Source organism: Gossypium arboreum, chromosome 3, assembly GCF_025698485.1.
Source record: "Gossypium arboreum isolate Shixiya-1 chromosome 3, ASM2569848v2, whole genome shotgun sequence".
Lineage (NCBI taxonomy): Eukaryota > Viridiplantae > Streptophyta > Magnoliopsida > Malvales > Malvaceae > Gossypium > Gossypium arboreum.
The window spans coordinates 3,141,128-3,285,306 of NC_069072.1; the positions used below are offsets into that span (position 1 = coordinate 3,141,128).

At 31.5% G+C, this 144,179-nt stretch overlaps 11 protein-coding genes and 1 long non-coding RNA gene across 14 annotated transcripts in view; 7 read left to right on the plus strand and 5 right to left on the minus strand.

Annotated features, from left to right (window-relative positions):
• Positions 1 to 7,276: 7,276 nt before the first annotated feature.
• Positions 7,277 to 38,381, minus strand: LOC128290076 (uncharacterized). Its single transcript, XR_008279716.1, has 2 exons — positions 38,292 to 38,381; positions 7,277 to 7,721 (listed from the first exon to the last, which is right to left on the minus strand). It is a non-coding gene; the product is annotated as an uncharacterized LOC128290076 (long non-coding RNA).
• Positions 38,382 to 39,713: 1,332 nt separating this feature from the next.
• On the plus strand, positions 39,714 to 42,482 carry LOC108475539 (cyclin-D2-1-like). Of its 3 annotated transcripts, none has more exons than XM_053025519.1 (5): positions 39,714 to 39,778; positions 40,029 to 41,041; positions 41,134 to 41,220; positions 41,337 to 41,846; positions 42,049 to 42,482. In XM_053025519.1, exons 2-5 carry the CDS (start codon positions 40,697 to 40,699, stop codon positions 42,292 to 42,294), a joined length of 1,188 nt encoding a protein of 395 aa, XP_052881479.1. In that variant the 5' UTR covers positions 39,714 to 39,778; positions 40,029 to 40,696; the 3' UTR covers positions 42,295 to 42,482. The 3 variants fall into 3 exon arrangements, with proteins under 3 accessions (XP_052881479.1, XP_017633003.2, XP_052881478.1); XM_017777514.2 differs by having other exon boundaries at positions 39,757 to 41,041; positions 41,337 to 41,649; positions 41,728 to 41,846; XM_053025518.1 differs by having other exon boundaries at positions 39,757 to 41,041.
• Positions 42,483 to 61,820: 19,338 nt separating this feature from the next.
• On the plus strand, positions 61,821 to 63,678 carry LOC108475577 (protein SOB FIVE-LIKE 5). Its single transcript, XM_017777557.2, has 4 exons — positions 61,821 to 62,954; positions 63,044 to 63,115; positions 63,185 to 63,258; positions 63,341 to 63,678. Exons 1-4 carry the CDS (start codon positions 62,568 to 62,570, stop codon positions 63,348 to 63,350), a joined length of 543 nt encoding a protein of 180 aa, XP_017633046.1. The 5' UTR covers positions 61,821 to 62,567; the 3' UTR covers positions 63,351 to 63,678.
• A 4,427-nt stretch (positions 63,679 to 68,105) lies between these two features.
• LOC108475286 (uncharacterized) lies at positions 68,106 to 68,955 on the minus strand. Its single transcript, XM_017777255.2, has one exon. It carries the CDS (start codon positions 68,814 to 68,816, stop codon positions 68,307 to 68,309), a length of 510 nt encoding a protein of 169 aa, XP_017632744.1. The 5' UTR covers positions 68,817 to 68,955; the 3' UTR covers positions 68,106 to 68,306.
• An 8,678-nt stretch (positions 68,956 to 77,633) lies between these two features.
• Positions 77,634 to 78,060, minus strand: LOC108475777 (uncharacterized). Its single transcript, XM_017777764.2, has one exon. The coding sequence runs from the start codon at positions 77,910 to 77,912 to the stop codon at positions 77,709 to 77,711; it is 204 nt and encodes a 67-aa protein (XP_017633253.1). The 5' UTR covers positions 77,913 to 78,060; the 3' UTR covers positions 77,634 to 77,708.
• Positions 78,061 to 102,783: 24,723 nt separating this feature from the next.
• On the plus strand, positions 102,784 to 104,112 carry LOC108475510 (salutaridinol 7-O-acetyltransferase-like). Its single transcript, XM_017777481.2, has one exon. The coding sequence runs from the start codon at positions 102,784 to 102,786 to the stop codon at positions 104,110 to 104,112; it is 1,329 nt and encodes a 442-aa protein (XP_017632970.2).
• A 4,753-nt stretch (positions 104,113 to 108,865) lies between these two features.
• On the plus strand, positions 108,866 to 110,779 carry LOC108474792 (F-box protein SKIP22-like). The gene has a single exon (XM_017776810.2). The coding sequence runs from the start codon at positions 109,101 to 109,103 to the stop codon at positions 110,451 to 110,453; it is 1,353 nt and encodes a 450-aa protein (XP_017632299.1). The 5' UTR covers positions 108,866 to 109,100; the 3' UTR covers positions 110,454 to 110,779.
• Positions 110,780 to 112,131: 1,352 nt separating this feature from the next.
• On the plus strand, positions 112,132 to 114,289 carry LOC108475424 (uncharacterized). Its single transcript, XM_017777383.2, has 4 exons — positions 112,132 to 112,524; positions 112,599 to 112,808; positions 112,896 to 112,961; positions 113,677 to 114,289. The coding sequence occupies exons 1-4, from the start codon at positions 112,222 to 112,224 to the stop codon at positions 113,833 to 113,835; spliced, it is 738 nt and encodes a 245-aa protein (XP_017632872.2). The 5' UTR covers positions 112,132 to 112,221; the 3' UTR covers positions 113,836 to 114,289.
• A 2,215-nt stretch (positions 114,290 to 116,504) lies between these two features.
• On the plus strand, positions 116,505 to 118,771 carry LOC108475898 (tubulin alpha-4 chain-like). Its single transcript, XM_017777875.2, has 4 exons — positions 116,505 to 116,807; positions 117,168 to 117,402; positions 117,501 to 117,871; positions 117,960 to 118,771. The coding sequence occupies exons 1-4, from the start codon at positions 116,715 to 116,717 to the stop codon at positions 118,611 to 118,613; spliced, it is 1,353 nt and encodes a 450-aa protein (XP_017633364.1). The 5' UTR covers positions 116,505 to 116,714; the 3' UTR covers positions 118,614 to 118,771.
• Positions 118,447 to 120,766, minus strand: LOC108475899 (uncharacterized). Its single transcript, XM_017777877.2, has 4 exons — positions 120,256 to 120,766; positions 119,864 to 120,093; positions 119,286 to 119,393; positions 118,447 to 119,174 (listed from the first exon to the last, which is right to left on the minus strand). Exons 1-4 carry the CDS (start codon positions 120,440 to 120,442, stop codon positions 119,052 to 119,054), a joined length of 648 nt encoding a protein of 215 aa, XP_017633366.1. The 5' UTR covers positions 120,443 to 120,766; the 3' UTR covers positions 118,447 to 119,051.
• A 15,320-nt stretch (positions 120,767 to 136,086) lies between these two features.
• Positions 136,087 to 140,552, plus strand: LOC108475927 (inositol-tetrakisphosphate 1-kinase 2-like). Its single transcript, XM_017777931.2, has 10 exons — positions 136,087 to 136,690; positions 137,925 to 138,006; positions 138,184 to 138,216; positions 138,837 to 138,957; positions 139,101 to 139,193; positions 139,287 to 139,406; positions 139,503 to 139,679; positions 139,767 to 139,822; positions 139,916 to 140,000; positions 140,100 to 140,552. Exons 1-10 carry the CDS (start codon positions 136,560 to 136,562, stop codon positions 140,192 to 140,194), a joined length of 993 nt encoding a protein of 330 aa, XP_017633420.2. The 5' UTR covers positions 136,087 to 136,559; the 3' UTR covers positions 140,195 to 140,552.
• Positions 140,553 to 141,804: 1,252 nt separating this feature from the next.
• Positions 141,805 to 144,179, minus strand: part of LOC108475926 (uncharacterized) — a 3,637-nt gene continuing 1,262 nt past the window's right edge. Inside the window, exons 2-3 of the mRNA XM_017777929.2 lie at positions 142,205 to 144,179; positions 141,805 to 142,121 (exon numbers count right to left, since the gene is read on the minus strand). The exon at positions 142,205 to 144,179 is cut by the window's right edge and continues 679 nt beyond it. Of these exons, the coding sequence (XP_017633418.1) occupies positions 142,044 to 142,121; positions 142,205 to 144,179 (2,053 nt within the window). The 3' untranslated portion in view covers positions 141,805 to 142,043. The remainder of the gene's footprint in view (positions 142,122 to 142,204) is intronic.

The window sequence follows — 144,179 nt, forward strand, 5'->3', positions numbered from 1 at the left end:
TAATAAATAATATTACATCGGCATGGTCAGCATGTTTAGAGACTAACATTAGAATAAGATTAAAAACAAACCTTCGAGTGGATATTTTTATGGTGAAAATCTCATTAGAAAATTTGTTATTAGATGATAGGAGATGAATTTTGATATTTATGTAAAGACAATGATGAAAATAGAAGAAAAACAAATTATCAAAAGTGAAATAAAATTATCACTAAAAAACCTCAAAAATAGTAATTTGATGGTTAAATTTGTTATCATGCTTTGTTATCATGTTTATTTCCATAATTCATCTAACATACAGGGATCAATTTATCTAATTTTTAGTAGAAGGACCAAAATACAGTTCATGTATATCATATTTATTACATTATTTATATATATATATATATTAAATCAACAAAAAAAAAAGGAGTCATGATAATTTGACACCCTTAAATCATGGTTTATGTGTCTAACCAATTACCAATCCAACTACTATAAATTATGTCAAAGTTGAGGCAAAAAAGAGGCACCAAATTGTTTGGAACCACAAGTATTAGCTATTTTTGTGTCGGAAAAAGAATAAAGAATATGAAGAGGGTTTCCTTTGTTATCTTGTGTGTGGTGGCACTAGCGGTGGTGGTGTTTTCGGGTGAAACATGCATGGTGGAGGCAGTGACATGTAACCCCATCGAGCTCAGTCCATGCTTAGCGGCAATCATGGTGCCGTCGCAGCCTCCTTCAGCCGCTTGTTGCAGTAAGTTGAAGGAACAGCAACCATGCTTTTGTGGTTACATTAAGGACCCAACTCTTAAACAGTATATGAACAATCCCAACATTCCAAAGGTAGCTAGCTCGTGTGGAGTTGCATATCCTCCTAAGTGTTAAAATGTTGCTTCATTAGAGCATTTCCTTCTTCAAGGACTAATATGAATAAATTGAATAATTAAATGAAACATAAGTTTATCTATTATTATACTCATAGTCCAAATAATTTTCTTAATTTTAATATATATACATGCATAATGATTCAAAATTCAAATAAAGGAGAGAGATAATGTTGAAATCTATGTTATTTAATTTTTTTGAAGTATTTGTACATTTTATTCTTGATTATAAGTTTTAAAATATGATTCTTTAGATAAATGAAAAGATTAAAATAAATATATTTTATTCTTTTCATTTTTGAAATTTGTCCATTTTCTTTTAATTTGAAAAATTTAGTTTATTTTTCTAATTAAAAGTTAAAATCAATTAATAATATTATTAATTAAATTATATTAAAATTGAATTGTGTTATCAATTAGAGGTAGAAAAAATTACTAGTTAATAGGGTCAATCTTCTTTTTTTATCAAAAAAATGTAAGTTGCGGGAACGGGATTTGAACCCATGACCTCAAGATTATGAGCCTTGCGAGCTACCAAACTAATGGACAAACAAAGATTGAATGCGCTCCTCTTCCATATATGTACAAATAAAATAGCCTATTTATACAGAATGGTAAATGGGTCCATCTATGATCATCGATCATAAAAATAAATAGAAAAAGGAAGGGACACAACTGAAAATTAAAACATCATATATTCAGTTTAATAGAAGTCTTTTAATAATTGACCATAGAAATAAATAGAAAAGGAAGGGACACAACTGGAAATTAAGATATCATATATTCAATTTAACAGAACTCTTTTAATAATATTATCAATTGAACTTTAATAAAATATATAACATCTAATTTTTAATCTCGTAAGATAATGCAAGTAATTTAATTTTGTACTATTAAAAACCGAGCAAATAATGTTTAGTATTTCTATTAGTAAACTCTAGGATAAATAACAATTTAGTCAAATAATAACAATCGAAGTAAAATCAATAATTTTGTTTAATTAAAGCTAACGTAACAAAAGAAAAGAAGATAAATGCAACTATGAAAACTAGAAAACTCAAGGTTTGATATCCTTCCATTATATATATAAGGATGAACATCAAAATATTGATATTGAAAGTGTAATATCTCAAACTCGATTTAGACGTTAAACCCAAATTTGAGAGATTACATTGACTATTGAAATGGCCGGACAAAATTATCGGAGTTTAAAAATAGTTGTTTAAAACATTTGTTTATTTTAGAGGAAAAAACTTAGTCTGATGTCTTTCATTTTACTAGAAGAAATTGTTTTCCCTCAAAATGATGGAGTTTAAGGTTTACTTAGTAAAATGTCGATTTCTAATTATTATATGTTTTTTAAATATCATTTACATAACTATGCAGCGGAAAAAGTGATATTTAACATGAGTTTAATGGAAACCAGATTTTTATGCGTGATTAATTAATAAACCATAATTCAATAACCTAAAGCAAAATAAACTGTCATGCATGCTGGACAAACCCAAAACTTAAGTCTCATGCCACAATTCTAATGAAATAATACCGTCTTTGAAAAGTAAAAATTGCAATTAATGAATTTAAAATACTTTTATATAAGAAAAACAATTTGTGCCGAGACCTCAAGATGTTGAGTCCAAGTCCTAATCTGGTGGGTTATCTGTAGAGATGGAAATAATAAGTGGAGTAAGCTTATGAAGCTCAGTATGAGTCCAATCACATGAAAGTGAATGCAAACGGTAGAGAAATCATACAAAATAACGACTCATAAAATAAATCACAATTAAATAGCAATTCAGAATATTTGTATTTCAGATCAACTCATCAATATAATATCACAGCCACATGTAAATGCATATGAATGCAATGCAATTTCAATTTATCAGAAAATAAATCCTACCCAACTTCGCTACAAACCTCACTGGGAGTTTCCCTGAACTCAAACATCTTTATACACCTGGTTGTAGTTTAACCACCACTAATTTGCAGATAAATTGCACTAGGCTGGAAATGTACAACAAAATTTCGCAAATAAAATCTATTAAAGGACTGTAGATATACAACAAAATCCGCACATTTTATCTTTTATTATTTTCAAATATTTTTATAACTAATTATATCCTAACTGTTAAAATTTGTTTATGAATTATCTCTGAGTCAAAGGATCGATATAAATAAAATGAATTATTATAAGAAAATAATAAGTTTATGTAATATTTTTACTGCAAAATATGTGTTATGTTTATTCAATTATTTATTCTTTTAAATATTTTCTTGTTTTTATTTATATCTTAAGTATATTTTAGCTAATTTGTTTTGTATTGGATGGAAAATTTGATTAAACTGTTAAAATTTTAATTGTATTAACGTTGGAACTTGCATAACAATGTACTTATACTTCACTATTGTCATTGATAATTTTATGAATTTTAATGAAGTATACTTGAACCGTAACATGAGTTGTAATGTCATTGTAGTTAAAATTTCAGTGGTCTATTTAACTTCTTTCATCTAAAAAAGTAATTTAGCTAAATTTTAAAGATTAAACATTAAAGTAATCGAAAAAATAATAATTTGAGCCAAAATGGAAAAAAGAATAAAAGTTATGGGATTAATTTATTATTATGTCCTTATTATTTAATAGTAAATTAATTTTTATTAAAATTAATGTTTTCATTTAAGTTTAAATTTTAAAATATTTTTTAACATTTTATTATTTTAATAGTAAAATGAAATTTTGATAAGTTGAATCTCAATCCAAATCTAGCTTAGTAAAAAGTTTTTATAAAATTTGGGCTGCAATTTGACCCAGTTAGATTGTTGGACATTTCTACAATTATAATTTGTAATTGTTTTTGCTATTATCTCTAACATATGATGTTTTGGCTTCCTAATTATGATAAGAAATGTGAAGAAATGTGAATTGTTGGGAATATTTTAATGTTTAGTATATTTTTGTACTAAACAGATTTTCCATCTCGATGTTGAACTCCTTTCATCGCGATGACGGTTAACAGTTTGTGACATCTCGACATTAAGTGGTCTGACGTCATGACGTGACACACTGTTTGGGGACGTCGCGACGTGGAGGTAGTCACGTCGCGATGTCGTTTTGAATTCTTTGCAGTTTGGTCCTTATCCTGGATCAATTTTAGAGCTTAGGTAAGTTTGTATAAGACTCGGAAAAAGTTTGGTCATTTTGATTCGTTTTATTCTTTAAATATCTGTAATTATTCCATTATTGATTGTAACACCCTGTAGCTCGGACTCAATGATCAGGTAAGGTGAGGGGTGTTACAACATATAAAAAATTTGGTAAAAAATTTGGTAATATGTCAAGTAATCTTAAACTCCAACAATTCTATTCTTAAAGATAATATTAAATTTCGTGAACTAGAGACATTTCAAAGAGAATATTACATTCCAATAAAAATAATTAAAATTTAATATACCAAATATTACAATCATATTCTAACTAATTAAATTACATAAAAAGTGAGATTGAAAACCAGAAAAAAATTCATTCCATAGAACTAAAATATCAAAATTATAATATAAACTTTGATTTCATTGCATATGATATCAAAATATTGACCGAATACAATTGTATGCATCAAACTTAATTTTGATTTAAAAAAGGTATAAAGATAAATTTAGCCCTCGACGTTAATGTTTTATGTTAATTTGACCTTTGTTCTTTTCTTTAACTAAATTTCGTCATTAACTTTTTGAAAAGTGTCAATTTGTTTTTCTTTAACAGAAATGTTAGAGTAAAACATTAATTTTTTAGTAATATTGATATGGCAATCTGCACTTCATGCTGACATCATACTTTTTTTCTTATATGCCATATCAATAAATAATACAAAAATATAAAAAGATATTCAACAAATAAAAATTCAAAATTATAAACAAATTATAAAATTTTCAAAAAATTCAAAAATTAGTAGAGTAAATATGGATTGCCATGCAAACTATCATGTTTAAAAAGTTAACATTTTATTTAGTATTTATATAAAATAATCATTTCGACTCTTTTTCAAAAGATTGATGGTTAAATTTGACTTTAATTCAAAAGGTTGGTGGTTAAATTTGTCTCTTTTAAAAAGGTTGAGGGCCGAATTTAATTTTAAAAAAGAATAATGATGATATTGACAAAAAAAAATTGTACTGTGATGGGCTAAGTTTGACATTGTGCCTTTAAAAAAAACCATTATCTTTCACAACTTTTCTTTGCTAGCCCTTGTACTATTCTCTCTCATTTTGCAAACTCAAAGAGAGCCTTTTGACGCCGGGGTCATCCATCATATAACAACTCGAAAGTTAGTGATGTAGAAAGAATACGGTTTCAGGATCCCATTTCTGAAAACTGAGTACGAAGTTATATTATAGGTGAATTGAATTTTGGATAGATAATTTTTCTGAAATAGTGATTAATTAAGGTTTAGGGACTAAATTGTCAAGTCCAATCGCTATAAAATTTTAATTAGAAAATGAGTTGAGGACTTATATAACAATTAAACTAATGACTAAAATGGAAAATTTACCACCTTAGAAATACTAGTGGACGGTAGATGGATGTTATAAATATATATTATAAAATTTTAATTAATTATATTATAAAAAGTTAAAAAAATAAAGTAATATATGTATATACATTAGAAATCGGGGGATAAAGATAAAACATCATCTTCTCTACCAAAATTAAGAGAAATTGAAGGAGAAAACTCCATGGCCAATTCTCAACCTTTTATTTCAACAATAAGCTAATTTCGACTCGAATTTCTCGAGGGGAAAGGAAAAACTAAAGTCGTCGACAAATAACTCGAAGTTTCTTGTTTGTATTTCTAAATTCAAATCACTTAAATTGTTGCACATTTCTATTGTTTTACATGGTAAGATATGGAGGTAAGCTGAGATTTGTTAGCTGAAATTAAATTGGTACGAATATGTTTGATTATTGAGATAAATGACTAAATTGAATAGAAATGAAAATAGTGTAATTTGATAAAAGTATGAAATTGAGTTGAGATTTGTTATATACAGTACTGGAATGGTGAATTGAGGATGAAATTGATATTGATAGAATGTGGAATGATCTTATAATGGAATTGGAAATTGGTTATCTATTAAATGTACAGGTTATCCTTCGGTTTATTCGATGATGCACTATGTGTGCCAATATAATTGTTTCGGTATATTTGATGATGCACTGTGCATGCCGGTAAATGATGATGCATTGTGTGTGCCAATATAAATGCTTTGGCTTGTCCAATGATGCAATATGTAACACCCCTTACCCGTATCCGAAGCCGAAATAGGGTTCGAGGCATTACCGGACTTATATTTTAATATTCACTCACATTCAAAAGATAAATCTTGCATACAATTTAAAATTTTCACACATTCATTCATACCATGAAGACATATTTCTCAAAAATAAGCTTATACCATGCCTGAATATACACAAACATTAACATCATTAACAAGCCATTCTCGCATGGCTACATATACAAATCAAAACGAACCACATTGAATTTAGCCTATACATGCCACAGAACCAAAAACTTAAAGCTTTTAATTACCGAAGTGATAACTAGATAGTGTGATGTGGTCTCCAACGACTTCCAACTCGAGCAAGTCTCCGAAACTCTATGAACATAAGAAAAACACACAGAGTGAGCTTAGAAAGCTTAGTAAGTCATAAGCAAATAAATCATTTCAATGGTATTTACAAATCATTATCATTAAACCAAATTTAACAAACATCAATCACTTATACAATCTTGTACTCGTAAATTCATATAACCACATTAAGTAGCTTCTCTTATCTTATTTATCAATGAATATATATATATATATATATCACGTTTTCACATTCAAAAGACAACCGTTAACTCAATCATATAAATCAAGTTTGCACATAATCATTACATGAATAACCAAAACATGTAATGGTTCACTAACCACTTCATATATAACTTATCCATTTGGCTACATTTCAATTTCATAAATCTATAGAGCACATATTCACATTTCATTTTCTTATAAATCACATATTATCTTACACATATATATTACTTTCCATTTCCCAAAACCATGTTTCTCATTTCATAATTCCCATGCTCAAAACATAGGACCACAATTCGTATAACAAACATATATGTATCACACCATTTATTTATACATTCACATCATTTGATGTCATATATTTCACATATTATCACTTGAAACATAATCACCTTTCATTTATGAATTTCATAATCGAAACACACGTACCTGAATTATATATCCATAAATCATAATCATATTCACTTTCATTACTCAATTTCATAAACATTGCAATATACCTGAATCGGATGCACATTTATATATTCATTTACTTCTCAGAGTACCAGTTGAACCATTCGGAAACAAAGAGGATACTCGGATATCTCTGGAAGCTCGTACAATTAATTTAGGTCACATACTTTCATACAATGACAGACATCGACCGAATAGGTCATGCTCTTATTCGTAGATATAGTAATCATTCACACATATATATCGTTCTTTGATACTAATAATTCACCTTAAAAATCAATTCACATGCGAGTACATAATACGTACCTGACTATCATAATGTATCATACATATTCAATAGTAGTTTACCTCGAACTTTCAAATTCATAATCTTACTTGAATCACCGGCGTTAAGCCTGCTAGGTTTAAAACCCGAATCCGGTCACCAGCACAGAACCTGCGGAACTTTAAGCTCGAACATAATACCAGCACTAAGCCTGCGGGATTTAACCCGGATATAATACCAGCACGAAGCCTGCGGGATAAAACCCGGATATAATACCAGCACAAAGCCTGCGGGATAAAACCCGGATATAATACCAACACGAAGCCTGTGGGATAAAACCCGGATATACATCAAATATCATGCATATTTAATCTCACATATACTCAAATTCACCCAAAAACACATAAAAAGGGTAATTTGCACATTAGCCCCTAATATTTCATATTTTTACAAATTAGTCACTATTTCCAAATAGCACAAAATACACAAAATCTTATCTAACCCGTGTTAGACCGAGTTTACCTTAGGCTCTAGTAGCCCATTTATTCAATTTATTTCACACTCGGAACAAATTCTCCAAAGCTCAATTCAATCGGCAACATATATATATATTTATTTACAACTTGATTCAGCACATATAATGTGTAACACCCCTAACCCGTATCCGCTGCCAGAACAGGGTTTCGGAGCATTACTACCATTTGCAGATCACTTAAAAAAAATTAAAATGCTTACCGATTCAATGCATCATATAAAATAAATATATTACCATTCAATCAACAGTTTGGCACTTGTATAAGCATCAAACAACAACATTGTTAGTATACTTGCACATATCTCATATAAATTCAACATTGATATATCTATTTTCTCGACATGTCGCACTTGAGTTTAATAATAGTCTCAATTACATAATTTCCTTGTATCAACATATCAAAGATAATCATATATGTACATGTCATGAAACATATCATGCTCTTACCGTTTCTTCACAAGCATATATCATTCATTTCATTATATCAATATTTTATGCTTCATCATTTCCATATATTTTATGTATATTTATTACGGTAATGACTTATATCAAACTTAACATAAATTATATTCCATGTACTTATACTTATTTCGTTTATCCATTTTCATAATTATTTCATATAATGCTTTTGTACATATATTTCCATATGACCAGTTCTTGTAAACATTTCACACAACCATTTCATATAACCATTCGTCACCTGATACATTTTACCTGAATATCAATTGTTCAACAGATGTTATAGCGTCTCCCATCCACGGTCTTATTTATCTTTGACGTGATGTCATAGTGTCTTTCAACTATGGTCTTACTTATTTTCTGTCATGTTGCCATGGTATCTTTCAACCATGGTCTTATTCTTTTCATGTCACGTTGCCATGGTATCTTTCAACCATGGTCTTACACATCTCATATCAGGTTGCTATGGTATCTTTCAACCATGGTCTTATACATTTCATATCAGGTTGCAATGGTATCTTTCAACCATGGTCTTACACACAGGTTGCCATGGTATCTTTCAACCATGGTCTTACACATTTCATATCAGAGAGCACACTCCCGCGAACCTCATCCTTACAGTGGGATTACCAGTCCAGGCTAAATCCCCTGTAATATAAACTCATAGAGTATTGTCGGGATTACCAGTCCAGGCTAAATTCAGACCCTAATTCGGATTACCCGTTCGGGCTAAATCCATTTTACACATATTCTTCGGGAGGGCTATATCAGGATAGGATCACCCGTCCGGGCTAGATCCTTTTTACCGTCAATTCCTTTTCAGAGATCCATCGAATTTTCCTTTCATTCAACCGGGATTTCTTCTCCTTTTATCAAATTTATCAATGTTTCATAAAATTTCATATAATGAACATTCAAATCATATTCATATCAAAACATGCATTTCAAGCATTTAAGAATATAATTCAAGTTTACGAACTTACCTCATTGCTTGTTTGTGTTTATAATTTCATTAATCGATATCTGTTCTTTTCCACGATCAAGTCTCATATTTGAGTCGTCCGGATCTTTATAAATAAATTTGATCATCATTTTCATTCATTTCATATTCTAATGCATTTAATTAATGCTCTAGGCAAAATTACCATTTTGCCCTAAACTTTAATTAATGACAATTTCATCCTTAAGGTCGGAAAATAAAATTCTTGCAATTTAATCCTTATTTCCAGCTATTATTCTCATATATATTGATAACAATCCATGAATTCTATAAAATATCAGAATTTTTTATAATTTTAACACTTTTCAATTTAATCCCTAAAACATGTTTTCCCCCAATCTTGAACTAAATTAATAATTTCATTCAATTTTGTAATTTGAATAATAAAATAATCCATTTCATGCAATTTGGTCATTTCTGACATGTTTACAAAATTTCCCATAAAGTTTTACTTTTATTCAATTTAGTCCCTGAGCCTAAAATATGCAAATTAGCCATGCTAGATGAATATTCATACATATTTTTCCTCCTCCTCCTCTCCATTCCACATCCTTAATGTAGATAACACACTTGTAAGTAACATTATCCATAATTTTTATTATTTACTTTTATGAATATTCAAGCTATCTATCTGCATCATAGTCACTAAATTATTTATATCTAGATCTATAGAACTCCAAATTAATATCTGATAATTTTCCTGAATCTAGACTCATATATATTCTTACCATAAAAATTTCAGAATTTTGGTTTAGCCAATAAGTACAATTTATTCTTTAAAGTTACCCTGCTACTTTGTTTTGTGATTCGACCCCTCTTCACCAAAATTAATTATCTCCTCATACAGGATTCAAATGATGTTCTTGTTTGTTTCTCTTAAAAATAGACTCATTTAGGATTTTAGAAATATATATTTAAACCCCTAATTATTTTTATTCAATTTTTTTATGATTTTTCAAAGTCAGAACAAGGGAACTCGAAAATTTACAAATCCATTGCATCTCAAAATTTACAAATCCATTGCTTACACTATTTCTTCTATGAGAAACTATACTAAATAAGATTTAATTCCATATTTTTTTCATCTTCTAATTAGATTTCTACAATTTATGGTGATTTTTCAAAGTTAGTCTCTCTTCTTTGTCCAAACTGTTTTTGTGCAAGCTATTAATTACCATGTTATAACACCCTTATTTTCTTTTTCTACACCATTTCTCATCACTTTCTCTTATTTTCTCTTCACTAAGATATCAAAAACATAGGACCTTATGTAAGAAAACTCTACTATAACATTATTTTCATGCTTTGTCAATAATAACAAGCTTAAAAACATATTGAAATCTTGATATACTTACCTTGTTCTATTGATACTAATCTTTAACTTGATTTTCTCTCTCCTCCAGCTTCTATTTCTTGAATCCAACTTGATATTCTAACTCCCCATGCTCTCCTTAACATTTTTATCTCTTGGTAGCTATGGAAATTCATTTGATTTTTGGGTGAAAATGGTGAATTTTTGGTAAAAGGACCAAATTGTAAATAAAGCAAAACTTTGTTTCTTCCTCTCTTTCTCTCACGTTAGTGCATGGGAAAATATGGATGAGAATTTCTCATCTTCCTTTTTTTATATACTAATAAAATAATAATAAAATATCTTATTAAAGTATTAATAAAATAATATTTATCTAATTAAATAATTATAAAATATCAAAATATCTCTAGCATCATTATTACTTTCTAGATTTCTCTCTCTTTCAATTGACCATTTTGCCCTTCATTATCTTTTAAAATTCCATCCTTGAGTCATCATTTAATTTGGTAAAATTTCAATTTAGTCCCTCATAGTTCTTCATCTATTCAATTTGGTCATAATTCATCCATTTTTCTTAGTTTCTAGATCATTCCACTCTTAAATTATTTACACTATTGGTCCTTCAACTTTTTCATATTTACACTTTAACCCCTCAAATTATGAATATTTACTCTTGTACAACAAAACTTTTCTCACTTTTACAATTTAGTCCTTTCTTGAATTAATATATCATAATATACTTCTCAATATTGACATAACTCAAAATTTCCCTTTTTGTCACTTTATTTCCTTATTTTACTATATCAAAGATAGTATCTTACTGTAAAAATTTTCAAGGTATTACATAATGCACATACATTAATACATCCAAACATGAAATATTAGCAACCATTACTGAATGGTCAAGTTATTCCACACGGATTATTAGACAAAAATATACAAGTACATACAAGCATTACCAAATGACCGAATCTCCATTGTATTTAAAAATAATTCATGCACCACTCATTTAACTATTAATAGTCATCTACTAAGTACCAATGCCGAATAGAAATGTGTCAAGTTCACATGCTAAGAATCATGCTAAAATGTCATTTTCAAAACCAAATTGTTTTTCATCTATTCGGCTAGCAAATTATATAAAAAACTATTTTATACCAATTTCATAACCAAATAGTCAGATTAACTAAACACCTTAAACTTAACTTAATAATTAACAAATCAACTATAATTCATGAATATTCTTGTCTTCATAAATGCACCAATAAATCCAATTATACAAGCAATGATTTATTCATCACTTAACTTATTCAATTAAGCCACAACCGAAAACAAATTCATCAACCGAATCATTATTTAACCAAAACATAAAAAAATCTATTAATAGATATTTATTTTCATCATCAAACACAAAAATCATCAAACTTTCAACAATGGCAAAACACAAAATCAACATAAATTCGAAAATTGAAGCATGGGTTTACTAGCATTCAAGCAACGATCTCAAAATATAAAAATTATCAAAACCGAGTCAAAATCACTTACTAATTAAAGCTTGAAGTTGCGAACCCTAATGGCTTCCATGAACCTTTTCTTTTCTCATTTTTGGTTGAAAGAACCATCAAAGATGATAATTTAACTTTTATTTTATTAATATATTAACATATATTCATAAATTACTCAAATAACCTTATTTCAAATTCAATATTTCAATAATGCCAAACCAACATTTCCACTAACTAATTAATGGTCCATTTATCACATAAGGACCCTAACTTTTAAGCTCCATAGCTTTTAGACACTTTTAACTTATAGCATGCTACTTTTACATTTAACGCAATTAAGTCCTTTTATAAAATTGAGCTCTAAGCGATAAAATTTTCACGAAAATTTCACACTTATTAACTCACATACTGTAAACACCAAGAATAATACTAAAATATTTTTTGACTCGAATTTGTGGTCCCGAAACCTTTGTTCGATTAAGGTCTAAACTAGGTTGTTACAACTCTCCCCTTAGGGATTTTAGTCCCTAAATATCTTACTAGAAAGTAGATTAAGGATTTGCTTCCACAGTATATTTCAAATTCACACATAGCTTTGAATTTCTTATCTCTTTAATCTCACGAGTAAGATTATGATCTGTCTTCCGCTATACATCATACCAACCTGAATCTGCTTATAACTGTATTAAATTACTTTCATTCTCTGCTTAATTTTTCTGATGATATTAATCCCGTGGATCATTTTCCCACAAAGCTCGGTCCTGAAACAACGGAGTTTGGTAATTGCAACCATACGATACCTCATACAATGTCATATTTTTTATACACACATGATAGTTTATCAAATAGAAATAGCCTCACTTAGTTGCTTCCAAATTTTAAAACACAGTGACAAATAGATATTTCGAGAATTTCAATACAACTTCGTACTCACAGCTTACTGTAATTTCTCCTAGAATTACCATATAAATTTTAGATTTCACTCTGAAATAATGATTACTGGCACCATATGCAAACTGACAGTCTCTGAGACAATAACTCAGCTGATTTATCAAAAGAGAAATCTATGCGTACGGAAGGACTTATTCAGACAGATAACAATAATTCAGATAAAATCTAGCTTTTTAATGATAAGAAATAATTCAAATACAAGGTTCATCAAAATTCTATTTCATCATTACTACTTTCTCAGATAGAATTGTTCCGATATATATAATTCAGTATCAAGTCCTCAAGATTACGAATCCTTTTTCCAGGCTATCCTTCAATTCACATATGTACGTTCAAAGTTTATTTCCAATCCGGTGGATAGATTCAAACACATATAACTCAATTAACTTTTCAATCGGATAATTCAGATCAAACTAAACCATTGAATCAGCCTTTTCAAAGAAATCCTTTCTTCCCATTAAAAAAGATAATCCAAACATATCATTATACAGAAGCCGCAACCGTAAAAAAAAGGAATCATAATGTCATAATAAGACCGACGTCTTAACTGTAACAATAAATAACACTCCGACTATCAATAATGCATTTAAACACAGAAAAGAATTCAATATGGTTTAAACAGCAATCAATGCAGAAACACAACTTCTATAACTCTGATGACGGTACCACTGTACTCTCACATTTCAAGTCACAAATTATAGTCATAATAGACATAATCATCTCTGTCAAATAAATATCTCTTGCCGTTAATCACATGGAATCATAAGAAAACCAAAATAGTGAAATTTCAATGTCTGAGGCTACACAGAATATCAGAAAATTACAACTTATATAAAATATATCAATTCCGATGATATCCTAGATAAGTTCTGAAAAGAATAATGTCACTCATAAATACTGGAATCCACAGTAATAGAAGTTATATAATCTTCACTTATTTTCAACAGAACAATAGCCAGTAGAAATAGAGTATTAGAATCATACAAATTTTACCGTTAACTTTTATATTCACACAAGGAAATAATTACCAGAGAAAGACATAACAATGTCGAGTATAACCTAAACAGACCAACAATGCTTCCGTCCATTAATATGTTTAGCTAATGTTCTCATACGATAAGAATTCCCTCATAAATTATACAGTCACAGATGCTTCTAAGGATAAATATACGCATAGAATGCCCAGAAGGAATCATAGTAACTGCCCGACTATAATTATTGGACTTAGCCATCACTATAATTTAATCATTATTGAACTGTCTAATTCTGTCATTTTTTTTAATCCCTTCACTAATAGAAATCTATTCAGAAAAGCTTCTAGCTAATATTTTCTTTAGATAACATACCTGAATAGGTCAATTAATCGGAGTTAATTTCTTCTATAACAATGACGTTGTATAATCCGAATAGTCTTCAAAACTATCCAATATCTCTTTTAGTACTGCCTTCATTTGCTGATTCATTCTCTTTTTTGACCACATTAGTAATCTTTCAAACACGGATCTCTGTAACTCGAAACTCGTGAGCTTATTCTATTCAAATCTTACAGATTTCATTGTAACATTCACTAATAAGGACGGTGAGGTTAATAAAGCCTCTAATTCAACTCACACGTAATGCACATAACACATATTATCACAATTAGCCAGTTCATTACTGATTTCACATTCCCAAATCATTTAATAAACATTTGCTTATAATCACTTTTGTTCTTAACATGTAATTCTTATGCCAACTCAAATCACTAATTCGCAATCGAAATTCTCATATAGCATCATCACTCAAATGTCATAACTCATATTCTCATATAATTATAACATTTATCACTAACAAAATGTCATACAATTTGATCCATACCTTTGTGAGTTTCAACTCATAATCAACACATTTTCACTCAAACATTTGAGTATTTACTTCAGTACTATCAGAATTTGCTCGATTGGAAAACATAGCTGTCTCATCAAAATAATTTTTGTCAGAGTCGGGAGATATCACACTATCACAGGTTAAACATGGCATGTATAGCTAGACTCACATACGCTATGGTAGTCCTAAAACCGACTAAACCATAGCTCTGATACCACAAAATATAACACCCCTTACCCGTATCTGAAGCCGAAATAGGGTTCGATGCATTATCGGACTTATATTTTAATATTCACTCACATTCAAAAGATAAATCTTGCATACAATTTAAAATTTTCACACATTCATTCATACCATGGAGACATATTTCTCAAAAATAAGCTTATATCATGCCTGAATATACACAAACATTAACATCATTAACAAGCCATTCTCGCATGGCTACATATACAAATCAAAATGAACCACATTGAATTTAGCCTATACATGCCATATAACCAAAAACTTAAAGCTTTTAATTACCGAAGTGATAACTAGATAGTGTGATGTGGTCTCCAATGATTTCTATCCCGAGCAAGTCTTCGAAACTCTTTGAACATAGAAAAAACACACAGAGTAAGCTTAGAAAGCTTAGTAAGTCATAAGCAAATAAATCATTTCAATGATATTTACAAATCATTATCATTAAACCAAATTTAACAAATATCAATCACTTATACAATCTTGTACTCGTAAATTCATATAACCACATTAAGTAGCTTCTCTTATCTTCTTTATCAATGAATATATATATATCACGTTTTCACATTCAAAAGACAACCGTTAACTCAATCATATAAATCAAGTTTGCACATAATCATTACATGAATAACCAAAACATGTAATGGTTCACTAACCACTTCATATATAACTTATCCATTTGGCTACATTTCAATTTCATATATATAGAGAGCACATATTCACATTTCATTTTCTTATAAATCACATATTATCTTACACATATATATTACTTTCCATTTCCCAAAACCATGTTTCTCATTTCATAATTCCCATGCTCAAAACATAGGACCACAATTCGTATAACAAACATATATGTATCACACCATTTATTTATACATTCACATCATTTGATGTCATATATTTCACATATTATCACTTGAAACATAATCACCTTTCATTTCTGAATTTCATAATCGAAACACACGTACCTGAATTATATATCCATAAATCATAATCATATTCACTTTCATTACTCAATTTCATAAACATTGCAATATACCTGAATCGGATGCACATTTATATATTCATTTACTTCTCAGAGTACCAGTTGAACCATTCGGAAACAAAGAGGATACTCGGATATCTCTGGAAGCTCGTACAATTAATTTAGGTCACATACTTTCATATAATGACAGACATCGACCGAATAGGTCATGCTCTTATTCGTAGATATAGTAATCACTCACACACATATATCGTTCTTTGATACTAATAATTCACCTTAAAAATCAATTCACATGTGAGTACATAATACATACCTGACTATCATAATGTATCATACATATTCAATAGTAGTTTATGTAACACCCCGTACCCGAGACCGTCGCCGGAGTCAGACATGAGGGGTTTGCGGACTTAACTCACTTATTTGCACAGTCCATTTTAAATCTTTCTAGGCAGTTGGCTAACTGCGTCACTGTCACCTTAAAAATCATATCTTGAGTTCCAAAACTCGAAAATCAGTTTCGTAATTTTTCCCTGAAACTAGCCTCATATGTCCATTTACATATTTTTTTCTAGAATTTTTGGTTGGGCCAATTAGTACAGTTTATTAGTTAAAATCTCCCCTGTTACAGGGTTCAACTACACTGACCCTCTTGCATTGTGCCTTAGATAACTCCTTTTACAGGGCTTCAATACTTATACCATTTGTTTCTAATGAAACTAGACTCAAAAAGGAATCTATACATATATGGTATGACTTCTAATTGTCTCTGGTTAATTTATATAGAATTTCCAAAGTCAGATCGGGGAATCCAGAAACCGTTCTAGCCCTGTCTCACGAAAACTTTAACATCTCATAATATACTGTTCATATGAACGTTTCGTTACTTTCCTATGAAAATAGATTCATCAAGGTTCGATTACATAATTTATTCACTATTTAATTCCATTCCTACTATTTTTAGTGATTTTTCACATCCACATCACTGCTGCTGCCAGCATCTATTTTTAAGGTAAACTTTACCTATTTCATTATCCTCCATGGATCAACTAGAGTTTGTCATACATATACCAAAAGTGATCCTAAATGACCATTCCCATGGCTAACCGTTACCAACATTTCCATACCTCTCGACGAACAACATACAAAACGATTATAATGCTATGATCAAAGTATATTTAAGCCATTTTCGCCTGGCTATCCAAATTTACACAAAACCGAAGGGTACATGACCAATAACAAAAATGGTAGTCCTATACATGCCATTTCAAGGTTCAACCAAAAGTATACCGAAAGGGGCTTTGATAGTGTGGGCGACTTCGACTTCAAAATTCCGAGTCCGATGGTGACGAACCAAAATCTATAAAACAGAGGATTAAAGAAGCGGAGTAAGCATTAAATGCTTAGTAAGTTTTGAGCAAAGAATTTAACCACAACTGAAGTATAGCATTCATATAACTAAACGGATAATCCCATATATACATATTCTCAAATCATTCCTACTTCACATTCCAACCCTTATATTCATACATAAGGGATCATCTTAGCCAAATACCGGAAGCTCATTACTCGACTAAGCGAATATTATTCGAAGGGAATCAACCATTCCAATGCACATACGAAACATACCTCATTGTTGGGATTTTACAAGCGTATTAACTGAAATTTTTACAGCAAGATCGCTCATTCCCGAATCACATACCTTCGGAATTTAACCGGATATAGCTACTCGCTCAAATGCCTTCGGGACATAGCCCAGTTATAGTAACTCGCACAAATGCCTTCGGGACTTAACCCGAATTTAGTAACTCGCACCAATGCCTTCGGGCTTAGCCCGGGATTAGTAACTCGCACAAATGCCTTCGGATCTTAGTCCAGATATAGTCACTTAGCGCAAAAGCCTTCGGGACTTAGCCCGGATATCATTCGAATAACCAAGCACATATATCAATAAATCATGACACATCCGTATTTCATTTTCATTACCAAAGCTCAAACACAAGACACTTATCACACTTGCAATTTCGGCTCAATAGCCACATACAAAGAGCATGATTTTGATTTGCTTAAAACATGATCTAATCAAATCATAATCTAAGTTCTATTACTCAAAAACTTACCTCGGATGTCGTCGAACGATTTCGATGGCTATTCGACCACTTTTTCCTTCCCTTTATCGGATCTAGTTCCCCTTTGCTCTTGAGCTTAATTTTAACAAATAAATTGATTTAATCATTTAAGCATCGAAAAGAGGAACTCAAGGTACTTAGCCCATATATATTCATTAGACATTAAAGTCACATACATATGAAATCATGAATCAACTCAACATATTATCCCACACTTCCTTTTAGCCGATTGTCTAAGCCAAGATAAAAGCATCAATATGCTTGCCTCTAACCGAATACATGCAACGTAATCCATCTCATGTGGCGAATATGCATGTCTCACGTTGAGGCCATTTATATACTTAGTACCACATATAAATGACATACATTTTACTAACTAATGCATTACATATTATAACTCAATACGCATCCATCATTTACTCCATAACTAAAACACCACCATATATAAACATATACCTTGAGATGATATATATATATATGTCATACCAATACATCATGTGCAAATATATATATATATATATATATGCAAGAGCCGAATTACAAGGCTGATTATAACCATCTTATATATTTTCATCCCATACCCGAATGCACAAGTACATTATAATAGCTTCCAACTTAATTCATCATAAATTTTCTTTTTTTTTTTTCATGGCCGAATGCTCCTTCTACACCATTTACCTTTACAAAGCATGAATTTCATCATCCAACTTACAAGCTTACAATCTCATGAAGTTTAACCTCATAGTATCTATCAAACTCTCACTTATTAGCTTCTATCATAAACCTCCAACAACACCAAATAAACATATACTTCGTGGGTCTATGGTAGAACCAAGAAAGGAACTCATAGATATCAAGATGTAAACAAACTACCATTATTCATCTAAGTTTAGCATGAAACACAACCATCACCCTTATTAATCTTTTATAGCCGAAAACCATACTCGCCCCAAAAATCAAAATTTCAACATGGTTTACAAAAATCACTTGATATCTCACTCAATATCAACTAAAATTTCAAGAGCTAGTACAAACTTCCTTACCTTAATAGTGACCTAAGATGACCGATTGCTTCACTCCCTTCTTCTTCCTTTCAATTCGGCCAAGAAGAACCAAAGAACACAACTTGTTTTTCTTTCTTCCTTAGAACATTCGGCCAAGAGAAATGAATAAAGATGGACACTTTTTTTTTTGTTTTCTTTCTTACATTCACGGCAATGGGGAGGGGGAGAAACAATCACACACATTCTTTCCTTTTTCCATTTCTTTATTACCCATACTCCTTATTTTATTGTTCCTAACCTACATCACTAACATAACATGTTTGTGACATGTTTCCACTCATAGCATGGTCGGCCACTAGCTCAAATATTGGGCAATTTGACATGCAAACCCACCATTTCTATAACATGCATTAATAGGCCACTTTACATTTGCCTAGCACATTTCTAAATTTTCTCACATAAGTCCTATTTACTAAAATTCACTTACAATTAACAAAATTCAAACATGAAATTTTCACACATGCATAAGTACATATAATGAGCATCAACTAGGACAGTTAATTATTTTTTTATGACTCGGTTTAGTGGTCCCGAAACCACTTTCCGACTTGGGTCACTTTAGGGCTGTCACAACTTTCCCCCACTTAAGAAATTTTCGTCCCCGAAAATCTTACCGGTAAATAGATTTGGGTATCGCTCTTTTATAGAGTTCTCGGGTTCCCAAGTAGCTTCTTCGATCCCGTGTTTGAGCCATAACACTTTCACTAACGGAACCCTTTTGTTTCGCAACTCTTTCACTTCAAGAGCTAGGATACGAATCGATTCTTCTTCATAACTTATATCGGCTTGAATTTCGACCTCGGAGGGGTTTATTACGTGCGAAGGATCGGATCTGTAACATCGAAGCATCGAAACATGAAAAACGTTGTGGATCCTTTCGAGTTCAGGGGGTAAAAGCAACCTATATGCAACTGGACCAACTCGTTCGGAGATTTCGTACGGCCCAATGAATCTCGGACTCAACTTGCCCTTACGGCCAAATCTGAGTATATTTTTCCAAGGTGAGACCTTAAGAAACACTTTGTCTCCCACCAGATACTCAATATCCCTTCGTTTTAAATCCGATACGACTTCGACGATCCGATCTCGCCTTGGACTTTCACGAATTATTCTTACTTTCTATTCAGCATTTTAATCAAATCCACTCGAAAATTTTACTTTCACCGAGCTCGGTCCAAAACAATGGTGTACGGCATTTACGCCGTACAAGGCCTCGTAAGGTGCCATCTTAATACTTGATTGAAAAGCTGTTGTTGTGGCGAATTCAATCAAAGGTAAATACCGTTCCATGAACCACTAAACTCGAGGATGCAACATCTCAATATATCCTCAAGTATCTGAATTATCCGCTCGGATTGACCATCGGTTTGTGGATGAAAAGCGGTGCTAAAATGCATCTTGGTACCCAAAGCTTCTTGCAATTTCTTCCAAAATCGCGAGGTGAATCTCGGATCTCTATCCGACACGATAGAAATAGGTACCCCGTGTAATCTCACAATCTGAGAAATATACAATTCAGCTAGTTTATCCAATGAAAAATCCGTACGTACGGGGATAAAGTGAGCCGACTTAGTCAGTCTATCAACAACGACCCAAATCGCATCTTTCTTACTTGCCGACATTGGCAACCCAGATACAAAATCTATCGTGACTCGTTCCCATTTCCATTCAGGTATCATGATCGGCTGAAGCAAACCCGTAGGCACTTGATGTTCGCCTTCACTTGCGACATACTAAGCACTTGAAACAAAATCGAAATGTCTCGTTTCATACCATGCCACCAAAGCGGCGTCTCGAGATCGTTGTACATTTTCGTACTCCGGGTGAATTGACATTCGGCTACAATGAGCTTCGTTCAGAATCATCGAAATGAGTTCGAATTTCTTGGAACACACAACCGACTTGAACCTCAAACAATCGTCATCATCAATTTGAAATTGGATTCCATATTCGAACACATTCACCCGTTTTGCAACCAATTCATCGTCGACTTTACGAGCTTCACGAATTTGATGAATCAATAATGGCTTGGCCTCTAATTCAGCTACTAACACATTGTCGGGTAGAAACGAGACAAGTGTACATTCATCGCTTCGTAAAGTAAAGCAGTGATTTTCGCTTAAGGCGTCGCAACCACATTAGCCTTTCCGGGTGATAATCAATGACAAGCTCATAATCTTTCAACAACTCAAGCCAACGCCTTTGTCGCAGATTCAAGTCTCTTTGAGTGATCAAATATTTGAGACTTTTGTGATCCGAAAATACATGGCACTTTTCACCAAGTAAGTAATGTCGCCATATTTTCAAGGCGAATACGATGGCAGCTAATTCAAGATCATGGGTCGGATAATTTTTCTCATGTGGCTTTAATTGTCTCGACGATAGGCCATAACTCGACCTTCTTGCATCAATCGCAACCTAACCCAAGTAGGGATGCGTCACTATAGATGACAAACTCTTTGCACGATTCGTTTGCACTAAAGTTGAGCTTGATCAAATAAGTTTTCGTTGATCAAAACTTTTCGACATTTTTCCGTCCATTAGAACTTAACATCTTTTGAAGTAGCTTCGTCATGGGTGTGGCTATCATCGAGAAACCTTTTACAAACCGTCGGTAGTAACTAAGCAAGTCCCAAAAAGCTCCGAACCTCAGTAATATTTCTGAGGCTTCCAGTTAAGTATGGCTGAAATTTTGCTCGGGTTAACTCGAATACCCGATGCGGATACCACATGGCCCAAGAAGCTAACCTCTCTTAACTAGAACTCACACTTACTGAACTTAGCATATAACTACTTATCCCGTAAAATTTGCAACACTAATCTCGGTGCTCGGCATGTTCGGTCTCATCTCTTGAATAGACCAAGATGTCGTCAATGAACACAACTACTGAACCGGTCCAAATCTCGTCGAAGATCCGATTCATCAAATCCATAAATACCGCAGGGCATTAGTGAGCCCAAGCGGCATCACTAAGAACTCGTAGTGGCCGTATCTCATTCGAAAGCGGTTTTGGGTATATCCGAATCTCGAATTCATGAATCGGTAATAACCCGATCTCAAATCTATCTTTGAAAACACCGAGGCTCCCTTTAGTTGATCAAACAAATCATCAATACGCGGTAACGGATATTTATTCTTTATCGTCACTTTATTCAGCTGATGATAGTCAATGCACAACCTCATGGTTCCATCCTTCTTTTTCACAAACAATACTGGAGCACCCCAAGGTGAGAAACTTGGTCGAGCAAAACCTCTATCCGTCAACTCTTGCAACTGAGCTTTCAATTCTTTTAACTCGGTTGGTGCCATACGATATGGAGCTATCGAAATTAGCGTAGCCCCAGGTACAAGCTCGATACCAAACTCTACCTCCCGAACAGGTGGTAAACCCGATAATTCTTCAGGAAAAACATCCGGGTATTCACAAACCACCGGTACAAATTCGGGTTTCTTTTCTAACTCTTTGTCATCAAGTACATACGCAAGGTATGCATCGCACCCCTTTCTTACATATTTCTGGGCCAACATTGCTGATATTACAGTTGGCAACCCCTTTAAGTCCGTAGACTCAACTCGGATTATCTCGTTATTTGCGCACCTCAAATCAATAGTCTTGTTTTTGTAATGCACAACCGCATCATGCACGGTCAACCAATTCAAACCAAGAATAACATCAAATTCATCAAACGGCAAGAGCATCAAGTCCGCCGGAAAACAGGAACCTCGAATTACTAGGGGGCATTTATTACACACTTTGTCGACAAGCACGTAACGACCCAAGGGATTTGACACCCGATTTACGAACTCAGTAGACTCAATAGGTAAAGTCTTACTGGATGCTAAGGTTTCGCATATATAAGAATGAGTAGAACCAAGGTCAATCAAAGCAATCACATTAGTATCAAAGAGAGTAAAAGTACGGTAATAACATCTGGCGAGGAAGCATCCTCGCGTGCCGCGTATAGCATAAGCCCTAGCAGAGCACGAGCCTCGAGATCCGGTCGTAGCATCTCTAGATCCTCTCGACCACCACTAGCATTGCCGTATTTCTAGACGGTCTACCTCGGCGATGGTAGCACCGGTTTCCACTCGATTTACATTCATGCGGACAACCTCGGGCAATCTTTAATAAAGTGGTCAACTGACCCGCACTTGTAACAGGAGCGGTCATGGAATCTACAACTCCCAGAATGCCATTTGCCACAATATTGGCACTCCGTTCTGTCTCGACGATCATTTCCAACACTGGCGATCGAAGTGACTCGTGTGCTCACAGGGGGTCGATCGCGATCTTGTCTAGAAAAGCCCGAAGTGTCCCTAGACCGGCCTAAGCCATCTCTAAATTTCTTCGATGACTGTGGGAAGGGCTTCCCCGAAGACCTCTTACGAAACTCCCTTGCTCCCACCTCAGCTTTTCTTTTCTCCATACTGAGCTCCTTGGCCTTGCAAGCTCGCTCGACAAGTGCCACAAATTCTCGGATTTCAAAATGCCTACATACTGACTTTATATCGTCATTCAGCCCATCCTCAAACGTTTACACATCACGGCTTCTGAAGAAATGCATTCTCGCGTCTGGCTAAGCCTTACAAATTTTCGTTCATAGTCGGTAACCGACATGGAACCTTGTTTGAGTTCAAGAAATTTCTTCCGTTTTTGGTCAATGAATCTCTGACTGATATACTTCTTTCGAAACTCGGTTTGGAAGAACTCCCAAGTTACTTGTTCTCTGGGCACGACAGAAGTCAACGTGTTCCACCAATAGTAGGCGTAATCACGTAGCAAGGAGATAGTACACTTTAGGCACTCATCGGTGTGCAAGATAGCTCATTGAGTGCCGGATAGTGTTGTCCAACCAAAATTCACTTGCTCGGCATCATCATTGTCCGTAGCCTTAAATTCATAGCCCCATGTTTTCGGATTACATCAACTGGGGTTATTTGATCTTATTTGGTCGATTCGGAGGTATTGTAGGTCAGGGTGGTATTTGTCGGGAATGGAGGTTGTGGAACAGCCGTATTAGTTCGAATGTATTGGTTGAACCAATCATTCATCACGCTATAGAAAGCTTGTCTAGCTTCATCATTCGGGTTACTAGCATTAGGTTGAGAGTCCGCCGGCGTTGTCCCTTGTGCGGGAGCAGGCGCTACACTCTCAAGATCATCAGCTACCACTCGGTCGGGATCAGGATCCATTACTATAAATAAACACATTTGCAAATGTCAGAAATCACCACACTATCAAATAATCACATAAAATGGCATGTATAGCTAGCCCCAAACGCATTACGGTAGTCCTAGAATGGACTAAACCGTAGCTCTGATACCAATAAAATTGTAACACCCCGTACCCGAGACCGTCGCCGGAGTCAGACACGAGGGGTTTGCGGACTTAACTCACCTATTTGCACAGTCCATTTTAAATCTTTCCAGGTAGTTGGCTAACTGCGTCACTGTCACCTTAAAAATCATATCTTGAGTTCCAAAACTTGAAAATCAGTTTCGTCATTTTTCCCTGAAACTAGACTCATATGTCCGTTTACAGATTTTTTTCTAGAATTTTTGGTCTGGCCAATTAGTACAGTTTATTAGTTAAAGTCTCCCCTGTTACAGTGTTCAACTACACTGACCTTCTTGCATTGCGACTTAGATAACTCCTTGTACAGGGCTTCAATACTTATGCCATTTGTTTCTAATGAAACTAGACTCAAAACGGAATCTATACATATATTGTATGACTTCTAATTGTCTCTGGTTAATTTATATAGAATTTCCACAGTCAGATCGGGGAATCCAGAAACCGTTCTAGCCCTGTCTCATGAAAACTTTAACATCTCATAATATACTATTCATATGAACGTTTCGTTACTTTCCTATGAAAATAGATTCATCAAGGTTCGATTACATAATTTATTCACTATTTAATTCCATTCCTACTATTTTTAGTGATTTTTCACATCCACATCACTGCTGCTGCCAGCATCTATTTTTAAGGTAAACTTTACCTATTTCATGATCCTCCATGGATCAACTAGAGTTTGTCATACATATACCAAAAGTGATCCTAAATGACCATTCCCATGGCTAACCGTTACCAACATTTCCATACCTCTCGACAAACAACATACAAAACGATTATAATGCTATGATCAAAGTATATTTAAGCCATTTTCGCATGGCTATCCAAATTTACACAAAACCGAAGGGTACATGACCAATAACAAAAAGGGTAGTCCTATACATGCCATTTCAAGGTTCAACCAAAAGTATACCGAAAGGGGCTTTGATAGTGTGGGCGACTTCGACTTCAAAATTCCCGAGTCCGATAGCTGACGAACCAAAATCTATAAAACAGAGGATTAAAGAAACGGAGTAAGCATTAAATGCTTAGTAAGTTTTGAGCAAAGAATTTAAGCACAACTGAAGTATAGCATTCATATAACTAAACGGATAATCCCATATATACATATTCTCAAATCATTCCTACTTCACATTCCAACCCCTATATTCATACATAAGGGATCATCTTAGCCAAATACCGGAAGCTCATTACTCGACTAAGCGAATATTATTCGAAGGGAATCAACCATTCCAATGCACATACGAAACATACCTCATTGTTGGGATTTTACAAGCGTATTAACTGAAATTTTTACAGCAAGATCGCTCATTCCCGAATCACATACCTTCGGAATTTAACCGGATATAGCTACTCTGTAACGCCCCCACGCCCGAAACCATCACCGGAGTCAAGCTTGAGGTGTTACTAAACTTATCTTACCTTTTAAACAACTCTAAATCACTTATTTTAATTTTCGGAATAAACTGTTTTTCTGCATCATGGTTACTTAAAAATTCATTTCTCGAGTTTCAAAACTCGAAATTAAGATCCGTAAATTTTTCTTGAAACTAGACTCATATATATATCTACTAATTTTTTTCTAGAATTTTTGACTTAGCCAATTAGTACAGTTTATTAGTTAAAGTTTCCCCTGTTTCAAAACTCAACTGCACTGACCTCTTCTTACTACGAACCATTTTTCTTCCTGTACAAAATTAATATGACTAATTCGTTTGTTTCTATAAAAACTAGATTCAACAAGAATTCTAACCATATAAATTATACCTTCTAATTAGTTTTGTACAATTTATGGTGAATTTCCAAAGTTGAAACAGGGGATCCAGAAATTGCTCTGACCCTGTTTCACTAAAACTCAGATATATCATAAAATATAATACTTTTACCTGTTTTGCTTATTTCATAAGAAAATATACATAATAAGCTTTAATTTCATATATTATTCATCTTCAAACTATGTTTCTACAATTTTTAGTGATTTTCAAAGTTACATCATTTCTGTTACTTGAATCTGTTTTAGGTTACTTTCACATTTTCATAATTTTCATGTGATAATCATCATTCAATCATACATATTAATAAACATGTATATCATCAGCTATTTTCTTAGCTAATCACTAGTAAGTATTTACACATCATTCATTATTCATATTATACCAAAAGTAGCTAAGTTTCTATACATGCCATACCCAAAACAAAACGTCTAGTTATACTGAAGTTATTTCTTTGATAGTGTGATCGGCCTCCGACATTTCCTTCGATCCCCAAGTGACTAGATAAGTATTATAAGAAGAAGAAAATAAAGAGATTAAGCACTAGGCTTAGTAAGCTTACAAGCAAATAAATCACAACATTCAACATAATGGATAATTATGCATAATATCATCTAACATCATAAATTTCTTTACTTCTCAATTTCTATCTTCTTCTTTATTCCCTTACCTTCTTTCTTACCCGACCTTTCCTTTTCATAAGTATAATCTACTTTTCCTTTGCTGTTAATTCACTGTAATTTAACTCGTATCCTGACCCGTTGAACCACTCGGAATACTAAGGATACTAGGGTCGTTCTGTCTATCAATATCTCGCCAATGCCATGTCTTTGACATGGACTTACATGAATTATTCTGTCTCCAATGCCATATATAATATGGACTTACATGGCTCAATCTGTCTCCAAAGCCATATTTCTAATATGGGCTTACATGGCTCATTTCATTACGTCTGTCAACCCTAATATCCTAACATTCCTAGGGTTCAACCGGGCTTTCTAACACTTTTCCTCTGTCACTTCACCTTAAATTCGACTTTAAATATTTTCATAACATAAATATATAAATGCTGAAATTGACAATAATAATGTAAAATAAAAGAATATTGCATTTATTTACTGTAAACTTACCTTGATACAAAATGTGACTAAACCTTACAATTTAGTCCTTTACTTTTTCTTTCCTCGTTCTTCTTTGGATTCTTGATCTATAATATAAAATATTTCTACTCATTAGCATTTATTTGATTTCTATTTCACTTCACAATTTATGCTGTTCAAAATTCGAAATTGCACTTTTACCCCAAAATTTACAGTTTTTACAATTTAGTCCCTGCTCAATTCACCCATCAATTGAACTAATTTTTCTAAATTAACACTTTTATTTTATCATTATAAACTATTTCACAGCCTTTGATATTCTGAATTTCAACACCAACATCTAATTCACAATTTTGATCACAATTAGGTCCTAAATACCATTTTCTATCAAAATGACTTAATAAAACAACCTTAATATGAAATTAGAACTTCAATTTCATAATAATTCATCATAAACTACCCTTACTCAGCCAGGGTAACTTCCAATTTCACCCACCAAATCAAAAACTAATGAATTAGATGATTGGACCTAATTGTAAAAGTCACAAAAACATAAAAATTACTAAGAAATAGTAAAAATTGAACTTACATGGTGCAAAAATATGAAAAACCAGCATAGGAGACCTGCTACGGCGTTTCTGGCTGAGAAAGTTGAAGAAATGTCTAGATTTTCAATTACATCATCTTTTTAACTATTAACTTTTATGCTAATTCCAATTTTGTCCCTTGTTCACATTGTTTTCTTGCTTATTTCATACCCAAACCGTCCAGCCATTAACCTTTGGGTCTAATTGCTCTTTAAATCCATCTTTTAAATACTTAAGCTATTTACTCACAATTTAACAAATTTTGAGCTATTTTCGATTTAATCCTTTTAATTAATTAGCTATCCAAACATCAAAATTTTCTAACTGAAACTTTAATACTAACTCAATGACACTTCATAAATATTTATAAAAATATTTATAGCTCAATTTTCAAATTCGAGGTCTCGATACCTCGTTTTTGACCCGTCTGACCTAATAAATTATTTTAATTCACTAATTTCACCATTTCACAAATTCTTCTAAATTCTTACTTGACTCATAAATATTAAGTTACTATCTTGTTCAATCTTATTTGTCCGATTTAGTGATCTCAAATCACCATTTTTGACACCACTGAAAATTAGGCGTTACATTCTACCTCGGATTTGTGGTTTCGCAACCACTTGCTCCGTTTAGGCCCTATTTCGGGATGTTACATTTCTCCCCCTTTAGGGATTTTCGTCCCAAAATCTTACCGTGAAGAGATTTTGGTACTATTTTTGCATAGCCTCTTCGGGTTCCCATGTAGCCTCGTCTACCCCATGTCTATTCCATAGTATTTTCACAAGTGCAATACTTTTGTTCCTTGATTGCTTTACCTCTCGAGCTAGAATCTTTACCGGTTCTTCACCGTAAGTCATGTCTGGTTGAATCTCAACCTTTGTCTAAGAAATCACATGTGATAACGACGTAGCATAGACACATGAAATACATTTTGAATCTTCTCTAACTCAATCGGGAAAGCTAACCAATATGCTAATGGTCCGACTCTCTCAATCACTTCAAACGGTCCAATAAAACATGGACTTAGTTTGCCTTTCTTGCCAAATCTGAGAACTTTCTTCCACGGGGATACTTTCAAAAAAAAAACTTTGTCACCAACTTGATATTCGATCTCTTTTCTTTTAAATCGCATCGACTTCTACCGTCTCAAGTCGCTTTTAAACAATTTCGATAACTTTCACTTTTCTTCATTTCTTTAACTAGATCAATCTCAGTAAATCCGCTTTCTTTAAGCTCATCCAATATAAAGGTGTGCGACATTTACGTCCATACAAAGCTTCATAAGGTGCCATCTTCAAACTCGATCGATAACTATTATTGTAGGCAAACTCTACTAATGGTAAATATTTTTCCCAACGCCTTGAAATTCCAAAGACACAACATCTAAGCATATCTTCAAGTACGAATAACTCTCTCTCTCGACGACCATCGGTTTGAGGGTGGAAAGTCGTACTAAAACTCAACTTTGTGCCCAAAGCCTTCGTAATTTCTTCCAAAACCGTGAAGTAAATCTTGGATTTACATGCGAAATGATCGATAATGGTACCCGTGTAGTTTGACTATCTCTGAAATATACAACTCGGCCAACTTGTCAAGTGAATAATCCATACGAATTGGGATAAAATGAGCCGACTTCGTTAACTTATCAATCACAACCTATACTGCATCTTTCTTTCTCGGTGTAAATGGAAATCCTGTCACAAAATCCATAGTAACTCGATCCCATTTCCACTCAGGGACTAGCGCAGGCTGGAATAAACTTGAAGGTACCTGATGTTTGGCCTTTACCTGCTGACAGATCAAACATCTAAAAACAAACTCTGAAATGTCCCTTTTCATTCCTACCCACCAGTACATTTTTTTTTTAAATCATTATACATCTTTATACTACCTGGATGAATAGACAAAGAACTACTATGTGCTTCCTGTAAAATCTTTCGAATAAGCTCATCATTCTTCGGTATGCATACCCTGTCTCGGAACATCAAACAACCGTCAGAACTGATCTGAAAATCTAACTCTACATCCGACTCGCACTGATCTCTTTTGGCTAACAACTCACTGTCATTTTTTTGAGCTTCACAAATTTCTTCAAGAAACATCGGTTTAGCTCTCAACTCAACTAAGATAAAACCATCATCTGATAAGGCTAGACTAGTGTTCAAAGCTCTTAATGCAAATAAAGATTTCCTACTCAAAGCATCAGCAACAACGTTTGCCTTACCTGGGTGATAATCGATCACTAGCTCATAATCTTTAATCAACTCTAACCATCTTCTTTGCCTCAAATTCAAATCTTTTTGAGTCATCAAATATTTCAAACTTTTGTGATTAGTGAATATGTGGCACTTCTCACCGTACAAATGATGTCTCCAAATCTTCAGCGCAAAAACAATGGCAGCTAGCTCTAAATCATGTGTCGGATAGTTCTTCTCATGTGGCTTTAGTTGTCTAGAGGCATAAGCAATTACCTTCCTTCTGCATAAGTACACAACCAAGTCCATTCATGGACGCATCACTGTAAATCACAAACTTCTTACCTGGTTCTAGTTGCACTAAAACAGGAGCTTTAGTCAACAATGCTTTTAACTTGTCAAAACTCTGTTGACACTTCTCAGTCCATTCAAACTTGACATCCTTTCGCAGCAATCTTGTCAGCGGGGTAGCTATCATGGAAAATCCCTCTACAAATCGCCTATAATATCCGGCAAGACCAAGAAAACTTCTAACTTTTGATACATTTCTAGGAGGCTTCCAATCAACAATGGCTGAAATCTTGCTCGGATCAACCATAATACCTTCACCTGAAACAATATGTCTAAGAAAACCAACTTCTCGTAACCAGAACTCACTTTTGCTGAACTTGACATACAACTGATTATCTTTCAGAATCTGTAAAACTGTTCTCAAATGCTATGCATGCTCAGTCTTATCATGAGAATAAATCAAGATATCATCAATAAACAAAACTACAAACTTATCCAAGTACGTTCTGAAAATTCGGTTCATTAAGTCCATGAAAATGGCAGGAGCATTAGTCAAGTCAAATGGCATCACAAGGAACTCATAATGACCATACCTAGTCCGAGCGATCTTCAAGACATCGACTTTTAACTCACAACCGATAATATCCGGATCTCAAATCTATCTTGAAAAACACAGTAGCTCCCTTCAATTGATCAAACAGATCATCAATTCTAGGCAATGGATACTTGTTCTTTACTGTTACCTTGTTAAGTTGCCGATAATTTATGCACAATCTCATCGATCCGTCATATTACCTTGTTTCAATTCCAGGAATTCCTTTCTCTTCTGGTCAATAAATCTCTGACTGATATACTTTTTACGAAATTCCTCCTGAAAGAAATCCCAAGTGACCCTCTCCTTTGGTACAACTGATACAAGTGTCTTCCACCAGTAGTAGGCTAAGTCTCTAAGAAGTGATACTACACATTCCATACATTCCTCGGGTGTACAAGATAACTCATCAAAGACTCTGATAGTATTTTCTAACCAAAATTCTGCTCTTTCTGCATCATCATTTTTTGTTGCTCGAACTCTTACGCCTTGTTTCCTGATTCTATCAACTGGTGGCTTTTCTCTTATCACTGTACCTGTGATTGGGGAGCTTGAGCTACATGGGTAGCCTGAGAATCATGAGGGGGTGGAGGTCTAACTGCCGGATTCGTACGAACGAACTCGGCAAACAAATCATTCAAAGCTTGGAAGAGAGCTTCTCGAGTCACTCCTCCCTGATTAATTGTTACTGGCCTATTCTCAGATGGCGCTACCCCTTCTACGGGAGCAGGTGCATTACTTTCTACATCATCATCACCAGCTCACTCGGGATCCATTACAATAAAACAAAATATTTAAAAATCGTGAGAGTCGTCACACTATCAAAATACAAGTATGGCATGTATAGCTAGACTTTTCTCACACTAACTGTTTTGAGAACCGACTAAACCTGCTCGATACCAATAAATGTAACGCCCCACGCCTGAAACCATCACCGAGTCAAGCTTGAGGTGTTACTAAACTTATCTTACCTTTTAAACAACTCTAAATCACTTATTTTAATTTTCGGAATAAACTGTTTTTCTGCGTCATGGTTACTTAAAAATTCATTTCTCGAGTTTCAAAACTCAAAATTAAGATCCGTAAATTTTTCTTGAAACTAGACTCATATATATATCTACTAATTTTTTTCTAGAATTTTTGACTTAGCCAATTAGTACAGTTTATTAGTTAAAGTTTCCCCTGTTTCAAAACTCAACTGCACTGACCTCTTCTTACTACGAACCATTTTTCTTCCTGTACAAAATTCATATGACTAATTCGTTTGTTTCTATAAAAACTAGATTCAACAAGAATTCTAACCATATAAATTATACCTTCTAATTAGTTTTGTACAATTTATGGTGAATTTCCAAAGTTGAAACAGGGGATCCAGAAATTGCTCTGACCCTGTTTCACTAAAACTCAGATATATCATAAAATATAATACTTTTACCTGTTTTGCTTATTTCATAAGAAAATATACATAATAAGCTTTAATTTCATATATTATTCATCTTCAAAATATGTTTCTACAATTTTTAGTGATTTTCAAAGTTACATCATTTCTGTTACTTGAATCTGTTTTAGGTTACTTTCACATTTTCATAATTTTCATGTGATAATCATCATTCAATCATACATATTAATAAACATGTATATCATCAGCTATTTTCTTAGCTAATCACTAGTAAGTATTTACACATCATTCATTATTCATATTATACCAAAAGTAGCTAAGTTTCTATACATGCCATACCCAAAACAAAACGTCTAGTTATACCGAGTTATTTCTTTGATAGTGTGATCGGCCTCCGACATTTCCTTCGATCCCCAAGTGACTAGATAAGTACTATAAGAAGAAGAAAATAAAGAGATTAAGCACTAGGCTTAGTAAGCTTACAAGCAAATAAATCACAACATTCAACATAATGGATAATTATGCATAATATCATCTAACATCATAAATTTCTTTACTTCTCAATTTCTATCTTCTTCTTTATTCCCTTACCTTCTTTCTTACGACCTTTCCTTTTCATAAGTATAATCTACTTTTCCTTTGCTGTTAATTCACTGTAATTTAACTCGTATCCTGACCCGTTGAACCACTCGGAATACTAAGGATACTAGGGTCGTTCTGTCTATCAATATCTCGCCAATGCCATGTCTTTGACATGGACTTACATGAATTATTCTGTCTCCAATGCCATATATAATATGGACTTACATGGCTCAATCCTGTCTCCAAAGCCATATTTCTAATATGGGCTTACATGGCTCATTTCGTTACGTCTCTGTCAACCCTAATATCCTAACATTCCTAGGGTTCAACCGGGGCTTTCTAACACTTTTCCTCTGTCACTTCACCTTAAATTCGACTTTAAATATTTTCATAACATAAATATATAAATGCTGGAAATTGACAATAATAATGTAAAATAAAAGAATATTGCATTTATTTACTGTAAACTTACCTTGATACAAAATGTGACTAAACCTTACAATTTAGTCCTTTACTTTTTCTTTCCTCGTTCTTCTTTGGATTCTTGATCTATAATATAAAATATTTCTACTCATTAGCATTTATTTGATTTCTATTTCACTTCACAATTTATGCTGTTCAAAATTCGAAATTGCACTTTTACCCCAAAATTTACAGTTTTTACAATTTAGTCCCTGCTCAATTCACCCATCAATTGAACTAATTTTTCTAAATTAACACTTTTATTTTATCATTATAAACTATTTCACAGCCTTTGATATTCTGAATTTCAACACCAACATCTAATTCACAATTTTGCTCACAATTAGGTCCTAAATACCATTTTCTATCAAAATGACTTAATAAAACAACCTTAATATGAAATTAGAACTTCAATTTCATAATAATTCATCATAAACTACCCTTACTCAGCCAGGGTAACTTCCAATTTCACCCACCAAATCAAAAACTAATGAATTAGATGATTGGACCTAATTGTAAAAGTCACAAAAACATAAAATTACTAAGAAATAGTAAAATTGAACTTACATGGTGCAAAAATATGAAAAACCAGCATAGGAGACCTGCTACGGCGTTTCTGGCTGAGAAAGTTGAAGAAATGTCTAGATTTTCAATTACATCATCTTTTTAACTATTAACTTTTATGCTAATTCCAATTTTGTCCCTTGTTCACATTGTTTTCTTGCTTATTTCATACCCAAACCGTCCAGCCATTAACCTTTGGGTCTAATTGCTCTTTAAATCCATCTTTTTAAATACTTAAGCTATTTACTCACAATTTAACAAATTTTGAGCTATTTTCAGTTTAATCCTTTTTAATTAATTAGCTATCCAAACATCAAAATTTTCTAACGAAACTTTAATACTAACTCAATGACACTTCATAAATATTTATAAAAATATTTATAGCTCAATTTTCAAATTCGAGGTCTCGATACCTCGTTTTTGACCCGTCTGACCTAATAAATTATTTTAATTCACTAAATTCACCATTTCACAAATTCTTCTAAATTCTTACTTGACTCATAAATATTAAGTTACTATCTTGTTCAATCTTATTTGTCCGATTTAGTGATCTCAAATCACCATTTTTGACACCACTGAAAATTAGGCCGTTACATTCTACCTCGGATTTGTGGTTTCGCAACCACTGTTCCGTTTAGGCCCTATTTCGGGATGTTACATACTCGCTCAAATGCCTTCGGGACATAGCCCGGTTATAGTAACTCGCACAAATGCCTTCGGGACTTAACCCGAATTTAGTAACTCGCACCAATGCCTTCGGGCTTAGCCCGGGATTAGTAACTCGCACAAATGCCTTCGGATCTTAGTCCGGATATAGTCACTTAGCGCAAAAGCCTTCGGGACTTAGCCCGGATATCATTCGAATAACCAAGCACATATATCAATAAATCATGACATATCCGTATTTCATTTTCATTACCAAAGCTCAAACACAAGACACTTATCACACTTGCAATTTCGGCTCAATAGCCACATACAAAGAGCATGATTTTGATTTGCTTAAAACATGATCTAATCAAATCATAATCTAAGTTCTATTACTCAAAAACTTACCTCGGATGTCGTCGAACGATTTAGATGGCTATTCGACCACTTTTTCCTTCCCTTTATCGGATCTAGTTCCCCTTTGCTCTTGAGCTTAATTTTAACAAATAAATTGATTTAATCATTTAAGCATCGAAAAGAGGAACTCAAGGTACTTAGCCCATATATATTCATTAGACATTAAAGTCACATACATATGAAATCATGAATCAACTCAACATATTATCCCACACTTCCTTTTAGCCGATTGTCTAAGCCAAGATAAAAGCATCAATATGCTTGCCTCTAACCGAATACATGCAACGCTAATCCATCTCATGTGGCGAATATGCATGTTCACGTTGAGGCCATTTATATACTTAGTACCACATATAAATGACATACATTTTACTAACTAATGCATTACATATTATAACTCAATACGCATCCATCATTTACTCCATAACTAAAACACTACCATATATAAACATATACCTTGAGATGATATATATATATGTCATACCAATACATCATGTGCAAATATATATATATATATATGCAAGAGCCGAATTACAAGGTTGATTATAACCATCTCATATATTTTCATCCCATACCCGAATGCACAAGTACATTATAATAGCTTCCAACTTAATTTATCATAAATTTTCTTTTTTTTTTTTCATGGCCGAATGCTCCTTCTACACCATTTACCTTCACAAAGCATGAATTTCATCATCCAACTTACAAGCTTACAATCTCATGAAGTTTAACCTCATAGTATCTATCAAACTCTCACTTATTAGCTTCTATCATAAACCTCCAACAACACCAAATAAACATATACTTCGTGGGTCTATGGTAGAACCAAGAAAGGAACTCATAGATATCAAGATGTAAACAAACTACCATTATTCATCTAAGTTTAGCATGAAACACAACCATCACCCTTATTAATCTTTTATAGCGAAAACCATACTCGCCCAAAAATCAAAATTTCAACATGGTTTACAAAAATCACTTGATATCTCACTCAATATCAACTAAAATTTCAAGAGCTAGTACAAACTTCCTTACCTTAATAGTGACCTAAGATGACCGATTGCTTCACTCCCTTCTTCTTCCTTTCAATTCGCCAAGAAGAACCAAAGAACACAACTTGTTTTCTTTCTTCCTTAGAACATTCGCCAAGAGAAATGAAGAAAGATTGACACTTTTTTTGTTTTCTTTCTTACATTCACGGCAATGGGGAGGGAGAAACAATCACACACATTCTTTCCTTTTTCCATTTCTTTATTACCCATACTCCTTATTTTATTGTTCCTAACCTACATCACTAACATAACATGTTTGTGACATGTTTCCACTCATAGCATGGCGGCCACTAGCTCAAATATTGGGCAATTTGACATGCAAACCCACCATTTCTATAACATGCATTAATAGGCCACTTTACATTTGCCTAGCACATTTCTAAATTTTCTCACATAAGTCCTATTTACTAAAATTCACTTACAATTAACAAAATTCAAACATGAAATTTTCACACATGCATAAGTACATATAATGAGCATCAACTAGGACAGTTAATTATTTTTTTATGACTCGGTTTAGTGGTCCCGAAACCACTTTCCGACTTGGGTCACTTTAGGGCTGTCACAGTTTACCTCGAAATTTCGAATTCATAATCTTACTTGAATCACCAGCGTTAAGCCTGCTAGGTTTAAAACCCGAATCCGGTCACCAGCATAGAACCCGCGAAACTTTAAGCTCGAATATAATACCAGCACTAAGCCTGCGGGATTTGACCCTTATATAATACCAAAGACTAAGCTCATGGATAAAACCGGATATAATACCAAAGACGAAGCTCATGAGATTTAACCCGGATATACATCAAATATCATGCATATTTAATCTCACATATACTCAAATTCACCCAAAAACACATAAAAAGGGCAATTTGCACATTAGCCCCTAATATTTCACATTTTCACAAATTAGTCCCTATTTCCAAATAGCACAAAATACACAAAATCTTATCTAACCCGTGTTAGACCGAATTTACCTTAGGCCCTAGTAGCCCATTTATCCAATTTATTTCACACTCGGAACAAATTCTCCAAAGTTCAATTCAATCAGTAACATATATATATTTATTTACAACTTGATTCAGCACATATAATGCACATACATTAATACATCCAAACATGAAATATTAGCAACCATTACTGAATGGTCAAGTTATTCCACACGGATTATTAGACAAAAATATACAAGTACATACAAGCATTACCAAATGACCGAATCTCCATTGTATTTAAAAATAATCCATGCACCACTCATTTAACTATTAATAGTCATCTACTAAGTACCAATGCTGAATAGAAATATGTCAAGTTCACATGCTAAGAATCATGCTAAAATGTCATTTTCAAAACCAAATTGTTTTTCATCTATTCGGCTAGCAAATTATATAAAAAAATATTTTATACCAATTTCATAACCAAATAGTCATATTAACTAAACACCTTAAACTTAACTTAATAATTAACAAATCAACTATAATTCATGAATATTCTTGTCTTCGTAAATGCACCAATAAATCCAATTATACAAGCAATGATTTATTCATCACTTAGCTTATCCAATTAAGCCACAACCGAAAACAAATTCATCAACCAAATCATTATTTAACCAAAACATAAAAAAATCTATTAATACATATTTATTTTTCATCATCAAACACAAAAATCATCAAACTTTCAACAATGACAAAACACAAAATCAACATAAATTCCGAAAATTGAAGCATAGATTTACTAGCATTCGAAGTTACGATCTCAAAAAAATAAAAATTATCAAAAACCGAGTCAAAATCACTTACTAATTAAAGCTTGAAGTTGCCGAACCCTAATGGCTTCCATGAACCTTTTTCTTTTCTCATTTTCGGTTGAAAGAACCATCAAAGATGATAATTTAACTTTTATTTTATTAATATATTAACATATATTCATAAATTACTCAAATAACCTTATTTCAAATTCAATATTTCAATAATGCAAAACCAACATTTCCACTAACTAATTTATGGTCCATTTATCACATAAGGACCCTAACTTTTAAGCTCCATAGCTTTTAGACACTTTTAACTTATAGCATGCTACTTTTACATTTAACGCAATTAAGTCCTTTTATAAAATTGAGCTCACAAACGATAAAATTTTCACACGAAAATTTCACACATATTAACTCACATACTGTAAACACCAAGAATAATACTAAAATATTTTTTTGACTCGAATTTGTGGTCCCGAAACCACTGTTCCGATTAAGGTCTAAATTGGGTTGTTACAACTCTCCCCCCTTAGGGATTTTCGTCCCTAAATATCTTACTAGAAAGTAGATTAAGGATTTGCTTCCACACAGTATATTTCAAATTCACACATAGCTTTGAATTTCTTATCTCTTTAATCTCACGAGTAAGATTATGATCTGTCTTCCGCTATACATCATACCAACCTGAATCTGCTTATAACTGTATTAAATTACTTTCATTCTCTGCTTAATTTCTCTGATGATATTCATCTTGGTTTAGTTTTTAGGGTTTTTCTGTGATTTTTTTTTCTAATTGTTGTGGTTCGATTAATAAAGTATGATTGAGATGTAAAATTGTGGAGTTTAGAGGATTCAATTTTGAATTTTTTTTTTTTTTTTAGTTTAGAGTGGCTTTTACTGTGTAAGATAGAGCATTTTTTGTTTGATGAAGCTGGGTTTTGTTGATTAGTTGAATAATGAAGCAATATTGTGGAATTTCACTAAATTATTGTTTTTTTTCTTGGATTGCTATGTGACTGAATTTCAGATTGGGTTTAGATGTCACTGGCAGCTGAAATCAAAGTTAGTTTCATTAGTTAAATAATGTTTGTCCTTCTAGATCTTATTTGGGTGAGATAGATATTTAGTGATATGATATATAGAATATTTTCAGCTGGAGCAGCCAGTTAAATAGTGGCAGCAGTTTAATTAATTTGCTGAAATTGAGCTGGGGCTAACTTTGCGAACTACGATTCTATCAGATAAAACAAGGTAAATTATTTAATATATATAATTTTTCATGATGAGGTGATGTGTGCACCCTCATGAATCAAGGTGAGATAAGTTAATGAAGCCAGCCCCGTATTTTTACCATCATTTATTTTCTTTTCCATATTTGTTTAATTAGTTCTAATTTGATAATGTAAGGTTTTTAAAAAATTTTCCACCACTTACACTCTGATTTGTGTGTGTGCACATATCTATGATAAATGATACATGATGTGGCTGTTTTGCTACTTGCACTTCATAAAAGATCTATGGCACAGGCTGTTGAAGGTGATGAATGCCATTTTAGTTCCATGGCCAGTGATATTTCTTTATAACTACTGGGGATTACTTTACGACTTAATTTTAACCTACTGCTTCTAGTTGTACTTTTACATGTGCATTATGCATAAAAAAGCATAAATTTTGAAGTAGTAGTATTAAGGAGAATGCTGTTGTTAAGCTAGTTCTACTTACTGCATTTGTGATTATCTTTAAAGCTGGATTCTCTTTTTGTGTTTACCGTTGCTTGAATGTGCAGGAAGAAAAAGAGAAAAGATTGGAGGAAATTTTCGAGGCTGACATTGACAATACATTTGAAGACAAACATATACCAAAGGAAGAACTTCCAGAGGAGGGAGCTGTTGCATTAGCAGGGAAGAGAACTTTGGAAACCCTGACAACCACTGATTCAATTATTGATGCACTAGATGTGGCGGAAGTGGAGTTGAAACGAAGAGCTGAACATGAGGTATTTTTCACTTACCTTGTTCATTTGTTCTAAATTGATATGTTTATGGCTTGAACTAGATTGTTAAGTTTGGGAAAGAAGTGGTATCTATCTTTGAATGTCAAATTTGTACTTTGACCCTCATTAATAATTTTCTCTTCCCGAGAAAAGAAAAAGAAATTTGTTGCAATTTATATGTTTACTATGTTGTATTTATCTTACATAGAAACAAGAACAGTTCAACTTATTTTTTTATTCACATTTATGGTCTTTTTATACTTTTTGTTAGAAAAAACGATAGGATTTTGAGTAGTAGGAAGATATAAAAAACTAAGAACCAAAACTCTCCATAAAAACCACAAAAGGCTGCTAAATGAGCGGACGAAATACCACCACCACTACCGACTTTCTCCTCCACTCCATCGCCACCCTCATCGATATCGCCACTGCAACCGTCAAAGCTTCTATCCCTCCAGTAAATGCCGTTGCGGCCGTCCATCAGCCGCATCTTTATCATCACCATCATCCAAATGTCCCTCTCTCACTCTCACTCAACTCCCTTGAACAGTTCCTCTGTCTCCGCTGCTAGTAGCGGCAGCACCGGTTTGTCTTGCGGTGAGGACGCTGGTGAAGTGGTAACCTGGGAACCCGAACCGTTTTCCGGCCACCATGACAAGTATTATCCCAATCCCGATGAGAATGCCATTTCAAGACTCATCGACTCGGAATCCCATCATATGCCTTTACCCGATTATCTCCGCCGTTGCCAGGACCGTTACGTCGACGTTATATCCCGTCAAGACTCCATTAATTGGATGCTAAAGGTCCACCATTTTTCTCATTTATATACACAAAACATATAGTAGGAACAAATTTAAATTTATTGATTGTTCATATGAACATGAGGCAAATGCAGGTGCATGCACACTATCATTTCAGTCCAGTAACGGCGTTCCTCTCCGTCAACTACTTCGATCGTTACCTCTCTTCTTACTCACTTCCGGTAAAAGAAAAAAAGAAACTCCGTTTCCTCTATATTTCAAAACTCTGCAACTTAAAAATTTCCTTCCAAGTTTCTTTACTTTTTTTTTTAATTTTTTTTTCAATTTGGTCCCATAGCAAGCAAATGGGTGGCCGTTTCAGCTTCTATCAGTGGCGTGCTTATCATTGGCAGCGAAAATGGAAGAACCCCAAGTGCCATTGTTACTGGACCTTCAAGTATTCGAACCCAGATTCGTTTTCGAACCTAAAACCATCCAAAGAATGGAGCTTCGTGTAATGGCTGCTCTTAATTGGAGATTATGTTCAGTAACTCCCTTTGATTATCTCCATTACTTCATCTCTAAGCTCCCTTCTTGCTCGACCCGATTACCCGATTCGTTTTCTTCTATTGTCGCTGCTTCTTCGGATCTCATTCTCAACACCACCCGTGGTAATACTTCTAATCTTTACAAAAGAAAAAGCAGATTCTTATTGAAATTCGTTAAACTTTTGTTTTTGGTATTTACAGTACTGGATTTCCTCCGATTTGCGCCGTCGACGATGGCAGCCGCCGCCTTGCTTTGTGCTACCGGAGACAGTTTGGAATGTCCGGCTTGTGACGTTTTTTTTCACGAGAGTGTAAACAGAGTATGTTGTTGAAGTTTATTTGTAAATTTTGCGTTTCTTGAAAGGTCATTTTGCAAATATCTTTTTTTCCTTTTTTCTTTGCGAGAATTTCGAAGATTAAAGAAGCATAGAAAGCTGTGTTAAAATTTATAAAATCTGGCGGTGATTTTTCTTTCTCTTTTTTTTTTTTTTTTTTCATTTTTCTCCTTTTTCTTTGGGATAGGAAATGGTGAGAAGCTGTCACCAACTAATGGATGAATACCTCGTCGACACGTGTCCATCTACTCGATTCAAGGAGTTAAGAGTCGAGCAGCCGTCAACCGCGCCACCAAGCCCAGTCGGCGTGCTCGACGCGGCCGCTTGCAGCAGTTGTGACACGCGCTCCGAAATTCCCGGCTCTAGCAGCAGCCAAGAAGAGCCGCCACCCAAGCGGTTACGGTCCTCTGATCCGGATGTACAGCAAACGTAAATAACCCCCCCCCCTCTCCCCCTTTCCCTCCATCTTAATGAAATTCGGGACCCACTTTCTTTTTGGTCTTTTTTTTCATGTTATTTATAATTTATATGATGAACGGTGGGGATATGATGGTAGAAAAGACGAGGGAATTTTGTTATTTATAATAATTAATGAATATTGTTAAGGGCCTTTTAGTCAAAGCTGCCGAAGCTAGTTCTTATGATGTTTCAATTATTCTTGGCGCATAACTCAATTATGAGTTGCATGAAGATCGAAAAACTTATAAATCGTAAAGATTGATTGGACCAATTATTTCGAATATAGACCAAATTGCCCTTTTTCTTTTTCTTTTATTCCTTTTATGACACCAATGGATCGTTAAAAGTAAAAGGAAAAAGGTTTTCCGTGCATTTTGTACCTCATTTTAATGGACAACCAAATTTATCCTTTTTACAATATCTATGAATTAAAAAAATGTGAAACGGTGCCGTTTCCTTCTGGGTAAATCGTTTTTCTCCACGTGTCCGACAAAAATTTACGGACACTGGGGTCGTTGGATGTGGCGAGTGCCTGTTTCAATGCTGTTGGACTGTCGACCAGTTTATTTCTACTCTGTACATATATTTGGACATCATGATTCCGTAATGAAACAAGATCAATACGGGGTTATTATTAATTCCCCTAACCAATTTTTCTGTATGGTCTATAAAAAAAAATTATGTGTGGTCGCCATGGATTCAATATTCTTAGAGCTAATTACACCAAACATCTTAAATTATAACACGATCCTAAATTAGCTCTTAAATTTTAAATCATTCTAATTTCATCTTTACATCGAGCTTACATCAATTATGTTCTTTGTTGTTAAAATCATTAATGTACCTATTAATGACATGTTAGATTTGAAAATTTTAAGAAAAATACGAATATTGTAAAATAGATGTTTTAAAAATATTAATTTTGGGGTTTTAAAATTTTTCACAAAATTATAGAAGCTTCATTGTTCATTTTTTTAGTTTCATTTTATTTTTGTTTTTTTTTTAAAGTTATGTAACATCATTTTATTTTTAAAACGTTTCATTTTAAATTTAATTATGTAAAATTTGATTTATCATTTAACGGTTAAATTAGTAATTTTAACAATGAAACGAGATAATTAATATAATATCGATAATTTAAGGATGTAATTAGAAATTTCTAAAATTTGATGACTAATTTAAAATGAAGTAATAGTTTGGAATTTTGGTGCAATTATCCTTATTCTAATAGTTAATATTTGATGCACCTTCATTAAAAATATTATTATTGAATTATTATTTTAATTTTATTTTTTAAAAAACGTGAACCATGATATCAGACATGATGTGGGCGTAAGCCACGTAAGATTTCATGCCAACTGCTAAAGGGAAAGAGAGAGGGGATGGAGGATTTGGAGGGAAAGCATCAGAGTAGAGTTGGGGGAAGGTGAAATCAATCAGAGCCATCCAGGTGTTGAAAAGGATGACAGGTGTTCTCTGAGGTGAGGGCAAAGATTTGATTTGATTTGATAAAGGAAAGTGGGCCCACTTAGGGACCTTTTGCTTACGAAGCGGACGCACTATTACTGTGCTACAAAGGCGCACTATTACTGTGCTACAAAGGGACTTATAAAATACAAATTTCAATTTAATATGCCCACCCCTTTAGCACTTTAAACCACTAGCGTCTATTGTCACATTCTTTGCATTTTGATTTTATGTATTTAATATTTAATAAATTTTTAAATATTATATTTTTATTATAGTAATTAACGAAAAATAATATTTCTTGTCTGAATTATTGAATATAACTAAAATATATCAATTTATCAATTCAAAAATTATAATAAAAGAATTTTCAAATTATAAGTAAAGCATTTCTAACATATCCAACATACAATATAGTTTTACTTTATGTAATTAATGTAAAGTAGCATTATTCAAAATAATAACTAATTAATATAATTAACTCAAATTAAAACTCTATTCAAATAATAACTCTATTTTAAAATTAGAACAACATATTTAGTGATAATCGTAAATTAAATTATAATTTTTTAACTATAAATTATAATTATTTTTAAATGTATAATTATCATAACTTCTATTTTACTTCAGAATTTTTTTAATTTCAAAATGTGAATTTAATAATATGATGGAAAATAACTGGTATTCTCGTTGATTCAAAATTTTTCTAAACTCGTACTTATATATATATAGATTATAGATGTATTCAGTTATTCAACAATAATAATTTAAGAAGCTTTTTTTTTTCCTTTTTCTTTTCTTTTTATTTAAGCATAATGATAAATTTAGTTCTTAACGTTTACACTTTCATCAAATTGATACTGTTTTAGTTAAATTTGACCGTTGACCATTTAAAAGGAGTCGAATTTGACAACCAATCTTTCAAAAAAAAGTAGAATTATTGTTTTTTAACAAAAATACTAACTAAAACGTTAAGTTTTTAAATATGACAACCCGCATGACACTACATGTGTACTTCATTCTTCTTCTGTTTGTTTTTGAATTTTTATCAATTTTGAAATTTTGAATTCTCGAAAAATTTTATAAATTTTAAATTTATTTATTGGCGTAACATACAAGACAAATAGTGTCATGTTGGCATGAAATACATGTGAATTGTTACGATAATTATCACGACAACATTGTTAAAAATCAATGTTTTAGTCAACATTTCTATTTAAAAAAACTATCCGACTTTATTTGAAAAGTCAGTGGCCAAATTTAGCTAAAAAAGAGCCAAATTGACAATTACATCAACTTTGAGGACTAAATTGAGTGTGTATAGGTATTATTAATGGATGCATGTCCGTTCATGTTTTTCTTTAATTTTCCATGGAAAGTGTTCTTAAAGAAATATTGTACTTCCAATTTGATATAAAATTCCTGGGTGTGTTTCAACATTATATAACAACAATGGGAAAAATATTAAATTTATGTATGAATTTTGGTCTAATGTGTAATTTGATATATAAATTTTAATTTGATGCAATTATACACATGAAACCTAAATTATAGTTCATATGTATACATGAAATTTTAATGTTGATTTTGATTCATCTGTACACATTTAAATAAATGAATACATACATTTTGAGTCAACGAGAATACCCTTTTATTTTCCATCATATTATTAAATTTGATTAAAATTGAAATTTTATGTATAAAATTAAACAAAATCAAAGTTCATATATGACATTGCACATTTGATCAAACTTCACGTATAATTTTAATATTTATCCTTAAAATAATTATAAAACATATATGCTCAAATACACTTGAGCTTATATTTTCTAATTATTATAATAGCAACTTAACCATAAGTGGTAATTTTTTAATTCTTTAAATTTACTTGGTTAATAAAGTCTAATTATACCTACATAAGACTTTCAATTCTCAAATCGCATAAGATCGGGATAAATATCAATTTTATATATGAATTTTGGTTTAATGTTTAATTTGATATATAAAACTTGAATTGTAGTTTATATATATACATGAAACTTTGATTTGATTCAATTATACACGTTTAAAGAAATAAATACATACATTTATATACATATCGATTAATATAATAAATCAGTATATGCAATATATCGATATAAAATGGTGCTAATTTGATAATATTGTTAGTGATTTTTAAAAATTAAATCAAATCAAAATTCATAATATTACTCATTAAATCAAAATTTATATATAGTTTTAATATTTATCCGATAAAAATTAAAACAAATGATTAAGATACTTCAATTACACTTGGTTACATAAAACTTACTAACTAATAATTGAAGTGATTATTTAAATATGCTATAAATTTGTAATTATTTGATAATTTTTCAAAGACACTTAAAACTTGTATTGACATAAAATTATGTATGTCATCTCTGGTCGAGTGTTCACCGCTCTAAATGTGGTATGAATTTGAATCATGCTAGTTGTGTTGCTATTAGGATTTTATTTAAATTCAAATCTAAATTTATAAATTTATTTAGGCTAAATTATTATTTTGGGCTTAAATTTCATAATAATTTTATATTAGGATTTTATTTTTTTAATTAATTCATGAATCTGGCAATTGTTTCTATATTAGGGCTTAAACTAGATAATTAACGACATATCGGAGTTTAAACTTAACAATTGTTTTCACATGGAGCTTGAACTTAAGGATTTTTAAGGACATATCAAGGACTAACCTGGACAGGAAAAAGTTTAGGCCCCCATGAAAGAACATGGAAGTTTATGGACTAACTTGAACAAAAAAAATTCAAATGTGAGAATAGTTGTCAAGTTTAAGGATTAATTTAAATAAAAAAAAAAGTTCATACCCCAACGTAAGAGTAGTTATCAAGTTTCAAAACTAACATGGAAAAAAATTCAAGAACCATGTTTAAGCTCTGTTTAGTTTTTGAAATTATCTTCTATTTTCATTTTTAAAAATAATATTCGTTTTCTATCTTTTTTTAAATCGAGAAACACATTTAATAAATAAAAATAAAAATTATTTTTCGTAATGAAAATAAAAAACATGTTTGATAACTATTTTTTAAAATAAATAAATAAAAATTGACATTAATATTGACTCAAACCAGTGTACCAAATTTAATATTAAAAAAAAAGAGAGAAATTTTTGTGTCTAAACGAGTTTGAACAATGGACAATTAACGTAGAGTTAAAAGTCATTGTTTTATCATTTTTACTTTTACAAAATATTTTTAGCGAAAATAAATTTTATTATTTTTAATTTTCACATGTTTTTATATTCTTTTTCAAAACCCATTTTAAAATTTTTAAACTAAACACATTTTTTAATATATTTTATTTTCCAAAAAATGAAAAGAACCCTAAGCCTTAGCATTTGGAATGGAAACATCATAGGAAACATGTCTTCTTATTTTCTCCGCTGGGGTACAATTAGCCGCCCAACCCTTTCTACCATTGTTGTTTCCATCCAAGTAAATATAAATATTATAATAATAATAATAATAATAATAATAATACATTTTTTTCATTTTTTTTGTGGCTGGGATTTCCTATAAAAAGAAATATGGAGAAGTTGGGTCCCATTTCCAGGCTGTAAGCAAAAAGGTGGAGGTAGGACCCATCCTCTTCACCAAATTTCCTGCTATGCAGGAACATCAAATAATTAATTATGAACTCCGTAAAAAAGTCTCTTCAGTTTATCTCTATTTCGATATCAAATAAATTGATGAGAATTTAAAATAATTTAATCTTTTAATTTTAAAAGTGAGTAAATAAGGATAATTAATCATAAAATTAATATTTTTTGTCAAATTTGATTAGTATCATAACAAATTTAACTAACAATGTTTTGTAAATGTGTGAATGTTGAGGCTAAATTTGTTCAATTTTTAGAATAAATATCAAATTAGTAAAATATGTAAATATCAAGGGCTAAATTTGTTATTATACCTATCAAACTTATGCACAATTGACGAAAGACATTAATATCGTGATGAATTGTCCTTAATTACTAACTTTCAAAACTGACAAATATTAAAAACTAATTAGGGTTTGAACTTAATATTTTTTTAATATTGGGGTTTAAATTTTTTTGTTCAAATTAGTCCCTAAACTTTGTAATAGTCTTCATATATTATTAGGGTTTGAACTAAACAATTATTTTTACGTTAGGGTCTGCACTTTCTTTCTTTTGTCCAAGTGAACTCTTTAACACGATCATTGCTCCCACACTAGAGTTTAAATTTTAGGGCTTTCAAAGAAATTATAGGGATAAACTTGGACAAAAAAAAATTAAAGCCCTAATGTGGGAACAAATGTTAAGTTCAGGGACTTACTTGGACTAAAAACAGTTCAGGCCCCAATGTGGAAACAATTGCTAAGTTCAAAGACTAACTTGGACAAAAAATAAGTTCAAGCCCCAGTGTAGGAGTAGTTGCCAAATTTAGATCCCAAATAGTGATTTAAGTCTAGTACTTGGCAGAGGTGAAGCTAAGAATTTTTTTGAGATGAATTTAAGTTATAATTCTTTATAAGAGTTGAAATACAATTTTATCGTTATATTAACTAATATCTTATCATTTTTGAGATCAAAATATAATTTTACCTTTATTAATTTATAATTTTATATGTTTTAAAAAATAAAAAAAAAATTCTAATTTAAGATGCTAAGGCCCTGCGTACCCCTCCACAATAATATAACAAATTGAAAACCGAAATAAATTCAGATGTAAATCAAAATCAAATTGAATAAAACTTACACACACAATTATTTGAAAGAAAATCAACCCATGATATGTTTTTAATGATGAAATCTGGACCTAAATGCTATTATAAATATATAAGGTTAAAAGTATAAACAGAAGAGAGGTCTAGAGAGGGCATTGATGTACATGTGAAACCCGGGCTGAGGCAGTGAATGGGCCCCAATAGGCCCACAAATGGGGCCACATACCTACCCTTTGCAGTGATGGTAGTAAAAGCTCACACAGAGGGAAAAGAAAGGAGGGGTCTGAGCCATCAGGACAAAACATGTAAAATGGATCCTTTAGAAAGGGTTTGTGTGAATCAAAGCAGCCAATGCATGAGACAAAGCAGCATTAACAACCCCAGATCAACAGCACAGCACCCACCACCACCCACTGTTATGTCAATTGCCACTGTTCTTAGGCCCTCTGCACTGCAATTCCCTCCCATTGGCTTTTCTTTGTCCTTTGGGGTAACCCACATTGCCTCACCCCCGCCCCCCAACACTTCATTGTGTTGTTCTGGTTTTCAGTTTTTTTCCCTCTTTTTTTTTTAATCTTAAAATTATACTTAAATTTTGATTTTTTGAGAAAATATGATAAATAAATTTTGATTCCGTATAATTGTATTGCTGATGTTTTGATTATAGTTCAGATTTCATAAATAACTAATATTATCGTTACATACAATGATATCATTTTGTTTACCATATACACAAAAAGTTATATCTACACCAACAACATAAAAGATTTGTTTGGACCACCATCCCTAATTTGTAAGGTAAAAAAAACAATTATATCAATTAGAATCATTCATAATCTCTCTCAAATCCTTAAATAGGAGGATAAACACCCTTTAACATATTCAAACTCGATCCTTCTACACTGATAACAATACTAATACAAATTGAGCTAAACCCAAGCAGAATCAAATTAAAATTTTATTCATAATTACACTAAATCAGAATCTCAACTCTTAATTTAATGATACCGAGTGAACACCCTTAAAAACAAATCTCGTGAGTTTAAATCACAAGACTTCTTTATTTATGATGTGTAAGTTGACAACAATTCACTCTGTCAAATACGTACAAATCAATTATAAATGTACCAGAAAGATACGCTTAATCAAAGTTAAAGTATAGCAGCATAGGTAAGTCAAACATCATATTTATATAAAATTTATTTTTGTTGTGGGTTGTGCCATCCTGACTACCCAATTGGCTATTCCTATTTCTAATCTTAGCAGAGTCTAGTTTTTTTCTTCATGTGTATCTTCTGGTGTGCATTGCTTTGTTCATTTTGGGTAAGTTATTTTTGGGGGCATATTGCAATAAAATAATATTGTCCTTTTGTAGTTGGTTGATTTCTATCATTTCTTTTTTGTTTGTCATGTCTGGGGATCCCAGTATTATTGTTTCTTTGCTAAAAGATCAATGACACAACAAGGTCAAACACAAATTTGAAAGCTTAAATAATATTTATTAAGGTTTAATTAATTTGGGGTTAGAGGGTCTTTTATGAATTAAAACTAGCAAATCTATGATTACAGTTCACCATTCCTTGTGTAGTTGTGGTCCAAAATTCAACTCAATGTGCACTGAACCCATCTGCTTTTTTGCATTGGTAAGGGAGAAATGAAACAAAAACAAAAACCCAAGAAGATCACTTACTAGGAGAAATAAAAACATTGGATCCCTTAATAATTAGATAATGTCTTTTTTTTTTAAATGGTAATTGTTATACACCAACTATCATCAATAAGAAAGCTAGGTAAGATCTGAGTCGCTTACCCACGATCCGGTCAAACCCTATCAAATGAATATGCGTAAGGCGTACAACGAGGGAATAGTCAAGGGAGTTCATGATATCAGCTCGCACGGGTTGAGAGGAATTTGCAGCCCCAACTCACATATACCCAAGGAGTTCGCACGTAGGGGACTGAACGGTACACATGTTCAACATGCTCGAGACCTGCTCAGAATGTCAATCCTATGAATTATGGGGCCATGTCCATGAACAGTGATAATATCTAATTACTCAACAGTAATTAGTTAGGTGTTAAGTGAAATGATCTGATTGAGATTTTGAGATTAGAGTATTCAAATTCGAGTTTTAATTGTGAAATTATGTGTAAGTAAGTTAATTTGAGTTGAATTAATTATACAAATAAGTGTTTGTAATTATTTATTCTGATGACAATTGTTGATATAATTGGAAGTCGTATTTTCAAAAAACCAAAAAAAAAAAAACTTTGACTGTCTAGGTAAAAGATCTTTAGCTAAACCAGAGGCGGAATAAAAGGCCTTCAAATAGACTCTTTTTCAAAAATTTGGAACTTTTTATTCAACTTTTAAAAATTTTTAATTAGATCCCTTCAAAATTTTTATCAATTCTCATTAAGCTTTTAAAATCTTGAAAGTTTTAATTAAATCTATCAAAATTTTTAAACATTCTCATTAAATCCTTCAAATTTTTTTGAAAATTTTAGTTAAACCTCCCCAAGTCTTAATGCTAAGATCCACTACTTAGTTCAACCCGTAAAACCTTGGTTGAAACGACAAGGTTAAGATTTTAAGTGTCCAGGTTTGAGTGCCACTTACATAAATCATATGCGGGTGAGTTAATTATATAATTAAGTGTTTGTAAAGATTGATGCTGATAATAACCTGAAAAAACCAACTTCGTTATAATAAATGTCAATAATGGCGGTAAAACGATTGCAAAGCAATAAGAAAATGAAAAATAAGAATATATAAATTTTACGTGGAAAAACCATGGGCAGAAGAGGAAAAATTCACTAATGTTGAAAAAGAATAATACAAGAGGAGTTTCGAGTACATCTATTTAAGAGTTGAAAAACTTTGTTCTAATCAAAGTCAAATAGAAGAAAAATAGTTCTATATGGATTCAATTTCGCCCCTCGACCCTTCGCCTTTACAGATCCCCTTATTTTGTCACTGTATGTAGTTCTTCAATAAGTGATAAGATTCGAGTCGCACAATCGCTAATAGACTTAAAGAAAACAACAATCAAGAGGATGGACTTGGAATTTCAATGGTGGTTTGGAAAGGGAAAAAAAGGGGGTATGAAAATGGATTAATGAAGAATCAATTAATGGCATCAAATTGTGGGGTAATTTTTAGGTTTAAATATGGTCATCAAATTAAATGCATCATCATTTCGTGAAAGCAGGCATACAATTTATATAGTATTGGAGTGGTACAAGATAGTGAGAATCATATTGCAATAAACAATAAAATAAGTAAATTAGAAGATGCATGATTGATGAAAAACTGTAGGGTAAGATTGAGCCATGCAAGAGATGATGATGATAACATTGCATGGCTCTAGAGATTAAAAAGAACAGTGATATTATTTTTGTTAGGGTAAAAGTGGAGACCCCATTTATGAAAGCAGCAGCTTCCTAAGTGTTTATGAAGTTTTTAATGTGGGTTGTCTGATCACTTTCATAGCTCAATAATCACTTTACAAATGAAAGTCCCCCCAAGACAAGGGACAACAGTACAAGTCAAATTTCACCCATCTCAATTTTATTTTTTCTAGAACTATGTAAGTGAAAGGATAATATTGAAAAAAGTCAATTGAATTTTAGTTTGATTTGTATGAATATTATTATCAATGTAAGAGGGTGTGGGTTCGAATATGCTAATAATAATTAAAAAAAATTCTCCTATTTATAGGTTGAGGAGAGGATACGGGTAGTTCTTAAATCAGTTTGGTTGGTTTTTTTACATAATCAATTTAATTGATCAATCCCTAATAATAATTTATATAAATTGATTAAATTGAGCTAAAAAAACAAGTTAAACAAAATCCTTTTTCCATTTTTATTTTTATGATTTTAAATATTTGTATAATCAAATTAGAATAATAGGTCAAAACGAGAATCAATGATTTGATCGGTCTGGCTATCAATTCAATTACCAAAAAAAAAAAACAAACAAACAATGGTTATAATTAACTTAATCAAACGGACTTAACATCGATTGTTTAAGTTGGTTAACCGATTTTTAAAGTATATGTATTATAATTATGTTTGGTTGAGTTAAAATAATTTGATTTGGTTAATTTAATTTTCATATGATATATATATTTGATATCGAATTAATATGTTTTAGTATCTTGGAATCTCGTCCTCCTACATCGATAATAATATCGATGAAATTACGAAATTCATTAATCAATAATTAACTGAAATCTTAAAAAGAAAAAATAGAGTTGATGTATTAATTAATAAAATGATATATATATTTATATATTGGACAAGAAAAGAAAAGAAAAGAAATAATAATGAATATGGAAAAAAAGAAGACATATAATTAATAATTAGGTTTTGATGTAACACAAAACTGTAGCTTAAGACTTGGTATCAGGGTTAGTGAACATATTATTTATTTTCATAAAATAAAATTAAAAAAAGAGATATTGAGTTGAATGATGGTATAATTACAAACAAGTAAATTTGAGGAAAGTTCTGATCATAAATATATATGTTTTACATGATGTCTATAATTATTTATAGTCTCTCTCTAATCTATAAATAAGAAGATAATACGCTTTAATGCATTTGAACCCACGTCCTCCTGTATTGACAATAATGCCATACTAATCGAGCTAAGACTCAATTGACAAAAAAATTAGTAAAAATTAAAATCAAGAAAAATTACATATATGGATAATATATATTTTTTTATATATGTGAATATGGATTTTCTGCTTTAATTGTGCTTATCATCAACCCCAATTTGCAATGCAAAAACCAACCATGCAGATATAAATAACTGTGAGGTTAAAACTATAAAAGTTAAAAAAAAAAAACTAGTGGTAGAATGTTATGAGATAATTTAAAATTTGAAAAGCTGTTTTTTTTTTTGTTTTCTAAAATTGATAAATGCTTAATTTGATATTACAAATCCTATTGCACGAAAATATAGAATATAAATGTGTGTTTAAAAATAATATAAATAATGAAATGTGCAAAATTAAAATTAAAATTAAAAATATATAAAAATATCAAAATAAAGTTTTGGCTGAATGGTAAATTAAAAGTTATATTAATGCAATCAGTTTAAGTTTAAATCCCAACATATACACATTTTTTTAGATAAAAAAATTAAAGTACTATAGAAAAATATAACTTATTTTAATTACGAAAGTGATTTGGCTGAGGTTGACACCAACTCAATAAAATATGTAAATAATAGTAAGTATAGATATACAATTTATGGAAGCAATAAAGTGTAAATACTTAAAATTAAAATGTATAAAAATATAAAAATAAAATTTTAATTAAGTGGTAAATTAAATGTTTTATTAATGTAATTGATTTGAGTTTAAATCTTACCATATACATATTTTTATATAAATTACGGAAGAGCATTTTCGTAATTTAACTACTAAACTCTAAATACTTAAATAATAGTATAGATTTTGTATCTTCTTTTTCGATAAAATACCATGAAGGTCCTTGTACTAAAAATAAAATTACATTTTATCTTTTCTACTAAAACAATAAATAAATTAATCATTGTCTGTTAAATCAAACAATAAATATAAAAATTAATCATTGGACGTTAAAACTTCCTTGGTCAATATACCAAACAATTATCTTTAAAATTATATATCCCAAAACTTGAATAAAATTCAAATATATAAGAATCAAGTGAAGGAGGGCTCAAAAGTTTGGGTCCAAAAGAGCAGCTTATAAAATTCAATTATTTAACAAAATATAATTTTAATTGATATAGAATGAGTTTATTTTCATTAATTAAAAATTATCTAGACTTAATTATAAAAATTAAAAATATTAATATAATTATTTTTTAAATATTAAATAAATAATGAGTTTAAACATGGGAACTAAATTTAAAAAAAAAAAAAACTTTCTCAAATTTGGTCAATGAACAAATTTAATTATACAATGTCATATGATGGTAGTTTAATCAACATGTCAAGTTGACAAATTTTGACACAAATGCCAACAATGTTAACGATTGAACTGAGATTATTTTTAGTTTTTTATTATTTTGGTCACTTCAATTCTTTTTGTTAGTTTAGTCACTGCCATTAAAGAAATTGATCAAACTAATCATTCAACCGTTAAATCCATCTCTTTCTCTTCCACCGTTAAATTATTTTTAAAAAAAATTTTCCTTTAATTTTTTCAATCTCCTCTCCTTCTCTTCGTCATCTCACTTCTAACTTAGAAACCCAAACCATCGCCTCCCTAAAGATTTCGTTGATATTTCTATTGAACGATCGCCAGTGAGCTCAAAAGTAGAAAGACATCTCAAAACCAAGTCATATCCACAACGGGGTTAGAAGATCGAAGCACGAAAATTCTAAACCTTTGGGAGTGACCTCACAATTTTTAAGTTTTTTTATTTTTATTTTTTAATTTTAGAAATCTAAACCCTATAAATCTAAAGAGAAGGCTTTAAGCTTCACTTTGGTGGTTTTGGATCGACAGTCTGATATCTAATGCATTCTGAACTAACTAAAAATCTGACTAAGCCAAGTGCACCTATCAATTAATAGTATAGCTACGGTGAGCACAGATATAACTCCCACGAAGACTAAAAATAGTAGTAATTATTGTCTTTCTATTATTTAACCAAATAATTGGAGTGATTTATTAAAACTAAAATTAACTGATTTAATTAACTAACGAACATGACAAATAACAAAACAGAAAAATAACCGATAAATAACGAAGAAGCAAAATAATACCCAGAAAAGAATTCATCTAGACTTCATCTATCATTATCAATCTAAATTATGCAATTTCTTTACTTAGTATCTTGATCAGTAAATTATGCTAATATCTTTTTCGAGATTAAGAGCAACTGACTCTAAGTTGATTAATTGAATTTTTTTTCTAATTTAAACCCCTATTATCACATTAACTCATGTTATAGATTCCCCTATTAGATTTGACTCTAATCCGGTAGATTTATGTCGTCCTATTTCTAGTATTGCATGTATAGGTGCTCATGGGCCAAGTTGGGCCCAACAAAAATTTTAGATCCGTTTGTTAGGTCCGAACCAAAAAATAGGCCTAAAATTTTACCCAAGCCCAGCCCGGATAAAAATGTTAAAACTTAGGTCGGGCTCGTATTAATTTTTTATATTATTTTTTATATAATTTTTTAAAAATTATATAATACATCAAAAATACTAAAAATATTAAAATAAATATTTCCCAACAAATTAAAAATAAATTTAAAAAATATATATACTTAAATAACACTAAGATAGGTGCAACTTAACAAGCAAACGCCTCTAAAATAGTAACAAAATTAACAATAAAATAATAGCTATACAATAACAACAAAATAGTAGCAACATATTAGTGAAATGGTAGCAAAATAGTGAAAAAACAATAAGAAAATAGAAAAAAAAAGTACAAATAGCAACAACAAAAAAACTACAGTTTTTTTTATATATTCGAGTCGGGCCAAAAAAGTCTTACTCGAAGCCCAATCCGTTTTCTAAACGGGCCTTTTTTTTTGCCCAAACCTATTTTTCGGACCTATATTTTTACCCACCTTCTCATTTTTCGGGCAGGCCTTCGGGCTGGGCCAGGTGACCCGACCCATGAGCATGTCTAATTGCATACAACTCCACTCAATTATGCAAGATTTACTCTTAAACAGGGTCTATTCTTCATTTGATTAAGCACATCAAACATGGATCAATAGTTTAAAAATATTAAACAAAAAAATTAAGCACACATAATTGAGAGCAAGAAATTAAGTATTTATTGCATAATATAAAAATCAAACGACAAAATCCATCATAGGGTTCGTCTCCCTAGGTATTTACAAAATTAGTTCATACATGAAAATAAAAACATCCAAGATACAATATAACCAAAAGAAATAAAGAAACTCATGATAATCTCCTAAAAAATCAACTGAGAGTCTTCAATCTTGACGGAAATATGCTTCAGAATCAGCTTTAATGGTGTTTTTCGAGTTATTTTCTTGAATATTTTATGACGACTCCCTCCTATCTTCTTATTTTTGTCATATATACATCTTAGAATATCCAAAAAAACTTAAAAATCGCGATTTTCTACAGTTCATGGTACAAATCCATGAAATCGACACGGGCTACCACATGGTCGTGTGGTAGCCCGTGTGGGTCACACGGCAGTGTGTGCAAGATGTGTGGAATGGGTCAGTCCGTGTGGCTCTTATAGCTTTTTCTGATTTTATGATTTTTGCTCATTTTTCGCTCCTTTTGCTTTAAAGTGCTCTATTAGGCATAAAAACATGAATTTAAAGGATTATGAACATACTATTCACAATTAACATCAAATAATCACCCAAAAACACATTAAGAATGAGATTAATACATATTGCTTTTAGCATTTATCAATATTGAAGAAAACGTTAGATGATCACAACAACGATGGTGAAAAGCGATGGTTGTGGGTCAAGAGAAGAAATGAGAAGGAAAACAAGGAAAATAAAGAGAAATTATAAGACAATACTCAAAGGTGGTGGTACAATGGAGGAAGCGACTGAATCTTTAAAGAAAGCGGCATCAAATAAAAAAAAGAAATAAATAAGAGCATTTCATTAAATTTAACGATAGAGTGATAATTTTGGCCAATTTCTTTAATGATAGTAACCAAATTAATAAAATTCTTTTCGAGTAACCAAAATAGAAACAACTTTATTTTAGAGTGACTAATAAGTTATATGTGGTGTTATAGTATTTAGGTTGATATGAACCCTTAACTTAGGTTTTCACCTACAAGAGGAAATAGTTTTCACATTTAAGGGTTAGTATGAACCTCTGCCGTGGGTTTACTAACTTTGGGAAGGTATGAATGTAACGCCCCTAACCCGAATCAGTCACTGGAATAGAGTTACGGAGCATTACCGGAGTTACCGATTTATTTATCAAATATTTCATTAATCCGATGTCTTTTCTTTTATACGTTCAAGTCTCGTATTCAAGTCATCCGGATCTTTATAAAGAAATTTGATCGTCGTTTTCATTTATTTCATGTTATAATACATTCAACTAATGCTCTAAACAAAATTATCATTTTACCCCTAAACTTTTAATTAATGACGATTTCATCCTTAGGTTAAAATAAAATAAAATTATTGCAATTTAATCCTTATTTCTAGCCATTATTCTCACACAAATTGATAACAACCTATGAATTCTATAAAATGTCAAAATTTTCCATAATTTCAAACTTTTCAATTTAATCCTTAAAACATGTTTTTCCCTGATCTTGAGCTAAATTAATAATTTCATTCAATTTTGTAATTTAAATAATAAAATAATCCATTTCATGCAAATTGGTCATTTCTAACATTTTTTTTATAAAATTGCCCATAAAATTTTACTTTTATTCAATTTAGTCCATGAGCCTAAAACATACAAATTAGCCATTCTAGCTGAATATTCATACATATTTTACTCCTCCTCCTCTCCATTCCACATCTTTAATTTATATAACATGCAACAAGTAACATTATCAATAATTTCACTATTTACTTATGTATATTCAAAACTGTCCATTTGCATCATAGTCACTAAATTATTTATATCTTAAGCTACAGAACTCGAAATTAAGATCCGCTAATTTTCCCTGAAACTAGACTTACTTTATTATTACCATAAAATTTTCAGAATTTTTGGTTTAGCCAATAAGTACAGTTTATTCTTTAAAGTTGCCCTTGTTCTGCTGTCTGACAGTTCCGACCCTTCTTCACTAAGAATTAATTATCTCATCGTAAGAGATTCGGATGATGTTCCTACTTATTTCTATTGAAAATAGACTCTTTAAGGATTTTAAACATATAAATTTAATCCCTTAATTATTTTTATCCAATTTTTGATGATTTTCCAAAGTCAGAACAGGGGAACCCGAAATCATTCTGATATTGTCTTACAAAACTTATTATATCTCATGATTTACAATTCCATTGCTTACACCGTTTCTTCTATAATAAACTAGACTCAATAAGATTTAATTTCATATTTTATTCATCCTATAATTAGATTTCTACAATTTTTGGAGATTTTTCAAAGTTAGACTATTGCTGCTGTCCAAAACTGTTTTAGTGCAAAATGTTGATTTTCATTTTGCCCCAAATTTCTGATTCATACAATTCAGTCCTTACTTAATTAACCCTCAATTAAACTAATTTTCTCAATTAATACTTTTCCTAGACATTATAAGTTATTTCATAACTATTGAAATTTAGAATTTCCACATAAAACTCTAACTTCAAACTCTTTTACAATTTAGGTCCCAAACATTCACTTTCTATTCAATTCTTTCAATAAAATCAGTATATAAACAATTTAAAGCTCTAATTCTATGTCAAATCATCATATACTTCCAGCACATATTCATAGAAACTTTCAATTTCTTACATAGAATCAAGAACTAATGAATTCAACAAATGGACGTAGTTGTAAAAGTCACAGAAACACAAAAATTTCAAGAAATAATCAAGAATTGAACTTACTTGCAGTAAAAATATGAAAAACCAGCTTAAGGTAACTCTTCCATGGTGTTTTTGCTGATGAGAATGCAGAAAAATAAAGAGAAATCTAGATAATTCCACTTTAGTCCTAGCTTTATTAAGTAAATTTTGCAATTTTCCAATTTTGCCCTTATTTTCTTGGTGATTTCATGCTCTTGCCGTCCAGCCCAAATAGACCTTGGGTCTATTTTCCTTTTAAACCCTCTTTCTTTTATCATTTAAGCTATTTAATCATTTCCCACAATTTTACATTTGATACAATTTAGTCCTTTTTGTTCAATTAGCTATCAGTACTTTAAAATTTCTTGACGAAACTTTAATACTAACTTATTAACACTCCATAAATATTTATAAAAATATTTATGGATCAATTTAAAATTCCCGAGGTCTCGATACCTCGTTTTCAATTCTAATTATTTTAATATATATATATTTTTGTACATTTCACTATTTCAAAATTTTTCCTAACTTCACATTTAACTTATACTCACTAAATTAATAATATTTCCTACTCATTTGTCGGATTTAGTGATCTCGAATCACTGTTCCGACATCACTGAAAATTAGACTGTTACAATGAAAATGCAGGGTCAAAGTAGAATTATGGACCCAAAACTCTTAGAAAACCCATATGACCGAATTGTTTAAAATTGTGGCCCATATGAGCTGGATAGGATACCACATTATCCAACCTAATCTTGCATTCACCAAGCAATTCTTTAGAGAGAGAGAGAGGAAGAGGATGCGTATGTGTGGAAAGACTAGGCAAGTTTTCATCCCTCAAATCTGCTTCATCACTACTTAGAAAGATTGGTAAGTTGAAAACCACAATTAACTCATATTCTATTTCTTTGAATGAGATGGTTATATATGTATATGTAAATTATATTTGCACTCATCTAATTATTAACTAGATTTACTTAAGGGTCAGATATAGTCTATTTGACCTGATAGGCCTATCTCTATTTGATCCGGACTTAGATAATGATTTTTGTATCTTGGTCTGGCCTAATCGGCTTGAATTCAATTTAAATAATAAAAAATAATATTTTTAAAATTTTATTATTTTTTGAACAATGAAATAGATTTTTTTTACGAGTCGGACTGACCTGAAAACAAGCCTAGACATAAACTATTTTGGAATCGGGTCTTGGCTCGACCTATATATAGATAACTCTACACTCAACTATGACAAATTACAAAATAGTTATCCAACTATTCAATTTTTTTTGGTAACCAACCGTTAAATGGCTGGTGAAAGATGATGTGACAACATTTAAAATTAGCATAATAGCAACTTTAACCCTCAACATTTATACATTGTGTCAATTTAGTCTTGATACTAAAAAAATTAACCCTTAATGTTTACACATTGTGTAATTTAATTTTTTTTCAATTTTACTTTTTTTTAATAATTGAGTGAACATTTTGTAACTTTTCATAATTGATTAGCTAAGAAAAAATTACTAATAATTAGGTGACTACCAATATGATTTACCATTTTCAGTCAAGTGCTGATATCTCTAAGTAAAGCTTAGAGGCGGAGAAAATAAAGTTGAAAGAGCTTTAACCTGTTTAAGGGTTGAATTTGGCTAGATTCTGAATATGATTAGATTATCATGTGTTTACTTGATAGCAAAGATCACTAAAATGGGAAATCTAAAAAAATAATGATGAAGCAGCTACATAATTTGGTGAAAGTTTTAAATAATGTGGTCCCTGGCCATGAAGTATAGATATTTAAGGCATCTCCCAATCCCAAACCTTATTAGCTAGGGTTTTGAGGGGCTCTTTCATCCTTACAAATAAAGTCTTGTCAGCATAGGCTTAGGTTGTTGTCTATATATATATATATGTATGTATATAATTGGACAAAATATAATCAAAAAAGGAAAAAGAAAAAAAAAACACCCTTTGTCCTAAAAACAGAAAAGAAAGATTTTTTTCATTCATCATGCTTTTGTATTTTCATTTATGTGGTGTATGTTGTGTTTAGCTTTTGTTCCATAAATATGTGCTTATACTAATTCGATTTAGGGTTATAGACTAAATGCATGGGTTTCAATCTGAATCGGCTTGTTTGTTCATAATCTCTTGTTTGTTGTAAGATAAAAAATCGGATTGAGAAACCAATTATTCAAGAACGTGAAGAACACATAAATTTATCTTAGAACAAACAAACAAAAATCGGATTGAACAAATAAACCACTTGATTTTAAGTCTTAGAACATAAATTTGTCGGTAAAGAATACATACCTGAACCCTTCATTGAATCCTGTTTTGTTTTTGTACGTGAATAAAAAATTCTGATGATAATAGCTTTTTTTAGTCAAATGAAAAAGAAAACTAAAAAAAATAGAGGAGATGAACAGTTTTTTCAACTAATATTTAGGGTTTAAAATTTTTAATTAATTAAATTTATTTAATTAAAAATCTATTCTCATCCCATTTGGAAATCCAAGTTGACACTTAAAATTTAGTTGGACTGCCACATAGGATTATCGTTAAGGAGATAACGGAACTTAACGGAAGAGTGATCATTTCGTAACAAAATAATAACATAAGTGACTAAAACGTAACATTTCAAACATAAGTGACTAAAGTGTAACCTGAGTCAAACAAAAGTGACTATTTTTATAGTTTACTCTTTTTTTTTGCCTAACTAAAAGTGACTAAACATTACACATGGGGAGAATTAAAAGCTTGAAAATGAAAGAAAATGACTGATATACAGTTAGTACTTGTACATGATATTAGATGTCTTGTACGTGAGGACCATATTCTCTAGAGTTAGCTGTTCAGCTTAATCGGCTCTCTCCTAAGTTTAATCGATGAAATTTGAATATATAAATTTTAAGTTCGATTTGAACACCTCTACAATGGAAAGAGTAGGTGTCCATAAATGGTGAGGAAAGGAAAATGGAGGTGTTCCCGGATCTGCAAAGAGGGTACACATTGCCTCGCTGTCTAGCATGTGAAGGGTTTTAGTGACTTTCCCTTGTCTCTCTCTCTTTCTTTCTTATTTTCACATTACATGTACCTCCTTGAATGGTAGAGGAACACACCAAGTAGCACTTTGATTTTACAAAAAAAAAAATTAGTAGTTCATAGAATGAGATTATCTTGAAAATTGATGATTTAAGGTATCTTCACTATGCGAATTCATTAAGGTTTTAGAGTAGAGTCAAAAGACAAAATCCAGACTGAAAACAATACCAAAATGGTGAGAGTATGGGGGCACAAAACTAGTGTATGATTTGGAGTCTTAATATTTTTCTCTATGGTCATTGTCAATCCCTTACTTTCTATCCCTAATATGGGGCACATACACACTTATAACCTCACCCTGTCACTCTCAACTGAGTTACCATCACACTTTGTCTTGTTGATATAAAAAGGACCCAATTGCCATGCACAAGAGGGAAAAACACATTGAGTTGTAGGAGGGTTTTCTTGTAAGGAAAAAAAAAAATCATATGGATGACTATGGGTTGTTTGCCACAGAATGTAATAGTGGTTATGAATCTGGTTGGACTAATTACTTAGACCACTCTATTCTGTCTGCAAATCCTTCAAGCAATGATTTCAAAGATAGCAATGATAGAGGTAATAAAGAAGAGGTCGTTGAAGAAGAAGAAGAAGAAGACCTTTCCATGATTTCTGATGCATCTTCTGGACCTCCACCACATTTCTTCTATGAAATTAATGGCTGCTTCAATGATGATGATGATCATGATGATGACCAGTATCATTATCCCTTACCCCAAGTTGCTGCATTGGATAAAAATGGTGCTAAACAACAAGTACCGCCTTCTTGTCTTGATGATACTGCCACCAGCTCTCCTCTTATAAATTTCTTCAAGGTAAATGAATTAACTCCACTTATATATATATATATATATATATGTTCTTTCAGTCATTCATAACTATGGGTTACACTGATTTTGTTCAGACCTATGATGAAGTTTCAATGGAGAGTATATTTGATTATCCCCTACAGGGATTATCTGCAACACACTTAATGGTAATTGAATTCCCTTAATTTGATTTCCAGTTCCTGGTTTTCCATATATATAACATTGAATTATTGCAGGGAGGGTCTACATTCCGTGACCACTGTGGTTTTTATCAGTATTCTCCATATGGAAACCAGCTACAAACTAACCAGTTAAGTAGCTTTACAATGTTTAAGCTTTATATATATATATATATATAATCACCTAATTAATGGAAGTTTCATAATTGACAGCTGGTTCTAAGGAAAATGATCAATGGAGTTGAACTCTTTATATCAAATGTCAGATCTCAAGGGAGATATTGTTCCTTTTATTCTTCATTTTTATTTGGATTTGCCTTTGTATCAGCCATTGCAATGGAAAAACCAACCTTAGAGCAACATTTGGAAAATAAATTTCTTCTTCTTTTTTTTACTCATCTTGTCCTGATCATTGTGGGTTAAGCCTCAAGTTTTGTTTCCTTGTAATAAAAAAAAGTTAAATTCTACTATTAGTCCATGTACTTTACGAATGTTGTTGATTTAGTCTTTGTATTTTAATTTGATCAATTTTAATTCTTGTCCTTTTCGAATTTTGAAGTTTTAGTCCTAACACAAACAATTGTAGTTAACTTCAAGTATTAGTTTTGTATTATATGCAAAGTTGTAGATTTAGTCTATATTCTTCATTTGGATCATTCTAAGTTCATATACTATTCGAATTTTGAAATTTCAATATTAACGTAAATCACAGTCGTTAATCCATTAACTGGATTTTTAATGTGTAATATTCGGAAATAACAAGCTGATATGATATTACACATATGATAATATGTTTATTGCATTAGATTTTGGAAAATATCAAAACTCAATAAATTTAACAATAATCATTTGGTGAGGACTTTAAAATTCTAAAAATACATAAGCTAAAAATGACTAAATAAATGTACAGGGACTAAATTTATAATTTTAGTAAAGTATAGGGACTAATAACTGAATTTAACCTGGTAAAAAAGGGTTCCAGCTGATCTTTTTAGAACATTTGAAAACTACAATTGCTATCCAAAATTTCAAGCCATAAAGGATAAAGAGAGCAGGAAAGTAAATCATTGTCGGCAGTTGCATGCATGTGCAGCAAAGCAAATATCACTTTCTTGTTGGGTAAGAATTTTAACCTGAAACTGGGAACAGGAAAAAAAATGTCTTCCAGATATCAATAAAGAGTATTCAATATAAGTTTTTTTTTTATTCTCTAATTATGAAAAGTTATAAAATAGTCACTTATTTATTTAATTTTGTTGTCAATCCTTAAATAACGGAAATATGACGTGACGGCTTTTAAATTTAACATAATAACAACTTTAACCCACAATATTTATACATAGTCTTGATTTTAAAAAAATAATCCTTAACATTTACCTGTTGTGTAATTCAGTCTTTTTTACAATTTTTTTGTGACTCTTTCACTTGAAAGGCTATTAGTTAAATTTGATTAAAAAACATCAAAATGGAAACACCTAAAATTCAAGTTAATAATTTTAATTTTTCTCATTCTTTTAAAATTAATCCTCAATTTCACAAAAAAAAGCAAAACTATAAAAATAAATAAATTACACAATATATAAATATTGAGGGTTAATTTTTTTAGAATCAAGACTAAATTGACACAATATATAAATGTTGAGTATTAAAGTTGTTATTATACTAATTTTAAAAATCACCAAGTTATCTTTCCGTTCGTAATTTAACGGTTTGTGACTAAAAACAAAATTGAATAGTTAGATGGTTATTTTGTAACTTTTCATAAGTAGATAATAAAAAAATACTAATAATTAGATGAATACCAATATAATTTACCTTAAAAATCAATACCCCATTTCTTAACATAATTCAGAAATTTAGGCCTAAATATATGTAGATGAGAATTGAGACATGATGATGTGATGTGTAATGGGAGGTGATGGGCATTGCTCATATCAGAGCTTCAGGGATGGGGGGAGGGGTCAAATGACAAAAGATAATGTTGGGATATTTTTCATATGCTGTCTTTCAATGAACATTTTCTTTTTAGTCCCTGAAGATACTGCCTTATGATCTAACTGACCCAAAAAGAACATGTCCCCCATCATATTTAAATTTGTTTCACAAAACTGATTTGTGGTTCTAACTTTTATCTGCATTGAAACCAAAAAAACAAAGGAGAAAAAGAGGAAGCAAAGCTAAAAACAAATCAATCAAATGTTATATTATATTTTACATGGGTTAATTGCATCAAACATCCTTACATTATAGTTTAAATTTTTAATTCGTCTCTAAACTTTAAAAATATTATAATTGAGTTATTAAAGCATCAATATTATGCCAATCAGGCTCTTCCGTCAGCCTAATTATTAGCTTAAATGCTAAATACGGGCTCAAATTAGATTTAGAGTATATTTTAAACATACGAATTAAATTGTAAATATGAATGTACCCTATCACATAAATAACTTGAATATGACGTGTGTTGTAGGCCAATTTTAGCCCATTTACATCAAAAACCAATTTAGCATTAACTAACCCACCAAAATTAAACCCAAAACCCAAAATCTTAACTACCCAAAGCCCAATTTACATCAAAACTCCAATGGCCCAAACCCTAAGTCCAAATCAAAATAAAAAAACCTAGCCCACAACTTAAACTTTTCTCAACTAGCCACACCTTTTCCACCACCAACTCCACTAGCCACTCCTTTTCCACCATCAACTCCACTAGCCACACCTTCTCCACCACCAAATCCACTAGCCACACTTGCTCCATTACCTACTCCAATAACCACACTTGCTCCATTACCTACTCCACTAACCACACTTGCTCCACCACCACTTGTACCTACAAATGAAGACATAAACAATAAAAAAAAATATTTTGTAAATGGCTATATAAGCCTTCTCATATTTTGTATATGGGGGGATTTTTTTTTGGAGAGTTTTTGGGAGAGAAAGTTATTGTAAAGGATTTTTGGAGAGGTTTCTTTTTAAAGTAATCAAGGAGAAGAGTTATTATGAAGGCTAGTTTTTGGAGAAGCTAATTTTTTTTGAAGATTAATCAAAGATCAAAGCAAAAGAGGTTTCTTTGTCTATTCTCATTTTAAGTTCTTTGTTTACTTATTGTTTTCCTTTCAATCTTATTTTGTTTCTTTTATACGAAAGCAAAAAAAAAATAAAAGGAGGAAGCTTACCCATTTTTACCGAAAAAGTTTTTTGAGGTCCCATTGCCGTGTACTGGTGGCCGTGCATGTCCGGAGACCGGACGATGGCCGACCTTGTGTAGAAAATCATCCACCCTCTCCTCTCTCTCTCTTTTTGTTATTATTATATTTCTTAATATTATATTATATATATTCTTTTAATATATTAGGTATATTTTAAATTCTATATTACGTATATATATATATATTATACTATTTTATGTATATATCTTTAATATTATATTATTTATATATATATATATATTTTTTTACATGTTATCTTATGTATATATCTTAACTATATTATGTATGTATTTTAACACTATATTATGTACATATTTTTAATATTATCACGTATTTATTTTTTATATATGTACATATTGATGTAGTATTATTAATAGTATTGATTTTTAAACATCATTATTATTTCTAATATATATATATATTATGTACATTTTTTTATTTCTATTTTATTTTTATTTGTCAATATTAATTATTATTATTCTAATATTTTATATTTTATATATTTTATTATTCACATCATTATTCGCATTTTTTGACAATAATATTCTTGGATTTTTTTACTATCATTTTAAAACTTTTTACATTTTAATTTTAAGAATAAGGCAATGTACCGATTTTAACATTAAGTCATCGATTTCATCGCTATGTTGGGTGAAATTAATCGCTCGTGTTAAAAAACGGACGTCCTTCTCAAAAACAAAAAACTTGCAACTTCTCATTTCCTTCAATCGGATCACACTTAAATGTCAAATTGAATTCGTATTTTTGAAAATCAAGACAACATGTGTTTAATAAGATACCAATTTTGGGCGTCGCGAGGTGCTAATACCTTCCTCAGCGTAACCGACTCGAACCCTAAATTTTCTCTGGATTTTAACGTAGACCTAAACTTAGCCTTTTATTTGTTTTAATAAGAGATCTAATAGGTGTCCGATCACACCTAGAAAAAAGGATCGGTGGCGACTCCCTGTTTATTTCAAAAATCAAACGTCAAATTTCAAACTTTTTTTCAATAAATCGCCACAATTAGCGACCAAGCTAAGCTAAAATTTTTACGTCGCTACAACGTGTTAAAAAGAAATAACTTTACTAGATTTAACGACTATTTATTTATTTTTATCATGTAAAATCGAACAATTTATAAGTTTTGAATATGCTCCATGTTAGATCTGAATTAAACATTTAAAAAAATTAAAACTCTTATCCAGCATCTAAATGACACGATTTAAACCCTACATCCCTTCCCTCCCTAACCATAAAAAAAAAATTAGACAAAAACATTCTATTAAGAAAGTATGGTGAATGCAACCTTTGTGCTGTTTCAAAATTTTTGTCTTCCATAATAACTAAATTCAAACATATAACAACGATGTAATCACCCAAATTCACTGAATCATTAGTAAGTTTATATTTTGGTTACTTCAAAAAATTATAAAATGATCACTGAAGGATTCAAAAGTTTTCTATTTTAGTCACTAGATTGTTAAAATTGTTGTTCTACGGCCTTCTCTGTTCACATCGTCTACACCAATCAAAAGCTCTCGTTCCTCTTCTCTTCTACAGTTCAGTTTTTTTTCATAAATCCAAACAACTTTCTTCTTTACTTTTCGACACTAATCATTAGATCAACTTAGACCTAAAGTATATTATTCTACTCGACGTCGATGGATACTAATCTATCGTACTGATCGTTGAATTGTGGCTTAGAGCTCGATAGCCGAATCTAAAAAAAAAAAAGCTTAACAACTTAATAATTTAAATAAAAATTTTTGAATAATTCAATGATCATTTTATAATTTTTTTTAAAATTGAGTGTCAAAAACATAAACCTACTAATAATTTAGTATTTAACCATTAAAATTTTTTACAATAACAATTAAATAATCCATAAGTAATATCGAATCCAAATTTTACATTTCCAATGCTTCAATCTTCTTCGAACCAAAAAAAAAAAGCTTCAATCTTCACTAATAATGGTATCTCTTGTAAGCATAGCTTCTGCTTCTAGCAAACACAGCATCTTCTTCTTCTTCATCGAAGTAACAGGGTTGATCCTCGTCAATCCTGGCTAGGCCAACGTTTATACTATAACTTCTGTTGAACCCACGGTGCTGATCTTTCATTTGCTTTTGCTCTTCTTCTTGTTCCTGCAAATTCGACTCCATTGCTCTTTTCTTCGACATGGTTTCCAAGAAATTCAAGAACTTCTCTTCGTTGTTGGGCTTCGAATAGTTGAAGTTGAAACTCTTGGGCAACCGTGAAACTTGGGGTGCGGCGGCGGGGCATCCGAGAACTCCGCCGTGGCCGACCTTGCTAGCGCAACCTTCCAAACTTTTGACGTAAATGTCTCTTGCCTTGTGCAAAGCTTTCTTGGGTTTGGACATGTAGTGCCTTAGCTTGCTCTGTAACTCTGCTTTGCTCATCGGCTTTGACATGTATTTCTTGAACTTGCTTTGCAACTCTGCTTTGCTCCTCATTGTCTGGAAATTGAAATTGTTTGGTGAAGAAGATGATGAAGATGGGTATTTATATAAATTGGGATTTTGGAAGATTGGGATAAAATGCAATGAAAAAGTCAGTTGAAGTTGACTCCTTTATTGCTGCATTGTAGTATTCAAAGTCTAATTTTTTGACATAATTATGAACTTATTGATGATAAATACTTACAAAATTAGCTCTTAAACATGACAAAAGAAGGGTAAAAAGTAATGCTTTCTTCCTAACTCCAATTATTATGGGTTAATATAAGGGTAAAAAGCTAACTATGATTATAAAATAAAAATAATTGTAAAAAATAAAAATAAATAAAACTAAATAAAAAATTCATATAAAAATCATTTGCATCTAAAAAAAACAAGAATTTTGGGGCTAAAATTTTCACATTCAATCTCATCAAAACCAATCTTTTAACTTTTAAAATATATATATATATATATATATATTAAATATCCATTCACTTTTTATCTTACTCATTTTTTTTATTTGTTTTGCTGTTTTATGCTCCCTTCATTTTTATCTTTCTTTTGTCTTCCCCCTCTTTTTTCATGTAAATTGGCATCGGCACCACTCTTCTCAAATCATTAAAAATACTATGTATGTTTTATTTACAGCTAAAGGTAAAATCTTGACTTAAAATTTGAGAGCAAAAATGATTGATTTGGCGAAGAAAAAGAGCACTTTGTATTATAAATTTAAAAAATCCAAAATTTCAAAACTGAAAGTTATTAAAAAAAAAAACTCAACTAATCTAATAATTGAAGTTACAGAAAAGAAATAGGGTACTTTGTATTATAAATTAAAAGAAAAATAATTCTCAAATTTTAAAAATTGAAACTTACCAAAGAACCCAAACAATATGATATAACATTTTGCTTTTCTCTCTTGCCCTCTTCTTTTTAAATTTTTTCTCCCTTCTTTTCTTTTCATAATTATCAAGAAAATCATGCAGACAAGTCATTAATAATAGAAATTTTTATAATTCTTAAGAATGAAAGCTTGTAAGCCTAGATTTTGTTTCTTAAAAATTCGAGCAGCACCAATCGATCTAATAGTAAAATTTGAATCTTGCACTGAGATGTATCTTACTAGGGCTTTTAGGACTTTGAAAAGAAAAGAAAAGAAAATATTTAAAGTAATTTCTAGGTAAAACAGCATGTAGTTATTAATGTAATTGAAAGTTCTTCAACGGTGCAAAATAAATAGAATTTAGTTTAAAATTTTAAGATTCTTTTATAGAATAAAAATTTGCAAGAAAGGATTGTTTTAAAACTTTTTAGTTTTATTTTTAAGAATTTTTAGATTTATACATATTTAAATATTTTTATATATATATTTTTAAAATATGGTTTTCAATTATTTTTATAGATTTTAAAAATAATTTTAGTCTAGGATTTTAAATTTTTTTATAATTATTGTTATGAAAATTTTAAAAATATTAAAATGATTTTTCAATTATAACTTAGGAACCAAATTAGCTATTAACTCTTTGAATTAAGGTGCAAAGTTACTTTTTAATGGAAGTTAACAGCTGAGTGACAAAAGTTGAGTGACAAAAATATAACAATTTAATAACGTTAGTGACTATTATGTAACTTTTGAAAGTTGAGTGATCAAAATGTAATTTTAAACAAAGTTTAGGGACAATTGGTGTAGTTTACCAAAAAAAGTACAATGCTAATGTACTAAATACTAACTCATATATAATATATGTAACACTATTGATTTTTAATTAGATATTGGTCATTACCAAGTCTATATTATTCGAGGTGTTCATCAATTGGATCAAGTTTAGGTACATTTTATATTTGTCCAAGTTTAATCTAGCTTGAAATATGGGCATAAAATTTTGCTAAAAAACATATTTTGTAACAAACATAATTTATGTTGTGCTTGTTGCATCGAAAACAAGTTTCAAATAATGATTTCAAGAAAATTTGCTAAAAAACGGAAAACATTTTATATAGAATCGTTTAAACACTAGAAATATCAAATTTTTTAGAAAATCAATTTATTTTTCAAAAATCAATTTTGGAAGTTGTTTTCGATGAAAAAACACAGCCTAAGTTTTTGTACATGAACTTAAAAATTAGATCCACTTTGGTATTTATATTTTTTGTCCACTTTAGTACTTTAACTTAACAAATAGGTCTATTTTGATTTTGAACTTAGAAAAATGTAAAAGTTTGATGACGTAACATTATCATATTGCGCCACATCATCACTTAAAAATTAATATATATATATATATAATTTCAGCTAATGATAGGACGCAATCTTGAAGTCCCATATCATCAAATTTTGGAGTGATTTTTTACGACTATTATGGTGTGAACTGCCCTTATCCTAATGACTCTCTACGATGTACACCCTTTATGATGTGAATCGTCATTACAAACCATTGTGACAAAAATATTTTGATTTCATTTTAAATAATATTTTAATTTTTTAAATATTTGTAATATATGATTAAATTTAAAAATGACAAGAAATATATATTAATTATCTTAACATAATTTTTCAAACAAATTTGTATGTATGACATGGATCATAGAATTTTGCTCCCCCACGTGCCTCGAGCGCACCGCCCGCTCCTGGCCCCGAGGCCTGACCACCTCTGCTCGGCCTTGTACCAGCCCCGTCCCATTGCCTTCGTATCACCTGCAAACAAGCAAGAAAAGAGGACAGACAAGGAGCAGAAAACAAAAGTAAAAGGCAACAACAGAGAAACAGGAAATTTGACTTTTCTTCATATTGTAATCGGCTATAAAGCCGAAATGAAATCAGTTTGTAGAAGGGGGGATTTTTGGAAAATAAAAAAAAGGAATAGTTTTTTTCTTGGACCAAAAACAGAGAGAAAATTTCACTAAAGTTCATCCATAGTTTGAAAAAGGGTATGTTTGCATCATTCTCTTAAAAAAAAACCATGTATTTAATAAAGTAAAAATCAATTCTTTTACCTTTGTGTGTTTCTGGCGCTCCGTTTGGGGAAGATCGAAGCACTCTTAGAGTTCTGTTGAAGGATCGAAATGGATACGAGCGAAAACGAAGGGTCTCTCAGGCTATATTTCGATATTTGAGTTTTCTCTTGGTAGATTTTGGCCCTAAATCTAGGTTTAATTTGAAAGACGAGTGAAATGAGGCCTAAAACCTAGTTTTTATGTAGCTCCGGCCACCGTCCAAGGCGGAGACACGGTGGAGGCTTACCGGAGACCTGATCGGAGCTAGGTTCGGCCTAAGGGGATTTCAAAGAGAATAGAAATTTTTTGAAAAAAGGGGGCTGAGGGAATGAAAATTTTGTTGAAATTTTGACTTCTATAAGGGGACCATACGACGTCGTTTTGGGCCCTGGTTTGAGAGCCAAAAGCAGGCTGCTTTTGCATCGACCGTCATGCGACTGCACCCGGCTTAAGGGGATCCGCGTGTATTGCATCTGATGTGTAATGCCCCGATTTTTGGGCCTGGAAGTATTGGGCCTTGAGTCTGGGTTCGAGTGGAAAATGGCCCGAATAATTTGGATGTTATTATTATTATTTCGTATGTTTAGTTTAGTAATTAAATAAATTACGAAGGGTTTATGGTGTGGGAAAAAAGGCCCAAGAGTAAATTTAATTCGAGACAATTCCTGAATTTTTAATTTTGGAGAGAGAGGGTTCTGGCGATATGGGCTTTTAAAATTGAGGTGGTAAAATAGGACATAAAAAGATCTGTGATAAAGTGGCATGTGGCACCACCTAGGTGTTTGAGGAGTGACGTGTGGATGTTCAGGCGGAGCCAGAGTTCAAGTCACACAAGGTAAGCGTGTTGTTACTTTTATTTTTTTGTGTGCATGTGCCGGGCATGTGATAGAGCTTAAGTGGAAATTCGGTTAGGGCTTTAGGAAGGTTGGGCCGGGGGTCTGAATGGCCATTAGGGCAAGCTTTATTTTCTTTTGTTTTGCCGAATTAGGGTTAGCCACTTAGAGCATTCCTTCTCATTCTATTCTCTTCTCAGTATCTCAAAAAGCCGAAAAACGCAAAGTTAGATCTCCTGAGTGCTAAATCCTTTCGTATTTTTTACTCTTTTAATTTAATCCTTTTTATTCTCCTTTTATCTTTAAATTTGACCGTGTAATTTTACCTCTGTTTCAATTTGGTCCTTAGACCATTTGGAGAGACAGACGGGTGAAACGCAGCGTTTTGGGATTTAGGACATTTGCAGTTTTAGTCCTCAAATATTTGTGCGCATTTTATTTCGGTCCTCAATTTTGTTCTAATGATTTGTTTTATTTATAAGTTATCCCTTCAATTTTGTTTTATTTCAATCAAGTCTTTAGTTTATGTTTTCGTATTAGGATTTTTATATTGTTCATTTGTAAAAAGATATTATTTTAACTTATTGTCTTGAATTAGTTTATTGATTTTGCATTGTTATAGTTCGTTAGTTTATACTTTCATTTACATATTTCTTATTGTTTTATTTTACAATTTATATATCATAAAAATTTCCTTTTATGTTTCAAAGATTATATGATGTTTAATTTAATACTGTTATATATACATATACATAATTTATATTAAATCATTTTTATTCTAAGCATATATTATTGATTTCATATTATTTTCTTGAAAGTCTATTTATGTACAAACATACATTTTCTTAGATATATTTAGGTATTTGATTGGTTCCTTTTAAGGACCCCATTTTAAATTGTATATTTCATATTATTTTAAACATCTTCATATATTAGTATTTGCAGTATACATTATTCATATTAAATTTTTCATTTTATATATATTATCTATGTTAAACTAATGTTTTTTACTTAAAATAGTTTTGTATATTACTTATCTTAAATTTCCTTCTTACATAATACTCATTTTTTAAACTTTATTTATATATATATATATTATTTTGCATATTATTTATTTCTATTTTTCGATTTATTTCAAATTGTCATACATATTGCTTATTTTAAAATTTGTGTACAATTAATTTATTTTTAAATCATTTTTATATCTTGGTGATTTCAAACTTCCTTCTTTCACATTATTTATTTTAACTTTATTCATTTTCATTTGAAAGTTTGTTTTGTTTTATTTACTTTAATTTGAGCTATTGTTCATTAATTATATTCTTTAGTTTTCATTAATGTTTGATTAAAATGTTTGTTTTCCGAAATAGGATTATTATTGTGTATTTCAAATTGTATGGCTATATTATTATTCTTATCATCCATTTGTATAATGTTGCATTCATATATTATTTCATGCATGTAAGTTATGTTTTTATGTCTTGCTATTGCATCATGATTCAAATGCCCACTTTTGCTTGATATCGATTATCTTTTACCCTAAATAAACTAAACAAACACATTCTTTGAGCCGGTTTTATAATCGCTTACTTGAAAGCTTTTCAAATAAGGCAATATTTCGTGATTTAGGAAATTCGAAAAATCGTGCCCTAACTTACGGGGTTTCTGTTTTCTCGTTAAACCTAAATGGCCAAAATATCCTTTTAAGTTCCAAAACACATGAATTTTCAATTAAAAACTTACGCACGGGAGTTCAAGGTATCGTGTCCTAACTTACGGGATGTGATACCTCGATATCTCGAGACGAGGAAATCTTTAGCAATCATTTTGATCTAATTCAAGCATTTTTAAAATTGACATTAATAAAAGAGATAGTATTTTAAATCTGTTCCCGGTTTTCAACTATTCGACATTAAGACACTAACTAATCAATTTGGTATCAAGTTTGGGCGTGACAAGGGTGCTAATCCTTCCTCGCACGTAACTGACTCCCGAACCCATTCTCTCGAGTTTCGTAGACCAAAAACACCGTTTTAATAAACTAAAATATTTTATTAAAGCAGAGGTGATCCGATAACACCTAATAAAGATCGGTGGTGACTCCCGTTTTAATTTTCAGTTTCAAAACAAAGTCGATACCTGTTTTTTCAAAAAATGATTTCGACATTTACTATTACTTCGAGGAGGGTTTGATTTGTCGAATGTAACATAATGGTTTATAATATTAAATTTTGGAATGAGATTACGATATTTAGATTTTAACATTTCAATCATCATGTAATCTTATATAACAGTCATTTCGAATAGTATAGGGTGTAATCTCATTATGACCCATAGGCGTAATTTAAATTTTGGACCAATTTATATTTTTATTAATTTAATTAATTTAGGTTTTTAAAATAAAGTTTAAGACTAATTAAAAAAGTATTTTTCTTAATAGTGAATTAGTAGATATCGTACATTACAATTATATTCATTATATTTTATTTAATAATTTAATAATATATAAATTATAGTAGGGGTTACAATCGGTTTATGAATTATTATAATTATAATTTATAAATTCATTTCAACGCAATATATTCACTTACTAATATATAAATTGTAATACAAGTAAGAATTGTAAAAAATTATTATAATTTCATGGAGATTAAAATGTGTTTCTAAGGTAATATTACATTTTGTCAACCAAACACCTAAATCTTACATTCCAATAGAGGTGTTCATAAGCCAGGTCAGTTTGAGTTGGACCTAAGCATGATATTAACATACTTTATGCTTACCCAAGCACTACTCGACTCGAAATATGAGCCTAAAATTTTATCTAAACCTGCCCATATTTACAAAAAAATTAACTCAAGCCCATTTTAGACCCTTTCATATTATTTTTTATTTTTTTAAATTTATATTATATTATTTTAATATTTTATATTTTAATATTTTTATTTATTGAAAGTTTTTATATAGTCATCTTAACATTATTTTAATATTTATAGTAGAATAGTATTATATATTTAATATATGTTTATTTTTTTAATGTGTTTTAAATTACATAATATATAAAAATAACATAAAATAAAGTATTATAAACTTTAAAATAGGCCGGGCCGGGTGGGCCTTGAACATTTAAATCCAAGCCTGACCCATATTTTAAACGGGCCTAATATTTTTACTCAAACCTTCTCAAATTTTGGGAGGGCTCGAGGGTAACCCAATCCATAAACATGTCAACGTTCCAATCAAATGAGTCAAATAAGATAATATCGCATTCCACCCGTAATCTTACCTTATCGTAATTTTATTACGAAACCCTAACTATATTTTTTATGAAAATAATTAACCCAATAAATTAACTCCAATTAATTCGATTATTTTTCAATTAAATTTAAAATGACAAGTGTTACACCAATAACATTAACTAAATTAATAAACATTAATGAAACCGTTAATTCATGGATATAAGCATTAATTAGAAAAGTTGGGTGCAATAATAATATGCACAGAAGACCGGTCCAGTTTCCCAAGTCAACGATAAATAAAACTCATTGACAAAACCAAACCCTGAAAATTGGAACCATAATATCAGCTACTGTCATTCAACCACATGGACCACTGAGCTAATAAGATCTTGGACTATTTGCTATCTACTCCATCTCTGATCTACGGTTCTGATTCATTACCAAAGTCAAACACATATCCACAACTAAAATGTCAACAAGTATCACTAGTACATTTACTATTTTGCTTTCTTCCTTTTCTTTAGATTAAAGGGTTAAATAACTTTTGGGGCTTGAAATTAGTAATTATTCTCACTTTAGGGTTTAAATTTTTTTTATCTAAGTTAGGCTAAAATTTGGCAATTGTTCCCACATTGGATATTAAACTTTTTTTGTGCAAGTTAGACCCTGCATTTGGCAATTCTTTCCCCCAGTGTGGGAACATTTGCCAAGTTCAGACCTTAATATTAGAACAACTGGATAAAAAAAATTCAAGCCAGAATATGAGAACAATTATCTGATTCAAGCCTTAATGTGAAAATAATTATCAAGTTCATGACCAAATTACTTGGACCCCTAAAAAAAAAGTTCAAGTCCCAATGTAAAAAATAATTGCTAAGTTCAAGCCTCAGAAAGTTGTTTAATCCGGGATTAAATATCATAGGTCCTTATACTCTTCATAAATCTAGAATTTAGTCCCTTTATGTTTAAGATTCCAAAATCATGACCCAATTGTTAACTTTGTCAAAAAAAAATTAAATTAGTTAGTGTCACATTTTGAAATAAAAAAATTCATTTGATAACGAAATAATTTTAATAGTGTTAATTAGATTTAATTTTGAAATTTTAAAAATAAAAAACTAAATTTCTATAAATAAAAATACAAAAATTTAAATTTAAATTTATAAAAAGCAGAAATATCTATGGCATTTTTAACAATTTTAAAAATCTTATATGATTTTCAATCAAAATATTTTTTTAAAAAGTTGTTTTATTCTATTTATCTTTTGATAACCATGAATGAAATAAAATCGGAAGAGAAATTTTCAAATGCAAAAATTTTAAAATAAAAACTCAACTGTTGCAACCTTATCGTTTATAATTTTTAAAATTTTAAATTAATAATAATAAAATTATATTTAAACCTCTAAAAATAATAAAAATTAATTTAATCCTATAAAAATATAGAATATTAAAATAATAAAATTATATTTTTAATATCATAAAAATGTACCATTAAGTGTAATGTATTAATTAAAATTTCCAATTGCAACATTATAATCATATTTATATCATAAATGTTTAAAATTTTATATTAATTATAATTATCATAATCCTGCACGTATTGCATGTTATATTCATGCTCTCAGATCAAAGCTCATACTTCATCGGATCTAAAATAAAAACCATAGAAAACGGTTCATGTAACGTAAAAAAAACACAATCTGTTGCTAGCATTTCAAATAAAAGATCAAAATATACGAAATCTAAAAAACGAAGGAAAAAAATGCAGAAGGAGACTTGTATATTCCATTGAAAAAAAAGGGAGAGAATAAAATGAAAAAAAAAAACAAAAAAAAAGGTCACGAAATGGTACGTTTTCCAGGTCGATCGGCGGCTTTGAGAGTCTTATCGATAAGTATTCTTGCTTTCCTGCTACGGATCTCTACTTTAACGCTGGAGCTTTTATCCATCTTTATATACGGTTTATTGTTCTTTGATTTCTTCTTCAGGGCTCTTACTTTTGATTTTATCGTTTCCACTAAGCTCTCCAACTGGTTCGCCATTGTTGTACCACTGAACCGGGAAAAAAAATCAATGGCGAGGCGAAAAAGGGAACTTGATTTTCTTGCTTCTTACTTGTACTTCTTTGCCTTCAAAGTTTCGTTTCAATAAGCTTTTTTTTTTTTTTTCGTTTCAATAGGCTTTTTTTTTTTTTTTGGATTCAGAAGCTTTTGATTATTTGTGGAGCTTTGACGCGGTTTTTATGGGGATTGCTGTTGCTAAACGGGCTCTGTGTTTGAATATATTTACTGTATTGCCATCATTAGTGTGTTTCTGAACTTTTTTCTTTTTGGGTTAATTTCGACCGAATACCCTCCGAACTATAACCAAATTTTATGTTGGTCCCTGAATTTCAAAATACTATTAATTATTGGAGTACTCAAACTTCCATTAGTTTAGTAGGCAATTTAGGTGTTAAGTGATTGCTTGATTTGATATAGAGCATTTTATAAACACATGCATACTTATTATATAGATAGTTTTGATATGTCGTGTTAATAAGATTTTTTTTAAGACATTATATTTATATATTTAACATCTAAGGTAATGGGTAGATTGACGGAAGGATCTAATTGAAATGATTTTGACATTTTGATAACTCAATTAGAATATTTTGAGATTTGGGGATCGATTTAAAAATGGAACTATAGTTTGAGGATGTCTTGTGAATTAAACCCTACTTTAATTGTTAAATAAAAGAAAAATGATTGTATTGCTTGAGTGGGACTCTGTTATCTTCATCAAATCCAACCTTATGAGACGACGAATGTACTGGTTTTTATTATTCTTTTTAATTAAAAAATTAACGTAATCGTGCACATGCAGCGACGGTTTAATAAAATAATGTGCACGCATAATATAGGTGATAAAATCGTAACTAATATATAATAATAAAATATTTTTCATTAAAAATTAATATATGAAGATAAGATAAAAATTATTTTATAAACTTTTCGTGCATATCATTTATGATTTTTTTAATTATTTAATGATATTTTAATAATTTTTATGTTATTAATATATAATTTTAATAATACTCTGAATCTCAAATTTTAAATTCTAAACTTTAATTTTAAACATAAAACTTTAAATCTTTAATCTTGAATCTCGAAAGTTGAATATTAAATCTTGTACTTTAACTCTAAATTCTTTTAAAATTTGGGTTCGGAATTGATGGTTTAAAAATAGCAAAAATCAAGTAATTTCAAAGGCTCTGTTTGTAGTAGGTGAATGGATTATTAAAGCACATTTTCCATGGCTGGCTGGGCTATATTAGGGTAGTTGGGGACTATTTAAGTCTCTTTTTTTTGAACAAATAAATGACAATTATTATGGTGAGTGAGAGGGAGGCTAACTTTAGATTATTGATGGAAAATTTATTTGAAATTGCATTCTTCCATCAATTAAATCTTTAACCATTTTGGTTTTCAAGTAAGTTACAAACGTAAATTATTATCATTTAATATTAAAAATTTATAAAATAATTATTAAATTATTTGAATTTTTTTTTGGATTTATTGGGGTGGTAAGTTTTTTTTTAAAGTTTAAATAGGGAGCTCTAAGTGACGATTTGATTATCAGTACGATGGATTAGTGTCCTTTGACGAGTAACAGAACATATTGTAAATCCAAATTGATAGGACGATTAGTGTCGGAGATTGAAGAAGAAAGCTACTTAGATTTTGATTAACTAATTTATGACGTTCAAAGTTTATTCGTAAAAAAAAATTGAATTGTAGAAGAGAAGGGGAATGAGAACTTTTGATTAGTGTAGACATTGTGAATAGGAAATGTTATGCTACAACAATTTTAACAATCAAGAACTTAAATGAAAACTTCCGAATAGTTCAGTGACAATTTTGTAACTTTTTGAAGTTTATTGATAAAAAAATTAACCTACTAATGGTTTAATGACCTTGAATGTAGTTTATCTCAATTACAAAACACAATTTCCAAGACAAACCATAATAGCTTTGGTGAGGTCCAAATATAGTGAGATTTGAGTTAGGATAAATCTGGAGACATTTTACACATGATTTTATATTGGGTGGGGGTCAAATTCGAGACATCAATATCTTAGGGGCCTCAACCTTTGCCAACACTATCAAAATCTCATTAACTATGATTGGATTCCCAACATTTTAAGGTCATGCTTAAAAGATATCATAGCCAATGCAATGCATCAAACGTAAAAAATTATCATATGTGAAAATTACGACTTGGCACTTATGACTTTCACTTATGAATATCTCTACTTTTTAGTAATAGTTATGATGATAAAAAAATCACAATGAATTGCTTATTGAATTTTAGTTCGATTGGCATAAGTATTGTTGTCAATGCAAGAGGACGTGAGTTTGAGTGCACTTTAGCACATTATTTTCCTATTTATAAATTGAGGGGCTATAGACAATTCTAAACATTGTGTACGAAATTCAATCATTACATCAAACATACAATTTTTAAATTTAAACAAATTTATTCAATCGAGTTGCAAATATAATTATAATCAAATCCAATGACAGTGGTAATAAATTATGATTAAGCAGAGCAGAACTTTTACAATCTTCAAGTAAAACCATATGATCCCTGTACCATCTTCCCTGCATCCTACGAAAAGGTCTCGTAAAGTTCATTTTCTTTGGGCAACTAAAAAAATTCTAACATATATTACTCAAAAACCAAGCGATTTATAGCAACGTTATGTACAATGATAAAATATATTTTATACAAATAATATTTAGATTCAAATTTTAAAGATGATATTATTAAGAAGAGCAATTATGAATCTTAAAAAAATTAGTCTCGATCTATAGTAAAACAACATAAAAAATACCTTAATTTTAAAAAAATGCCTTGAGTCATATTATAGTTTGGTACAATGGCAAATTTAGCTCTTAACATTTTCAATTTTTATAAAAGCAAGATGGTTGCTTTAGCAAATGTTGATTATAATTATGGGTTAAATTTTGTTATTAGTCCCTGTTTTTCAAAGTTGTAGATTTAATTCTATACTTTAATTTGATTATTCTTAATCCTCGTATTTTTAAAATTTTAAAGTTTTATTCCTCATTAAATGATAATTGTTATGTGCCAAAAATATTATAATATTTGTAATGTTTTGTCAACTTGTTATTTTCATATATTATTCACTAAAATCTAGTTAATGGATGAACGATTATCATTTGCGTCAAAACTGAAATTTCAAAATTAAAAAATGAGACTTAAAATAATCCAATTGGAGAACATGAACCAAATTTACAACTATAATCATAGTACAGGACTAATAATTGAATTTAACTAAACAAATTTAGCTACTATTGTTTGGTTGAGAACTAAAATTTAAAATTTAAAAGTAAAAGGAATAATATTGACCGATTCGAATAGTAAAGTGATTAAAATTGATCAAATTAATATATAAGGGCTAATAGTATAATTTAACCTATAATTATGTATACTCAAAACATAGGGATAAGGTAATATCTATTCTATAATTTTGGTAATTTTTCTTTAACTTATTCCTTGAACTTTTTTTGTTTATGTTAGTCCTTAAATTTAAAATTACCCATAGTCCCTCCCTAACCTATAAATAGAAGGATAATGCATTACAGCACACTCGAACTCACGTTCTCCTATATTGACAACAATACTCATATCAATCGAGCTAAAACTCAATCTGCCTTTTTCCCATTGAAGTGTGAAGCTCCAAAATCACAACAATTCATATAATAATAATTTTCTTCTTCTCATTTTTCAAAAGAAAGATAGAAAGCCTCAATTATTTGGTGCGAATGTGAAGCATGCCTCTCATAATTTTATAAGAAAATCTCAATATGAACTGTTGGATTCAAATATAAAGCCGTAACTCCATTGATTGATTGAATCTTTCTTTTTCTCTTTATTATATTTAGATTTTGAGTGTTGGTTAGAAATTTTGTTAAAATTTCCATATGATGCATTAGAAAAAGTCAAATTAGCCCACAAATTTTGATAAAATTTCCCTATGTACATTCAAAGAGTTTTGAATCACTTTTGATTTTACACACTAATAATTTGGGGTATATTACAATAGAGATCATCCAATTATGATTTTTTTTATCATCTAACTATAAAAAATTATAAAATGGTTACTCAATTAAGTAAATATCTTTTTCATCACTAAACTATAAAAAGTTACAAAACGGTCACTCAGTTATTCAATTTTGTCTTTTTTGTTCACCAACTAGCTAATGTAAAAATGAGAGCACCAAAAAAATCCAAGATAGATGGGTGACCAAAATAGATAATATTAAATAGTTGAGTGACCATTTTATAATTTTATAGTTAAGTGACAAGAAAAGAAATTTATTAATAATTGGGTGACTACTAATGTAATTCACCCAATAATTTATAATTTTAAATAATAATATAATTAGAATTATTTATTACTTTAAGTATTTTCATAATTAAAATTTTCATATTTGACCAGCTAATATCATTCGTTAGTTTTAAAATATTTGACCTATGAAATATGACGTGTCAATTTCTTTATCATATTTTACAAAATACATATATAAAAGATAAAATTATGGCTTAAATACTCATTTAACCCTTGAATTTGTTACTTTCTCTCAAATTGGTACTTGTGATTATATTTTTTCAAATTGATACCTGAATTTTTATTTTGTCAAGAGTTTTTAGTACTTTTTTAACAACATTAAGTTTTGCACTTGTGACACTCTAAGACTGTGCCACGTGTCATTGATGATGTGATAATTGATTTTTCATAAAAATAAAAATCTAAAAATTATAAATAATCATAAATAATTTATAAATGAATTAAAATTTTAAAAATTACAAAAATTAAATTAAACAAAAATATTATTTTTATATTAAAATTATAAAATTAAAAAAATTAAACAAAAAATTTAAAAAATTATAAATCGAAATACATTAAAATCAAACACAAATTTTGGAATCCAATCTTCATCTTCATGAAATTCTATTAATATTAATTGACACAACAAATTGTTAATTGACACATGTGCTAAATTTAACGGTGTTAAAAAAAGTATCAAAATTTAAAGAGTGACAAATTTAGAAGTTAGATGAGTATTTAAACCTATTTTAATTAATACATTTATACGATGAATCGATGCAGAAAAAAACTAGTATGATATATAACAATCAACTTTGAAGCACTTTTGGCTATGGTTGCCATAGCAATTATGGTCTCTCAATTGGATGGTTGATATATATAACAATCAAATTATTCATTTTCGACCCTAAAATAGATAAGAGCAAGAGCCTGTTAGCTCTGTGACTTTATGTGGCTGAAGAAGATGGGTCTTTATAAATGTACCAACTGCATTTATAATTAGTTTAATTTGGTCCATGAAACAAGATTTTATTGCAATATGGTCCAAGTCCAATGTACATTCCTTCACATATAGGGTCTACGGGACTAAACCATAGCAAAGATTTTTCCAATAATACTTCATATTTATACATTTTAAAAGATATATACCAGCTAATGTCTCTTAAGTAATGTTTTGAGTTTGAATAATGTAAAAGGAGAAAATAGTTTTGGGAAAACTTTGTCTCTCGTTTTAAGAGTTCGATTTGGTTCGACTCTAAATTTAATCGAAACTCAATATGAGTACCGATACTGAAAATCCGAGTATACGCTCTTGAAATCTAAAACTGAAGTGATCATAGAAGATAATTTTCTTTATACATTTATAAAATTAATGATGATGTTTGCTAATTTAAACTAAATTAATGTTTGCCTGGTTATTAATTAATCCTTGTTTTTACTTGCAAATTAATGACCCAATGATGAAAGAATAAAGATGACCTTATTTTGTATTTTAGCAATTAAGTACATTTATTTAATTTTTTTACCGGATTTTATGCACCCCAAAATTGAGGATTTAGCTCTTGTTTATTACATTGGTGCTAGAGAAGAAACAACCGAAGGATAATTCAATGCGAAGATGGAAAAAGTCAGGCATTCACCTAGTCTACCTTTTTTTTTTACTATAGATTATTCTCATTTTGTTAAAATAATCAAATTCCAACTACGGGAGTTGGGTGAGATAGTAAAGATTTCTCTTATCTTAACTAGTAGTCAGGAGTTCGATCCTCGCCCTGAGTATAGAGCAGTTTTAAAACTTGTGATCAACATTTATCCCTTAATGAGCCTACACAATAACAATTGATTAAGCCTTACCAGTGTATCAAATGTTTATTTAATGTATATATTACTTGTTTCACTGGCAAGCATAGCATCAATTATCGAAACCACACATGAACTTTGTTTTAATGTGTAATTCAATACATGAACTTTGATTATGGTTCAAGTATATATATTAAACTTTGATTTTGATTCAATGTATATATTTAATATAATTGTTTGTATATGTAAAATATATATGTAAAATGGTGCTACGATAATGTTGCTATTTATATATATATTATAGAAGAGAATATAACGGGGACACATGAACATACGTATTACAGAGCTCACAACCAGAAAGGTTGACCGACATGAATAGAAGAATCAAACACTAAGCTTATTCAGTACATATATAATAAAAACATCCAAAACTAAAGATCGAACTGTTGTTTCAATAGGGTCGGAAGCGTGTAAATTATTGTACTAAAAAATCACACAAAGTTCAATTCCCAGGGAAGAGAGGTGGATCACAAGGATCTCTTAAATACCAAGTCTTTCCTTAGTCAGAATATTCCTTCTAACGTAATTTAATAGCACAATTAAATACTACTATTATACCCTCAAATATTGAAAGAAAAATAGGACAAAAAGAACACAAGAGTTTTAACGAGGTTCGTAAATTATACCTACATCCTCAGCACTAACACCGATGATAACTTTACTATCTCCAAAATATTACAAACAAATAGAATTCCTTAAGAATTCTCAAATGGGAGAAGAGAGAAAACTAAGAGAGAAAGATTGGTTGGGATGGTTGAAATGAGAAATGGTTAGGCCTATTTATAGTTGAGGTTCAGGACTAACTTGCAAATGGCCTAAAAATTAGGGACCAAAATTGCAATTATCCCATTCAACTTTAAACAACTTGCCTATCACTTTTTTCTTTCGGTGCCACTTGCACCTCCCAATTTTGACTTTTCAACACCCATTTTTTTTTTTTTAATTTGACTTTTCAACAATCTCCACCTTGAAGATTTGATTAGGATAATCACATCTTCACATACTTCCTTCAACTCCCAAATTCGATAAAGCTATCTTTTGTAGTTCCTCCAAATGCGCTCTCGAAGCGCCATACACTGAAGGTGCTCAAATTTTCAGGATGTTAATCAAGTTCAAACAATGATTAAACTTGATTGTTGTTACCACCTTAGTCATCATATCTGCGGGATTATCTGCTGTCGGAATCTTCTGAAGTAGAATTTTTCCTTTTTCAAAGACTTCCCGCACAAAGTGATATCTTACGTCGATATGCTTGGTTCTTGAATGATAGACTTGATTTTTCGCTAAATGAATAGCGCCTCGATCGTCACAATATAGACTAATGTGACTTTGAACAACTCCCAAGTCTTTCAACAATCCATTAAGCCAAATAGCCTCCTTAATGACACAGAATCGCCATATATTCTCGCCTCAGTAGTAGACACGCCATCGAGAGTAAGGTAGACTTCCAACTCACTGGGCTTTCGCAAGAGTAAACAGATACCCGTAGTTGAACGACGTTTATCTAAATCACCAAACAAAGTCGGAATCAACATATCCGACTACAAACCCGACCAAGTGCTTCATCCTGTTCAAAAATTAAACCAACATCTACGGTTTTCAAGATACCGTAGAATCCATTTCACTGACTTGCTAATGTCCTTTTCAGGATCATGCATATACCGCTCACAACTCCAACACTTGTGAAATGTCGGGCCACAGACACACCATCAAGATACATCAAACTCCCAACTGCATTAGCATATGGGACTTTTGCCATATATTCTCTTTCTTCTTCGGTTTTGGAGATAATTGAGCACTAAGTTTCAAATGAGAAGCAAGTGGGGTACTTACATGTTTTGTGTTTTCATTTACACCAAAACATTGTAATACCTTTTTCAGATATTGCTTCGATTCAAACAAAGCTTGCTCTCTGCTCTATCTCTACTTATCTCCATGCCGAGAATCTTCTTGGCCTCACCTAGATCTTTCATCTCGAACTCTTGATTCAACCGAGCCTTCACTTATCTATCTCTTTTGGCTCTTGAGCGATTAACATATCATCAACATACAAGAGTAGATAAATGAAAGATCCGTCATGTAGCTTTTGCAAATACACACAATTGTCATATTTGCTTCTTGTGTACTTCGCTTTTCATAAAGCTATCAAATCGCTTGTACCATCGCTCGGGATTGCTTCAATCCATATAGCGATTTGTTCAACTTACAAACCCAATTTCTACCACCAAGATCTTTGTATCCTTCGGTGAGTCATATAGATCTCTCTTCTAACTCACCATGCAAGAAAGCCGTCTTAACATCAAGTTGAGCTAGCTCCAAATTCAACTGTGCTACCAAGGCCAACAAAATTCTAATGGAGGAATGCTTCACAACAGGGAAAATACATCATTGTAGTCAATTCTCCTTCTCGAAGCGTAGCCTTTAGCTACCAACCTTGCCTTGTAGCGAACATCTTTCTTGCTAGGAGATCCATCTTTCTTTGCGAATACCCACTTGCATCCGATTGCCCTTTTACCTTTCGTAATTGCGCCAACTCCCAAGTATTGTTCTTCGGAGAGATTGCATTTCTTCATCCATGGCGCTTTTCCATTTATCACTTTCTAAGCTTTGCATTGCTTCTTGATAAGTGATAGGAATATCATCATCAACAACGGAAGGCGTGAGGCCACCATATCAAGAATCGAGCGTGTTTACGAATTTCTCTCCTTGGCCTTGCAACCGCAATCGGTTCAGTGTTCTTAATGGTTCTTGGGTCGAACCTCTTCAACCTCTAATTCCTCCATTGTGGCTGGAGAATTAGACTTATTAACGGGCAAATCCCCATCCGCTCAAACTCCACTGTTTTGGAGTACACTCCACCGCCGTGGAGTATCGCTTGTCTGAATATCTTCATCTCGCTACCTTTTTCAATGTGGCGATTCATCAAAGGTAACATCTCTCTACAGATCATTTTCTTTGTGCTTAAGCACCAAAGACGAAATCCTTCACTCCGTAAGTGATTCCCATAAAGAGAGCTTTCTTTGCCTCGGATCTAACTTTGACTCCTTCACATGGTAATATGCGGTGGATCCAAACACATGTAAGGAATCATAATCAGAGCGGTTTTCGCACCATACCTCCATAGGAGTTTTTCTTTCTAATGCAGATGATGGCAAACGATTAACAAGATGGCGGTACAGATGTCACACCTCAAATTTCAAAATTGCTTGCCCAACCCAAAGATTGGACAACATACATCGAACTTTCTCCAAGAATGTTCGATTCATACTCTGCCACTCCATTCTCATTGTGGTGTATCCCTAATCGTGAAGTGTCGAACAATACCATACTCTTGGCACACATCGAAGAACGGATCACTTTATATTCCCTCCATTGTCCGTCCTAAGCCGCTTGATTTTCTTGCCGGTCGGTTTTCGATCATAGTTTTCCATTTAAGAAAACTCCAAGCACTTCATCTTTAGTTTTCATGGTATACACCCAAACTCTTCTCGAAAAGTCATCAACAAAAGTAACAAAGTAGTGTTTTCCTCCCAACGAAAGTGTTTTGGAAGGCCCCACACATCTGAGTGAACATATTCCAAAATACCTTTTGTATTATGGATAGCGAGGTCAATTTCACTCTCTTTTGCTTTCCCGAACACAATGCTCGTAAAATTTTAATTTGCAAGCCTTTGCACCTTTCAACAATCCTTGCTTTGCTGAATTTGCAAGGATTTTTCATTGCATGTCCCAACTTCATATGCCACAACCGCATTGAGTCCAATTCTTTGTTACCTGGAAGTCAGAGCGATCGCTCCAATAACTGTACTACCTTGGTAGTAATACAAGTTATTTTTCCTGATGCCCTTCAATATCACAAGTGCGCCAGATGTCACTTTCAAAACCCCATCTCTCATAGTAACAACTGAACCATTGGATTCCAAGGCTCCCAATGAGATGAGATTTTTCTTCAAACTGGGCACGTACCGAACATCAGTTAGAACTCTGGTTGATCCATCTTGATTCTTTAATTGGATTGAACCTATCCCAACAGCTTTCTGAGCATTGTCATTGCCCATATAAACAACTCCTCCATTTAGTTCTACTAAATCGAGAACCACTCCGGTTAGGGACATATGATAGGTACAACCCGAATCCAATATCCACTCATCCGAATGGAACGACGATGATGATGCAACCAGTGATAATTCGAGTCACGGTATCATGCTTTGCAACACAAGCATCTACTGACTTTTCCCTTATTCTTCACTTTGGACAATTTTTCTTCCAAGTGGCCTTTCTCATGACAAAAGGCACATTCATCTTTCCGAGTCCGGACTTTGACTTTGATCTCCTTTTGAGTTTTCTTCCGAGTGTATGAACGACCTCGGACTACTAAAGCTTCATATCTCGATTGAGTTTTTCTGTTTGTCCTTCTTTCTCTGCTCATAATCGTATAAGGCCGCATGCACTTCGCCGAGATATATCACTCTCGCCATGAAGTAGAGTAGTTTCTAGGAACTCAAACTCCTCGTGAAGTGACCCCAACAAAGATCAAAGCCAAATCTTCATCTTTGAATGTCTCATCCATATTCAACAAATCGGTGACTAAGCGATTAAATTTGGTGATGTGATCATTCATTGTGGTACTTGGGACGTAAGTGAAGCGAAACAGATCTTTTCTTCAAGTGGAGCTTATTTTGACTGTTTTTCTTCAAAATTTTTCTTCAAGTGCCACCCACAACTTATTTGCGAAGTCTCCTTTGAAAAAGCATACCTCTGCTCTCGAGAAAGGCATGATCGAATTGTGCCACATGCCAACCGATTGATCGCCTTCCAATCTTTCTCCGTACATCATCTGGTTTCTCTTCATCAATGGCAATGTCTAGACCTGCTGAAAAGGGCATCTAGAACCTCACTTTGCCACATACCAAAATGGCCCGTGCCATCAAAGATCTCCACGGCCAATCTTGCATTTGCAATTGTCGGTCTTGTCCACATGGACGATGTTGAAGCTCCTACACCAACCGCTTTCTCCATAATCTTTCAATATACCTAAGGAAATCTTTTTCGATGTGGAAGATCGGTTTAAAGCGCAACCACAGAGCATACTACGATTAACCTTCGGCTCGATACCACTTGTTGTTTCAATAGGTTGAGCGTGTAAATTATTGTACTAAAAAATCACACAAAGTTCAATTCCGTGGAAGAGAGGTGGATCACAAGGATCTCTTAAATACCAAGTCTTTCCTTAGTCGAATATTCCTTCTAACGTAATTTAATAGCACAATTAAATATTACTATTATACCCTCAAATATTGAAAGAAAAATAGGACAAAAGAACACAAGAGTTTTAACGAGGTTCGTAAATTATACCTACGCCCCTGCACTAACACCGGATGATAACTTTACTATCTCCAAAATATTACAAACAAATAGAATTCCTTAAGAATTCTCAAATGGGAGAAGAGAGAAAACTAAGAGAGAAAGATTGGTTGGGATGGTTGAAATGAGAAATGGTTAGGCCTATTTATAGTTGAGGTTCAGGGACTAACTTGCAAATGGCCTAAAAAATTAGGGACCAAAATTGCAATTATCCCATTCAACTTTAAACAACTTGCCTATCACTTTTTTCTTTCGGTGCCACTTGCACCTCCCAATTTTGACTTTTCAACACCCATTTTTTTTTTTTTAATTTGACTTTTCAACACGAACATGATACACATATTCATGTATATGTAAAGTAAAAGCGTGGAGGTGGGAAGTGAAAATCAGGGGTTGGTGTTCTTCTGGGTGTAGATGTAATCAAGGTGAGCTGCAAGTGTTCTTCTCATCAAGCATTCTTCTTCCTCTATTCCATCGCAGCTATCTTCTTCAACCTGCAAATCAAAGAATCAAATCAAAAGAAGACTTTCCCTTCCTTCAACAAATTAATTATATAAACACTTGTTGATGTCTTGATGATGAGCAGGAAGTAAAAGGAGAGAGATTTTTATATGTATTTACAAATACCAGGTATTGAACTTTGATTGGAGCAGCATGATGTGCGTATGGAGCTGCAGGTTGAGGGCGGGCGGCTGAAGCACAAGAAGAAAATGTGAAGACGAGGAGGAAGACGATGATGATGCAGGAGGCGATGGCCTTGGATTTGGAACACATTTTGGCAAAGAAAATATGGCGGAAGGACTGTGCGGAGGTGATCAATTTATAAACACTGCATGAATAAAAATATTAAATTTGGAAAATGAAGTATGGGTTTGGAAAAAAATTTAACCTTTCCTATCTTTTAACAATGTATTGATGTGGTTTCCATGTGGTTTCCATATAGCAATATATGTGTATGTCTAACAAATAATTATTTTTTAAAATTAAAAAATATAAAATTTATTTAATAATTAAAATTATAATAATATTCTATAAATTTTAGAATTTAAAAAATTAATTAATTACTAACATGACATACATATGGGGTTGGGGATGGCAAAGGCAAGACTAGTGATTGAAGTAAAGTCATAATAAGATAGTTGTACTGGAAGGTGCAGCTAGATTACTTCCTTTTCAGAGAGAGTTAAGGTTATCATGTATTACGTTGTTTCTATATATAATCGGACCCATCTTGACTCGATTCATAATAATTCTAAATTCAAACCCAATGAAAATAAATAAATAGTTGAAGGACAAGTGGGTAATTAACTATAGTAAGGGTGAAATGTATATATCTATATTATACATATAAATAAAATATTTAACATTAATACAGAAGAATTTGGTTAGATTCGATATTTATAATTGTCGAGTTTATATATTCAATATTAGAGTTGAGAAATTTTTTGCCTTGACCTAACCTAATACAACGAAGAAGATTAAACTCGAACAAATACAATTGTCAAGTTGAAGCATATATGATCAAATTTATAGGAAGAAGATGCGATGCAAGAAGGGTTAAAAAGATACTCAAAAAATTCTATTCTGAGGTATCTGACAAAGCTTGACAACGGGTAATATATACAAAGATAACAAAAATTAACAACATAAAATACCAAAAAGCAATATAATTATGTGCATTGATTTCCCCCGCCCACGACTTGGAATTGCATGACGAATAGGTTCGTGTTTCAAGAACATGATAGTGTTGCTAGATTCGAAATGGGAAGGCATAGAAGCTTGGGTGACATTGGACGAAGTAGAAATGGCCATGTTCGAGCAATAGTGATTGTCACACTGGGTCACGGTATCAGTCAATGAAGTACAACTTTTAATAGGTTTTTTTAATAATTAAAAAATAACACGTATAAATCCAATTAAAGATCAAACCATGATGCAAGATTCCCATCTGTATTTTACCAAAATGACGAAAATTAATTAGTTAAATTACATGCATCCTTGAAATTTTGGCCAAAACATGTTCCAAAAAGCCTTCTTTATTAACTAAATTATACAATTAAGTAAATAACTATTTAAGTCATTATTATCATTCGATTTTATTTTGATCACTCTCTGTTAAATCATTAATAGAATTGTTGACATCATCGCATTTTTCTAAATGGTATAGTGACACATTTTGTCTTCAACATTAATATTTTCTATCAATTCTTAATTTTAAATAATTTAATAAATTTAACTCTTCATATTACAAATTGTTCTAAGAAATAAATCTAATAAAAATTCAAAAAAATGAAAATTATAAAAAGAAACTTTGAAAGCTAAATATTAAAAAATAAAAATGGTATTAAAAAAGAAACTTAATATTTTCAATTTGAAAAATAATAAAAATTCATTATTTTCCCAACTCTCATCACAAACTCACAATTTTCTTCTCCCTCAAAATTACTTGGGTTCGACAATTGCCTACACCATCGTCTTTGGGTGGTCTTCTCCGATCAAAACCCTCCTCATGTCGTTCTTCTCTTCTCCCTCTTTCTCATTCTCAAGTCAAATCAGTGGCGTAGACAGGAAGGCTGGCAGGGGCTTCGACCTCGTTAAAATGGAAAATTCTTCATTTAGATCTTTTTATAATTTATAAAATTTTAAATTAGTAATGACCCTCAAAATGATAAAATTTTGATTTAGTCCTTTAAAAATTATAAAATATAGGTTATTAAAATGATAAAATTACATTTTACCATAAAAATACATAATTTTATTTCGACCCCCAAAAATTTTTGGATTTCATCTTTTAATCTAATTCTAAAAAATTCTCTTCCAAAATGACGAAACCTTAAACAAAAATTCCTGAAAAAGAAAAAAAAAACCTCCAACCTTTCACTTTCACTGTTACGATCATTGTGAAACTCAAACCATAACTTCTCCTCACCTTTCTCCACCTTTCAACTACTGAGATTCTTTAATGAAGCCACCACTTTTCCCTTTCTTTTCGTTTTCTTTTTTAAATTTTGATTTTCTTTTTCTAGTTTTGGTATACCAAATGTGTAACACTTTTTTTATTATTATCAATGATTGATTGGGTATTTATAAACTAAAAAACAAAGGTTTCAGGCCTGCTAAGACAAGCCAAAAAAATCAAATCGGGCTGCCACAGTTTGAAACGGAAACTATCAAAACATAAAGAAATAATAAAAGAAACAGAAACAATAATGGATCGTCAGAAAATTAATATGCCTTGAAAAAAGGAAACCTAATCTACCTTTAGTCAATCTTCCAATGGCTGGAAACCATTAATCCTTCTCGTCGTTTCATTTATCTGTCCCATTTGTTCCATCCGTTTGACGATAGCATTACCCAAGAATATATTTCTTTGCTATCTGCTTTAAAACCAAATCCTCTCTCTGTCTTCCTAGTCTGGATTCCTTGCCCATTGCTATGTTGCACCAACATTGTGACGAATCGTCTTCTCATTCTCCAGTATGCCCTCTCGCTTCTCTTCAATACCTCTTTCGCGATATTATTGACTCTCGTATTCTTCATTTTCTGGATATGCTTGAACTCGAGCTTCTGGAAACATGATTTCTTACTTGGATGTCTCTGATAATCACTCCAATAATTGAATAATCGTTTGTTGTTGAGTGACTTTTCTTGATTACTGTTAGTGAATCACCCAATATTTGTATTTCCCGAAAACCCATTTCAATTCTTAACTTAACTGCTTCTAACCCTGCATATACTTTTCCTGCGAACGGAGATGCAATATTGTTATGAAGAATCGATTTCGAGGCCAAATACTCATTCATCGTACCCCAGACTATCAATCCTGACGCCGATCTGAAATCTTTGTTATCAAATGTAGCATCAAATTGAATCTTCATAAACGGTAAATCCTCCACAGTTCTTTGATTATGTAGCATGTTTGACAAAATCTTCTTTGCTCTAATCCCTTCATATTCTGCCATGTGGTTCTCGATTTTTTGTGCGAGGTCTTTGCCTGTAGAATGTACCCTTTCATGCAAAAGCTGATTCCTTGAGTACTAAAGTAACCGTAAGGCATAACAAAAATATCTTCACTGTTCGTTTGTTCATTGTTTGAAAATCGCAGTAAGCCATTCCCAAAAATTTTGGTGCATGATATTTGTGATCCAAGACAGATTTAATAACTGCCAGACTTCGGTGTTTATAGGACATTGCCTGAAGATGTGATAACAATCTTCTTCCCTGTAGCTACAACAAGGGCAACTGGCATTTTTCACTATTCTTCTACATCTGAGATTACCCAAAGTAGGAATGTAATTCCAATAGATGCGCCAAATTATGATTGTAATCTTAGATGGTAGCTGTAGGATCCATAGCTTTCCAAAAAATTTCTTAATTTCGGTTTGTAATAAATAATTACTAGGATCCAGATTAGCATTTTGTAATAGTTTATAGGCACTACGAACTGAGTATTCACCAGTCGGTTCGCCTTTCCAGACTTGAAAGTCCTCGTGATCTAATTCTGATAATAGGATCTGTAAAATTATGCGAGCAACATCCGAGTGAAAAGTACTAATCAACTCTACCCTTCATTTCCTATTCGCATTATCAATAAGATTCAATACTAACTCTAACTACATATTTTCTAAACTATTATGCTTTTCCAATGATTCAATCCCCTGGACCCAATAGTCATTCTAAATGAGACTTTATTTCCCGTTCCAATTCACCAACATAAAACCTTTTTGAAGGAAACCTTTAGCTGCCCAAATGTTCTTCTAGGTTAGTGAAGGTAAAGTTCCTAACTGAGCCTCTAAGAAACTTGATTTCGAATAATATTTTACTTTTAAGACCCTAGCTAGTAATGAATTAGGATAATTAATCAGACGCCATCCTTGTTTAGCAAATAACGCAATATTAAATTAGCTCAAATTTCGAAAACCTAAGCCACCATTTTCTTTTAAAAAATAAAGATTCTTCCAATTGCACCAATGAATTCCCTTTTTTCCCAAGTACCTTCTGCCACAAATATTTCACTATAATATTTTCGATATCATCACATAGAGACTTGGGTAATAAAAAATAGGCCATCATATAAGTTAGAATAGCTTGGAGAATTGCTTTAATCTTTCGCACATTGCGATTGAAACCTGGTATTCCAGTTATCGATACGTTTTTTAATGCAATCTTTCAAATTCTGAAAAACTTGATACGTTTTTTAATGCAATCTTTCAAATTCTGAAAAACTTTCTTTTTTCTCCTTCCCACCATATTCGGCAGACTCAGATAGCGCTCTGGTTTGCTTGAACTACAAACTTCCAATAAATTGACTACCATTTGCTTATCTTCTTCTAATGTGTTTTTACTGAAAAATACCGTTGATTTATCAAAGTTCACACACTGACTCGAACAAAGTTTGTATTCCTGTAATATATTTTTAAATAAATGCGCCCCCTTCTTGTTGCTTCCCCAAATAGGATACAATTATATGCATATAACAAGTGTGAAATTGGTGGACCATTCCTATCAACCTTCACTCTTTTCAAAAGCCCTTCCTTTGCTGCTAGTCGCATTAGACTCGATAAGCCTTTACCACATAAAAGAAATAAAAATGGGCTTAATGGGTCACCCTGACGAAATCCTCTGATCAGTTGAAATTTCTCACCTAGATGTGTATTCATGACTACTAAATAAGAAACAGTGGTAAAACATTGCATAATAGTCTCTATCCATCTAGTAGCAAAACCTATTCGTATCATTATCTGCTTTATAAAGTCTCATTCTGCCCTACCGTAAGCTTTACTCAAATCGAGTTTCACTGCCATGAACTTCTCCATCCTCTTCTGCTTTAACGTATTCAGAATTTCATAAGCTAACAGCACGTTATCAGATATTAATCTTCCTAGCACAAAAGCACTCTAAGCAACATTAATACATTTTCCAATCACTTCTCGAAAACGATTCGCAATAGCCTTTGCCAAGATTTTATACAGAACATTACAAAGACTAATCGGACGAAAATGCGTCATATTAGAATGGCTAGAATTCTTTGAGATAAGCATAATATTTGTAGAATTAATTGAACTAACCTCCATATCACCATTTAAAAGTTGTAAACAGTAACCAGTGACTTCATCTCCAATCATGTGCTAGCATTTCTGATAAAATAGTCCTAGAAGTCCATATTCTCCCAGAGCCTTCGTAAATCCTATCTCGAACATCGTCGCTTGGATTTCTTCTTTCGTATATTTCACAGTTAGTTGTTTATTATCCTCATCATGTATGCACCGTCCAATGCCTGATAACAAATGCTCATAAGAACCTCTTTGTCCTGTCGAGAATAACTTCTGAAAATAAGAGCGAGCGACTCCCTCCATTTCTTGTAAAGCCTTTGTTTTCCTGCCATCTTCATTTAGCAACTTACAAATAAGATTTTTCTTCTTACGTTGTGCTGCATGACTGTGAAAAAAGGTTGTATTTTTATCTCCAAATTTCAGCTAGTTCAGTCGAGCCCTCTGTTTCCAGTAGTGTTCATCTTTTTAAATCTCGAAGTTTAAATGTATTTTTGTGTCAATCAACTCAGCCAAATTATTATCATCTCTATCGGCGTCATATAATTCTGATAACTTGCCGTAAGAGCCTGCTTCCTCTTCTTTTGATTCATTTGGATCTGTCCAGCCCATTTGTCCAAATCATTCTTTAAGTTTTCTAACTTTTGCATCAAGTCCCCTGAAGACGTCTCCCAAATTCTATTAACTTCATTAAAGAAAGATTCCTCCAACGACCACCAGGCTTCAAATTTGAAAGTTCTGCTCTTCAAGTGCCCCTCTTCAATACTTGAATTGATTAAGAGAGGACAATGGTCTGAAAAAGAATGCACTAAATGATGCGCTTTCACCTCCGGAAACATGGATACCCATCTAGCATTAGCCACTTTTCTGTCCAGCCTTTCACGTATATTCGTCTCCTGAAGATTGCCTCTTTCCCATGTGAACCATCTGCCAGAATATCTACATCAATCAGTTGGCATTCCTCTAGAGTTCTGCGAAATAGATCCATTTTTCTTTCGTTCCTAGGCAACCCTCCTTTCTTTTCAGACTTATACATTATTTCATTAAAGTCCCCACAAACAAACCAAAGGTTGTTGTCAGTAGTACTTAGAATTTTCAAAACATCCCATGATTCATTCCTTTCGTGTGCATAAGGGGACCCATAAAAGCCTGTAAATCTCCATTTTTCTCTTTTTTTCATTATCCTCAATTTTCATATTAATATGCCTTTTTGAAAGAGATCGAAGTATAACCGAAACATCCAGTCTTCACGTTAAACATAAGCCTCCTCTACTACCTTCAGAATCAATTTCAACACTATGCACAAAACTGCATTTTTGGTGTACCCATTCCATTTGTCTATTACCAAGCTTTGTCTCCATAAAGAAGACGATATGGGGATTATACGTTGTGGCCTTCCCAAACCACGGACATTCCAACTCAAAATTTTCATTGTGACCGGTCGCCTTGCCTCTTGGCAGCCGCCGATGATAAATGATTAACTTCTACAAATCTTCTATGTCTTGCCATTGAGCTATCAATTACTTCTCTTACCGAAAAATCTTCCATCGCTCCTCTAGCTCTCTTCTTCCCCATTTCTCTAAAAAGGACACCATCCTTCAGGTCATGCTCCATAGTTGTTTGTGTCATATTTGACGGTATATTTTCCTTTTGTTAATCAAGAGATAATGATCCCCTTTTCAGATTAAAACCCAATATTAAGTCGATAGTTTTTCTACTTCTTCCATTATTAACTTCATCCCATATTCTGTTCCTTGAAACCCAATTGTTCCTCCTATCCCCTTCACGTTTGTCATCATCTTCCTCCCTAAGCCAGATACTGTTCATCGACTACGTGATTGAGCTCGCAAAGATAAATCCCAACCTAATTCAACAATTTCCATCCCAAGCAACATCTTAGCTTTACAAAACGAATCACTATGTCCCAATCGACCACAATAGAAACAGAACAGAGATAGTCGTTCATACTTAAATCTGACATATGAACATCTTCCATTAAACATAACTTGTTTTGTCATTTTCAATGGTCGTCTAATGTCAATCTGGGCCCTTATACGCATGTAATTATGATTTTCCCTCCCTAGATTTGCGCCGTCGTATTCCAAAAAGTTCCCCTAAAAATTACCCAATTGTGCTACTAATTTTTCAAAAAATAAACCAACAAAGACATCATAAAGTTGTATCGAAAAAGGGGTAGAGGTTAATGGCACTTTTAACAGATCCTCCCCCCACTGTAATCTATAAAACACTAGCAAGTGATTATTGAAAGTCCATGGTGATCCTTTAAGAACCCGTTCCATGTCCATAACATGAAAAAATTGAAATAAATACCTTTTTTCTCCCAAATCTCGGATTTGAACTCCACAGACTGGATACCACAGATTCGCCATCGTGCTTTTCATGGCTGGGAAGTGGATTATACTTGCCGTTAGGAAACAAACTACTAGTTGGAACTCACCCCTTTTTTTTCCCGGGACTAGATCTATTTGAATCCGCAAAATTTCATCCTCTTTTTCGTTGAGTGTCAGATCTGCTAATTCGTTTTCCATTGGTGCAAGTACCAACCACGAAACTTGGGAATCCTTCTCTCAAGCGTAGAATAAAGGCTAATTTTCAGAACACAAGTTGCACAAAGACGAAAAAAGTAAGAGAACAAAAGACAAGAAAACAAGGAGACCTAAATACTCATGCCAGCGGCGGTAGACCTTGGCTTGCTAGGGTAGCAAACTTTAAATGTGTAACACTTTTGATTTCAAGTCTTCCATGAAATTGTTTTAAGTAGGGCTCAGCGTTCGATCGAATCGAGTGAAAAAATTTTCGAGTTGGCAAGTTTTATTTTATCATTCTAATTCGATTTGAAATTTTTTCGAATCAAGTCGATAGTTTTTCTACTTCTTCCATTATTAACTTCATCCCATATTCTGTTCCTTGAAACCCAATTGTTCCTCCTATCCCCTTCACGTTTGTCATCATCTTCCTCCCTAAGCCAGATACTGTTCATCGACTACATGATTGAGCTCGCAAAGATAAATCCCAACCTAATTCAACAATTTCCATCCCAAGCAACATCTTAGCTTTACAAAACGAATCACTATGTCCCAATCGACCACAATAGAAACAGAACAGAGATAGTCGTTCATACTTAAATCTGACATATGAACATCTTCCATTAAACATAACCTGTTTTGTCCTTTTCAATGGTCGTCTAATGTCAATCTGGGCCCTTATACGCATGTAATTATGATTTTCCCTCCCTAGATTTGCGCCGTCGTATTCCAAAAAGTTCCCCCAAAAATTACCCAATTGTGCTACTAATTTTTCAAAAAATAAACCAACAAAGACATCATGAAGTTGTATCGAAAAAGGGGTAGAGGTTAATGGCACTTTTGACGGATCCTCCCCCCACTGTAATCTATAAAACACTAGCAAGTGATTGTTGAAAGTCCATGGTGATCCTTTAAGAACCCGTTCCATGTCCATAACATGAAAAAATTGAAATAAATACATTTTTTCTCCCAAATCTCGGATTTGAACTCCACAGACTGGATACCACAGATTCGCCATCGTGCTTTTCATGGCTGGGAAGTGGATTATACTTGCCGTTAGGAAACAAACTACTAGTTGGAACTCACCCCTTTTTTTTCCCGGGACTAGATCTATTTGAATCCGCAAAATTTCATCCTCTTTTTCGTTGAGTGTCAGATCTGCTAATTCGTTTTCCATTGGTGCAAGTACCAACCACGAAACTTGGGAATCCTTCTCTCAAGCGTAGAATAAAGGCTAATTTTCAGAACACAAGTTGCACAAAGACGAAAAAAGTAAGAGAACAAAAGACAAGAAAACAAGGAGACCTAAATACTCATGCCAGTGGCGGTAGACCTTGGCTTGCTAGGGTAGCAAACTTTAAATGTGTAACACTTTTGATTTCAAGTCTTCCATGAAATTGTTTTAAGTAGGGCTCAGCGTTCGATCGAATCGAGTGAAAAAATTTTCGAGTTGGCAAGTTTTATTTTATCATTCTAATTCGATTTGAAATTTTTTCGAATCAAGTCGAGTTGAATCAAGTGAAATTGCTGAGTTAAATTAAAAAATTGAACATGTCAAATTAAAATGTTGTTACAAGATAACTAATAACTAATTTTATGTTGAAGCATATAAATTTGAAACCATATATATTTGAAAAAATTTCAAAGCAAAATTAGAAAAAAATATTTTAATATGATAAACTTAAACCATTAATTAACTTACTTAGATCCCAAAATTATTATTTTAGAAAAATTTTAAATTGTTAACTTTCTTTATATATTCTTTAATTTTTAAATTTTTATATATTTTTTAAAAATATAAATTTTAGATATTTTATAAATATTTTGAATTTCAAAATTATTTTGATATTTTTTTGTAATTTTGTTGAGAGAGACCAATTTGTTCATTTTCAAAATTGACAAAGATCAAAGGGGTATCTACACCACTCTGTTATTTGAATTATTCTAATTATAAAAATAAACTCGACTTGAATTCAAAATTCAAATTACTTATTCAAGTTGACTCAAAAAAATCGAATAACTCAATTCGATTAATTCATAATTTAAGTTTTTTTCGATTTTTTCGAATTGAAACAAATTTTGCTCACCTCTAGTTCTAAGTTAGATGAAAAATAAAAAGGAAAATTGTTCAAAGCTCCCTACATATTACCATTGGGTTTTTAAATTTCCTATATTTTTTTTACTAATTGAGGGGTTCAGACTCTAGATAAATATTTTCTAGGCATAATAATTTATTTGGTCCTCCAACTTTATAAAAAGAGTTATTTTAGTTCTCCATTTAATTTTTCGTCTCTTTTAGTCTTGAACTTGTAATTTTTTGTCAAATTACCCTAAAATAGATGGAAAAGTTAACGTTTGTTAACTTTACTGATGTGGCATACACGTTGATTGCCATGTGAATGACAAGTCATCATTTAATTAATTTTTTAAAATTAAAAATTATGAATTTAAATTTTTTAATAATCTTAATGGTTTTTAAATTTTAAAAATAATTTTTATATTTTTCTTGAACTTTTTAAAATTTTAAAAATATATTAAATACTGATGTGTTATTCGCATAGCAATCCACATGTAAGCTACATTACTAAAGTTAAAAAAAGTTAATTTTCCCGTCCATTCTAGAGTGGTTTGATAAAAACCACAAACTTAAAAGCTAAAAATAAAAAAAATTAAATGAAAATTAAAATATTGTTTAAAAAAATGAATTTCCAAATTAACCATGAATCCTATTTCCTATAGCGACACCCCTTCCAAAATCATCAACTTCCTCTTTTTTTGACCAAAAAACAAGTCAAGTTCCTTCTCAAATAATATTTTTTTTCAAATTTCAAACCAATGAAGGTCATTTTAATTAAGCAGTGGGCTATTTTATTACTTTAATTTTTTTATGTACTTCTAATAATATTCTCCCAAGTTTTTTTTTTTAATAAAACACAATCAAACTATATTAATCTAATATAAATGAATAATTTGTTACTTTAGGAATCTTAACAACAATTGCTAGCTCTTCTGGGCTCATTCGAGCACTTGTATTGTTGATTTCCTCTCCGATGCTATCTTAGCTAATTGATTCGCAATTTGATTTCTTTCTTTTAGAATATACTTGATTTTTTATTGCTCACTAATATGTAAAATCATATGTATCATTCTAATCAAAGTTGAAATTAATTTAGTCAATTGAATATCTTGAAGAGCTTTAACGGCCTCTAAATTATCTATATTGATCAAAACCTTTTTTGTGTCCCTTTCTTTGGATGAGAGTTAGACCATTTAAATTCTCCATAGTACGACATAAAAAACTTAACAAAATCTCAAATACGGATTATATCCATATTTATACATATTCAATGTATATTGATGAGTTGTGTACGTCTGGTTTGACTATTTTCAATATCTATTTTCATTTGTTTTGTGTTCTTAGTCAACTTTTGGAAAATAATAATAAAAAGAGAGTAAATTATAAGACTTGGAACTGGTCTTGAGGATTCGTGCGTCTTAAATATCGGCCTAGAAAAGTAGTAGATTAATCCATCAATGGAATTTATAAACTACAAATCGCGTACGATAGGATTAAATTTCGATCCAGCATGGTTTTTTTTTTTTTTTTGTGAAATCAGAATATTTATGGTTGGTAGTTGTGATTAAATTTCTTGTTCCGAGCACACTCTAAAAAAATAGACGATTAACCACAAAGTGTATTTCATTTTCATGAGTGAGATCAAATCCCGAAACATATGATAAAGGAATTGATTTTGATGCTTTAGAATATATGGACATGTTCAAGCATGATTTTAAGTGTTTAGATATTAATTTTCAACTTTGGAGGCTCAAGGTCTAATACCCTTTTCAAGGCTTGTATTTAGTGCGGACACCTCCGATCACTTGAAAAATGTTTTTAAATGGTTTTAAGTTGACTTTAAAGCTTCAAAATATTTTTTTATATAATTTTTATGATTTTATTAAAGAATTTTTAAAATTTTAAATTATGATAAAATTTTTATTTTTCTTAATCCGAATGATTTTGTTTTAAGTCGATGGACTTCAAACTTTTGTTTATGATTGTTTGTGCCCTCATAAGTATCCAATGATTTGAAATAATTTATAATCACATTGAATTCCTTCTCATATCTTTTAAATCGATTTAAAGAGCATTGTTAGATTTTGAAATGGAAGTTTTTATAAAAGAAAATTTTTATACAAGTCAATAAAATGTTTTGATATCACCTTTCATTTCATTCATATTGTATGCCACGATAGGTGAGGAGTATTATAAAGAGTGTCAACAATACTCTAGAATAACAAATAATGACTCAATAAAACACTAAAAAACTACTCACAAGTGACACTTCAAGTCCTCAATTAACCAATCTTTTGATAAGGTTAATCATCAATTTAAATGTCGATTTTATCTTCATAAATTATCTTGAATAATATTAAGATACAACTCTTTATAAAGTAGTTTTCCGTCAACTTCAAAACTGTTTTTGAGAGATAAGGATATGATAAAGGTTATTTCTTGTTAATAGCAGCCTTAATTTTTTAGACTTTTTCTTTTCTTGGGAATATATATATGCATAAATTATAATATGATATATGATATAAGCATTTGTATATCTATATAAAGGCATAGAACGGTAGGCCAAGACAAGGGTGCATTAATTTATTAAGCTTGAGGAGGCAAAGGAATATGCAGAAAATGAAGGTTGAAGTTGTCTCAAGAAAAACCATCAAACCCTCCATTCCCACGCCTCACCATCTCAGAACATTCAATCTTTCTGTTTTGGATCAAGACGTTCTTGCCCTTCATTATGGCTCTGTCATATTTTTCTATCCCTCAGACGGTGCGGTTTCGAACGTTTCACAAAAGTCTGAGTCCCTCAAAAACTCCTTGTCCAAAATCCTACTCTATTTCTACCCACTTGCTGGTCAGCTCAAAGATGCTGTAACCATCGAGTGCAATGATGAAGGGGCTTGTTTTATAGAAGCTAAATCCGGATGCCAACTCAAGGATTTGCTTGCTGATCCGGATACTGAGTTGCTTAAGTCGTTGGTCCCATCGACTGATCCCAAAGCCATCCGTTCGACTTTGGCCTGCAACTTGCTCGTTCAACTCACCAGCTTCACATGTGGTGGAACGGCAGTTGCGGTCTCGGTGTCACAAAAATTCGCCGACACTTCGTCTTTTTGTACCTTCATACGGAGCTGGACTGCCATGACCGGTCGTGAATATGGCAGAGTGGAGTTACCGAAACTAGTTGGGGCTTCGTTGTTACCACCTTTGGATACAACACTCATATCCATTCCTCCGCCCACGACTCGAAATTGCACGTCGAAGCGGTTCTTGTTTCACGGACCGCAAATCACAAATCTCAAACTCAAAGTTGCTGCTGCCATGGGGCATCAGCAGCACAATATCACCGACGCGGAAATCGTGCTGGCACTCGTACTGAAATGCGCTGCCGCCGCTGCCTATTCTCATGGATCATCCTCTCGGTCTCGGCAATCCGCGTTGCTAAACGTGGTGAACTTGCGGAAAAGAATGGTTCCACCATTACCAGGAAACACAATAGGGAACTTGATTCTGAAATACGCAGTGATGTTCGATGAGGACGATGTGGAACTCCATCAACTAGTTTCCAAAATGAAGAACGAGTTCGCCAATGTTTGCAATGAGAAGGTGAAGGGAATCAAAAGCAAGAAAGGGTACAAAGAAATTCGAGAGATTCGTAAACAGATTGCTCAGCTCTTGAATGGCAAAGTCAAAGACATCAACAACCCTTATACTTGTACCAACTTATGCGGCTATCCATTTCATGAGATGGATTTTGGGTGGGGAAAGCCGATATGGGTGACGAGTCCGAGTAATTTCAAGAACATGATAGTGTTGCTAGATTCGAAATGGGGAGGCATAGAAGCTTGGGTGACATTGGACGAAGTAGATATGGCCATGTTCGAGCGTAACAATGAGTTATTGGCAGTTGCTTCGTTAAATCCTACTGCCCTTATAAATTACAGCCGCATCTGATTGAGCAATAGAGATTGTCGCATTGTGACTTACGGGCGTAAAACGTTGAAGCCTTTGGTCACAAGGAAAAGTTTTTTTTATTAGCGTTAAAATAGATTGTTATAACGTAAAGAATAATTAAGGTATAATGACAAAATTTGCTCCTGTAGTTTAATGAAATTGTCAATGTGATACTTGTACTTTTAATTTATTCATTTTGATACATGTATTTTTGTTTCGTTTATCAATATGATACCTGACAATGAACAGTAATTAATGACTTCATTAAAAAAGAGAAAAGGCAACGAAATTCTCTTGAATAATACCATTCAACATATTTATTTAAGTGTTTGTTTGCCCACAACCCAACCCAAAAGAAGAAGAAACGATTATCATTTTGTCTTTATTTCCTAAATCCTTAGCATGTACGCCACCATTCAATTAAAAACAAGTAAATTAGTCTTTATACGATAGATCAAAGAGTGAATTAATCATTTCGGTTAAAAATTTCATCCTTTTGTATTGTTAAAAATTGATGTGACTAACAGAATAACTCAATAATAACACATAACATGTCACACGTATCTCATACTGATATACAGAGACCAAAATATAATCCAACTCCTAATACAAAAGTCTCCACGAAAATATTAACACAATTTTTTCAACCAATCAATAAATTATAATTTACTAATGATTGTTTTCGCTAAAGAATAATGTCTCATGCTATTAATATTCAATGAAGTATTAATTTTAATAAATTAAAAAAAAAATAGTAAATCCAATGCGTATTTTACGAAAATGACGAAAATTAATTTACATATATTGTTGAAATTTTGGCCAAAAGTTGGTCTAGAAAGTCAAATTTCCTTTTCTTTGTTTTTCCGTCTTCTTAATGTAATACTTCTACCATAAGTATGGGTTTGGTTTTAAAAGTGTTTACTTGCTGTACAAGTTTTACTCACATTTTAACTTACATTTTAAGAAATATTGCTTACGTGACATTATTGCAATTTTATCATTTGGCGGATTTTAATTGTTTTAAGTAAATAATCAAAATAAAAGTTCTAATACCTTTAATTTAACTTTGTTAATTTATACCAATTAAGCTTTAGCTCGATTAGTATAAGCATTGTTAGAGTGCGTTGAAGCACATTATCCTTTTATTTATGAGTTAGGGAGGGGCTATGAATAATTATAGATATTGTATAAAAAAAGCAAATATGATCGAACTTATAATGAAATTATTCAAAAACATTTTACTAATTTATTTAATTTAAGCTTGGAATTACAATTTATATTCATCACGTCAATTGTACAACTATTGGAATCTTATATATAATTATGTTATAAAATTAATTTCATAAGACATGTTAATAATGATAGTCACTCTAATTTCATCAAAATTAATTATGTTATAACTATTGAAATTATTTTCTTTTATCGATTTAGTCATTCTAATTAAAATATCTGTTCAAATTGCTCACTACCGTTAAAAATTTCATTAATCCACTAACAAATTACTGATGTGGCATATTAGCCATTTGAATTACGACAGATACCAACTGAGCTATATCCCCCAAGCCAAGTGGAGCATGTATGAAGGAGTCTAATGCTTTTTTTATTCTTTTCCCTGGCACAGTTGGGCCTTCCTAGACTTGAACCAAAGACCTCGCTCATGAAGTAAATCATCGCACCTACGGTCTAACCAATTAGGAGAGAATCAATAGATTTTTTTTCAAAAGCAATTCATCATTCCTGATGATTTTATTTTTTACTTTTGACTAAAATATATATGTTTTGCAGGTATATACAGAGCACATGTGCCACTTCCTATGAAGGATTGGATTGGCTCTCAAACAATATAGCAACCAAGGTAAGTTCTTGCAAATTGTGGGGTGTGTCTAGCATTTATCAAATGTTTTGCGGGCACTTATCTAAGATAGACATGCAACATCACAATGAGGAGATATATGACGTTGCAATGACATGACGAACAAGGGACGATGTCATGATGAGGGTCATCAGGGCGTTGGGACAAGGCAACGATCACTTGAGGTAGGAGCAAGGGCGACGTCATGACAATATCTCACCTAATGCAGTCACATTTTAAACTTCAAGCAGGACTGTTTCTTCCAATTGAACTCTGATTATTCTAGAGATATTTTAGTATGATTAAAACTCTAATCTAAGCCTATTTAAAGAGTCATTGTATCTCTATTTTGACATGCTGATCAGTTAGGGTTTTTCTCGAGTTTAGGTGAGAGTTTCTAGTAACTATAGAGAGAATTTTATTTTCAAGTTAGGACTTTGTTTTCGAGGTTCTAATTTGTACATTTAGGTTTATTTCCTTCATATTATATTCTCGTTCGTTTACTCATTTAGTGAAAAGATGATACCTCCTTTGCCTGTGATTTTTATCCACTTCGGAGGAGTTTTTAATGTAAAATATTTGTGTTTGTTCTTCTCCACTTTTACTATCTCACTGTTTATACGGATCAATCTCCAATACAAATCATAATATAGTAGTTCAACCTAAAGTTACAAATTACACCTTCTGTTTGTTTGTGCTGGTAAATGTACATAATTACAGGCATAAATGAAACAATCGAGTTCAAGTGTTCTGGCCTTTTCTTTTTCTTTTTCTTATTGCTTGCAAACATTACCCATTTGTCACTTGTAGTTTAAGAATAATTTGATTAAATTTCGATTTCCTTTGTTGTATTACCTCCATAGCTGCAAAAGGAAAAAGTTTTCTCCAAGTTGAGGCAATTTCTTTGTTGTGGCAAATTAATATACATAATTGGGTATATCTTCTTTGTTTTTCTGAAGCAATACATAAATCTGGATGAATCCTAAGGTTTTGTGGGATTGGAGGATGGATTTGATATGCTTTAAAAATTTGAAGAAAATTTATATATTCATAGAAAAAAAGGTTTTTTTTTTCATTTCCCCAAAATTCATTTTTAATTCATAAGCTCTATTTTTATGTTTAATAATTATATTATCAAAACTTTCATATTTATCTCTTAATTTAATGTACAGATAAAAATGGGGGTTTTGGTATCTCCATTGCTAGTTATAGATAGGAGAGGAGAAAATATTTTGGAATAATTACAAAGAAGTGTTTAAGTTTAAGTCAAAAGTAAAAAAAAAAAAAGTGATATGTGTCATCGTTTAATTGATTAATGTATCACGTCAATAATCTATTAATGGATATTAATGAAATTTTTAATGGCAGTGATTAATTTGGATAATTATTTTAATTAGAGTGATTAAATTGACAAAAATATTTAGAGTGACTAAAATAGAAATCGTGCTATTTTAAGGTGACTTGTGATGTAATTTAAATAAACTCATTTATATTCATATTTTGTGTAACTCTCAAAAGTCATTAAAATTGAAAACTATTAAATTTAAATTAATTAAAAATGAGAATATTTTGGTAAAAAAATAAGCTCGAAAAATAGATTTGAGCAAAAAAATAAAGCCATTTAGAAAATGGGTCGGACATCAGGTAAGGTTTTTTTGGCTTAGTGCGAATTTGCAATAAAAAAACCAATTGTTTTGCTGTTGTTTTCTCACTTTTTGTCATTATTTTGCTACCATTTCACTATTATGTTGCTATTATTTTATTGTTAATGTTTGGATATTGTTAACACTTGTTTTATTGTTAATTTTGCTATTACTTTAGAGACATTTGCTTGTTAAGTTGCATTTATATTAGTATTATTTAAGTATAAAAACTTTTTAAAATTTATTTTCAATTTATTGGGAAACATTTATTAATATTTTTACTTTTTTAGTGTATTTGGTGTATTATTTTTTTTAAATAATAAATTAATACGGACGGGCTGAACTCGAATTTTAACATTTTTATCTGAGCCAAACTTGAACAAAAATTTAAGCTTATTTTTCAAGCCGAGCCTGAACCCATTAATCAGGCCTAAAATTTAATTAATGTTCAGCCCATGAACAACTCTATTGTTGAAATAATCATTTGTTAAGATTTTTTATCTTATAGTCTTAAATTAAATTTTAAATTTATATAAGTAGATATTAACTAATTTCTTTTTAAGGATTAAATTTTTGTTTAAAATTTTAAAAATCATGAGATTTCTATTATATAGGATAAGTTATTTCAAATCAAAATTGGGTGTCTTCTATTGTTGGTGACTACCCTTTTATATATAAAAAGAAAGTAAAAAAAAAATGCAAGCGGTTAAGGAAACGTAACTCTTTCTAATTAAGAAACTTAGGTAGAGTTTAGATGGGTGATTGGATGCGCTGAGGTGTTTTTAGTTTATTTTTTGTCTCTGACTACAATATTATTATAATATCTAATCTCACGATAATATTTTACGCTAATCACAATATTAAAGAAAACCAAATGTATTCAACTAGCATTGCGTTGCATAGACTAAATTTACAAGCAAACAAATCAATTTGGTCTTAAAAATAAACTTCCTAATTGAGTCATTAAAAGATTAGGCTAAAAGTAAAATAATTAAGTTTTCAAATGAGCTTCAAATGAACTGATTTTTCAAGAGAGTATGCGTGGGAGTCATTTATCTCTCAAAATGAATCATTTAAGTTTGTTAATAAACTCTAAATAAGTTCAACTTTAAATTAAATTTCTTAAAATGTCAAATCAAAATCCTAATCTACCTGGAGCTCTTGCTAGCTTTAGAGTTGTTTTATCACAATTTTTTAAACTAAATTTTTAAAAATAAAAATAAAAATTAAATTATAAATTTAAGAAGAATGTATAGAGATGTAACAAACTTATGAAAATAGAGGGTAGGGGAGGGGAAGGAGGGAGAAAATGACGCGGTAACAGAAAGCTGAGGATAAATAAGAAAATCTCGTAGTCTGTTGATATGGGAAAGGTAGGAGTAGTAGAAGGACTCAAATATAAAATTATTTTATATAACCTATAAAAGGGTCACTCCGATTCAGCCGATGCTATTCTGAAATCGACCCCTTTCTTTAATTTAGAGAAGAAAGCCATGAAACTGAGACTGAGAAATTTCGAATCGAAAGAAACTTTAAGGATACAACTTCTATCATCTTCTTCGATTCTTCAACTCCAAGAAGCCGTTTTCCCCTGTCTCCCGCTCAATCCCCTTCATGTTACTCCCTCTTCTCTCCGTTTCTCCCTCAACGCCAAGGACCTCCTCCACGCGCCGTCTCCTCTGGTTTCCCTCCTTTCCCTCGGTGTTGCTTCCGGTGACCTTATCTATTTTTCCCTTAACCCCAATGCTTTTTCTCCACCTCCTCAAACGGTGTTTCAAGAACCGATCCTAATGCCAGAGTCCAGCGCCAATCGAGAGAACCCGGTTCGAGAACCCATGTTGATCGAGCCCCAAGTTTCTCAACAAGCTAATAAAGGAAGGTTCTTGGAGCATTATTTATTGAGGAAGTTTTTAGGGGAAGAACTGGGTGATATTCGTAGCATTCACAACCTCATGGCGATGGAAATCCACGTGATTTTATTGGATTCGGGTTTCGTGTTGTTTGATACAGTTTCAGGCTTGAAAATTGATCGGTTTCGTTTGCCAGATGAGTCGTCTTCCCCTGTTTCAATTTGTTATTCCCTGCCTCAACTTTTGATTGCCAATGATGATTTTGGGCTTAATGTAACTGATTATATTGTTTTAAAGTTTCAAACTTTAAACAATTTTCTCCAGGTTTATGGGTCATTAGTTAAAGGGGGTTCGGTATATAGATTGTCTTTGGATGGATATACGTTTGAGCCAACTATGGGTTTACTGTGGGCACGTTGTTTTAAGAATTACACTAGGACTGATAATAATCAAGATGGGTCTTATATTTCATATCGTGAAAAAGAAATTTTAAAGTTTTGGAAGGTTGTTAAGGATGGACTTGCATTGCCATTGTTGATAGATCTCTCTTTTAAGATTGGATTGCCTCTTCCAGCTTGTTTCATGCGTCTCCCAGCTGACTTAAAGCTCCAGATTCTGGACTCATTGCCCGGCACCGATGTCGCAAGGATGGCATGCGTTTCGGTTGAGATGCGATATGTGGCTTCGAATAATGATCTATGGAGGAAGAAAGTTGAAGAGGAGTTTGGACATTGGTTAGGAGTAACGAGGAACTGGAAAAAGATATATCATTCATGTTGGGAGAGTAAGAAGAAGCGTAAACGGGCGATTACACGGTGGCGAGGCTTCCCTCGTGTCGATAGGCCTTCTTACTTCCCGGTTAGGAGAGATCCTATTCCACTTGGAGGTGTTCATGTTGTCCATGATGATGATTATGACCTTCCTGCTCGTCTTCGTATACCGCCTCTTCATCAATTGCGCCGTCTTCGAAGGCAAGGTTATGTTGTACTAGACTGAAATCCTGGCTAGCTGCTGGTCACTCTTCCACTTGATCCAAATAGATATGGCGTTTTAGGGTATCATATAAAAGACCTGACATGTTTATGTATATAAGAACATTTGCATGTTTTTAGACCGTTTTTGATGCTTGTAAGTGCCATGACTTTAATACCAACTTCTTGTTGAGTGGTGTCAATGGCCTTTTTTCTTTTGTTTAATGAAATGTAAGTTTATGCTTTTGTAAATATGTGTTTGCAAGATCGGTTTAGCACTTAGACTGGTTGCTGGCTATGTATTTTAACCAATCTTGACCATTTTACAATGAACTTATGTCTGTGTTGAAAGTGGAGCATTGGCCATTATCTGCACCAAGTTAGACCCTTTGCCTAAACTCTGTTACAAGGAACTTATTTAGAATATATGCAGACGGATATATTATCTCTTGGTGCATGCAAAAGCTTGCCAGATGAAACTTGTTGATACAAGGAGGAGGAAACCTTGGTGGTTTGATGGTTGACCGATGGACGGAGAGTTGTAGGGAAATTAAGATGACCGAAATGTGAGTATCCAAAGAGGATTGGAGAGGAAGAGGGGAAGAGAGATTTGAGATTATTCACTGAGATATTTAAAGGGTTGTCATTGATCATTCTTTAGTTATCACTTGTTACTCGTGTATTGGTTTCAGACTTTGATTTTGTCGTCCTAGATATCACTTTAGATGTCACATCAAGAGAAAGGATATGTATAACATGTGAGCGCTGAATACTTTGTATATGTTAGGCAAGTTACCCTGATGGTATGAGGGTGTGAGTAGAGGTTATCATGTGTGAGGATTTGGCTGAGTATAAGCAAAAATTTAGGTTTATTTTGTTGAGTTTAGGTCCGGTCTGAAAATGAGTTTAAAATTTTGTCTAAGCTTGATTCAAATAAAAATGTTAAAATTTGAGTTCGACCAGACTCAGCCATATTAAATTTTATTATATTATATTATTTTTTTACATATTTCTTAAATGTATATAACACATCAAAATATTAAAACATTAAAATAAATATTTATGAATAAATTGAAAATAAATTTAAAAAATATGTATACTTAAATAATACTAAGATAGATACATTTAACAAAAAATGTCTCTAAAATAATAACAAAATTAATAATAAAACTAATGTTATACAATATCCAAACAATAACAATAAAATAATAATAACATAATAGTAAAATGGTAGCAAAATATGAAGAAAACAACAAGAAAATATCATTAAAATAACAAAAAAATAGCAGATTTTTTTTGTTATTTAATAAATTCGGGTTGGGCTCGGGTAAAAAATATCTTACCTGAGGTCTAGCCCGTTTTTTAGAATGAGCCTTATTTTTTTGTCAAAATTTATTTTTTAGGCCTATATTTTTTTTCAAACCTCTCATTTTTTGAGCAAGCCTGGCTCAACCCCCATGAACAGGTCTAATTGTGAGGGAATATTACCTTGATGGTACGAAGTAAGGTCTTGAGCTCGTAGTTGTCTTTAGTTTGTAAGGTGAATTTTCTTAATCAAGATTATCGACTTACAAGACTATGTGATGTAGACTTGACTCAAAAAAATACATTTTCACCCTAAAATAAAAAAATAATAATGTTTATTCCCTTGATAGAATCATAACTTTATAAATAATAAAATCATTTGTAAAATTCTAATAACAACAAGATTCAAATCCAAACCTCAGACTAACCCACAACTTCTGGGTTTATAGTTTTCAACAACTCTAAGAATTTAACTTGACCCAATAAAAATGGTTAAGTGCTTTTTTTTTCTTTTTTTTTTTGCTTTTAATACACAAATCCAAGAGAAAAAGCAAAACAACAAAAATGAAGGGCTAATAAAACCTCGAACAACCCATGTTATAGTGTTATTGCTTTCCATAATTGCCAGTCTCATGTCTTTCACCGTTAACTACTCACCTCCGTTTCTCACGATCTTCCCCAACAAAAAACCGCCGCCGTTTCACTTTTCCTGTAACCCCAAAACCCTCCGTTTCAAATCCCACTCCTTTCAGCCCCTTCTTGCTTCACGAAGAATCCCCAATTACCCTCAGGTCAGTGCCCCTTTTTTACAAATACAATATATTTGCTCGAGACTTTTAAACCCAGAGTTTGAAATGTTAATCAGGGGATTGATAATCTTGTGGATGGCCCTCGCAACTGGAGCCGTTCGATCACTTCGGAGTTCGATGACGATGAAGAAGATGACGATGAAGAGGAAGAAGATAGGAGCTTGGATCTGTTAGTTAGATTTGTTCAAAACGTATTTAGAAAGATATCTAAACGAGCAAGGAAAGCCTTACGAGCTATTTTGCCCATCTCAATCTCTACTAAACTGGTACACCCTTTAATTTGTACACCATCTTCTTTTTTAATTCTCCTGCTTCAAGTATTGAAATTTTCATTTCTTTTTGAGTTATTGTAGGTTGGATTCTCTGTTGATGGAGTTCTGATACTGGCATTTTTATGGGTTTTAAAGGCATTCCTTGAGGTAATTCGTCATTTTAATCTCCCCTTTGTTTTCTATTTTATGTAGTTTTCTATTCCAATCACATTCAGCTATAATAACATAAATGGAGAAGCTTGATTTCAAGAGGGATAAGCTTGACTTGGCCAATGCTATGGGAAAACTAGTTTATACCTAGAAGGGGATGAATGGTTCCATGAACTGAAATGAAATATTGTGAAATTGATAGTTTAGGGTTTCCATTGGTTGATTAAATGTTTGTCTGTTGGGGCTGGAAATTCAATAAGCGTGCTCAATTTTGGCAAACTGGTTTTCTTCCGGGTTATCCCTTTTTATTTGCATTGATTCAGCCGGTAGTTCTGTTGACCCCAACTTGATCGCGGAAGATTTTATGGTGAACCAATAAGCAATTTTCGATTTGAAAATCCATGTACTGACTCGGGAGTCGGGACTGTGGGAAGGGCAGAAAAAGCTCTCTCTTACGTTTGAAACTGTGGTCTTGGGTATTTAGAATGTTAGAAAACAAATTGTTGTATTACATACTGATGTAGGACCCATGCTGGTTAATATCCTTGCATGGCGGAAGTTGATTCTTTGTTGTATCGTCATTATTTTACTTGAAGTTGAATTCATTGAGCATTGGTTGGAATTTGCTTGATATGTTATTTGAGTGCTGAGTTCTACAAACTGATCTTTTTATGACACTTGTTCTCTTCTAACATGTTTTGATCGGAAACAGGTGGTTTGCACCCTTGGAAGTGCTGTGTTTGTAACCATCTTACTTATACGGGGGATATGGACTGGGGTAACATTCATGCAAGAAAGCCGTGACCACCGTAGGATCAATGAACCCTTTGATGACCCACGCTCATGGAATCGTGCACAACCGGCCACTTGAAACAGTGTTAAATACAATTTACAGACTTAAACTGCATCTTCAAAGAAGTTTCTTCAGCCTTGAATATGAAAAAGGTGACCGCTGATCGGGTAGTCTTTCACATAGCATTTTCTTTAATTGTAGAGTAACTTATGAGCACGAGTATCGTCTCGGAGTATCTGAGTAATTAAAATAAGGGGCTTTATGGAAGGTGTATGGATAAAAGTAACTCCATATGTTTATTGATTCATATGAGACAGGCAATAAGGTATAAATGAGCCATTTTTGTTGATACTTATGATCCCTTGGCCATGTATTACAGATATGAGTTGTTCAAGCTCCCTTAAAATATCACTAGAGTTTTTCTTTTAGGGTTTAGAAGAATAAATAAAATACAATTACAAATAAAGGTTAAATTCTACTATAGGTCTATGTACTTTGTGAAAGTTGTGGTTATTTGCCATCTTGTTTGAAACCTCCATTTCTCTATTATTTACCGTTCATCTCTCAAGTGTTCTTCGTCTCTCACAGCAAATCAGGTAAGTGTTTTTTTTTTCATTATTCTCGTAATATTGCTAAGGTTTTTTTTTTTTCACTTATCTAAGTTATGTTGATGTTGATTTTAAAATCGGTATAATAACAACTTTAACCCTCAACATTTATACATTGTGTCAAATTTAATCTCGATTATAAAATATTAACTATCAATGTTTGTTTATTATGTAATTTGATTTTTTTTGTTTCTTTGTATCCTTTTCACTTAAAATGCTAAAAGAACAACTTTATCAGTTACATTTGATCGGGAACATATCAAAAATAGAAACACCTAAAAAACCAAGATAATTTTCATATTATCAATTTATACGATGTGTAAATGTTAAGGGTTAATTTTTTTTAGAATCAAAATTGAATTGACATAATGTAAGTGTTGAGGGTTAAAATTCTATGCAAATTTTAAAAAGTCGTCAAATCATTTTCTTCTAACCATTTAAGAAGTGGAAACCAAAAAAGACAATCAAATAGTTGGTAGACAATTTTAGAACTTTTAATAGTTGAGTTATTAAAAAAGAAACTTATCAAAAATTACCAATATAATTTAGGTAAACTACATTAGTAGTCACTTAACTATAAAAGGTTACAAAATGTTTATCTAACTATTCAATTTTGTTTATTATTGTCACTAATTGGCTTACATAGAGATAAAAGCACTAAAAAATCCACAATAGTTGACGACAAAAAAAGACAAAATTGAATAGTTAAGTGATTATTTTACAAATTTACATAGTTCAATGACAAAAAAGAAATTTATTAATAGTAAGATAACCGTTTTATAATTTTTTATACTTTAAGTGACCAAAAAAAGAAAAAAATATATAGTTGGGTGACCACTAATGTAATACACTTGATTAAGGATGACAAAAAAAAAAACCCAAGTCCGATGGATTTTGACCCAATTTGATTCGTTAGAGTCAGTTTTTTTTCGAAAATTCGGGTTAAAGGCAAAACGGGTTGGGAATTGAGTTTGAGGTAAGTTCATCCCTCCTCAATATATTTACAGAAAATGCCACTAATATATATAAAGTTTTTGATTTCGATAAATAAAAATATATTAATTTTAAATTTAAACTAAAATATATTATTTACTTTAAAATAAAAATAAAATAAATAAATTAAATTCGGGTCAAATAGAGTTAAAAGTTGAATTTCTTATTAAATTGACGAATTTTTCGCTTCACCTCGTTACCGTCTCTACCCATGTATTTTCATCCTTCAACGACTTAGGGCGTTCTTCGTTGCTTTTCAAAAGACTTTCGCTTCAAAAGACTTCGGAAGAAAAGTGAAGAACAATGTTCGCTTTTATTTGAAATTTTAACTTTTAGAAGTCTTTTCAAAAACACTTACGAAAAGGAGAAGCTAAAATTTTAGCTTTTCCTCTCCCAAAAGCACTTTTGTGATTAATTACTTTTCACCCTCTAATAATATAGTACTTTTGCTTTTTTTCTTGATACTTAATTACAAATATGTTAAAATCATTAATTAAAAATAAAAAATATTTTTAAAATACTAATTACAAATATTTAATAGTTATATTTAAATATTTAAAATATAGTTTATATATTCTAATTAAATTTTATAAATAATTAATATTTATTGCTTAAAATATTTAAAATTTATATTTTATATATTAAAATATTAACAAGAAGTTATAATAAATTTTTATATTCTTACTAAAATATAATAATATTAACTAATTTAAATATTATTTAAATGTATATTTGTTACTTGATAATAACACGTATAAAATGGACATTTTATTTCAAAAGACTTTTTGACAAAGAATGCTAAATATTCAAATTTTAAATCAAACTTTTTAAAAGACTTCCAAAAGATTTTCCACAACACTTCTCAAAAGTACTTTTCAAAAGCAACGAAGAACTGGCCCTTACTTTAAAACATTCATATTAAAGTCTACAATCTTTTTCGTCAAATTTCAAAATTTAAATTGAGTAAAATTTTAAAAATAGTAAATAGAAATAGGTACACGTTGCAGCAACCCGATCGTCCAGCCACACCAGTCCAACGGGCGGCAAAATTTAAAAACTAAAAAAAATGGCAAATGCAACTAACCATGGTTACAACGTTAGTTAGTAAAAACCCAATCATATTCTGCCACACCAACAATACAACCTGTTCTGCCCTAGTTTAACCACAGCACCACCCTCAAATACCTGCAATTGTCTCGCACGCTCCCAATATAAATATCCATATCCATTCCATCCTTTAGAACCACCGCATTTCAAATTGTTATCTCTGAAGGTGTCTTAATAAACGCCTTCGATTTACTTTCGATTTCCATTTACTTCTCTATTGCTACGTTTTTGAATTTTTAGTGAGCGAAAATGAGAGAGTGCATTTCAGTCCACATCGGTCAGGCTGGTATTCAAGTCGGAAATGCCTGCTGGGAACTTTACTGCCTTGAACATGGAATCCAGGTATCTCTTTTTATTTTGATTCAGATCTATATTATTCGATTCTCTATGTCAATGTATGTAACTTCACTTCGTTTAGATCTGCTTAGATCCGTTGCATATTTTAGTTATTTGTTTGATTTTCTATTAGATCTGAGAATTTTAGGTCTTCGATCGTCGTGTTTGGCCTTGTTTTCTATCAGATCTGGAAATGCTAGTGGTTTTTAGGTTTTCGCTTCAGATTTGGACTAAAGTTTTGTAGTATTGAAAATTGTCTTACGCTTTCCTTAGAACAGTTTGGAGGCTTTATTAGATTGTTGCCATTTATCTTTGGAATGTAAGGTTTGGTGAGTAAATAACGAGTGGTTGTGTGTGTGTTAACAGCCTGATGGCCAGATGCCAAGTGACAAGACTGTCGGAGGAGGTGATGATGCTTTTAACACCTTTTTCAGTGAAACTGGTGCTGGAAAGCACGTCCCTCGTGCTGTCTTTGTGGATCTTGAGCCTACTGTTATTGATGAAGTGAGGACTGGTACTTACCGTCAGCTTTTCCACCCTGAGCAACTCATCAGCGGCAAGGAAGACGCTGCCAACAACTTCGCTCGTGGCCACTACACTAGTAAATTCTTTTAACCTTATTTCATTAATCACTTCATATGTCTACGATTTGTTTATTTGTTTTACTGGAACTAACGATTAGTTGTTCACTTGTTTCAGTTGGCAAAGAGATCGTTGACTTGTGCTTGGACCGTATCAGGAAGCTTGCTGATAACTGTACCGGCCTTCAAGGTTTCCTTGTTTTCAACGCTGTTGGTGGAGGCACTGGATCTGGTCTTGGCTCCCTCCTTTTGGAGCGTTTGTCTGTTGATTATGGCAAGAAATCCAAGTTGGGTTTCACTGTCTACCCATCACCCCAGGTCTCCACATCTGTTGTTGAGCCCTACAACAGTGTCCTCTCAACTCACTCCCTTTTGGAGCACACTGATGTGGCTGTTCTTCTTGACAATGAGGCTATCTATGACATTTGCAGGCGCTCTCTTGACATTGAGCGACCCACTTACACCAATCTTAACCGTCTTGTCTCCCAGGTAACATAAAATCCTTGCATTTATTATGTGTTTTTGTTGTCTTCACCGTAATAGGTTGCCTTAACATGTCAATTCTCTTGTGATTCAGGTGATCTCCTCTTTGACTGCTTCACTTAGGTTCGATGGTGCCTTGAACGTGGATGTAACAGAATTCCAGACCAACTTGGTCCCTTACCCAAGAATACACTTCATGCTTTCTTCATACGCTCCAGTCATCTCCGCTGAGAAGGCTTACCATGAGCAGCTATCAGTTGCTGAAATCACCAATAGTGCCTTTGAGCCCTCATCTATGATGGCCAAGTGTGATCCTCGCCATGGCAAGTATATGGCTTGCTGTTTGATGTACCGTGGTGATGTTGTGCCCAAGGATGTCAATGCTGCTGTTGCCACCATCAAGACCAAGAGAACTATTCAATTCGTTGACTGGTGCCCAACTGGATTCAAGTGTGGTATCAACTACCAGCCACCGACTGTCGTTCCTGGTGGTGATCTTGCTAAGGTCCAGAGAGCCGTTTGCATGATTTCCAACTCAACCAGCGTTGCTGAGGTGTTCTCCCGCATTGACCACAAGTTTGATCTCATGTATGCCAAGCGTGCCTTTGTTCACTGGTACGTGGGTGAGGGTATGGAAGAAGGAGAATTCTCGGAAGCTCGTGAGGACCTTGCTGCACTTGAGAAGGATTATGAAGAAGTCGGTGCTGAGTCAGGCGAGGGTGATGAGGAAGGTGAAGATGAGTACTAAATAAGTAATGTTTGAGTGGAGGGCTTGCATTTTGCTACCCAATGATTTGTTTCCTTTTATCGTGTGTTTTTGCTTATTCTATTGTGTGAACTTCGACTCTTCTAAGCTTTGTTCAAGACTATATGGACTGCAATAGATTTGACGAGTAGTTCGGCTAAGTTTCTAGTGTTCCATTGCTGAAAAGAATTTAAACTAGTTGAACCCATGCATGTGACTATAAAAACAATGGTAACAAATATAAAGTCATCTATATGTAATTGAGGCCAAATTGACCGGGAATTGTCCCAGTAAAAACAGTAAGGAAGATACTGAGCCATCGCATGAAGTTCCTGCTGATATTTGTATTTACAAAGATAACAGGAGGTGAAGGAAATATGACAATATAAACCTGTTATTTAAACCCCAAGAATTTTGTTGTATGGTGGTAACACTTGTCCTTCAATTTACATGAGGGGCAGTTTGAGAAATCCTTTCATCTTCCAGAAGTGTATAAGGATCTATGTATTGCGGTGGCGAAACGGGTGTCTTACTTCCATCGTGAATGAAAGATGGTCCGAAATACTGCCCATGGGAAAATTATCAGCACATTACAAATACTACAGCGCATGATGACAGGGAGCTTCTTTGTTCTTCCTAAAGCTAAAACTGAAAAGTGGAAGAAAGGGAGCTTACAAGGTAGAGAGCAGAAAAGAATGCTATAGTTGAAAGGATGAAAGGCCAGAAGCTGAGGAAGAAAGTCCCTCCTAGTGTTAGCAACAGTTTAGCCCGCGGAACCAGCCCCTGAACAACGATTATATATATAAGTTCAATTGCCATCTCACATATCCTTGCATTCACAAATTAAATGAAATCATGCACATTACTTGAAGTAAAGAGATAACGAATAAACACATCAAATATTCACAAGACAGACAGTTTTATGTGAACAAATTACTATGAAATGAAAGTAAAAACAAAGAGATGATGTTCTTGTTGGTTCCATAACATTCTCCGAACATAAGATAGAGAAATCTAGTTCCTTGAAATGTTTAATAACAATACCAAAAATGTATGATATCATCTATATAAAAGTTCATTGAAACAAAGTCCAAGATCTAGATCATTCAGATTATGAAGCTACCATCACAATTCATACGGTACATAATTGTGCTTAAGGTTTGAAATGAACATAAGCAAGATTGTTAAATGAGGTCAAACCAAGGCACACCAGCATGCAAAATCATTGAGTAAATAGAAAAAAAGCAATAAACCTCAAGGCCTTCACTATTCAATTCCATGGATCGTTCCCTTTGATTAGATAAGCTTTGATCAAATTCAGTTGACACAACATTCCTTTTGGAGACACTTCCCCTTTCTTCCCCTACTTTCATCTCCTCATCTAATCCATAATTGGTATTTTTAGCATCCTCTACCAGTGAAGTTGGTGTCATCCCCCTCCTCTTCAACTCCTTCATAAACAGTGACTCAGGTGACTCTTCACCTAATTCAAAACGAAACCCATAAAAATACAATTTTATAAGCACCCAATGAACCAAAATTTCAACTTATTTTTGAAGGACTTGACTTGGGTTAGTTTCAGAATTTTTTATACAACTAAAATGAGTAAAAAAAAAAAAGAATCTTTAGAAATGGAAGAACATACCATTGTTTTTGTTGTCACCATCTTGAGTTGCACAACGAATAATAGATCTTTGGCTGTGCAAGGACTTGAAGCCTCTACAACTATTGAAGTTGAGAAGTTTGTTCCTGGAATCAGATTTTCCCGGAAAATTTGAGTGGGAAATGGAAATGGAAGAAAACACAGGGTTCAACATCTGTAGAGAAGCCATTTTTATTTTATTTTTCCCCTTAATATCTCTGCATTAAAATCTTAAACAAGTAATCATAAATAGAAACATAATTTTCAATTTTTTTCAAGAAATTTAGATTATTTATTATAGCTAATTGCTTTTCTGGGTTGAGTGAATAAATGGGAAAGAATTTATTTATTTATTTATTTGGTAAATTATTGCGTGGAGAGCAGAGGAAGCAAAGCAAATTACAACTTTAACAAGTAGCGAGAAGAAAGGCGATGGTGGTGGGCGTAACCGAGTGAGCGTAAATTAGAGCGGGAGAGGTTTCGGTTGCTAATGTACGCGGCAAAGAGGTGTGCGGTTGGGCTTCGTGGTTATCGACAGTTGTGGTTCCCAATTCAGTGTTAAAGACCTCTCAGTGGGGCCCATTTTTTTATTTATATGTTATGATGTTGGGAGTGAAATAAATATTAATTTAATTAAGAAAATTTTAACTATTCACATTTTCAAAATTCGATAAATAATTTAATTAGTTCGATTACGAATTTTATCAGATCTATTTATATAATTTGATTAAATAAATTATTAAAAATAATTAAAATACAAAAAGATTTGTTTAATTGGTCCGATCATCAGTTCAATCAATCTGTAAGTCTATCAACTCAATCCATTATTCTTAATCAATATCTCTCGTTCAATCGATTCGATCAACTGGTCCGATTTGATTTTGAAAATAGTGCTAAATTATTTTTTTAATTTTAATATTGTAAGTATTTCTTATGTTATTATTAATTAGTTTCAAACCATATGTTTCATTATTTATTATATGTTATTTTTAAACTTACATTTGCGTTCTAAATTTGTAGTTTTTTACACGCATAAGCACTCTAGTATTAATAACGTTGTTAATTGAGTTAGTGTCACATGTCAACTCGACACCAACTCAAGATTGATGTCAACACCATGATAAACAACTGTACTCATTTTGTATTCTTAATCTGATATATTTATGTGTTTAAATTCCGTTTTGCTTACAATTTAATTTAATTATTCCATTTGAATATTGTACATATTTAATTTGTTATTATTAATTAGTTCTAACACATACGTTTCATTATTTATTTTATGTTATTTTCAGACACACATCTATCTTCTAAATGCATGGTTTTCACAAGTATACATGTGTGATAGAATTTCTAGTTATAATAAAGCTTCTAGTTAAGTTAGTATCATTCAAGGTCTTAAATCAATTAGAAAAATCAGTTCAAATTTTTTAATATTTTTAATATAAATTTTCATAAAATTAATTTTTTGTTTTTATTGTAACTTATATATAATATTGAAATAAATTTATGAACCATAATTATAATAATATATAATTACATCATTAACAATAATTTATAAATTATAATTATAATCATAATAAATATATACTAATAAATAATTTTTAGAATAAATATAATAGTTATAATTTTAAAGTATGAGCATTTATTATTTTATTTTTAATTAAATATTTTGTTTCATTTACGTGATTCATGCAAACATGTTCATTTTTGTCCGATACGTATCACTGTCCTTTTGATATAATAAAATTCCTTTTTTTTCCTCAGACAAGTTAAAATATAATTTAATACTGTATTTTATTTTATATTTAACTGTATAATTTATAAGTTAGTATTTTATATATTATTAGTGAAAAACTAACGTCAAGTCATTATTTTTATTATTTTTGAATAACGTCAAGAATCGTTATCTTTGTTTCTTAATTTTTTATTTTTGATATTTTTATGTCTATTTTATAATTTATGTTCAAAATTCAGAGTTGTCCCTCTCAATAATATTATCTCTGAAATTCTAATCATTTATTGGTAATTACTTAATTTTATTGATAATGTATCATATCATTTTCATAATTTATTTATGTTTACAATGTCAAAATTTTAATATTGAAAATAAAAGAAAATGGTTAATTGCACTAGACGTCCCAATTATGACCTCCAATTTAAAATTAATTTTAAAATATTAAAATATTTTAATTACATTTTTAAGTATTGAATTTATATCAATAAAGTTCTCTTATTACTAAAATCGTTAATTTAGTTGTTTAGTAAAAAAATTTTTTAAAAGAACATAAAAAGTTAGAGTTGAGAAAAATAAAAGAAAAATGAAAACAATTGTTGCATAAAATAAAAATGGAAGCTTTTACAAAAGCTTCAATGTTTTATTTATTTTTTCTTTAATTTTTTGTTGTTTTTTCATTTTAAATTATGCCTTATAAAATGCAATATTTTTTAAATTAGATATGGTCAAACCGATCAAATTTTCGATTTATTGGTATGACTGGTCTAATTAATCTGATTGAAAATTTATTAAAATTCTTTTAAAAAAAACCTAATTCAATTGATTTTTTAATCGGTGCGTACCGATTTTCAGTCTAACCGATTCAAAATCATTTTCCGATTCAATGCAACAATAAAAGCAACTAATGGATATAACCTTAATAATTTATAATTTAATTATAATGTTAATTGAAATAAGGTGATAAATTGATGTTAACTCAGAAAATGTGTAACATTTGTGTCGACGTTAACAAAATGGGGAAATTTTGGTTGTAAGTAAGAAGTTGGCAGAGACTAACAGTCATATATATTGACGTGTACGCTAAGGAGGCAGAAGAGTGCTTTACCCAATTAATATAATTTTGAAAACATAAAAATATGATATCAATATACATTTTTAGCCAATACTAGGTTAATTTAATAATATAATAATAATACGTTATTTTTAATACAAATATTGTTAGAGATTGTGTGATCTAAATTCATCACTTGTTAAAGAAATAAATACAATAGCAAAATAATAGGATATGTAGGGGAAAGGCTAAAGGCTAAAGGCTATTAAACACAAAATTAGATAAGGGTTGTGACAGAAGGTGTGGGGGCGAAGCCCCTGTGGTACGAACTATACAACATAAATTGAATACGTACTTAACTATTTTTCTTCTATTTGACTTCGATTAGAAAATAATTTTTTAACACTTTTGTATCATTTATTTTTCAACATTAATTAATTTCATCTTCTTTGCCCTTGATTTTTTTCCGAAAAAATTTCCATATAAAACTATATATTTTTTTCTTTACTATGCTACTAGCAGCATTTATTACAACAAATATAATGATATATTTAATTTTATATTTGAGGTTTTGATACAATTAATTATATATATATATATATATAAAACGGCACTCTTGCCTTACTTGAAGTATGGAATTCTTGATAAAAGTTAAAAAGGGTAAATTCATCTTAGTCACTTTAAAATAAGGTTTGTCTTATTTTGATCTTTCTAATATTTTTTTTAATTTAGTGACTCTAATTAAAATATTTTTTTGAATTAGTTAGTGCATTGCATGTGACATTTTTTAATTTTTTGACTAAAGCTTAGGGACCTATATATAATTAATCCTTTTGTTTTTGTTCTTCCTCTTCTCTTTGTCGCCTGTTTAACACCCTCTCTTCTTTTCTTTTCTTTGCCAAACTCTTACCATCCAAAAACCATATAAAATCATAGCAATCCCCACCATTGTGACGATCAGTTCACACATTTCAGGGCTGATTGCAAGCAATATTTTATAATTCTTGCCATTATGAGAAAGAAAACCCCAGAGATCAGAGCTGGTTTTTTCTTTTTAATGATCAACACAAGGATAATCTCAAGATTAACAAGAAGCTACTTTGGGGGATCTTAAGTAAACACTATAGAATCTAGGAATATAGGAGAAAGAGAAATTGGTGTGGCAGACTAGCAGTGGCTTATCAGTAAAAGAGACACTGACATTTTCCTTTTCTTGCTTGTTTGCTTATTGGTAATCGTATAGAATAAATTATTTTCTTAAGCATAATCTAAATTCATATGGTTGTTTATATCATCAGATACCAAATGGGTGGGACGATGCCAACCTCTTTCCCTGCAGCAAAAGCTTTTGACATCTCTTCAACCTTACTTTCTTTTCTAGCTATCCATTCTTTAACCTTCTCTTCCATATTCGCCATTTCCTCGACCATGTATCCTTCATTTCTGTCAGCGGATCAGGGGTGACTAATTTGAACAATTATTATAATTAAAGTGATTATATTAAAAAGAAATATTTAAAGTAATTAAAATAAAATAAATCCTATTTTAAAGTCATCGTGGTGCAATTTAGGCCAAATTAAAATCAATCACAGTCGTGAAACTTGAGACTTTCAAGTCTCAATTTTTAGCAGCTTCAAACAAATTAAGTACGTCACATTACAATTATTGCCAAACAAAATAACCCTATTAAGAGATTCAAGCATGAATGTTCTTTTTCAAAGTTCCAATGCTATATCAATCACTTGTAAGTCTTCACCAAGGAAGAAGCATAAAGTTTCGATACATTGAAAACAAACAGTGGCGAATCCCAGGATTTTAAAAAATTTTACGAGTTTATTTTTAAAAATTGAAATCTAATTAAAATTTTTAATTTTTGTGAAATTAATGAGAATTTTTAAAAAATGAGAGGTTTTAACTAAAATTTTAAAAAGAATATATATATAATAAAATTTTGATCCTGTTACACAAGGAATGATCTAATAAGAGTCGTTAGCTATTAGTCGAGATTGGGAAATGATGGTATGAAACATGGACGTCACATCATTTGTATTTTATTTTCAATAGTTTAAAATCACATTGGTATTTTTATTTTGAAAACAATTAAATTCAAATGAAAATTTCAAGTTCAAGATTAAATTATTGATTTAACATTAACTATTGAAAAGAGATAATATCCTGTTTTATACAATTCTTGCTCATTGAGATGGGAATAGTAGAGAGAAGTTGAAACTAACTATACAATGTATAATGTACAGTGTTCGATTTTCAAGATTTTCTCTTTTCATTTTTAAAAATCATTGATTCAAGTTAGAAAAAATTTTGGTGGGTCGAATTAAGTTGTATTTTTTTAAAATAGTGAAAATTTAAAATAGTGAAAATGTAATATTATCATTTTAATGGTCTATATTTATATAACTTTTAAAATATTTGAATAAATTTTTATTATTTTTGAGGATCAAAATATAATTTTATTATATAATAATTTAAAATTTTATAAGCTACCCAAAAAATTAGAATTTTCAGGGGGTGGCCCTACCAACCCCTAACTTCAATTAGACATAAATAAAAAAGGAGTCAGCTCAAGAGGAGCTAAGGGGAAACCCTAGGCTAACATTATTATTTCGAACACTCTACTTGTCAGGAAAAAAAGAAGGGTGGTGGTGGAAGGAGGAGGGAGGGGGTGGATCAAAACAACCAGGGAAAGAAGTAGATGAGGGAAGAGATGACTGAAAGAGGGGTAAAAGGGGTGTCACTAGCAAGGAGGTGGCACCATTAACGACGTTGGTGGCATACTCGCGAGAAGAGAGGAAAATGAAAGGGAGAATAGATGAAAGAGATATGGGGAGAGAAGGAGAAGGTGGAGGAAAGAAGGCAGTTGCCAATGACTTGCCTAACGCTGAAGGCTAGTTGATTGGAAAAGTGGAAACGTTGCAAAAATGATTGCCATGGATGAGAGAGATGAGAGGAAAAGTTTCTAGGTTCAAGCGCTATTGACTATTGTAAAAACAATAAACACAGCGGAATCGGAAAATTTGTTTAGCGATAAAAATTAAATTGTAATTTTTATTATAGTAAAAATTTTATTTTATTTAATAGTTTATATATTTATATTTTTTTTAAAATTAAATTAAATTTTATATTTTCAGGGAGGTCAAAATTCAATTTTATTTTTTCTAATTTTTTAATTAATTTGCAAAAGCTAAAAAGAAGAAGGATAAATACATGCATATAGGGCAAGCAGGCAGTCAACTCTCCTAAGAGTTTGGGAATGTTAGAAGATATGGCAGGGAGTGATGAAAAGGCAAGAGGAATAAGAGAATAGCACTACTCCCTTAAATTGTCTGATTTTATTTGGAGCTAGTAAGTAAGGTCAAATTATAACATTAGCCCCTGTATTATGTATAAATTATATATTTAGTCTCTATATTTTAATTTATTCATTTTAATCTTTTACTTTTAAAATTCTTAAATTTTAGTCTTAACTAAATGGTAGTTGTTAAATTCATTAATTTCTTCTATTTCTAAAATTTAATGCGATAAATATATTATTACATGTGCAATATCATGTACCTTATTGTTTCCACATATTACTCACCAAAATAATCATTTAATGAAATTAATTGTTATTGTTTGTGTCAAGACTAAAATTTTAAAATTCGAAAATTATAAGAACTAAGAATGGTCCAATGGGAGAACATGGATTAAATCTACAAGTTTACGAATAGTACAAGACTAATAGCAAAATCTTAAACCCAAACAGATTTAATTGCTACTAACTTGAGAGGACTGAAATTTTAAAATTCAAAAAGTACAAGGATTAAGATTAATCAAATTAAAATATATGGATTAAATTCACATCTCACACAAAATATAGGGACTAATAACAAAATTTGACCAAGAATGTAAGTGTCAAGCGAGCTCTATCTACATGTAGTGGTCGTAGGACCTGATGAGGCGAATGTCAATCCAAGAGGCTCTAATTAGAAGACAAAAGTCAAATATTGATTTTTATGGTTCCAAATATGGTGGTATGGACCATATGATATGGTATAATTTTTTACCACTCTGTTCCTCTTTTGTTTCCATAAAAAAAATTGTTTATATTTCTGTTTATTTATTTATTTTCTTTCATACGAGTTTAGCATCACGATTTCTAGTCTATATTTTTTTATACAATGCTTAAAATTATTCATAGCCTCTTCCGGACTTTTAAATATGAAAATAACGCGTTTTGGCCTATTTAAACTCATGTCCTTATACACTGATAATAATACCGATGGTGCTAACTGAGCTAATACTCAATAGTCAAACACAAAGTCAGCATTGATAACTGTGAAATTGTGTTGACGAATCATTTTCACGTGGCTATTTATAGGATCATATACTATCATTCACTTGGGGGAATTTGTATGAGCTAAGCCACCAAAACAGCATCTTCCATTTCCATTTGTGTTTTCATAAGGTCAATGGTTAAAAGGCTTGAAGCCTTGGGCTTTAAGAAGCTGTTAAGAAATGGATTGGCCTTCAAGAATCAATGCTCACTAGAAGTAGAGATCAACGTTCGATTGAATTGAGTTGATCGGAGTGAAAAATTTTAAGTTAGTTTAGTTTATAAGTTTTATTTTGTTATCTTAATTCGATAAGAAAATTTTCTAAGTCGAGCCAATATAGCTATATTGAAAAGAATTAAATCAACTATATTGAAATCTTGTTGACAATATAACTAAACTTCAAGTTCAATAATATAAACACAATATATACAGAGGCAGATTTAGGGGGCTGGCAAGGACTCGACCACCTTAAAATGAAATTTTTTTCATTTTGGCCGTTTAATTTTTTAAAAATTTTAAATTAATAAAGGTAAAATTATACTTTGTCACCTAAAAATGACAAAATTTTGATTTAATCTGTAAAAATTATAAAGTTATAGACAATTTAATTTCAACCATCTTAAATTTTTTCTAACTTCGTCCCTACATATATATATTTGAAAACTTGATTTAAGCACAAATTTATTTGACTTGACTTGATAAAGCTAACATTTTCCAAGAACCATATATATATAAAAAGAGAAAAAACAAGAAATTTGATTTGATAATTTACTTTCTTATATCATTTTGAAAAATTTTAAAATTATAATTTATAATTTACTATTTTAATATTTTAAAGATTTTTATTTTGAATATATATTTATAAAATTTTGGGAAATATTTTAAAAATATGAATATTATTTTGTATTTTTAGAAAAATAAATTTATATATTTTCAAAACTATCAAGGATTCAAGAGATGTTTACTTAAATTTGTTATTCGAATTACAAAATTTAACTTAATTTAAACTGAAAAATAAAATTTTTATTTAAATTAATTCGAGAAAACAAATAAATCAATCCGATTAACTTCAAAAAATTAATGTTTTGGAGTCAAATCTATTCTTACTAGTCCGAAAATTTATATTGCACAGCGCACAGCAGAATTCTGAGCCAGATGATAAATGTGAACATCATGATTCCTGAAAAAACGTGTGGCAGCCACCAAAAATAATACTACTTGTTTAAGCACGTGTATCATAATACTATCATTTTGCCAAAAAAAAAAAAAGAAGATAAAGATTCTCATTTTTTTCATATATAAATCTGATAATTATATTAATTTATTTAATAATGTCATAATTTAATCTTCAAAAATTATTATCGATAACTAGTGATTTGGAATAGGTTAAATTTTACTATTAGAACTTATATTTTGCGTAAATTATAAATTTAGTATTTGTATTTTAATTTAATTATATTTTAAATATAAAATTTTATTCCTAACCAAACGAAAGTTATTAAATTCATTAAGTTAAGTTTTATTCTTTCTAAAATTTAATGTGTCAAACATATTATCAAATGTGTAATGTCGTGTTTGTTTTTTTATATATTACTCACAAAAATCAATTCATAAATTAACAATTGTAGTTTGCATTAAGGTTAAAATTTTAAAATTTAAAAAATATAGCCACTAAAAATAATATTGTCATTGGAAAACGTTGATTAAATTTATAACTTTACACATAATACAATACTAATGACATAATTGAACCAAACGGATTTAATTATTACCATTGGGTCAAATTAAAATTTCAAAATTTGAAAAATATAAGGACTAAAAAAAATCAAATTAAAGGAAATGTGCTAAATATAAAATTTACACAAAATACAGGGTGTAATAGCAGAATTTGACATTTGGAATATAATCAGTCTTGCCTTTGCTGAAATTAGATACTGTCTGCCATCATCCATGATCCATCTAATCTGCATTACGTGATTTACCAAAATATATAATTCATCAATTTTATAGCTCGTGCCATATTTTATATATTTTATGTTTTATTTGTATAAATATAAATATTATTAAATAAAATGCGTACTAAACATGTTGTGAAGCTTGAATTTTTTAAGAATGGAATTAGAAATATAAATTTTGAAAAAAATTAAAAAATTATATTATTATATTAGCATAAGATTTAATAATTTCTCAAGTGTTTAATTTATAAAATTTTCATTTTTAAAAATATTATAATTAAATTTTAAATTAAAACCAAAATATAATTTTATCATTTAAAATTTTACAAATTTTAATTGTACTAAAGGGATAATTTGTCATTTGCGGGTCTGCCAAACCCTATGTAGTGAAAAAAAGAGTATAAAATAAAATTAATTTTAAAGGAAATAAGATGTTCAAAATATGAAAGTTATTAAAATAAAATAAATTCATAATAATAAAAAATAAAAAAGACATGAGGCCTTAGGGGTGTTCAAATTTCGATTAAAATAGAATTAACCGATCGAACTGATCTAATTTGGCTAATCAATCGATTAATCGATCTAATTCAGTCGAAGGTCGGTTAAAGATTTTTTAGAAGTTCAATTATCAGTTAATTCAGTTTGAAATCAGATAATTAACTGAATTAAGTGAACTTAATAATTAATAATACAAATGACATGTAGTTTTAAATCAATCAAATGAACATTATCAATTTATTTATTAATATGTTTTATACTTGTTTTAATAAAAATAAAGAAACATAAATTTCAGTTAATTCGGTTAATCGACTGAATTAATCGATGTTAGGATCGACCCGATTAAGCAACGAACAAGAACAATAGCGGAATAAATTGAGAAATTGAATACACAAATTTAACGTGGAAAAACCCCTCCAAAGAGGATAAAAAACCATGGGCAAAGATAATTTTACTATAATGGCAAAAGAGCGAAGTGTACAAAAGATGGAGATAAAAAACTAAACCCCAAAAACCCGAAAACAAAGAACCCTTAAAATGTAAACACAAAATTCTCTAAATGTGTTATGAGTTCTAATCTCTAATGAGTGTTTTTTCTAAGATTGTAAAACAGCCTATTTATAGGCTAAATTCATAGGTCAAATAATAATAAAAAATAATTTAGACTAATCAGAGTTTAATTGAAACAAATAAACAAAGTTTAACTAGAAGATTATTTCTTGAACTATGCAGAGAATTAATTGAGTCGAAGCTGTGTTTAGAAACTGGAAGATTTCTAGCCTTCGACTTGTACAATGCCAAATTAAAACTAACCCGAGTCTGATTTTCACGAACACAGTGCCTTAACTTTTCAAAACTTGCATCCAAAAGAGAACCTCTCTTCAACGAAACAGTCATACATTTTTCCCTCCTATGAACAAGTTGCCTCTGCTCCAAATGAGTTGACTTTGACTCCATAACGGACGAGGGACGTCCGATTTCATCGGTCACTATAGAACATTTCAGAATATAAAGACAGCCGGTTCTTTTACCTTTTAACAAAACGAGAGCTCCACGAGATACTTTAATGCCGCTCGACTTGATGTTGATTCTGCATATTTTCTAGACTAAAATACTCAATGAGATGAGATTCTTTCGTAAATCAGGTACATACCTGACATCTGATAGTATCATAATCGTCCCATCATGTATCCTAATTTTAACAGTACCAATACCAATTACCTTACTAGATAAATCGTTTCTCATGCACACAACACCATCTTCAACCGAACTGTATGTGGAGAACCATTCTCTATTGGGACACATGTGGAAAGAACATCATCCACTCAGACGTGAGATTGGAGTTATCTCTCGTTGACACTAACAAGAAATCACCACCATTTTCATCGGTCAAATTAACACCAGATACATATTTCTCGTTACTCTCAGCAGCTCTTTTATTTTGTAGTTTATAACAATCTGCTTTGACGTGACCTAACTTTTTACAATAGCGACACCCTTTGCCTCGTTTCTTTGATGCTACCAAAATGGAAACTTGCCTATCTGTCTTGCTATCCAAATGAAACTCATTGTCGAGTTTGTCTCTACTCAACAAATGATCATTCACATCTTCGAACGAGAGTTTGTCTTTGCCATACATCAGGGTCTCCCTAAAAGATTTGTATGAAGGGGGTAAAAAGCACAATAATAATATAACCTGACCTTTATCGTCAATATGAACCTCAACATTTTTTAAATCATTTAAAAGAGTAATGAATTGACTGATGTGATCTTTAAGAGGCTCACCTTCGTTCATGCGAAATGTAAATAGACGTTGTTTCAACACTAAACAATTAGTTAGAGACTTAGTCGCATAAAGAGTTTCTAACCTTTTCCACAATGAGGATGAGGTCTTCTCCATCAATACCTCCTGCAACACCATATTCGTGAGGCACAACTGGATTGTAGATAAAGCCTTTTCATCAAGTTCTTCCCATTCTATTTTATTTAGATTCTCAGGCTTTTTCCCGGTAACAACCTTTTTCAAGCCGAATTGAACTAGAATTGCCATCATCCAAATTTGCCACAGATTGAAATTTGTCTCACCATCGAACTTTTCATTTTCAAATATTGTTGCTGCCATCTCTAAACGGGTTGATCTATGAAAATTAAACTAGCTCTGATACCACTTGTTAGAATCGACCCGATTAAGCAACGAACAAGAAAAATAGCAGAATAAATTGAGAAATTGAACACACAAATTTAATGTGGAAAAACCCCCCTAAAGAGGACAAAAAACCAAGGGCAAAGATAATTTTACTATAATGGCAAAAGAACAAAGAGTACAAAAGATGGAGATAAAAAACTAAATCCCAAAAACCCGAAAATAAAGAACTCTCAAGACGTAAATACAAAATTCTCTAAATGTGTTATGAGTTCTAATTTCTAATGGGTGTTTTTTCCTAAGATTGTAAAAGAGCTTATTTATAGGCTAAATTTATAGGTCAAATAATAATAATAAAATAATCTAGACTAAACAGAGTTTAATTGAAATAAATAAACAAAGTTTAATTAGAAGATTATTTCTTAAATTTGACTGAAAATAGGAGTCATATTTAACAATCGAAATATTTCAGTTTGATTAATTTTTTGAAAAAATTCAATTCATTTAACAATTAAAAGATTAAAATTTTAATTAATTTAATTAATACTAATTGATTTGATTAACCATTTAAACACTGTATGAGACCTTTACCAATTCACCTTAATTAATACTAAGGAAAGAAATATAATTAGACATTTATCCCTTTTATTTTAAAATTATAAGTAGTTTATCCTTATCTAAATAGATTTATGGATAAAATATATGATTTTTAAATTAATTTAATGGGTGCCATTTAAACTATGTTATTAAATTCAGTCAAACAATTAATATTAAGATAAATTAATATACATAAGTAATTTAATGAATGAGTTGAGGTAATTTAATGAACGAGTTTGTGTGATTTAATTTATAACATTAAACTCAATCAAATATTTAATAATAGTATAGATTATTCTCGACTCGCTTGTAATATTAGGAACATATATAATAATTTTTTTATAAATGAAATGTATATTAGATTAAAATTTTATGTATATTTTGTATATATTATTAAATGTCTATATAAGAATCAAATAATGTTTTGATTAAAATAGAAAAGTTAATTATTTAAAATGATGTTGTCTTAATCTCTAAGCTGTAGATTTTTTTTCTTTTGTTTTGTTTAGTGACGGTGTCAGTCTTTGGGCTAGCTATCGCTTGCCTTTTTCCTTTCCCATTAACCTTTTATTTCTTTCTTCTCCTCATTTACAATACACGTATTCTTTATATTCAATTTACAGACCTATTTTATGAGTATCTTTGTTGTCTTCATAAGTTGTAATGGACAGATGGCAATGTTGTCGTTTGCTAAAACTTCACCGGCCACCAATAGTTTTTCTTGGAAAGTAAGTGGCTCTTCATCAACTTCTTAATATGTTTCTGTTTTGAAAGTATTTTAGAATAATAAATGATTTCACGTATCGATTTGGACCAGTGTTCAGGGGCGACGGCAGGGGGCTAGCATGTGCCCCGCCGCTCTTAAAATGTAAAATTATTTTTTAAAGCCTTAATTTTTTTTAAAAATTTTAAATTAGTAAAGATAAAATTGTACTTTGGCCCCCCTAAAATTATAAAAAATCGATTTAATCATTTACAAATTATAAAGATATAAAATATAAAAAATTAAAATTTCATCCGGCTCCCCTAAACAATTTTTCTGGCTTCGCCCCTGCCAGTGTTGTCTTAAGTTTTAAATTTTGTTTTGTTTTTTTTTTCTATTATTTATTAGGTCTTCAGTTTTAGAAGTTTTTATCTGCTATTGTAGCACGTTTTTTAGTCTTGCTTATGCATGTAATATTAATTTTACAAGTAATTTTAGGGATGATTTTATTGTTGTCCTCTTTAGTTTGGTGAATGCTCGATTCTTTTGTTGATTTTTACTCGTCGCTTTGGACCATTTGTGGCTGATTTCTTTATTGTATTAAATGTTTGCAATCACTCCAGATATGTCGTGCTTGAGTTCTGACAAAGTCAATTGTCAACGTGTCATAATGTTATATTAATGCTGAGGCTAAAGCCTTTATTGTGTTGGAGCTTGTCCTTCACCATCTACGACGAGTATTTACTTTTTTTTTCTAGATTGTATTATTAAAAAAATAACGTTGTCTTATGTTTGAATCTCACCATATATGAGATTTTCTTTATTTCATATAAAAATATTTTAAAAACACAAAAATACCCTTATGATAATGCAACTTATTTTATAAAAATAATGGTCTTTTAGTTATTTCCCAATCAAGTTAATCACTAATTGACTATAACTTCACTCAATCCATAATTTATATAATAATATAGATATCCAAAAATAACATATTAAATAAAAATAAATTAATAATCAAATATTTTTAATATAAAAGATTTTTGGAAATGTTTTGACTTTTTTCTACAATTATAATATATATATAGTTTTTTTAACAATCTCGTTATAAGTTCGATCATATTCGTTCTTTTTGACACAATGCTTAGAACTACTCATACCCTTCCTCAACCCATAAATAACAGGATAATTCGTTTCAACACACTTAAATTCATATATTACTACATTGACAATAATACTCATACCAATTAAAGTCTAAGTATATAGTTTGAAGGACATTTTAATATATATTTGAAGGGAAAAAAGAAGAAGGTGGTTTTAAGTGCGTATATGAAGGAGATGAGGGTTGATATGAACTCCACTAAGCATATTCTTTGCAAAATATATAAAAGGAATATTCCATAGTAAGTTATAAATGGCCATAATAACATATTTTTTATGTTATTGTCACTTTAATATTAAAAATAAGTATTAAAATTAAAGTAATAAATATTCAATAGATAGGAAAAATAACAATGGGTAATGATGTTAATTTAGTAATAATAAAAGAAAGAAAAATATTTAGGATTAAGTTTTAGATTTTATAATGGTTGACGCGTGTTCTATAAGAATATGATAAAATATTTAAAAGTATATTTAAAAATGACACGAAGGTTGTTAGGCTCGACAAGTAAGATCATAGGTTTATAGGTGTCCTATAGAAGTATAGTAAAATGTTTAAAAATAAATATTTTACAAAAAATACTAAACATGTGATAATTTTTAAAACTACTTGTAAAAAAAAAACTAAAACTAATGTGGTAAAAAAAGTGAAAACCAATATTATGTGTGAATATTTAATTACAGTTTAAAAAATAAAATATAATTAATAAAATCATACAAATATTCTAAAAATAAAAATAATTAGTTCCAAAGAATTGAAAACAAAATCTAAAAGAGTTGTTGAAGACATTATAAAATTTCAAAAATATATATATATTATATTTTTCAAAATTTTAAAATATTTATTAATTTATACATTTATTTGAACTTTTATAATTTTTAGAATATTTTATTTTTAAAATCAATCAATTGATGATAAATGTTTATAGATATTTTTAATAATTGTATTTATTTTGTGTTCTTCTCACCATGTTAGTTTTATAAACATAAATAGATATCGCCATATTCAATTATTTTTATTTGCTTACTTTTGAGCGATACATAAACATTTTAATTTGTAAGATGTTAAACTACTCATTTAATAATTTATTTACTGACATAATTAATATTATAAAATTAAATTGCTCTGTTTATTTTGAGGGAGACTAAATAGCTTGCAATATAATTAAATATTTCAAAATTTAATTTTGTCAAACCAAATTTGGTTTTGTTAAATTTTGTTTCAAGAAAATTATTCCCAAAAAGGAAACACAAAATAAAAGTATATGAATGTGATAAATACAATTATAATATATATGTGTATATATATATATATCTTGATAAAAGGATGCGTGTAGCTGTGGCTCTCCACTTTGAAAGAATTGATGCTTTTTATTTGTTCCAAATTCCAAACCTAATATCCCATTTGAAAACAGAGTCAATGCCAACAATGAAATGGGTCAGAGTCAAGATAATTGTAAATTTCTGTAATCACCCTAAATTATTTTTCTGCAATATCCCAGTTTTTTAATCCATGCATGAATAAAAAGGAGCCAATTTGAAGATGGATTAAATTTTCCCAGAAGTGAAATTCTTTTTATTTTTTTAAAGATACTGAGATGTAAAATTTGTAGTAATGGCAAGGGTAGAATGGGAAACAAGTGGTATTATTTAACTTTCCATACTATCCTCTGCTTACTAACAGGTCCTCTCTCCTATATAATTAACAAAGACCAATGCTTGTTTGTGCACCAAATCCTAGTACCACAATTTTGTTTTCTTGTTATTTTGCTCAAATTTCACTTCTTTTCATTCAAAAACCCAATCTTGCTTCTGCTAAAACTGAATATTCCCTTCAAGAATCCAATACCCAATATTTTCTTCCTCGTGTTTTTTTTTTTTTGGTTCTGAAAACTCCCATTTCCGCGAGACATGTATGCATTTATTTGGGGAGAATTGTAAAGAGGAGGAAAGGGTTTAACAAAAACTTGATTCTTTGTTTATTTTTCATCTTTTTTTGGTGTCATTTCTTGTTGGAGAACAATCTTCAGAGAAGGAAGTTGACAAAGGGAAGAAAAACCCAGAAACCAAAAGAAAGAAGAAAATATATATCTTTGTTTTTTTAGTGTATTTTTTTTTTAAAAGAAAAGAGTAGATATGAGGATAAAGGGGAAAAACTTTGATGGAGAAGGTGGGGAGGAAGAGGAACAGAAGCTTGTTGTTGGGTATGCTTTGACATTGAAGAAGAAAAAGAGTTTCTTGCAACCCGAGTTTGAGCGTTTGGCTTGGTATATTATTCATTACTCAAATATCCACTTCACTTTCCATGTATATATATGTATATTTTATTTATGACTGTGTTTTTGTATGCATATAGATGTGAAGAATGGCTTTTAACAATTCTTGTTTGAGTTGTATGGTCTTGCTAGTATTGCATTTGACTTTGGTTATAGCTACAGTGTGTCTATGTGTGCGCGTGTGTGTACATCCTTTTGTATGAACATGTATGCATAAATTATAAATTGAGCTTTTCTTTTATCTCCAGTTTTTTTTTTTTTTTTTGGGGGGGGGGTGTGGTGGGGCGGGGAGGCGGGGAGGACATATGTCATATGTAAGCACTGCTAAAATTGTGTGTGTGTGCAAAGGTGATCCATGCAAATCATGTTTTTTGCTTAACCTAAAATGTCAGTGTTCTGGTGGATCAAGAATCTTAGTGCCAATTGTATTGATTCTCTAGATAGGAATATTCCACCATGTATACCATTGGGACTAGCTGTTTGGAAGAAATATAAAAGCCACTTGTTGTTGCTCTTTTTTTTGGTTAAAAGATCAAATTGGAAAAGATCAAATTGGACCAAAACTATTGCATGCCACCTTCCCTTGTTGCAAGGAACTTTCTGCATTGTTTATTTCTGTTTATCAGATTCTCTTCAATCTTCATCTGAATAGCCTGCTATTTCATGTTCTGTTCTAATGCTTAGTTCATGCATTACATATATACATATATGATAAGGGGTGAGGGAAGGAGTTGTCCAGGGATTGTACCGAGATTAGGTGTCAACTGAAGACTTGAATCGAGTCAAGTCCTTTGCCACTACACCAGTGGCTTAGTTGATAGTTCGTGGATTATTATTGTGACTTGAAATGTGGTGCATTTAAATATAAAGAAAAAAATGGTGGACTCTCAAAGCTTGACTCTGGAATCCTTTTATATTCCGTAATTTGTTTATTTATGGTGGAAATTTTCCTGTCATGTTTGATTGCAGTATTCCTGATTTAAATCCGTAAAGAACATGGAAGGATTCAAATCTTTTAATTCTGAATTTTGTATAATAAGTACTACAAGAGCTTCTTTGGCCTTCAGTTATAATCTCTCATGTCGCATTGTGTTGGACCAAACAAAAGAGAAATTATTTCTTGGGTGAATTATGAGTTAGAAAGGATGTTTTAGAGTTCTACAAGTTTCCAAGAGCTTTTAGACATTCAAGAATGATCATTAAAATATCTTTATGCTTGGTGCAGCAAAAAGGGGATATTATTTGTCGCCATTGATGTAAACCTACCGCTGTCAGACCAGGGTCCTTTTGACATTATTTTACACAAGGTTAGCGTGACTTCATATTGTCCTTATGAAATGGTTGAAGGAGTTTTATAGGTTTCCTTATCAACAATCATTCCCAATTCATTGGCGGATTATAGATTAATATTCTTAGTGTCTTTTCTTTGTATATTTATTGCCAATAATATTTTTAATGAACGATGGCTCTTATGCTTCTTCCAGTTGTTGGGGAAAGAGTGGGGCGATATTGTTGAGGTTTGTTCTGCCAAGATCATTCTTCATTTATTCATTTTGTATTAGACAAGGAATTGAATGCAGTGTTGCATTTTCTTGAGTTACAACTGTTGCTATGAATTTATGCGATATGTTCTTGCTCGGAGATATGGAAGGGACTGTAACTGGCTCAACAGAAAATCCCCTTAACATCAAAACCTATCTTTTTTCTGGTATAATATGCTAAATTCTTGCTCTCCTCATCATGAATCTCATCAGATATTTGAAATCAGTATCTCAAGAATTGGAACAAAGTGAGGATTTTTCCTTTTTCTGATTCATTATGCAAAGTCTTGTAAACATCAATGATGTGGTCAGAGAACATTGATTTGGCTTAATCATAACGAATCTTTCATAATAACAATAACAGGGCATGTGCCACTTTACAAAGTTTGAGTAGCATTTGGGTGAAACACATTTAGTTCATGTCGCCCAATGCACCGAGCTATTCAAAAACTACGTTTTCCTCAGAAGTACAGGACTTTGCCTTTGCCAATTTCAGATTCATGTTCCAAAAATAGAATTAAACATGATGGCTAGTTGAATATTTATTCTTTTTGGTATTTTTTCATTATGTAAGCACTTGTTTTTTCTGTCTGAAGGACTATCGACAAACACATCCAGAAGTAACTGTTATTGATCCTCCATATGCGATACAACATCTACACAATCGCCAGTCAATGCTTCAGGATGTTGTTGATTTAAACTTATCTGACTTCCATGGTAATCATGGTGTCACTATATTGAACCCCAGAGATGCTTTTTTACTTCCCCCCTTCCCCTTAAAACTTTGTTGCTTGTAACTATAACAGTTGAAGGAAACACGATTGCTTGGTAACTTTTGCAATGGCTGTTCATTGTTGTAGGCAGAGTTGGTGTTCCAAAACAAATGGTTATCATGAAAGATCCGCTTTCCATCCCTGATGAAGTTGCTAAAGCTGGGCTGAAGTTACCCTTAGGTATCTTCCATTTCTATATATATATTTTTAGTGCTTTATCTATATATCTGTTGATCAACATATAGTTATCTATGCTTTATTTCATCATTTCAGTTGCTAAACCACTAGTAGTGGATGGAAGTGCCAAGTCACACGAGCTGTTTCTTGCATGTGATTGGTCCTCTCTATCTGAACTTGAGCCTCCATTGGTCCTACAAGAGTTTGTGAATCATGGTATATTGTCACTATCGATGCATGAACCTCACTATTTCCTTTGTACACATCTTTCTTCTAAATATTTGAAAATAAACTATGTTTGTCTCATCACAGATGGTATTCTTTTTAAAATTTATATTGTTGGGGATGCAATTAAGGTTGTAAGGAGATTCTCTCTGTCCAATGTCAACCAATGTCAGCTTGCAAAAGTTCCTGGTATTTTTCCTTTTCCAAGGGTTTCATCGGCTGCTGCTTCTGCTGATGATGCAGATTTGGACCCCCGCGTTGCTGGTAACTGATAAATATATGACATTCAGATTATGTGGATATAATTATAATTTCAGTTGTGTTTGCTCTAATCTATCATTTTTGTTGCAGAACTTCCTCCAAGGCCTTTGCTGGAGAGACTTTCAAAGGAGCTCCGTCACCGGCTGGCAAGTTATTTTTTTCACCATATCAAGCTAGGGATGGAATTGTATAATTTTAATTAGTTCATGTAGTTTAATTATATTTTCTGTGCTTTACAGGGCCTTCGATTGTTCAATATAGATATGATCCGAGAGCATGGGACAAGAGACATCTTTTATGTGATTGACATTAACTACTTTCCTGGTAAGTGGATGGAGAATATTTCAAGCTCCTTACACTATCGAGCTTTTCTTTTATTAGAACATCATTGGATTAAAGAAGGTTTTTCATGTGCTCTTTCAGGGTATGGCAAAATGCCTGATTATGAGGTCATTTTTACAGATTTTCTACTGACTTTCAAGAAGAAAAAGTACAGGGCTATCAGTTGTGAAGACTGAAGAGAGTATAAAAGGAAATATCGATTAATCGTACAAGATGTTTCACGTAAAGTGTGGCTTGGAGTATGGAAGAACTGACACAAAAACTGAAATTACTTAACTTCCATAATTACTGACTGGTATGAATGCCCTTTGATCAAGTCACTAAAGTATGGGTGGTTCATTACATTTTGGCCCTATAATACTTGTGATTGATTCTGTTCCATAATTACTGACTGGTATGAATGCCCTTTGATCAAGTCACTAAAGTATGGGTGGTTAATTACATTTTAGCCCTATAATACTTGTGATTGATTCTGTTCTAGAAACAAGATTACACAATGATATAAAAAATTTCTTTTTCATTTTGGCCCTTCAATTTCCTTTGTATGCTGCTGGATCCAAATGATTGAATTACAGCTTTCATGTTATGTGTAGCACGAATTACTGGTATGAATGCCCTTTGCTCAAGTCACTAAAGTATGGGTGGTTCATTACATTTTAGCCCTATAGTACTCGTGATTGATTCTGTTCTAGAAACAAGATTACACAATGATATAAATTTTTTTTATCATTTTGGCCCTTCAATTTCCTTTGTATGCTGGTATGAATTACTGGTATGAATGCCCTTTGCTCAAGTCACTAAAGTATGGGTGGTTCATTACATTTTAGCCATATAGTACTTGTGATTGATTCTGTTCTAGAAACAAGATTACACAATGATATAAAAAAATTCTTTTTCATTTTGGCCCTTCAATTTCCTTTGTATGCTGCTGGATCCAAATAATTGAATTACAGGTTTCATGTTATATGTAGCATGAATTTTAGTGGATTATCATTAAACTACAGGCAGTTAATATGCATATCCACGAATACTGGAATTAACTTTCAATTTCCTTTGTATGCTGTTGGATCCAAATGATTGAATTACAGGTTTCATGTTATGTGTAGCATGAATTTTAGTGGATTATCATTAACTTTCATTTGATCTCATACTTCTCAACCAAGCAACCAGAGCCTAAGGAACTGTGAAGAAAAAAAGAATTGAAAGCTAAGAGTGCTATTCAAAGTTATGAGAAGAACAATGAATAATAGTACAATTAAGTCCTAATCTAATGTCTGCATCCAACAACAGTGGTTCATTCACATTAGAATTGCACAGTAGTGCTACTGTTACACACATAAGATGTAACTTGTCAATCGTCACGGAGATGTAACTTGGTTTCTGATTCTGCTGGAACGCCTAACTGGAGTAACTATCTCTTAAACTACACGCAGTTAAGATGCATATCCACAAATACTGGAATTAACTTTCATTTGATCTCATACTTCTCAACCAAGCAACCAGAACCTAAGGAACTGTGAAGAAAAAAAGGATTGAAAGCTAAGAGTGCTATTCAAAGTTATGAAAAGAACAATGAATAATAGTACAATTAAGTCCTAATCTAATGTCTGCATCCAACAACAGTGGTTCATTCACATTAGAATTGCACAGTAGTGCTACTGTTACACACATAAGATGTAACTTGTCAATCGTCACGGAGATGTAACTTGGTTTCTGATTCTGCTGGAACGCCTAACTGGAGTAACTATCTCTTAAACTACACGCAGTTAAGATGCATATCCACAAATACTGGAATTAACTTTCATTTGATCTCATACTTCTCAACCAAGCAACCAGAACCTAAGGAACTGTGAAGAAAAAAAGGAATTGAAAGCTAAGAGTGCTATTCAAAGTTATGAAAAGAACAATGAATAATAGTACAATTAAGTCCTAATCTAATGTCTGCATCCAACAACAGTGGTTCATTCACATTAGAATTGCACAGTAGTGCTACTGTTACACACATAAGATGTAACTTGTCAATCGTCACGGAGATGTAACTTGGTTTCTGATTCTGCTGGAACGCCTAACTGGAGTAACTATCTCTTCTTCTACTCCTCCACCCTTCAAAATATAACCAGAAAGTGTAAGAAACAAAGTCTGATTATAGACAAGTAACAAAGGATAGCTATGATGTATGTACTTACATGCTTGCTAGGTCTCTTCTCTAATGTGGTAAAACTGCCGTAGGAAGGTGAACCTGTAGAGTAATCTGATGAAGCAAGAGATTCTCTCCTGTAAGTTTTTCTAGTCTTCCTTTCTTGGATCTGATATTGATTTGATTCCTTGAGTCCTTTGTTGCTGTAAGAAGATGAGGTCCTCTCGTAGCTACTCATTTCTGATGGGTACAACTCGTTAGCTATATCTAGTTCTGTCTCCCAATTCTTGGAGGGTATCTTTTCAAGGATTGTATCCTTGGAGCTAACTGACACTGGACTGTATTCTGATTTCTTGCATGGCATGGGTTGTTCCATGGGCACTGACGCATTTGGTGTGGAAGGCTTTCCTCTCTTTGTGTAGATGAAAGCTGAAGCTGCTAATAGACACAAGACAAGTAGAGAAAACCCCATCATATTATTATTTGTGAGAAATTGGTCTTCTTCTTGTCCATTAATCGTAAAATCTACAGCTACAGAACTTTGAAAGTTGTTAGCCAAATCTTCGGTTTTGAGATTCTCAGACTTCTCTTCTTCATGGAAGAAGGTTTCAGCGATGTTGTTCAAGCCATCACCCTGCGGTTCAGTGTCCACATTGTTCAAGCCATCATGTTGAATTACACTAGCCTGCGGTGAGATCACACTTTGCTGGTTTTCAGTGTCCACATTGCTCTGAAGTTCAGCTTGCATCTCAACAGCAAATTCAACACCTTTGCTCTCCTCTGTCTCTAAATGATCTAGTTCAATCATCTCAACCTCAATTCCTTGCTGTACTTCATCAGGTCCTTCTGAAACTAGTTCCGTGGTTTCAAAAGCTTCGTTCTCTTGATCGTCTTGTTCACCATCATCTTCGTCTACTGCATCATCTGCTTCAATCTCTCGGTAATGCTTGTTATCAAATAGTTCAGTTCCAGCATCTCTCTCACTTACAGGCTCCATTACACTGGGATCAAACTTTAGGTGTCCCTCATTGTTCAAGCCATCATGTTGAATTACACTAGCCTGCGGTGAGATCACACTTTGCTGGTTTTCAGTGTCCACATTGCTCTGAAGTTCAGCTTGCATCTCAACAGCAAATTCAACACCTTTGCTCTCCTCTGTCTCTAAATGATCTAGTTCAATCATCTCAACCTCAATTCCTTGCTGTACTTCATCAGGTCCTTCTGAAACTAGTTCCGTGGTTTCAAAAGCTTCGTTCTCTTGATCGTCTTGTTCACCATCATCTTCGTCTACTGCATCATCTGCTTCAATCTCTCGGTAATGCTTGTTATCAAATAGTTCAGTTCCAGCATCTCTCTCACTTACAGGCTCCATTACACTGGGATCAAACTTTAGGTGTCCCTCAATCATACGATCTTCTATCAAATGACTCAAATTAGCATACTGGAAGGAACCCAGTTTGTGCACTTCTCTTGAACTGGAAACAATGTCGGAAATGTAAGACAAGAAGCTAGCTGACCAGTGCTGTAGATTTTGAGTGATACGATCAAGATTGGCTTTTGCAAACTCTCTAACTTCCGGCGGCACCTGAAAATTTGATAGGCTTATTTCTTCCATTCCATTAGTAAAGGCCGGAGACTTAACCACTAGAACTGAAAAGCAAGCAAAACACAGAAACAGAAGCAAAGTAATGAACTTTGATCCGGTTGAACAACGTGATTTTAACGTTCTGTTAGCCTTCAACCTCTGGTTTGGTTCAGATACATTACGCCCCTCTTCTCCTCCTTCATTCACCGTTTCCTCTGAAGAAATCTCCTCCAAATCTCTTTGCAAACCTTCTGTCGGTGTTTCTGCAGTAACATCAGTGTCTGAATGGCTTTCCGATGCAAAGAGTTCATCGAGCTGCTGGCTGTCTCTTTCCCGATAAAGCTCAATTCGAGGGTTTGGTCTATAGTGAAGAAACTGAGGCCTTGGAGAAAGGTAGTTGGTTTTAGGGTCATAAGGAAGCACCAATGGATCAGAATCA

What these genes read in the sequence shown, in the direction of transcription:
- LOC108475898 (XM_017777875.2), top strand. Translation starts at nt 116,715, where the DNA reads ATGAGAGAGTGCATTTCAGTCCACATCGGTCAGGCTGGTATTCAAGTC. An exon ending in CGCTCGTGGCCACTACACTA is followed by an intron (nt 117,403 to 117,500) that starts GTAAATTCTTTT and finishes CACTTGTTTCAG; the next exon opens with TTGGCAAAGAGATCGTTGAC. An exon ending in TTAACCGTCTTGTCTCCCAG is followed by an intron (nt 117,872 to 117,959) that starts GTAACATAAAAT and finishes CTTGTGATTCAG; the next exon opens with GTGATCTCCTCTTTGACTGC.
- LOC108475577 (XM_017777557.2), top strand. Translation starts at nt 62,568, where the DNA reads ATGGATGACTATGGGTTGTTTGCCACAGAATGTAATAGTGGTTATGAA. An exon ending in CTCTTATAAATTTCTTCAAG is followed by an intron (nt 62,955 to 63,043) that starts GTAAATGAATTA and finishes GATTTTGTTCAG; the next exon opens with ACCTATGATGAAGTTTCAAT. An exon ending in TATCTGCAACACACTTAATG is followed by an intron (nt 63,116 to 63,184) that starts GTAATTGAATTC and finishes GAATTATTGCAG; the next exon opens with GGAGGGTCTACATTCCGTGA.
- LOC108475510 (XM_017777481.2), top strand. Translation starts at nt 102,784, where the DNA reads ATGAAGGTTGAAGTTGTCTCAAGAAAAACCATCAAACCCTCCATTCCC.
- LOC108475899 (XM_017777877.2), bottom strand. Translation starts at nt 120,442, where the DNA reads ATGGCTTCTCTACAGATGTTGAACCCTGTGTTTTCTTCCATTTCCATT. An exon ending in TGGTGACAACAAAAACAATG is followed by an intron (nt 120,094 to 120,255) that starts GTATGTTCTTCC and finishes GTTTTGAATTAG; the next exon opens with GTGAAGAGTCACCTGAGTCA. An exon ending in TGAATAGTGAAGGCCTTGAG is followed by an intron (nt 119,394 to 119,863) that starts GTTTATTGCTTT and finishes ATCGTTGTTCAG; the next exon opens with GGGCTGGTTCCGCGGGCTAA.
- LOC108475777 (XM_017777764.2), bottom strand. Translation starts at nt 77,912, where the DNA reads ATGGCGAACCAGTTGGAGAGCTTAGTGGAAACGATAAAATCAAAAGTA.
- LOC108474792 (XM_017776810.2), top strand. Translation starts at nt 109,101, where the DNA reads ATGAAACTGAGACTGAGAAATTTCGAATCGAAAGAAACTTTAAGGATA.
- LOC108475424 (XM_017777383.2), top strand. Translation starts at nt 112,222, where the DNA reads ATGGTTAAGTGCTTTTTTTTTCTTTTTTTTTTTGCTTTTAATACACAA. An exon ending in GAATCCCCAATTACCCTCAG is followed by an intron (nt 112,525 to 112,598) that starts GTCAGTGCCCCT and finishes AATGTTAATCAG; the next exon opens with GGGATTGATAATCTTGTGGA. An exon ending in TCTCAATCTCTACTAAACTG is followed by an intron (nt 112,809 to 112,895) that starts GTACACCCTTTA and finishes GAGTTATTGTAG; the next exon opens with GTTGGATTCTCTGTTGATGG.
- LOC108475927 (XM_017777931.2), top strand. Translation starts at nt 136,560, where the DNA reads ATGAGGATAAAGGGGAAAAACTTTGATGGAGAAGGTGGGGAGGAAGAG. An exon ending in AGTGGGGCGATATTGTTGAG is followed by an intron (nt 138,217 to 138,836) that starts GTTTGTTCTGCC and finishes TTCTGTCTGAAG; the next exon opens with GACTATCGACAAACACATCC. An exon ending in TGACATTAACTACTTTCCTG is followed by an intron (nt 140,001 to 140,099) that starts GTAAGTGGATGG and finishes GTGCTCTTTCAG; the next exon opens with GGTATGGCAAAATGCCTGAT.
- LOC108475286 (XM_017777255.2), bottom strand. Translation starts at nt 68,816, where the DNA reads ATGAGGAGCAAAGCAGAGTTGCAAAGCAAGTTCAAGAAATACATGTCA.
- LOC108475539 (XM_053025519.1), top strand. Translation starts at nt 40,697, where the DNA reads ATGCCGTTGCGGCCGTCCATCAGCCGCATCTTTATCATCACCATCATC. An exon ending in TCTCTTCTTACTCACTTCCG is followed by an intron (nt 41,221 to 41,336) that starts GTAAAAGAAAAA and finishes TTGGTCCCATAG; the next exon opens with CAAGCAAATGGGTGGCCGTT. An exon ending in TTCACGAGAGTGTAAACAGA is followed by an intron (nt 41,847 to 42,048) that starts GTATGTTGTTGA and finishes TCTTTGGGATAG; the next exon opens with GAAATGGTGAGAAGCTGTCA.